At 43.9% G+C, this 144179-nt stretch overlaps 2 protein-coding genes and 1 long non-coding RNA gene across 3 annotated transcripts; 2 read left to right on the forward strand and 1 right to left on the reverse strand.

Annotated features, from left to right (window-relative positions):
* Nucleotides 1–15405: 15405 nt before the first annotated feature.
* Nucleotides 15406–105665, reverse strand: PAH (phenylalanine hydroxylase). Its single transcript, XM_019961195.2, has 13 exons — nucleotides 105507–105665; nucleotides 97707–97811; nucleotides 80648–80831; nucleotides 59304–59392; nucleotides 46194–46261; nucleotides 34932–35128; nucleotides 31158–31293; nucleotides 29983–30052; nucleotides 26459–26515; nucleotides 22974–23069; nucleotides 22321–22454; nucleotides 18101–18216; nucleotides 15406–16011 (listed from the first exon to the last, which is right to left on the reverse strand). The coding sequence occupies exons 1-13, from the start codon at nucleotides 105564–105566 to the stop codon at nucleotides 15968–15970; spliced, it is 1356 nt and encodes a 451-aa protein (XP_019816754.1). The 5' UTR covers nucleotides 105567–105665; the 3' UTR covers nucleotides 15406–15967.
* Nucleotides 105666–129565: 23900 nt separating this feature from the next.
* LOC139183161 (uncharacterized) lies at nucleotides 129566–131191 on the forward strand. The gene is made up of 2 exons (XR_011566665.1): nucleotides 129566–130296; nucleotides 130976–131191. It is a non-coding gene; the product is annotated as an uncharacterized lncRNA (long non-coding RNA).
* Nucleotides 131192–134459: 3268 nt separating this feature from the next.
* On the forward strand, nucleotides 134460–137280 carry ASCL1 (achaete-scute family bHLH transcription factor 1). The gene is made up of 2 exons (XM_019961196.2): nucleotides 134460–135798; nucleotides 136139–137280. Exon 1 carries the CDS (start codon nucleotides 135091–135093, stop codon nucleotides 135748–135750), a length of 660 nt encoding a protein of 219 aa, XP_019816755.1. The 5' UTR covers nucleotides 134460–135090; the 3' UTR covers nucleotides 135751–135798; nucleotides 136139–137280.
* The last annotated feature ends 6899 nt before the right edge of the window (nucleotides 137281–144179 follow it).

Here is a 144179-nt window from a genome sequence, read left to right on the forward strand (position 1 = left end):
TGATTCTGTTAGGACAGGGATGAGGGAAGAGTGGATGTATAGGTAACTGGGTTCTCCATGAGCCCAACTATCGACGCTTCCTTCTCCATACATAATCTCTTAAGTACACTGTTGCTTCAGTACAACAGAGATTCTCCTCCCATCCTCAGTGTGCAGCAGGGGCAGTGCTCCGATTCTCCTGTGCCTCTGGCTCCAGGGACCCTGGCAGTCACCCCCTGTCCTCTCCTCAATAGGTTTTCTTAATACACTTCCCCATAGACTAAATGGTCATCTGTGGTGTCCTCGGGTAATTCGAGGGTGTCTGGTGTGTCCACCAAACTTTCTTCATTTTCCAGCTGTGTGCCACATAGGGGAAAGATTCTAGAAAGCTCTAGTGGTACCTTAACTTTTATTTCCATGCCATTTGAAGGCCTATAAGTTACATTGTCATATTTGATTTTTATTCTTATCCCAACTTTGTGAAGTGGACAGGACAGGTTTTTTCATCCTGAATTTAAAGATGAGAAAACTGAAGCCCAGAGAGATAGAGAAACATGTTTAATACTACAACATTAGCAGATGGCTGAGTATGGTTTGAATGACTAGTCTAGAAGTAGTATAGATTTGAATTTAAATCCACTTTGCTTTAGCAATTTATTAATGTGACTATTAGGGAAGTAACTTAGCTTCTCTGAACTTCAGTTGAGGAAATTAATTTAGTTATAGCTTTACCATTCACTAGCACATAGCATTGGAGAAGGCAATGGCACCCCACTCCAGTACTCTTGCCTGGAAACTCCCATGGATGGAGGACCCTGGTGGGCTGCAGTCCATGGGGTCACTAAGAGTTGACATGACTGAGCGACTTCACTTTCACTTTTCACTTTCATGCATTGGAGAAGGAAATGGCAACCCACTCCAGTGTTCTTGCCTGGAGAACCCCAGGGATGGGGGAGCCTGGTGGGCTGCCGTCTATGGGGTCGCACAGAGTCGGACACGACTGAAGCGACTTAGCAGCAGCAGCAGCAGCACATAGCATTCCCTGCCATGAGGAGGTATTACTATTATCCCCATTTTAAAGATGAAAAAACTGAGGCATATCATAGCAGAAGAGAATAGCCTCCAAGAGTGTGGGCTTTGGAGCCAAGTCACCTGAGCTCAGGTCCTATCTCTATCACTGAGGAGCTAAGTTACCTTGGGCAAGTTACTTAATACCTGCCTGATACAAGGTAAAAATCAATGTATGTCAACTAATATTATTAGGCAACTTGTCCAAGGCTATAAACAAACAATGGCAGTGCTAAGATTCAAAGCTAGCCAATATGATTCCAGAGACTATGCTTTGAACCATGACACTGTGTTATCTTTAGAGCCAGAAAGTCAGAAGTAGATAGGAGGGTAAATACAGAAGAGAGAAAGATAAGCTTCATAGGTTGTATGTTGGAGAGATATTAAGTACAGGAGAAAGAAAGGAGAGAAATTGTGGAGTATCAGGATGTTTTGCTATAAGAAAAGAAATAGAATTACCTTTAGGTGCACTTTACAAAGATTCCAGTAAGGAATTAAATTGTTCAACCATGCCCCTTTGCCACAAGAATGATGTTTCCTTAGAAAGCAATACTGTGTCACTTCCCTGGTGGCTCAGTGATCAAGAATCCACTGCCAATGCAGGAGACATGTGTTTGATCCCTGGTCCAGGAAGATCCCACATGTGGAGCAACTAAGCCCCTGAACAACCACTGAGCCTGTGCTCTGGAGCCTGGGAGCTACAACTACTTACTGAAGCCCATGTGCCTAGAGCCCATGCTCAGCAACAAACAAATCCACTGCAATAAGAAGCCATGCACTGCAACTAGAAAGTGGCCCCATTCGCCACAACTAGAAAAACACCCGTGCAGCAATGCAGACCCAGCACTGCTAAAAGATTAAATTAAAATAAAGCAGTAGTGTGATAAGATAGGATGTAAGAGTTCACTCTGAATAGGGTCTCCAATATGGGGCTTTGGAGATAAGGGACAGAAATTTCTAGGATAAATGTTACCTGTGTTCCACCAGCAGCAATGGGACCCGCATATATGGATGCTCATTGTATCCTGGGGACTGATCACCTAGCCAATCAAGGTATTTACCCTGTGAGTGCACCTAGGAGGCAACCAGGCTCCTTCTCTGTCTCAATGTACTTCCAGCTCAGTGCCACACTAATGCAACCCACCCCTGCCTCTGGCAGACTGCACCCAGGAATCCCTGCCTTCCTTTCCAAGGTAATCAGGGCCCTGCGCATACTCTTGGCCTGGAGAAGAGAGATGGTCTCCTTTCTCAGTTGGTGTTAGATGTTACCTGTGGCCACCTGTGGGTTACACTGGTGGCTCAGTAGTAAAGCATCTGCCTGCATAGGAGACAAGGTTTCAATCCCTGGCTCGGGAAGATCCCCTGGAGAAGGAAATGGCAACCCACTCCAGTATTCCTGCCTGGGAAATCCCATAGACAGAGGAGCCTGGTAAGGCTACAGTCCACGGTGTCCCAAAAGAGTCAGACATGACTTAGCGACTAAACAACAAATGGCCACCTGCCAGGTGACAGTGAATAGGCTCTGTACTGACCTGTAGCCTTATGTCTTTCAACAGCTAGCTCTACCATTTGCCTGTAGTTTCAACAGCAACACCAACAATCATATCTAACATGTGCTGAACAATGTCTACATTTGTTTGTTGAAGCCAATTGTGTAGACTGTAAAATGTTACCTCCCCTTACCTCAGTTAGAGGATTGCTGTGCTGTAGGATGACAACAATCTTCTTCCAGTGTCCAGATGGTATAAATTCATTGTATACTATATGGTATTCTATGATTCCTCTACAAGATGTTGTTGTTATTATTATTATTAGTTAAAATGAGGACTGACATTTCTTAGACATATGCCATTGTGTTAAGTACTTAATATGTACTTGCTGTTTAGTTACTAAGTCATGTCTGACTCTTTTGCAACCCCATGGACTGCAGCCTGCCAGGCTTCTTTGTCTTTGGGATTTGCCCAGCAAGAATACTGGAATGGGTTGTCACTTCCTCCTCCAGGGAATGTTCCTGACCCAGGAATTAAACCCACATGTCCTGCATTGGCAGGTCAATTTCTTTACCACTGAGCCACTGGGGAAGTCCTTAATATGTATTAGCATATTTAATTGCTAAGAAACCTTGTGAGGTATGTATATATGTATTATTATCCTGAATTTGCAAATGAGGAGAATCAGAATTTAGAAAGATAAACTTCTCAAGGTTGCATAGCTAGTTGTGAAAGAGCTGGGATGAAACCCTAACCTATGTGGCTTCAGGCTACCAGCTCTACTGTGTGCAATTGTTCCTTCTAAGATACTCATGAACAAAAGAGTCCAATTTCCCTTTGTCTATATGCCTGGGGTCAGAGATTGTGCAGTACCTACACACTGGTCTAAATCCAGGTTCATATTTCCAGCCATATTATTAGGAAAGATCAGGGTCTGCCTGTCAGATTCCTGCCTGAGAGTGATTGTATTCTCAGTGCAGATGAGAAGCCTGTCTGGAGTCCCATTTTAGAACTTTGGAGAGTACACACTGTAAGCTACGAAACATTCCAGACACACAAAGTGATAATGGTCCAAATTGTGTCCATGCTTGATCACCAGGTAGTGGCAATTGTCAAGAGCTTATATATTTCCTTGGAATCAAAGCAAATTTAAGAAAGAGAAATGAAGACATCTGAGCAAAAAAAGAGAGCAATTATGTGATAGAATAAGGCTTAAGAATGGCCATCGTGGAACAAAACAATGTAGAAGCTTGTAGGAGAAACTCAAGTCACCACTATAATCATTACTGAAACATTATGTGCCTCTGTCTTACTTTGGGTTATTCCAGAAGATGAACCCAAGAAAAGGATTCCAGTACAAATAGTTTATTTAGGAACTGAAGATGGAAAAATTAGGAAAGAGACACAGGGAAGGAAAGGCAATGATTAAAGGGCGTGTGATCAACAGCTCTTACTTTGGGCAGCTGAGCTTCATCTCACTGAGGAAACTCTGGGAGCCAGTGTCTATATACATTAAAAAAAAAACACTACCAACTCTCATTGGTCATTGGAAGAAAGCTGATGGTAAGTTATTAATTTCCAGGCACTCTTTTTTACCATAGGGCAGGCAAAGTGCCTTAGAATCCAGATAAAACTTTCAGGAAGAGAAATGCAGGAGCTGGTAGCTGGGAGTCAAGCTTTTCTGAACTGAAGTGGAGAGGATAGAGGGATATGAGTGGGTAACGGACAGTGTCTAAGAAATTTTGCCGTAGAGGACAAGAAACAGGTAGAAGCTACCACTTACTGAATGCTTAGATTCACTTAATGATCACAGCCACTATATAAAGTGGGCACTGTTATTGCTGTCATTTTGTAATTAACCAAAAGTACTGAGAGGTAACAATTGCTCACATGCAAATAGCTGATAAATGCTAAAGCCAGGAATTGAATCCAGGGCGTCTGACTCTAAAAATCATTATCTTTTCCCATCTATGTAGGTTCCTTAATCAATTCCCATTTGTCTAGCTCCATTCTTCATGGTTATGCTGGATATTTTTATCCAGAAAAAAAAATCCAAGTTGCTTCTAACTGATTTCCATTGCCCCTTGATTAAGCATTTTGTAGGTAGGGTTGTTGATAATTGATGCTGACACTTAGCACTCTCCTAAACTCTTTAAAGGGTTTATCTTAATAAATCTACGAGGTATTTACTATTATATTCCCAACTTACTGATGAGGGAGCAGAAACACAAGTGGTAATAATTTGTTAGAGGCCATATATTCAGTGAATGGGAAAACCCAAGGTTCAATCTGACTTCAGTGCCCTTGCTTAATCACTATGTTCTGCTGTCTTCTTAGTCAGCAAGATTTATAAGAACAAAGTTTTGAGTAGATGTAGCACTCGGCAATTCCAGGAACTACCTTTAAAAGGAGACAAAATTAGCGAGCATAGCTAATCCAAGGAAATGGCATCTCCACTCAGTTTTGATTCAGAAAGTATAAACACAAAAATTTAATGATAAGCCTCTGGGTGAACATGCATATTTTTGAGCTCTTGTTTTAAGTCATCAATAGACAGGCTGACACTGGACTTAGAAATGTCATATTCATGTAAATTTCCAGCTGGGACAAAGCTCCCTTAGCCTTGGGAGTAAATTTTGATTCTAGACAGAGGGTTTTTGTTTCCAAGGACTAAAAGGGAGAGATGTATCAGTAATTGACATCTTTGTGTGCTTGTTTCTTTCTCATTTCAGTGGTATTTATTTATTACAAAAAATACTGAAATAATGAGAATAAAAACAACAGAAAAAAATTGAAATTGTCTTTAATCACATCATTTTTTTTCTTTTCTTAAAACCACTATATAAGGTAAAGAACGAGAGCAGTCTCTGACCCCTATCCCAGTCTCTGTAATAACTCTAACCACTGGCAACATTCTGGTGCTCGAAAGTCTTTTCCCTCTGTGAGTATAAAAAATATACCTGTAGACTAAATATAGGCATACACACTACTGACAGCTTTTTATTTTAATTAAAACATGATCATGCTTTTATTTTTTTCACTTAACCACACCTCCTAGGATTCCCTGATAGTTTTTACAGATTCACCTCATTTTCTTTTGAGGTGCTCCCCCAACAATCTTCCTTAAGAAGAGTATTCTCCTTTTTGTGATTACAAGAAAAAAAAAAAAGACTTGTAAGCACCAGAATGTCACCAGTGGTTAGGGTTACTACTGCGGCTGGGATAGAGGTCAGAGACTGCTCTCATTCTTTAGCTTGTATACTGGTTTTAAGAACACAAACAAACAAACAAAAAGAATGTGATTAACTTTACTAACCCACTTCAGTATTCTTGCCTGGGAAATTCCATGGACAGAGGAAACTGGTGGGGTACGGTCCATGGGGTCACAAGAGTCCGACATGATGGAGTGACTAAACCACCACCCCCACCAATACAATATTCCAGTATATAGGTTATAATTTGTCTAAACAATCTCTTATTGTTGGACATTTGGCTTACTTCAAAATATTTGTTAATACAAAAAGTGCGCTAGAAATCAAGTTGACATACTTTTTTACACTGCCCAATTCATCTTTTTAGCGCATTTAGCACTTGCCTGAAGGTGTCAGGTGGTTGGAATGCCCTCCAACCCCCAACCACCCAGATAAAACATAACTGAATTTTTACTTTTCAGAGTCCCAGACCCCCTTCCACAAATAATTCCTGCTTCTGATTCTAGTTGAGATACCCACAACTAATAGTAGCAATAATTTAAATTATAAATCCCCAAAGGCAATATTGTGTATCTGCATCCCCATTCTGATACCAGGGGCATCTTCTCTCCCCCCTCCTCCATCGTTTCTCCCTGCCCCCTCAACCTTGTCATAGGTCCAGCCTTCAACCCCGACTTGTCTCCTGGGTCAGCCCTGAGCCCTTTGGGGATTCACAGAGACCAAAACCTTAGAAGATGCTGCTCAGTTGGATTGAAATATGCCTCTTGTGCTTTCTGCCACACACTCACCAACCACACACACACAAAGCAAGCTCCGGCTCCTTAACAAAGACAGTATCTGTGGAAAGCTTCCTTAGTCTTGGATGGAGAAGAAGAATTTTCTCCTTGAGCTCTGCCTCTACACTTACAATGGAAGCCAGCAAAGAAGACCAATCTGAAGCAGAAGGATCTCAAATTCCCTCCCTACCTTCCTACAAAAAGCAAGGACCTCCAGACCTCAACCCCCAGCCGGCCCTGGTAACCCGACCTTACTCTCAGCTCTTTCTACAGGACCTGGGGATGGTGAGATCTGGAAAGAGAGGAGTGAGGGAATGTGGAGACCACCCAGTGATTGGTGAAATGGGGACACTGAGATGCAAGACTAATATGGAGAGAATTCCACATCTAGCCACCCCTCCCCACAAAGAGCCACATTTCCAGGGGCTAGAGACTGGAAGTGGAGGGGGAAATGGGGAGATTGAACTTACCGTCCTGGGAAATCTCAGCTCCACTGTGCAGAGACGCTTCTAACACATCTCTCTCCCTTCCCTCCCTTGGAAGCCCCTAGAGGGCTTGGGCAGTCTTTGACAAACCAGCCGCCCTCCGGAGAAAAGCAAGATCACCTCCGCCCTGAAGTCTCCTGGGTTCCGTGGCCACCTTCTCCTCTGTCATCTCCCTGGGTGATGCCTCTCGGGTGCGGAAGCTGAACTTCCTGCGCTGAAGACTTGGGTACTCAGCGGGGCGCCCCCTTCTTGGCCCTCTGGCTCGGACTTTTCCTAGGGCTCTTAGCTCAAGGCCTGACTCCAGGCTCCCAGAAGTTGCGGGGGTGGGTGGGGAGGGAGCAGAGCAAGAGGAAGTCGATTCGGACAGCCACAGTCCTGGTCCTCCCGGGTGCAACTGGAGACTGCCCAGGGCTGGGAGGACAGAAGGACCTACGGGTGGCAGCTATCCATGGTCCTGGCCGACATCAAAGCGTGGATGTCTAAGGCCAACAGCAGCCCAGCCGTATTACAGTAAAACGGGTAAAGCAGTAAAACGGAGCTATGGTATTGGAATTGGTTTTAATTAACCCAGTTGCAGGCAGGCTAATTAAGGTCTGAGTGCCGCGTTTCCGCACCTTCCCAACCATGTGCCAATTGTCAGGGTGAATCTGAAAGTCTTTCCACTTCCTGCTAGTACTATCTCCCCTTGTGAATTAAAAAGATGTTGATGCCTCCCACTCTCTTAGCCTGCCTCCTCCGATTCCTCCTCCAGCACCATTCCCAGTTCAGGCAGAAAAGCCACATGGCCCTTTCCTGCTTTACTCGCAATTCCCAAGCCCCTGAAACTGGTCCTGAAAGTTTCAGGGTGGAATGAATTTGGGATTGGCTTAAAATTCACTGCCCTGGCCTGTAAGTCCAGGGGATGAAGCTTTAATTTTGTCAAATAAAAACCGGATCTTTGGGTCAGTGAGGTTTGAACCCCTTAAAGTGACATATATACACTGCTGCTAAGTCACTTTAGTCATGTCCGACTCTGTGCCACCCCATAGACGGCAGCCCACCAGGCTCCCCTGTCCCTGGGATTCTCCGGGCAAGAACACTGGAGTGGGTTGCCATAAGTATAAAATAGATAGCTAGTGGGAAGCTGCTATGTAGCAATGAGAGTTCAGTTCGATGCTCTGTGATGACCTAGAGGGGTGGGAGGGGAGGCTCAAGAGGGAGGGGATATATATATATATATACACATACATACACATACACATACAGCTGATTCGTGTTGTTATACAGCAGAAACTAATGCAACATTGTAAAGCAATTATACTCCAATTAAAAAGGTAAAAGTGGAGCTTGTGTTTTGGTTCCATCTGAACAGAGTCTGAGCTAGGACTGAAGCATGGAAAGTGATATCTTTCAGCTCAGTGAGCTCCTGAGAGGAAAGAGAAAAGGAGGTCAGGAAATGGGACGGTACAGAGGTGGAAACATACCAGCCAAACCAACACTCCAGTGGAGGGCTCATGGAGGCAGGCACTGCCTAACTGCCCTCCCAGTAATCTTTTTAATGAGCCTGGTCCAGGGCTGAGCAGGAAGTAGACAGCCAAATAAACTACTTGTTGAATTAAACCCAGAAAGTGCAATAAATTTTGCGTTTTTAAGCTTTGTATACTGGTATACTGGTTGGGTCTCTCTTCTCTCTATCAAAGTATATAGCTCATGACAAATTTTGGAGGCATTTATTCTATAATCCTTTTATAAGGATACCTTCTTATAACATCCACATCTTTGAGGGACTCATTCTATTCTGCAAGAATTGTTATTTCCATCTGGTCTTCTACGTTGGCTGCTCCTTGGGTTGACTTTGGAGCAAAATGTTCAGAGGGGGAAATGGCTTGATCATAGTACCAGCTACTTTTTTTTTTTTTAATGATCTCTACTTCCTGCCCCTGGAAAGATAAAAAGCCTGCCCAAGGTGACCTTAAACTGGGCAGCAGAGTGAAGCTAAATTCTCTTGTGTTGGTTCCGCAGTAAAACAACATATCAAGAGAATGATGATTTCAATTCAATTTTGTTTATGTTAACAATCTTGTAGAATGAGCACAACATGATATTCCTAGCAGAAGGAAGTGTCATTAGTAGAAGAGTGAATGCTGGCTTTTGGAGGTTATGGTTTTAAACAGTGCTGGTAATGCCATAGCTCCAGAAGGAAAAAGAAAACAGGCAATGATGTGGGAATTGCAGAAATGGGATTAAAGGAGTGAAAGTCTATTGCTTTGAACTTCCAACAGGAAACTTCCATTTCAATCTGCAAAGTTATCTTTTACAAGATAGAGCTTTAGCTTTGAGTTGATGTACATTTCTTTATTTTATAGCTCACAACTTTTATGTATATGTGTACATAAATTTGGACTGTGTTGAAAGGTTTATATTCTGATTTAGTCAAACTCCTTTCTCAAGTGTAAACAAAATAGTCTTTATTGTAGGGCACTTCCACAATTATCCATCTCTTTGGAAAAAAATGGGCCAATTGGGATCTTGTTATTTGACCAAAACAACCACAATAATAATAATAACCAAATTTCATGGGAGTTCATTTGTGCTTTATGTCAGCATAATAATCTGGGGGAAATTGAGGGCAAACAGAGAGGGCGATGGCAGAGGATGAGATGATTAGCTAGCATCACTGACTCAATGGATGTGAATTTGAGCAAACTCCAGGAGATAGTGAAGGAGAAGGGAGCCTGGAGTGCTGCAGTCCATGGGGTCACAAAGAGTCAACGTAGAGACTGAACAATAGCAATAAATGAACATTTAAAATTGTTAGAATGTTACTAAAAATGATTGAGAGGTGTATATACACACATAATATGTTATTTGATTTATGTGGCAATCTTATAAGGTGAGCGTACCTCTTCCCCATTTTACAGAGGAGGAAACTGTAACTCAGGGAGATTAAGAGTCTGTCAAAGTAGGTTCAACCTGATGGAAAAACTGGCATTTGAATCAGGGTCATCAGAGCAGTGCTACTAAAAGATGCTATGTCTTCCGATCTCAAATGTGGGTGTGTACCGTTAACAAAAATATAATACCTGACTTTCATCTGTATAATGCATTGTTACCAGTGGGACCATGACCCACTGGTCCATCCTGCCTTGCCTTTACCCAGTCAAAATTTATTCAGCCTGTAGTGAGCAAGACAGTTTGCCGCTTCATCTGTGTACTTACTCCTCTACTTTTTTCCCCCCTTCTCCTTACTTTTGCTTAGTGAAATGATAGCCTTAAGGTTTCCCATCCTCTTCCAGGTCATGGCACCCCACTCCAGTACTCTTGCCTGGAAAATCCCATGGATGGAGGAGCCTGGAAGGCTGCAGTCCCTGGGGTCGCTGAGGATTGGACACAACTGAGCAACTTCACTTTCACGCATTGGAGAAGGAAATGGCAACCCACCCCAACGTTCTTCCCTGGAGAATCCCAGGGACGGGGGAGCCTTGTGGGCTGCTGTCGATGGGGTCACACAGAGTCGGACACGACTGAAATGACTTAGCAGCAGCAGCAGCAGCCAGGTCAGTGATTCCCCGTGCTGGGAGTGGGTGCTGTCCGCGGTGCTGAGACACTCACCTTCGGGAGGCTTAGATAAGTAGGGCCCTTTCCCTTCGCTTACACCTTCTTCCCAGGTGGCGCTAGTGGTAAAGAACCTGCCTGCCAATGCAGAAGACAAAAGAGACTAGAGTTCAATCCCTGGGTCAGGAAAATCCCCTGGAGGAGGAAATGGCAACCTGCTCCAGTATTCTTGCCTGGAAAATTCCAAGGACAGAGGAGCCTGGTGGGCTACAGTCCATAGGATTGCAGAATCAGAGACAACTGAGTGACTTAGCATGCACTCCTCCACTCCAACCTCAGGCACATTTTCTCTTATCTGGCACTTCATGTTCATAACACCACCATTCTGTAATCTGCTGTTTTGTAATCCCAGACTTCCCTGTGCACTGGGGAATTATTTTCTCCCCCAAATGACACTCTTACAGGAGCCTCTTGTCTCCCTCCCTTTCCAAAGGACATTCTGAGGATGGGAAGTTTGGGAAAGGTTCAGCTTCCTCATTTGGAAATTTGATTTTTTGTTAGGCCAAAGAAATGGAACTTAGCAGTCTCCACAGCTTTAGTGCTGGTGGGCGCAAGGAGTATTTGGATGCTAGAGACAATTGAAAGCCTTACTAAGCCAACAGTTACCCTTTGCAAGTACTGCTGTTGTTCCAAGCTGATTCTCTCCTTCTGGGTGGTGTCAATGGCTGGAGGCTTTCAAAAAAATGCTTTAAAACATGCTCCCCCCACCCCCAAGTATGTCCTATGTGTCTTTATCTGTAGAGACCTTAACTCAGCCCCCAACTCATCTTTTGTAAAGACTCTTAGAGGTCAAAGGAATGGGGTGTGTGTGTGTATGATAGGATGAATTTCTTTTCAAAGAAACCCAAGGGCCACATATTTGAAGAGAGCCATAAGGGAAAAACTGAAAACAAAGGAATGTACATTCCTTATCATTTCTTTCTAAGTCTAAACTCTACTCTCCCCTGACAACTCACAAGGAACAATGACAGTAAGCCTTTCGCCAGCACTCTCTCCATCTGAAAGGTGACTGCAGAAAAAGACAGGATGCAGCTGACATTTTTTGAAAACCTGTAGGAATAAAGAAGCCTCAGAGAAGACTTAAGTTTATTTCTTCTTGAATAGATAGTCTTTAATTTGCTTCTGGGAAGAATAAACTATAGACATCCAAAGCATGTACTAATTTTAATAACCTCTATGAAAGAAACTGATTTTGGGGCATCACCTCTCTCCTAAGAATGATCTGAGAAAAAATACACACTGCAGTTCATGTGAATCACCATTCACGTTTTACCCATTTAGACAGACCTGAAAACAAGCAGGTATTATTCTTCTTGCAGTTTCATCTCCTTTTGGGTCCATCTCTCAGTGAGGTACATTTTGTCTCTTTATTTTTCACAGGTGTTCTATTACTCAGAGATTGTTGTCATAAATGAAACAGTGTGTAAGACACATACAAAACAAATATTGTTAAAGAGTAACCCTGAACAATGATAACGTTATAGATGACTTGTATAGACCCTGGAGAGCTAGAATCAATTTTCTCTGCAATTGCTTCTCATTCTGAACTTATTCTTTTAAAATAATTGTGCTTCCTACAGGTGAAAAGGTAAACTGTGCCTTGAAGCTAGCAAAGTTAAAAGTAAGACTATAAATGAGGTAAAAATTCAAGGCACAGAAACTACTAGTTTCATTTCTAACATGTATCAAATCTACTATGGCTTATAGTTTTTGAAACTGAATGGGAAAGCTATTAAAAGGGAGTGATCATGTGTGTGTGTGTGTGTGTGTGTGTGTGTGTGTGTGTGTGTGCAGACTTCATTGAGAAGCGAAAGTTTTGATCACCTTTTTTTCCTTCTTATTTTGAACAGTCCATATTTTACTAAGCTTTCTTATTTTGTCTCCTGTGATTTTTTGCAATCTTTAGACAAGTCACTTATTGCTTTCTGACCATTTCAGCCCCACTGTGGATAACTCTGAAGTTTCACCAATGCATTTTTGTCCCCTTTATTAATTGACATTTATTAAGACCTTCCACGGTCTTCCCTGGTGGCGTAGACAGTAAAGAATCCATCTGCTAAGCAGGAGACGCAGGCTCAGTCGCTGGGTGGGGAAGATCCCCTGGAGAAGGAAATGGCAAACCATTCCAGTATTCTTGCCTGGGAAATCTCTTGGACAAAGGAGCCAGGCAGGCTACAGTACAGGGGGTTGCAAAAGAGTTGGACATGACTTAGCAACTAAGCAACAACAAGCATTTCTAAATGTCAGTTGTTGAAGCAGTATAAGATACAAACTACCTAGCCATAACCCAGCTTAAACAGGAGATAATATTTTTCTTTTAAAAAGTCATAGCCTAGAATAATATTTTTCAATAGATTTTAAATGGGAAAATCACAAGTTTAGTTGTTCTCAAATTTTTCTCGCAAAATAGTTTATTTGTGAGAGACAATCTCACGACACTCCTTGTGATTAAACTCAGAAAAAGTTTTAAAGATTAAAGAGTATTGTGCATCTACCATGTGTAACATGCCAAGGCTTTCCAGTGGTGAAAAAAATAATAAAGGTTCTTGACTTCATGAAGATGATATTTTCGTGGTAGATTCTCTGAAGCACAACTAAATGATATAACTTAGAAATTTAGAATTAAAATTTAGTTTCCTCCTTTCAGAAATTTACTGAACACTAATACTACACAGTTTTAATATTCTTCCATATATTTATTTTTTTGGACATAGCAAGATTAGCTGTCAGTAAAACATTACTATTGTTTCCTTAAAAACTGTTTACTGTGTATTTAACAAATAATAATACTAACACATGGAAATATATTGAATCCAATTGCTGTACCTTTTATATCCAGATGAAAAAAGCCAAGTACTGAGTAACACATGAAAATTTCAGAGACTAGCTTCCATCCAATACATAATTTCTTCCTGCCTAAGCTTTCACTTAGAACACACTAAATTATCTTCAGTAGGACTAAAAATCACTACAAAATAAAATAGCCAGTATAAAATACTTTATAATATTTCAGTACCAAAATCAAGAAATGTTCTAACTTACCTTTAATGTGAAGTAAAGAAACAGCTTGGAGAAGGAAAAGGCAACCCACTCCAGTATTCTTGCCTGGAAAATCCCATGAACAGAGTAACCTGTGCTACAGTCCTTGGGGTTGCAAACAGTTGGACACAACTTAGCAACTGAGCAGAGCAAAAAAATAGTTATCAAAATAGTTCCTCTGCAGGGTATTTGAACCCTAGGATGAACACCAGAGAAAAAGTCCACTTCCAGTTTTAGAATCATAGCTTGTCAATGAGTTCTTCAAAGGCATGAGGAAATAGAGGAAAGAAAATCCCCCTTTCAAAGCAATGAAACCGCAGACACATTCAGACCAAATTGTTCTTTCCACCCATCTGGCATACTTGGGTGGGTATTATTACACCCCTTAATAGATTAGTGACAGCTGTTTAAAGACACATGTTAGCATTTGAATTATATTTCAAGGCTGGAAGGGATCTTGATTCATCCAGTTTAACTCCTCATTGTCAGAGTAAAACTAACGTCCAAAGAGGAGAAGAGACTTATGCAAGATGACATCATTAGCAAGTGGTAGAACTGACCACCAGAAATCAGGGCTTCTCAAACTTGAGGTAGCTTGGCTGGGCATAAGAGAATAAACTGTAGTGCTTAAAAACACAAGTCTCTGTCCCATCCCCAGATATTTTATTTGGGTAAAGACCCTAACACTGGGAAAAAGTGAGGGAAGGAGAAGAAGGCGGGGGCAGAGGATGAGATAGTTGAATGGTATCACTGACTCTCAATGGACATGAGTTTGAGCAAACTCAGGGAGACTGTGAAGGAGAGGGTAGCCTGGCATGCTTCAGTCCATGGGGTTGCAAAGAGTCAGATGTGACTGAACAACAACAAGGCTCAGATTGTGCCTAGGATTTACTGTTGATAATGATACAACTGGTCTGAGAATCACACTTGCAGAAGTATTATAAAAATCATTGATGATTTAACTATTTCCATGATAAAATGATAAAGTGGGGTGAGAATTTCAAACCAAAGCTTTTAAGACACTGCTTTTGTCCCCACTGTTTCTTATATTTGTGTAGTCACATAAAATGCACAAGCAACAAAAGTCAAAATCTGTCAACTGCCCAGACTTGACTTAGATTATCACAATGATCCCCTGCAATGGATGGGAAATCTGAAACTCTGATCATTCTTTCGCGTTATAAGTTTATCCAGCTAATATATTTCTAAGGCAATGAGAGGATTATTTCATTCCAAGAAACTACAAAATTGAGAAAACTCTAAAGTTTTTCTTAATGAATTTAAAATTCTCAAATTTGTTGAAGATTTGCTATTTAATAATGTATTAATTCAATGAATATTTACTGAAAATCTACCAGCTGGGATTTTAATTAACATCTACTGCATCTTAAAGGGGCTTCTTGGGTAGTGCTAGTGGTAAAGAACCCACCTGCGAATGGAGGAAACTTAAGAGACTTGGATTCTATCCCTGGGTTAGGAAGATCCCCTGGAGGAAGAAATGGCAACCCACTCCAGTATTCTTGCTTGAAGAAACCCATGAACAGAGGAACCTGGTGGGCTACAGTCCATGGGGTTGCAAAAAGTCAGACATGACTGAAGTGACTTAGCATGTATGCATTGCATCTTAAATGTCTTCAAAATGTCTCCCCAAACAGACTTGACAATTGATTGATTGGAAAATGATACTGCAAGTTGAATCAGATGGAAAGTTCTACCACCTTCCATACCAGTGTTTATGATGATAATAAAACATACAGAAATATTTTGATATTACATTATGAATTTTAATATTTGTATTGATTTTAATAGGCTTCTGAATTAAAGAAAATCTACATAGGCAAAATAACAAAGCAGTAAGTAGAATCATAGTTCCCTGAAACAGAAAAAGACTTTTGTAGGTTAAAATTTATATTAAATCCAGAAATTCAATTCTGATAGGCTTGTGTTTCACAGTGAGGGATATACCCCTTTAGGAATTCTCTACAGCAAATGAAAGTATTTAGGAAGGTTGAATAAAACAGGTCCCAAATTTTCATTAACTTTGATGAAATGTGACAGGTTATTGATTTTTAATTCAATTCAGAGTATGAGATTATCATCTCTAAATCACAGATGATCCCAAAAGATCTACCATTATGCTTTTGGGTATTATTAATATGCTGTCATTTCATATGATTTTATTTGTTGACCCGCCAACTTGCTCTCGAAAGGATTTAAGGCTGTCATTTTGAATCAAGACTTGTTTGTTACACTTTTTAAGATGAAATAAAAGAAGTAGGTGGATTTCCATTGAGAGATTCTCAGTTTAGGTTCTGTCCGTGACTTCACTTTAATTTCTGGAGGGCACTGCAAAGGATCTCAACTTCACCTACAAAGAAAAACAAAGGAGCCACTTATACTGTAAACAAACACCCTTCAAGTATCTGCAGTGTGTAAAAGGCTAGGGAATCAGTGGGGTGTGTGGATACACTAGGTACTACCCCAACCTTCAAGGAGCTGACAGCTTAGTTAGGGTGATAAAATCTGAGCCATTACAGATGATTCCAAGTTGTAGGAAGTGCTAAAGAGCTATTAATGTAATTAAGCTTCATCTTTCCATATTCTATTTCTCAGGGAAGGAGTTAATAGTTTTCTCCCCAGGGAAATCACTAGCTTTTAAGTTTCCTTTTCACATGACCATCCACAGATGCTCGCAAGGGGCTAAGCCACAGAACCTAAAAGTAGGGTTCACATAGCCCCCCATCCCCACTCCATGTCAGAATTCACTGGGGCTTCATTACAAATACAAATCCCTGACTCATATCACACATTCAGGGATAGTCTTGGAGTACAACTCAGGACTATCCATTTCTAACTAGCTCTCCAAGTGATTCTGAGACACACGAGGTTGGAGAAGGCATGGCCCAAGCAGATAACTCAGCCTAGATCGCCAGACCACCAGACTAAGTAAGGTATGATGGAGTCACTTTCATTCATGCAGATTCTCACATGCCATGGGGCCACAAGGACACAGACTCTTCATAGAAGTGGAAGGGGACTTGGAGACAGACCAGCCTTATTCCTGCCTAGGTCCTGAGGACAGTATAGAGATGATGGGGCCTTATATAAGGTCACAAAACTCTAAGGACCCTCCAGTTCCTAAATCTGTCATTCAGTGATTTTTAGAAACCTCTTATAAATAATAGTCTTTTAAAGTATTTTCGCTTTCTCAGGGGAAATGAGAAAGAGAGAAGAAAAAACAGCTATGGCCTAACCCTTCTCTCTCACACCCCAGCCTCCAGAGCCCTTGGCTGGCCTCTTCGGTGAACAGATTATTCCAGCTGAGTATTCAAGATGGCATCTATGGGAGGGAATCAGCCTTGGACTTTATCAAAATGGCTCGTTATGGGAGGGAGGCCATACCTGATGTGAACAAGTATAATGGGCTAGTTCTACACATTAGCAGTGGTCTCAAGCAACATCACAGGGGTAGAGAGGGATACTCCAAGCCCACCAGCCCTTCTGGTCTTTGTTACCACATTTTTACAGATAGAAACTCCCCACCCCTTGGACTAGAACTTCTCCCTTTAAGCTTGATCGTTTGGTGGTTTTTTCCATTCATTCAATAGCTCTTGAGTACCTAATATGATTTTTAGGAATATGGATAACTGCTGGGGATTTGACAGCAAACCTGACATGGCCCTCTGCTAAAGTCTAGTTGGAGAGACAGACAAGCAAACAATTATAAAATAAAAATAAAATAAAAAACCTATGATAAGTGCTCTGAGAGAGGGATCTATGGGAAGGCCAAAACCTAGGAGGGACACCCAAACCAGGCTTACCCTAAGAAGAGACATGTATGAAGATTAAAAGATGAACTGGGATGGGGTCCCTAAATGGGAGTGGTAAAGAGAGTATTTTAAACAAAAACTGTATAGGCAAAGGCCAGGGGAAAGCATGGGAACTAAGAGCTGGTCAGTGTTGCTCGAGGGGAATTTTAAGGCTAGAAAGAATCGGGAGATGAACACAATAGCACAATGACTTTTTAAGAACAACTATTATAATATTCTTGTTGTCCAGAAAAAATAAAAGGTCAATGGATGAACTACTCTGTGGCTGATAAAGTAGATAAAAATCTATCCTTAGGAGCTGGTATTCCAGGCAGAGTAAGGTCCAGTGAACACTTAGAGGGAAAGGGGTGAAAATGCAAAGGAGAAAGAGGAACGTGGCAGCAACAAGCCAGGGTGGAAAGGTGGTGGGTCATCAGAGGTGGCATGGGGTCCAGGAAGGTCAAAGCAGAAGGACACTCAAGGCAATTCTGGCTTTTTATTGCTAAGTTTTTCTCTCTCAATAAGTCAGTGGCTTCCCTGGAAATGCTTTTCTTAAATATTTAATACATTTCTTACTGTTCCTCTGACGAAGGTAAGAAAACACAATCCTCTATGAGAGAATGGCCTCGAAGGGCATATGTTACTTACTACTGATGGAGTCAGCCAAAATCTTAAGTTGCTGGGTGTTGTCCAAGACCTCAATCCGTTGAGTGTATGGGTCATAATGAACTGAGAAGGGCCGTGGGATTGTGGCAGCAAAGTTCCTGAAACCAAAATCATAGGTCTGAATGAAGGCTACCATTTGGGGAAAAATAATTTTAAAAGATTTTTCAGTGGCATTCACTTGGTTATTAGTAGCATTGAAACCTCACCAGGGGCTTTAGTACTGGGCTGAGAAGTGAAATGGAGTTTTAGGTCTTCTTTGGGAAGCCTTTGTATGTGGTAGGTGTGTCATGCCTCCAAAATGTCAGAAGTAGCTTACAATAAAAGCACAGTATACAATAAGACCAAATTCTTATCATTAAACAAAATAAAAGGAGTAAGTAAAACCTAGCCAAAGAATGTTATAGAAGAAAAAAAAAAAGCTCTGAGATGCTTGACCATCAATGCAAAGAAAGAAACATGGTTCCCAAAGTTGAAGACAACACTATGAATGAAACTCAACATGGATTGAGGGCCTCCTATGTTTGAGAACCATAGCAAGTTTCAACTGTTTTATACTCTTAACAACTATTATCACTAAATTAGTCTTCATAAAAACCTTAAGAGGAAGGTACCATTTTACTATTCCCATTTTATGATGAGGAAACCGAGGCTTGAGGAAGCTAAATAACTACTAAGGCCATGCTGGCAATACATTATAAAGAAGGGAAAGGACACGAGTAGTCTGAATCTGGCCTGGCCCTCCCTGGCGCATCACTCCTGGGCCTGGGAGGAATCTTTTATTAGTGACTATGGATGCATGAAGAATAAGTGGTTAAGTATCCTTCCCCATCTCTTCTTTGGAAAAAGCTTTCTCAGTGCAGCTGGTGACATGAACCAGAATAGTAGTAGACGCCTGTGGCTCTGCCTGCTCTTCCTCTCTTCCCTCTTATTCCCAGGCGCCCCTTATTTTTTCTGTGGGGAATCGACCTCCCCCACTGCGGGTATATGAATTGAACTATCAGTCTGAGGCCCACTCAGCCCTCCTCAGATCAAGCAGCCAGGTGTGTGAACAAACTCAGACCCATCTCTGCTAGAACTTGAATACCGAAATTGAAAATGGTTGGCATGGTTTCTTTTAGTCGGGATGCTCTGAGGGTATCCCAGAGATGCTCAGATCCCTTCCTTTTTTGAACTGTGTTCTTTAGAATTCTCTTTCATTCTGTGAGCCAGCTCTCAGCAGATGAGAGCTTTTGTGTCTCCTCTGGGCTCTAGACACTAGCAGTGAGTGAGTGCGCTCCGTCATGTCCAACTCTCTGCCACCCCATGGACTATATAGCCCATCAGGCTCCTCCATCCATGGGATTTTCCAGGCAGGAATACTGGAGTGGGTTGCCATTTCCTCCTCCAGGGGATCTTCCTGACCCAGGGAATGGACCTGTGTCTCCTGCATTACAGGCAGGTTCTTTACCACCAAGTCACCAGGGGAAGTGAACACTAGCAGAGCTGGTGGGATTTCAAAGAGAGGCCCATGTCCTGGCAAGGTCTTCCCTGTTGGCCTGGGGCTGAGAACTTCCTGAAGGGCCTGTCCATATGGGAATCTCAGTGCAACTCAGCAGTTAAGAGTACTGGCTCTGAGTTCCACTGCCTGAGTCCACACCCTGGGCCAGCCACTTACTAGCTGTATGACTCTGAGTGAGTTACTTACCCCTTCAATGTTTCTGTACCCCTATCTGCAATTTGTGATCTTATTTAATAACTAAATGAATTAATATCTGAAAAGCACCGAGAACAGTGTTTGGTACAAAATAGCTACCAGGCATCTAGAAAAGTTAAAGTGTTAGTCTCTCACATGTGTCCGACACCATGGCATGTAGCCCACCAGGCTCCTTGGTCCATGGGACTCTCCTGGCAAGAATACTGGAGTGGCTAGCCATTCCCTTCTCCAGGGGATCTTCCCGACCCCAGGGGTCAAACCCATGTCTCGTTCATTGCAGGTGGATTCTTTACTGTCTGAACCACCTTACCTGTGACTATAATTACCTTGGTGGATTAATGCATGAACTCACAAAAATCCATAACCCTAAAGGAGTCCCAGGAATGGCAAAGTGGAACCTTTAGGGCTACAGGAAGACTAGGTTCCCAGTAAGGGTGAAAATTTAGGAGAAAAATGGGAAAGAATGGCAGGAAGGACCTAAGGGCCCTGGAGAAAAGAGTAAAGGGAGTCATTTGGGGTCAAAGAAAGTACATTTGTGGGCTACCATTTTACTGTTGGTTACCTAAGTCTGGTGCATTCAAAGCTGACATGCCCAGCTTCATGGGATCCCAGAAGCCTGTAAGACTTATATTTATTATGCATCATTGCTAAGATATAACAAAAGAAGTGGTAAAAATGGATTCATGGTTGCCCTGTCTAAGTAGACCCTCTGCCCAGCCTATCTCCTGCTGGGAGCAGTGTGGCTCTAGCAGGTTGATGGCAGGGCCATCTTCTTGGAGGGCTGAGAGTCTCAGAGTCTTGGTACCACTCCACCAGTCTGGTGCTGAATTGCCTCTGCGATTGGCACATTTGTCAATTACTCACTAATTCAGAGGATGAGATGGTTGGATGGCATCACGACCCAATAGACATGAGTTTGAGCAAACTCCAGGAGACAGTGAAGGACAAGCAAGTCTGGTGTGCTGCAGTCTGTGGGGTCGCAAAGAGCCTGACATGACTTAGCAACTGGACAATAGCAATACTGAGTGCTTGCTATGTGTCTGGCACTGTTCCTGAAGTGGAAGGAAAGAACAGAAAGGACAAAACTCCCTATCCTCATAGACCTTAAATCATACAAGATTTTAGACATTAATAAGTACTAGGGAGAAAAGTAAATCACAGAGTGGGTAAGGACTACTTGGGGGGAGAGGGCTGGGTAGTGATTTTAAGGAAGTTGGTTAGAGAAGGATACACAAAAAAGGGTAAGTGTGGGTAAAGGTGTCAAGGCTGTAGAATCAAGATTTCCAGGAGAAATATCAATAACCTCAGACATGCAGCTGACACCACCCTCATGGCAGAAAGTGAAGAGGAACTAAAAAGCCTCTTGATGAAAGTGAAAGAGGAGTCAAAAAGTTGCCTTAAAGCTCAACATTCAGAAAACGAAGATCATGGCATCTGGCCCCATCACTTCATGGGAAATAGACGGGGAAACAGTGGAAACAGTGTCAGACTTTATTTTTGGGGGATCCAAAATCACTGCAGATGGTGACCGCAGCCATGAAATTAAAAGACGCTTACTCCTTGGAAGAAAAGTTATGACCAACCTAGATAGCATATTGAAAAGCAGAGACATTACTTTGCCAACAAAGGTCTGTCTAGTCAAGGCTATGGTTTTTCCAGTGGTCATGTATGGATGCGAGAGTTGGACTGTAAAGAAGGCTGAGCACCGAAGAATTGATGCTTTTGAACTGTGGTGTTGGAGAAGACTCTTGAGAGTCCCTTGGACTCCAAGGAGATCCAACCAGTCCATTCTGAAGGAGATCAGCCCTGAGTGTTCTTTGGAAGGAATGATGCTGAAGCTGAAACTCCAGTACTTTGGCCACCTCATGTGAAGAGTTGACTCATTGGAAAAGACTCTGATGCTGGGTGGGATTGGGGGCAGGAGGAGAATGGGATGACAGAGGATGAGATGGCTGGATGGCATCACTGACTCGATGGACGTGAGTCTGAGTGAACTCCGGGAGTTGGTGATGGACAGGGAGACCTGGCGTGCTGCGATTCATGGGGTCGCAAAGAGTTGGACACGACTGAGCAACTGAACTGAACTGAACTGAAAGGCTGAAGGGGGGGGTGAGTTATGCACATATGTGGGAGATTAAAGTGACAAGGGACTTCCTGGGGTGAGAAGACACCTAGGGCTGTTTGACGGGGGGTACCTCTGTGGCCGCTCTGAACATAGCAGAGTTCAGGGGTGGACCTGGTGGCCGCACTGAGCAAGGATAAGGTGGTAGGCCTGTCTGCAGGGATCATCATGTTTGGCTAACAAGCTATGAAATGGGGTCCTGCAAAGGAAGGCACTTCTCTCAACAGGGAGTGGAAAGAGACAGGGTGGGGAGAGAATACTGTCCGATGCACGCCGCTGCTGTAGGCACTGGAGTCCATTCTCCTGCCCAACCTCCCACAGGCTGGCGGCACCAGGTCAAGTCAGGAGGTCCCAAGGGCTGCTGGTCCACCGTGGTTACCATCTCACCTCACTTTCTCCTTGGCATCATTAAAACTCTCAGCCACATAATACAGAGGCTGGAACTCTGTGATCGTATACTCCTGGACAGCGGTCTTCTCCAGTTCCAGAGGAAGGAGCTTTGGCTTGTCTGATAGGCAATACTGCGGGTCCCAAATGGAAAGTCATCATGGTTACGTCAGGGCTGCTGGTCCCTGCCACATCCCCTAGGCTATTTGTGCATCCCCTCCCACCTTATCCTGATTCCTTCCATACCCTAGTCCCAATGCAGATGAACTAAATTATTTGCACATACTAGACAGTAATCAGGATCAAAAGGAATATTTTACCCCAACCATTTTCAGGTAAGGTTGATCAACAGAGGGTGTGGGAGCAGCCACATTTTCTAGCATGTGTTTGTCTATGTCCCAATGCACAGTTCAATCCTAGATTCAGGAGGCCCCTCTGGTTTGGAGACCTATGTATCTGCAGTTCAATTTCAATTTCTAAATCCCACAGTCATGACCAAATCATAGCTGCTAAGAGGTCAATCACTTAAGGAGAAACTCCAAGGTTCAGTTTCAAAGTGGATATAAGAGGGTTTTGACAGCATAAAGGGAAAATGAATGGTCTGCTGTAGCTACCACTCTCAAATCCATCCATAGTTCCTGTTCAGTTCATACCTGTAATTCACCAAAGGATGACAGGAGCCCAGCACCATATGCCTTTATGGAGTCTCCTTGCTTGCAGAGCCCAAACTCCACAGTAAACCAGTAAATCTGAAATGGAAAGTCAAGTTGAAAGCATACACAAGGAAGCAGCAGGTGACCCAGGGCCAGAGACAAGGTGCCCAGGTGGGAGTTTGTGCAGGTCTGTTCTCTGAATCAGCCTGATCTGGGGTCATGGTTTTGTGTGCTATGCCTTACCCTATCCAGTTACCTGTTGAATTAAGAGTTGGCTGAATGCAATATGCTGAAGCTGAAACTCCAGTACTTTGGCCACTTGATATGAAGAATTGACTCCTTGGAAAAGACCCTGATGCTGGGAGGGATTGGGGGCAGGAGGAGAAAGGGATGACAGAGGATGAGATGGCTGGATGGCACCAACTCAATGGACATGAGTTTGAGCAGGCTCCAGGGAATGACAGGGAGGCTGGTGTGCTGCAGTCCATGGGGTTGCAAAGAGTCAGACATGACTGAGTGATTGAACTGAACTGAACTGAATGCAAGATATGATGGGAAGTTGTGGGAGAGCATTAAGGAAGCCCCCAAAGGATACTCCCAACAAGCCACTCTCTATGACAGGAACTCCTCCACCCCTTTCGCTTTCTTCTCTGTGGCATCAGCTAGAGGGAGTTGCTCCCCCAAGTTGGCTGGAGTTACCAGACAATCCCATCAGGCTCAGTGGGAGGTAGGAAATTGGGTCATGATAGAATCAGTGAGGGAGTATCCTGTCATCTGTGTGGCTGAACCACGCCAACTCCATTTTGTCAGTTCCATCTAAGCCTGAAGTCCTAACCCTATCCTTTTCTGCATGGTTGAACTTTAGTCTACTCACAAGGACTGCACCAAATAAGTTCCTCATCAACTTTTATCCTTCTTATCTGATATAAAAACTTCATCTGACATATAAAAACTTTTGCTGAGGCAGATGGGTAATGCTTCACAAGAAATAATGGTCATGAGACCTTCCGGGGGGAGGAAAAAACCCCTAACTCCTGACAGTGTGAACCTGCTTCTCCCTTAGTAATCAGATTCTACCCTTAGCTTTGGCCCCTTTAATTAATTAACTAATAAATTTTAATTTGGCTGCACTTGATCTTGTAGCGTTGGCCCCTTTAACCCCCCGTACCCTTTTTGTGGCATAGAGTGTGGTTGCCAAAGCCTCTGGCTGCTGTCTACCCACCCTTTCCTGCGTGTAAGTTACCCACAATACAGAAGGTAGTAGTTCTGGAAAAGCTACCGGGGATGAGACAGGTGCTAAAGTTGAACGAGCTGATGGATACGAGCCACCAGTCCAAGAATCGGTTTAAAATGCAGACTCTTAATGGTGACAAATAAAAGATCTTATTTGTGGGTAAAAAAAAAGTTACCCACAATAAACTTCATCACTGCATTTTATTGAGTTATCTGCTTCCTTATTTGGCCTCAAAGTTCTAAGGTTATTATTCAATATCCCCACCATCCAAAAATCTGTGTTAAAACCCTGTCAGTCACTGCACTCAGCCTCCCAAATAACCAAGTCTTTTTCTTTCAATAGCTCCCAGTGCAACATGTCCCAGATAAATGGCTTGGGAAATAAGGTCCTAGAACTGATTCCTGGGTCAGGAACATCCGCTGCAGAAGGGATAGGCTACCCACTCCAGGATTCTCAGGCTTCCCTTGTGGCTCAGCTGGTAAAGAATCCACGTGCAATGTAGGAGACCTAGGTTTGATCCCTGTTGGGGAGATCCCCTGGAGAAGAGAAAGGCTACCCACTCCTGTATTCTGGCCTGGAGAATTCCATGGATTGTATAGTCCATGGGATCGCAGAGAGTCAGACACGACTGAGTGACTTTCACTTTCTTTCCTACTGTACGGCCAAGAGAAAGCCAAGGCCCAGGGTTTCTAGGTAAGTCTGTTTATTGCACTAGAGAATGTGAATGGCACCTCACTCCAGTACTCTTGCCTGGAAAATCCCATGGACAGAGGAGCCTGGTAGGCTGCAGTCCATGGGGTCGCAAAGAGTCGGACACGACTGAGTGACTTCACTTTCACTTTTCCCTTTCATGCATTGGAGAAGGAAATGGCAACCCACTCCAGTGTTCTTGCCTGGAGAATCCCAGGGACGGCAGGGCCTGGTGGGCTGCCATCTATGGGGTCGCACAGAGTCGGACACGACTGAAGCGACTTAGCAGCAGCAGCAACAGCAGAGAATGTGAAACCTGGGAAGGCTGTCAGAACAGAGTCAGTCTGAGCTCCTCACATACAGATGAGACATCTTTAGCCCAGAGAGGTCAAGTTACATACATACAGTGACACAGCATCTCAAGGGCAGACCAAGGGGCCCAAGACTATTCCCAGATCAGTATATTAATAATAAGATTATTTTTGAGAAGCTAGGTTGGTAATGAATACTTTTATCATAATTACAGCAGGTAACTTAATGCTCTGTGTTTGAGTTTATTTTTTTCTTACAAATGAGAGGTTCGATCAAGTTCTGCAGTTTCCTTGAAAGTTGCTTTTTGTATCACCACAGCATCTGGCGTTTAAAAACTTACATCCACACAAATTTAACTCTTTTGATCCTCAAGATCCTCATGATGTACTTTTGAGATGGAAATGATATAAAAAATTGTATCCATTTTTAGAGGTGAGGGTGCAAAAGCTACTTGCCCAAGGTCTCAGAGCAGCTGGGCAGTGAGAAAGGATCTGGGAGGTTTCAACCTTCTCTTAAATTAAATTCACAAACTTCTAAACAGATATATCATAATGTCAGGGAAGCCTGGAGTGCTGCAGTCCATGGAGTGGCAAAGAGTCAGACACAACTGAGCAACTGAACTGAACTGAACTGAATGATATGTGTGCATTAATCTGTAGTCCCTAGTTCCGTTATAAAGTTTTATTTCTTTTCTTCCAAGCTGAGCATATTATTTAAAAATGTGGCTTAGAGATTAGGGAGGGAATCACTCAAGTTGGAAAGGGGTCTACAGGAAGGAAAGCCCCTGCTGTGGTGCTCATCCATGGTGTCTATGGATGACAGTCATCACACTCCTGGGGAAGAGAGTGTTTGGTTAGAAGGGAAAAGCCAGTTCCCACTTCTACCTTGGATCTGAGAAAGGAAAGATCCAATGCTGGCTCCAGTGTTAGGTAGAAAGTAAATATTTTCCTTTTCAAAGATGTGAATCTAGACGACTACCTACCCACTCAAGGGGGTTCTCAACGACTATCATTATAGCCTGTTGGTGCTTTCAAGACATACTGTTTAAAGTTACATGTAAACATCTGCATATAGTTGATTTCAAAATCAAACCACTAAGAAGAAGTCAAAATGTGAAATGTCACTTGTGCAAATGTAAGCAAGGCATTCAGATTTTTTCTTTTTTCAAATGATCTGGCTTTCAGGAAAGCAGCAAAGTTTCAAAGGCCCAAGACATTCCCACCATCCACCAGGGAGAGAGGGTACTTACTGTTGCAAGTTTTTCAATGTACTCATCAGGTGCACCCAGGGAGGCAAGGCCGATCTCCTGTAACGGCAGAGAAACCAGCACTGACATGGCTGGGGTCTGCTGACCTTCAACCTTGACTCTCAGATCCAACCTCGTATTTGACCACAGGAAGGGGATGGGTGGCTAGATACATTCAGAAGGGCCCAGGTAGACTCTTAACTGTTCTGTCAAGGCTTCCCTGACCACACTTCACAGAATCATAGATCTCAAGGATGGAGGAAGCCTTTCTCCATCACTTGGTCCTCTATTCACTTTACAAAAGAGCAAACCAAGGCACAGAGAAGAGATGACCTGCTCAAGGTCACACGGTAGGTTGTGTCTAACGTTTCAAGTCCTGATTATCCTTCCACAGTTCAAGTGGAATATTCCTGGTGCACCAGATGGGACTTCATCAAGCCCCCTGAAGATACCATAGGAGACTTGCTGTGAAATGCTTGACATCTGTCCAGGTATATGCATAGCTGGAGAGTCTGAGATGTCATGGGCCACCTCTCATCACAGGTCCCAACTCAGAAGCCCCTAGTGGTCTCTGACTCTTTTACAGCATTTGCTCCAGACTGATTTGCAGCAGACAAAGCACATACATATATATACAAATATATATATGTGTGTGTGCATATATATTATATTTCTTTCCTACTAATATGCATTCATTCATTCCAAAAATATTTATTGAATGCCTTCTATGTGACGGGCAATGTACAAAATTGATAAAGATTCCTGACTTTTACATTTAAGTGGATAAACAGTAAATAATAAGCATGTCATAAGGTGATAAGTTCTTCGGAAAGAAGAAACAAAAGGAGAAAGGGACAAGGGGGATCCAGCGTGCCAGAGAAGCAGGGGTGGGGTCGGGGGCTTTGATTGCCCTATCCTTCATCTTCTGTTTTTGGCTGTACTGGGTCTTTGTTGCAGCTTGCAGGCTCAGTAAGTGTGGCATGCAGCTTCTCTAGGCATGCGGGATTAGTTGCTCTGCAGCATATGGCATCTTAGTTCCCAACCAGGGATAGAATCGAACCTTCGAATGCCTGCATTGGAAGGCAGATTCTTAATCTCTGAACCATCAGAGAAGTCCTGAGGCTGTGATTTTAAATAAGGCTCCAGAATGGTTTTAAAAAATCACTGTGTTGCTGTTGTTCAATCTTGAAGTCATGTCGACTCTTTGCAACCCCATGGACTGAGGCATTCCAGGCTTCCTGTGCTTCACTCAATTTGCTCAAACTCATGTCCATTGAATCGGTGATGCCATCCAACCATCTCATTCTCTGTCACCTCCTTTTCTTCTTGCCCTCAATCTTTCCCAGCATCAGGGCCTCTTCTAATGAGTCAGTCATCACATGAGGTGGCCAAAGTACTGGAGCTTCAGCTTTAGCGTCAGTCCTTCCAATGAACATTCAGGGTTGATTTCTTTTAGGATCGACTGGTTTGATCTCCCTATAGTCCAAGGGACTCTCAAAAGTCTTCTCAAGCACCACAATTTGAAAGCGTTATTGGAAAGGTGATATTTGAGCAAAGACTTGATGAAAGTGAGGCTGTTATTGGCTCTGATGATAGCAGAGGAAAGAGCATTGTACAGGCCAAATGCACAGCCCGTGAAAAATCCCTTTAAGGAGAGGCAATGTCCTCCTCCAGGGGATCTTCCCGACTCAGAGGCTGAACCCACGTCTCTTACGTCTCTTGAACTGGCAGGCGCATTCTTTACCACTAGCACCACCTGGGAAGCCCAAGTCTAACAGAAGTCATCATCAATAAATGCAGGTTGAAAGGGTTCCCTGTTCTTATAGCCACTATTCTTTGTGAGCCCAGATCTTGCCTAAAACAAGGAACCCAAAGTGGTTCATCCCCAGTCCATTCTGCACTCCAGTGGGAAACTAGTCCTGCTTTTAGATCAAAAAAGAATATGCTCAGGGAACTCAAAATAACTCTCTGCTTTGGAACTGCCCAGGTCAAAATTGGAACCAGGAACACAGATGAGCCAGAAGCTCCTGTCTGCTGACTCAGGTAACTTCCAACCCCTCTGTGGGGATCCCCAAATTGGAAATGGCTTAAGGAGGATGGCCATTTAGCCTCTGACTGGGAACTAAAACTTTTAGTAATGAGAATAAAAACTTCCAATCCTAGTTTGATAGCAATCTATGACATCTTGGCAGCAGGAACCACACTTCTGAAAGTCAGCTACTCCTGTGGTGACACTTCCACAGCAAAGGTTCACCTAATTTCTAAACACTCCCACTTCTAAAAGTCCAACAATCTCTGAACTTCGCAATTCCCCCAAGCCCACATAAGGTGGCTCAGTGGCAAAGAATCTGCCTGCCAATGCAGGAGGCACAGGAGACAGGGGTTCAATCCCTCGGTTTGTTAGATCCCCTGGAGGAGGAAATGGCAACCCACTCTGGTATTCCTGCCTGGAGAATCCCATGGACAGAGGAGCCTGGTGGGCTACAGTCCATGGGGTCGCAAAGAGTCAGACATGACTGAGCATCTAACACACATAAAAGCAGTTGTTTCCTTTGTTTAGAGAGGCTGTGTCTCATAAGTACAGTTTTCCTTGTTTGGTAAGCAGTTAATTTTGCTCTCTGTTTCAGCTACCATGTAGCAGCCTCCTCATTCAAGAGTAGAAATAGTTCTTTATGGCTAAAGGAATATGCTTAAGTGATTCACATACAATCCCATTACTGTGAAACTCATCCTTGGCCCAGCATTTGCTCATAGGTCATTCTATTTGATCATTATTCCTCCTTGTGAGGAAGGAGACTATCAGGAAGGGCTCTTTATTGATCCACTTCTGTGGTGACTGGCAACTTGCTCCGGGCTACTCAGCACTACCATTCCACTCTCCCACCATCTCAGTTGCCCAGCCATGGTTTGGGGCTGCCTCTCAGTGCCAGAAGAGAATTTGCAGGATTCTTTCACTCATCCAAAAAGCATTTTTGAGCCTGCTCACCACTGTAATAGATGAATCAAAGCTTAGCTTGCTGCCTTGATGATGGTGAGAAGGCAGCTGGCTCTTTATTTTTTGCCATGAGTCAGCCTATTGGCACTAGAGTCTTGGCAAATGCCATCTTACTTACTTAAAACATATACAAAAATGATTGCCTGATAAGGTAGAAAGTGGCAAAGACCCAAAATATGAGGGGAAAGATCCACGAGAACTTGGAAGAAGACAAGGTTACTTCTGCATGGGGATCTGGGAGGTTTTCACAGATGAAAAGGCTCTTAAACTACATCCAGTAGGACAGGTGAAATTAGCTAAGTCAATAACACACAATTCCTAGGACAACCAAATCACCAGCTCCATGCTGTGGTCCCTGGAACTGGTAATTAGCCAGCCCCATGGGACCACATTCCCACCTGTGATGGGGTCACAGAACTATACCTGGATTCCACCCTCGCAGAGGACATGGGAGCCCCTCCATGGGTTCAATTTATCTGAGCAATCCAGGTCTCACCCTGTAACTAGAAGCCTAGAGAAATTAACTGCTCACCTGGGAAAACTGGGCAAAGCTGCGATCTGAAAACAAAGGTACATGTCCCAAGAGCTCATGGCATATGTCCCTGAAAAACAAAAAGCACAGAGCTTGGAGGGGAGGAGGGCTATAAGCTATGCAGGACTCAGTCTTTCTACACAAGGAATGGGCAGAAAGCAACAAGCAACTCATTCAGTCTTATAACCTCATTCCTAAGAATAAGGGGTATGTAAGGCTTGGTATCAGTTGAAACAAGATACAAGAGAAAAAGAAGAAGGGAAGAGAAATGTAAGGGACAGGACAGAACACAGTAGCCAGAGGACTTTGAGCGTATGCCCAGTGGGATGCAGAACAAAAGAGCCAGTACACCTATGGGCAGCCATACACCTGAATGAACTGTGGATCACAAACACTTCCCATCCCAAGTCTTCTCCTTGGTATTGACATCCCTGGGCAGATACAATATGCTCAGTTATTCTCCATGAGAACTAAATAATAATAATAGTAGAAGTAATATTAACAGTAACAACAACAATAATAATATTAATGATGCTCCTGTCTTATCCTGGAGGGGGCTGACACTGGTTACAGAAGAAAACTTACATTTATTTAACACTCTAGGTGCCAGATTTACTAGTAATAGGTCTTTTCTGATTTCTAGTAATGAATTTTGTAGGCTGGGAAAGATCATTTGAGGTATCCTGCTGACTGATCACATAAACTACTTCGGTTCTAGCTGTCTAAGGAGATGGCTACATGCAAAAATAAGAAGCATAGTGGCCAGACATTCTGTATCTTCAGCTGAGACCCAACCTAGGCAAAGAGATAAGAGTCATCTAGATGTGATCCAGGAATCAGGAAGTGTTGAGACCACCTGGCTGTCACTTGTTCCTATTCCCATTTGGCATTTCATAGCTTTGACTTTTCTACAGTCTCTTTGGAATTTGAATGTGAACTCTCATTCTCTCATCTGAACCTTTGATTCAGAAGATGCCTAAATCTCCAATCAGTACAGTCTATTTGGATGGGGGAAGTCCCCAGAAGAGATGAAATGCCCTTGTTGCACTATCATCAAACAATGCAGGCAATGAGTCCTGTGGACCAGCCCACAGTGAGTCCCAGCCTTGTTCCTGGAGCCAGGTGAGATACAACTCACTGTGGCTAGAAACTGATAGCAAAAGGACAGTACTCACGGTTCTGGTGTATACATGGGCTTAGACCCATGTCTGATGTACTGAGTGCAGTGGAAGACTCGGAAAGCCAGGCCACCCAAGAAATCCCGAGAAGAAAGCAGGCCAGCGACTGGTCGGAGGCGGAAACCAGTGCAACCTGGGAAGCAGAGGAGAAAGAAAACTCAGAGCCCATCACAGGGAGCCAGAGGGGCCTGAAGACCACTGGGGAGGAAAGCAGTACATTCAACTGTCCAAGAGCACGGACGTGGACGCCAAGCAGAACTGACTTCAAATCTATGCTTTAGTACTTTCTAGCTGGGTGATCTGGGTCAGGCCACTTCACCTCTCTGAGCCTGTTTTCTCACGGGCAAAATGTGGGGAAATATTTCTTAAGATTATTCTGAGAATCAGAAGAGCTAATAAGTATAAAAGACTTAGAGCCTAGCACATGGAAACTTCCAATAAATTTAAACTTTCATTACTGTTTGTTAGGGTGGAACACTTATTCCTTACTTCTCATGTTTCCAGAGTAGCAGGGAATTTTCATTCTGCTTCCCAGGAGGGAAGAATATGAAAGGAGCAATTCTAGCTTTTCTGTAGTGCATTCCATATAGCACATATAGGTATACCCCATGAGGAACAGTGACTTCTCTGACTGAGAATTTGCGAAGAGGAAATGAATATTCTCAACTTCACCCTCTCTGCCCTTTCTCTCTTGACTGTCCACACAGGAACACATTCTAGTCTGCTTTTAGCCAGCCAATGACTAGATACTGTGCCACTGAATTAATTGGCAAGTTAGTTTACCTAATCCAGGGGTGAAACATTAGAAAGTCCATTTTGCCTACACATCTATACCACATTCTTGAAGCAGCTTCTATTGGTAATAAAATACCAATATCATTTTGATCACCCATCCTCTGGCTCTTGTATCTGTCTCTCAATCTCCCTAATTTCAGACTTGGAAGGAGAATGGTAACGACCATGATCATGATAGTAATAGCTGCTGCTGCTGCTGCTAAGTCGCTTCAGTCGTGTGCAACTCTGTGTGACCCCATAGACGGCAGCCCACCAGGCTCCCCCGAACCTGGGATTCTCCAGGCAAGAACACTGGAGTGGGTTGCCATTTCCTTCTCCAATGCATGAAAGTGAAAAGTGAAAGTGAAGTCGCTCAGTCGTGTCCAACTCTTAGGGACCCCATGGACTGCAGCCCACCAGGCTCCTCCGTCCATAGGATTTTCCAGGCAAGAGTACTGGAGTGGGGTGCCATCGCCTTCTCCATAGTAATAGCTAACACTGTATCATACCCACCATGTGTCAGACACAGGTTTAAGCACTTTATATACACGAATTAATCCTCATCGTAACTCTAGGAGGTAGAGCTCCTATTCTCTGCACTTTACAGATGGGGGACCTGAGAAGATGCAGCGATTAAAGCTCTGCCCAAGGTCACAGCTACCAGCACTCTGGCTTCAGAGTCTGTTTCTAGAACCGCTACTTGATGCTTCTCTTCTACTGCTCATGGGGTTCTCAAGGCAAGAATTCTGAAGTGGTTTGCCATTGCCTTCTCCAATGGGCATCTGGTCCCATCACTTCATGGCAAATAGATGGGGAAACGATGGAAACAGTTAGACACTTTATTTTCTTGGGCTCCAAAATCACTGCAGATGGTGACTGCAGCCATGAAATTAAAAGAAGCTTGCTCCTTGGAATAAAAGCTATGATCAACCTAGACAGCATATTAAAAAGCAGAGACACTACTTTGCCAACAAAGGCCTGTCTAGTCAAAGTTATGGTTTTTCAAGTACTCGTGTATGGATGTGAGAGCTGGACTATAAAGAAGGCTGAGCACTGAAGAATTGATGCTTTTGAAATGGGGTGTTAGAGAAAGACTCTTGAGAGTCCCTTGGACCGCAAGGAGATCCAACCAGTCTATCCTAAAGAAATCAGTCCTGGATATTCATTGGAAGGACTGATGCTGAAGCTGAAACTCCAATACGCTGGCCACCTGATGTGAAGAGCTGACTCATTGGAAAAGACCCTAATGCTGGGAAAGATTGAAGGCGGGAGGATAAGGGGACAACAGAGGATGAGATGGTTGGATGGCTTCACTGACTCAATGGACAGGAGTTTGAGCAAGCCTGGGAGTTCGTGATGGACAGGGAAGACTGCCATACTGCAGTCCACGGGGTTGCAAAGAGTCAGACACAACTGGGCAACTGAACTGAACTGTACTTCTCTCCTAGGCACTGGTGCAGTATATAGTCCACTGGCTTCCCCGGTTGCTCAGATGGTAAAGAATTTACGTGTAGCACTGAAGACCCAGGTTCGATCCCTGGGTTGGGAAGATCCCCTGGAGGAGGGCATGGCAACCCACTCCAGTATTCTTGCCTGGAGAATCCCTGTGGACAGAGGAGCCTGGAGGGCTATAGCCCATGGGGTTGTAAAGACTCGGACACAACTGGAATGACTTAGCACATACTTCTTTCCCACCCCCACCTGCCACCCCACAAATTGCTGGCACAATGGTAAAGAATCCAGCTGCCAATGCAGGAGACATGGGTTCAATCCCGGAGTCAGGAAGATCCCCTGGAGGAGGAAATGGCAACCCACCCCAGTATTCTTGCCTGGAAAATTCCATGGACAGAGGAGCCTGATGGGCTACAGTCTTTGGGGTTGCAAAACAGTCAGACATGACTGAGCGCACACACACACACAACTGCTAGCATTGCTGTTGTATTCTTCCTGTTATTGGCCATAGCAACACAGGTAATTAGCCAAAGAATATCTTTAAGACTCCTTTGTCCCTTGGCTTATGTGTCTTAGACCCTCAGGTTGAAGTTCATTTTGCTTAAGCCCTGCTCTTCTCTTTAGCTGAATAGTAAAGACTCTAAATAGAAGGGATTCAAAAGGTCATCCAACTCACTCCCCATCTAGTCCAGCTCCCACTTCCCTCCCTACTAGGTAGCTTCCCTGGCTTCTTGCCCTAGAGCTGGCCACATCGTCTCTGCATAGCTCTGAGGCATAGAAAACTCTTCCTTCTATAACCTATAACCTGGTCTGTCTCCCTAATTTCCCGCATTTTACCTAGCACATAGTAGGTGTTTAACATGTGTTGACTGTTTATCTTGGTTTTGCTGAGTCAACAGCTCCTGGCAGAAAAGAAAACACTTTTCTCCCCTGAAATGATGGGCAGGTCAGTTTAATCACCTGTTTACCTACTGAGTTACTCAGATTGCAATGCATCCCAAACTCAGTGAGCACCTACTACACATGAGCGCTAGGCTTTCACGTTCAGTATTTGATTTCATTCTCACAATTTACCTGTGAGAAAGACTAAATGGTGGATGGTCTCCATTTGACAAATGACTAAACTAAGGAAGGTTCTCCCAACTAGAGAGGATCAAAACAAGATTCCAAAGACCAGATGAATAGACAGGGCTCAGATCTCTTGGCACCAATAGTGCATATCTTACACAAATGCACACTGCAGCCAGCTCATAACATAGCAGGAGCTGCGGGGAGAACCCTGACTAGGCACCTTGGGCTTTGAGTATTAGAAAAACCTTTCAGGGATATAAACATGGCAAAATCCACACTGGATGCCTTTTCTTGGATGACAGTGTTATACTGGTGGGGCCTGGCAGGGAGGCAGAGCCCAGCAGTGAAATATTCATTTTCCTGGGAAAATCAACCTGCCTGCATCAGCACGAACACAATCACACTTGCCTAAATTTCCTTCTCTTCCCCTTTCCATCCCCAGCCCCCAATCTTTTGACCCAGATGTGCACTTACTCTGCAGAAACTGAGAAACCTCTTCGAGCTGGGGAATGTTATCTTCACGGAAGCCGCAATACTTTTCCAGAAGGGGGAAAATGTGGTTGTGCTCATAGCAAGCATGGGTCTTATACAAGGACTTCAGGGTCCTGAATACCGTCCCCCATGTTTTTTTTTCTTCCTCCGTGTATTCCACTCGAGGAATGGGCTGCCCACTAGGAAACAGACATGAAATATTTGTCAGCAGCAGGGCAGGTGCAGAGGAGGTGAAGGAGCTTGGGCAGAGGGGACATGGGTCCAAAGTCCCTGAGCTGCCACCCCAGAAGACAGTGGATTTCCTATTTCATAAGTTATTTGAAAGAGGAAAATTCCACTTCTTGATACAGGAAATTTTCATGTGACTTGGTTAAGCAAGGACAGAAGCTTGCAACCTTACCCACTGCACCAAGGATTTCTTCTCATTTTGGGAAACCACTGGGCTTTTCTGCTCTTCTATCTTCTACTCTTTACCCAGTGTGGAAATGCACTTACCTTCAGAAGTACATTTAACATTTAGCATTTAACATAAATGTGTAAAGTAGCAGGGATAGATAATAGGAGGATGGGGACTGAGACAAGTGAAGAATACATCCTCTTTCTGAACAAAAGCATCCAAGCTCAAGCAAAACAATAGTGTTTTGTATTGTCAACTAAAGCAACCATACCTGTGAGCTCAAGTGGATTTACTACATGTACCATGAGTTTGAGATCCCTTGTTGAGTGGGCATAAACTTGCTGGATTTGGTATTTCTGCCCCTAGGATGTTATAAGAATATTTAAATGCATGCTAGGTAAAAAATCTGCTTACCCAGTATCTGTTGTTATGACATAACAAAACTATGGAGAGTTTGCTAAAGTACATATATTGGACCTATCCCTCATGAACAGTATGAAAAGGCAAAATGATAGGATACTGAAAGAGGAACTCCCCAGGTCGGTAGGTGCCCAATATGCTACTGGAGATCAGTGGAGAAATAACTCCAGAAAGAATGAATGGACAGAGCCAAAGCAAAAACAATACCCAGTTGTGGATGTGACTGGTGATAGAACCAAGGTCCGATGCTGTAAAGAGCAATATTGCATAGGAACCTGGAATGTTAGGTCCATGAATCAAGGCGAATTGGAAGTGGTCAAACAGGAAATGGCAAGAGTGAACGTCAACTTTCTAGGAATCAGCAAACTAAAATGGACTGGAATGGGTGAATTTAACTCAGATGACCATTATATCTACTACTGCAGGCAGGAATTCCTTAGAAAAAATGGAGTAGCCATCATGGTCAACAAAAGAGTCTGAAATGCAGTACTTGGATGTAATCTCAAAAACTACAGAATGATCTCTGTTCATTTCCAAGGCAAAACATTCAATATCATGGTAATCCAAGTCTATGCCCCTACCAGTAACACTTAAGAAGCTGAAGTTGAACGGTTCTATGAAGACCTACAAGACCTTTTAGAACTAACACCCAAAAAAGATGTCCTTTTCATTATAGGGTACTGGAATGCAAAAGTAGGAAGTCAAGAAACACCTGGAATAACAGGCAAATTTGGCCTTGGAGTATGGAATGAAGCAGGGCAAAGGCTAACAGAGTTCTGTCAAGAGAATGCACTAGTCATAGCAAACACCCTCTTCCAACAACACAAGAAAAGACTCTACACATGGATATCACCAGATGGTCAACACCAAAATCAGATTGATTATGTTCTTTGCAGCCAAAGATGGAGAAGCTCTATACAGTCAGCAAAAACAAGACCGGGAGCTGACTGTGGCTCAGATCATGAACTCCTTATTGCCAAATTCAGACTGAAATTGAGGAAAGTAGGGAAAACCACTACACCATTCAGGTATGATCTAAACCAAATCCCTTATGATTATACAGTGGAAGTGAGAAATAGATTTAAGGGCCTAGATCTGATAGATAGAGTGCCTGATGAACTATGGATGGAGGTTCGTGACACTGTACAGGAGATAGGGATCAAGACCAACCCCATGGAAAAGAAATGCAAGAAAGCAAAATGGCTGTCTGGGGAGGCCTTACAAATAGCTGTGAAAAGAAGAGAAGTGAAAAGCAAAGGAGAAAAGGAAAGATATAGGCATCTGAATGCAGAATTCCAAAGAATAGCAAGAAGAGATAAGAAAGCCTTCCTCAGTGATCAATACAAAGAAATAGAGGAAAACAATAGAATGGGAAAGACTAGAGATCTCTTCAAGAAAATTAGAGATACCAAGGGAACATTTCATGCAAAGATGGGCTCGATAAAGGACAGAAATGGTATGGACTTAACAGAAATAGAAGATATTAAGAAGAGGTGGCAAGAATATATAGAAGAACTGTACAAAAAAGATCTTCACGACCAAGATAATCACGATGGTGTGATCACTGACCTAGAGCCAGACATCCTGGAATGTGAAGTCAAGTGGGCCTTAGAAAGCATCACTACAAACAAAGCTAGTGGAGGTGATGGAATTCCAGTTGAGCTATTTCAAATTCTGAAAGATGATGCTGTGAAAGTGCTGCACTCAATATGCCAGCAAATTTGGAAAACTCAGTAGTGGCCACAGGACTGGAAACGGTTAGTTTTCATTCCAATCCCAAAGAAAGGCAATGCCAAAGAATGCTCAAACTACTGCACAATTGCACTCATCTCACACACTAGTAAAGTAATGCTCAAAATTCTCCAAGTCAGGCTTCAGCAATACGTGAACCATGAACTTCCAGATGTTCAAGCTGGTTTTAGAAAAGGCAGAGGAACCAGAGACCAAATTGTCAACATCCGCTGGATCATCAAAAAAGCAAGAGAGTTCCAGAAAAACATCTACTTCTGCTTTATTGACTATGCCAAAGCCTTTGACTGTGTGGATCACAATAAACTGTGGAAAATTCTTCAAGAGATGGGAATACCAGACTACCTGACTGGCCTCTTGAGAAACCTATATGCAGGTCAGGAAGCAACAGTTAGAACTGGACATGGAACAACAGACTGGTTCCAAATAGGAAAAGGAGTACGTCAAGGCTGTATATTGTCACCCTGTTTATTTAACTTCTATGCAGAGTACATCATGAGAAACGCTGGGTTGGAAGAAGCACAAGCTGGAACCAAGATCGCCGGGAGAAATATCAATAACCTCAGATATGCAGATGACACCACCCTTATGGCAGAAAGTGAACAGGAACTAAAAAGCCTCTTGATGAAAGTGAAAGAGGAGAGTGAAAAAGTTGGCTTAAAACTCAACATTCAGAAAACGAAGATCATGGCATCTGGTCCCATCAGTTCATGGGAAATAGATGGGGAAACAGTGGAAACAGTGTCAGACTTTATTTTGGTGAGCTCCAAAATCATGAACTGTGGTGCTGGAGAAGACTCTTGAGAGTCCCTAGGACTGCAAGGAGATCCAACCAGTCCATTCTAAAGGAGATCCGTCCTGGGTGTTCTTTGGAAGGAATGATGCTAAAGCTGAAACTCCAGTACTTTGGCCACCTCATGCGAAGAGTTGACTCATTGGAAAAGACTCTGATGCTGGGAGGGATTGGGGGCAAGAGGAGAGGGGGACGACAGAGGATAAGATGGCTGGATGGCATCACCAACTCAATGGACGTGAGTTTGAGTGAACTCTGGAGTTGGTGATGGATAGGGAAGCCTGGCGTGCTGCAATTCATGGGGTCACAAAGAGTCGGACATGACTGAGCAACTGAACTGAACCCCTCATATCCTGATCCTGTGAGGGAGGGGAGAGCCCAGGCTTATGGATTCCAATATACTCCCAGGTGACACTCTATTATCCAAGCGTCATTAGTTCAAAAGGTCCTTTTGAAAACCAGCTAAGAGTGAGCCATATTCTGAACAGCAAAAAATGAAAACCAAACAAAGCCTGAGTTCAAAGGCCCATGACTGTTCTCTGGGCTGCTGGCCTGTTTGCTAACAGGGTACACAGTGTCTGGGACAAGGCAAGACTGTTTACCTTAGAATTATAGATCGTTTTCAGGCTTCAAACTAGGTCCCTCTTGCCCTTTCAGAGTTGTGGCTCTTCCAAAGACATTAAAGCAAAGTCACTGTTATGTGCCATGAAATGATGGGCAGAGGGTAGGGGGAAAAGACCAATTTTTCTTTAAGAATTAAAAGCCCAGAGGGTCTATAATGGTGTTGGAACTGTGAAAAGAACACCATGAAAGACCTGCCTACAGAGGCACCATTGTTTCAGGGGTTAAGTGCTGACAAAGAGAAAAAATAGGCTTTGGAAAAGGTCAGAGGTAAGTAGACTTTGCTCTGACATTGACTGAGTAGCCTCAGGCAATTTAGTAAACCTCTCTGAACCTATACAGCCAGGACATGGGCTAATAACAAGTAACTCTTTGGAGGGTATGGGGGAGAGGTAAGTGAAATGCTATGTATAAAGTACCTAACACTGGTGCTGACAAACAATACCATTGGATAGTTGGAAATTATCACTGTAACAGATTCTCATTTAGAAAGCAAAGTCTCTGCTATAAGAGCAACAAATTTTCAGGAGATTGTAACATACTAGGCAATGAGATATCCCCTCGGTTGACATTTGCTGTTCCAGAGTTCCATACCCATTCCCATTCTTCCAGTAAAGAACCCTTCTCCCCTCTCGTCTGCAGGTTCAAGTAAAAGGAGACTCCACCCTTCCTACCTTCAGAGGGGGCATGTGACCAGGTCTGGCCTATTAGAGTGTCTCATTTCCCTGGCCACAGTGATTGGCTGAGAGATAGGCCCATTTCCTGATCAGAGCCAATGAGACTCAGTGAAAGAACTTTTGTTGATTCTGTTGAAAAGAGATAGAACCTCTGGCCAGATTGTGGTGTCAGCCTAGAGGTGCTAGGTTCACTTCTGAGAGAGATAAGGCCAGTGCCTCAGAGCAAGGTCACTACAGAGGACACCAGAGTCAGGGGGAAGGAAGGAGAATGAGATGTGGAGTCCTAGATCCACCTCAACTATTCCCTTTACAATTTGTACTTATAGGAGCCGATAAAACACCCCTTTTGTTTCAGTTCAATTGTGGCTAAAAGATAAAAATTCTTATAGTCCATTTAGCATATTCTTTGATAAAATTCTAAAGTCTAAGCCCCACTCCAGAAACAATCAAACTCTGCAGCAGCTGCCTTCTAAGTGGTTCTAGACACAATCCCTAGCTCCATCTTTGACTTGGTACTTTGAATCTCTACTGTCATAGGGTCTCCTAGGTTCGTTATTCATTCAACAAACAGTTATTGAACACCCATGATGTTCTGGGAATATTTATTGTTGTTTAGTCACTAAATCACGTGACCTTGCTAGGCTCCTCTGTCCATCCATGGTCTACTTAGGAATTAAATTCTGCACATTTGCTTCCATCTTCTTCTACCAAGAGACCTAGGTTACACAAGATCCTCAGTCTTTGAATATATCATCAATTATTTTACCAAACTATGATCTCATGAAGTAAAATAAACCAAGATATTTGAGAGAAAGTATTAATTTGGCTTAAAATAAAAATTGTCAGTTTAGCTTGAAATAAGATTTCAGCCCATTGGGATCTCTCTTCCAAAAAAAATAAAACAAAAACAAAAACAAAAACGTATTTTAAGGAGAAGATACTGGTTTTGAATTATTCCACCAACCAAAGATGGCATTCAAGATAATCCAGCACCTATAGTCCAGGAAAGTATCAGCTTCCTCACTCAGTCTTATTTTACACCAAGTCCCCATACATGTAATCATTACCAAGGCAAATAATTTGGTACCCCTAAACACAAGAGTAATTTGACAGTGCCTCTTCAAACTGATGTTTTAAGACTTTTGCTAAATATTCTTAGGGAGGAGCCAGAGCATCCCATGGTGGATGGGCCAAGAAGAGGTTGCTAACAGGGTTTAGCTGCTTTCTGACTGCCTCCAGTAATTCAGTTCTGGACCCAAATATACATCTGACAACAAAAGTCCTGTTTTTAACCATACCTACCCTCCCGTTCACCTTCCTCATTCTCTTGGGCCGATAAACTTCTACTCCATCTTCAGTTCTCAGTCTAAATGTCACTTCCTCTAACCAATACCCTCCAGTCAGAATTGAAGTTCCTAATTATATGGCCTTGTGACACCCGTGTTTTGACTTTGGTCATACGGATCGCATGTATTGTTCTTTCTGTCATTGTCTGTCTTTCTCAATAATCCCCAGAGGATATGGAGTTTGTTGGTCTTGCTCTTGGCATGTGTCCTGGAAGAGAGTAAACACATTGGATCAACTGATCCTGTGAGTCTATGACTCAAGGGGCAGGATTTTGACCTCCATGTGGGAGGATGACTGGGAAGGTGCTAGAGGCCAGAATGTGGGGCTGTTTGGCATGGAGGCTGGCAGAGCCCAAGGAAGAGGGTCAAAACTGGGTCTTGAAAGGCATGATGATTTCTGGGGTAGGAGGAGGAGGCCAGAGGAGACAGATGAAGCCTGAAGGAGGAAGGAAGGAAGGAAACCTTCAGAGAGCAAAACAGAGTTTATTCTCCTTACTGACAGAAGTTCTGTTCCATCAAGACACCATGAACTCTGAGTAAGTGAACACTGAACCGCTGCTCCTATGTGAAATGCAGGACCCAGATCACATTTTCAACTCATAATCCCAACCTTGTCTTGCATGTACCTTTGTTTAAAGACACCTTACTTAATGTATGGTTGATTCATTCACACTGAACTCACAGCCAGCAGCACTACAGCCCAGTCCTGAAGGAAGCATATCGAACACACATTTTTCCCATTAGGCATGTCAGAGCCATCCTGTACTCAAGACCATGAGACAGAATTTCAGCTCTATGCTGGAGGGCCATTTTAAACAACAAAATTACCAACCAAAAGAACAAAAAGTCAACAAACATGGCTCTAAAGAGACCGCAAAAGAAACACTTGTTTACAGTAGAAAAGCCGAAACAACAAGGCAGTGTTGCCTTGTTTGACCTCAGTTGGGAACTGATGCATCAGGAGACTCACATTTTTCCTTGCTCTGCACATATCTGGGGGTGAGTGTGGAAATCCCTTGTGTTTGCAGGGGTCTCAAATCAATGTAAGCAAGTAACCTTCAAAGAATGAGAATCAACTGCAACAGATGTTGAGATAAAAGACAAAAGCAAAGAAGGAAGGGATGGAAAACAGCATCAGAAGTTCAAAAGAGATGAGCGGAGATGAGGTCAGAAACAGGCTTTAAATTGGAGGACAAGTTCAGTCCCTAATGAGAGATATGCCCTTCAGTACATCACTTAACCATTTGGGGTTCATCTATATGAGGTGATTCCCTGGTACCTTAGCTGGTAAAGAATGTGCCTGCAATGTGGGAGACGTGGGTTTATTCCCTGGGTTGGAAAGATCCCCTGGAGAAGGGAATGGCAAACCACTCCAGCATTCTTGCCTTGAGAATTCCATAAACAGAGGAGCCTGGGAGGTTCATGGGATCACAAAGAATTGGATGCGGCTGAGTGACTTTCACTTCACTATTCAGTTCAGTCACTCAGTCATGTCCAACTCTTTGTGACTCCATGGACTGGAGCATGCCATACTTCCCTATCCTTCACTGACTCCCAGCATTTGCTCAAACTCCTGTCCATCTAGTCAGTGATGCTATCCAACCATCTCACCCTCTGTCATCCCTTTCTCCTTCTGCCTTCAATCTTTCCCAGCATCAGGGTCTTTTCCAAAGTATTGGAGTTTCCGCTTAAGCATCAGTCCTTCCAATGAATATTTAGGACTGATTTCCTTTATTATTGACTGGTTTGATCTCCTTGCTATCCAAGAGACTCTCAGGAGTCTTCTCCAACACTACAGTTGAGAAGCATCAGTTCTTCAGTGCTCAGCTTTCTTTACAGTCCAACTCTCACATTCATACTTGATTAATGGAAAAACCATAGCTTTCACTAGACGGACATTTGTTGGTAAAGCAATGTCTCTACCTTTTAATATGTTGTCTAGGTTTGTCATATATTTTCTTCCAAAGAGCAAGTGTCTTTTAATTTCACCTCACTACACAAGGTGAAAGCACTACATGAAGTGAATTTCACTTCACTAAATCCTAAAAGATGATGCTGTGAAAGTGCTGCATTCAATATGCCAGCAAATTTGGAACTCAGAAGTGGCCACAGGACTAGAAAAGGTCAGTTTTCATTTCAATCCCAAAGAAAGGCAATGCCAAAGAATGCTCAAACTACTGCACAATTGCACTTATCTCACACACTAGTAAAGTAATGCTCAAAATTCTCCAATCCAGGCTTCAGCAATACGTAAACTGTGAACTTCCAGATGTTCAAGCTGGTTTTACAAAGGCAGAGGAACCAGAGATTAAATTGCCAACATCTGCTGGATCAGAAAAAGCAAGAGAGTTCCAGAAAAAAATCTACTCCTGCTTTATTGACTATGCCAAAGTCTTTGAGTGTGTGGCTCTCAATAAACTGGAAAATTCTGAAGGAGACAGGAATACCAGACCACCTGACCTGCCTCTTGAGAAACCTGTATGCAGGTCAGGAAGCAACAGTTAGAAGTGGACATGGAACAACAGACTGGTTCCAAATAGGAAAAAGAGTACATCAAGGCTGTATATTGTCACCCTGCTTATTTAACTTGTATGCAGAGTAGATTATGAGAAACGCTGAGCTGGAAGAAGCACAAGCTGGAATCAAGATCGCCGGGAGAAATATCAATAACCTCAGACATGCAGATGACACCACCCTGATGGCAGAAAGTGAAGAACTAAAGAGCCTCTTGATGAAAGTGACAGAGGAGAGTAAAAATGTTGGCTTAAAGCTCAACATTCAGAAAACTAAGATCATGGCATCCAGTCCCATAACTTCATGGGAAATAGATGGGGAAACAGTGGAAACAGTGGCTGAGTTTATTTTTGGGGGGCTCCAGAATCACTGCAGATGGTGACTGCAGCCATGAAATTAAAAGACGCTTACTCCTTGGAAGAAAAGTTATGACCAACCTAGACAGCATATTCAAAAGCAGAGACATTACTTTGCCAACAAAGGTTCGTCTAGTCAAGGCTATGGTTTTTCCAGTGGTCATGTATGGATGTGAGAGTTGGACTATAATGAAAGCTGCTGCTGCTGCTGCTGTAAGTCACTTCAGTCGTGTCTGACTCTGTGCGACCCCATAGACGGCAGCCCACCAGGCTCCCCCGTCCCTGGGATTCTCCAGGCAAGAACATTGGAGTGGGTTGACATTTCCTTCTCCAATGCATGAAAGTGAAAAGTGAAAGTGAAGTCACTCAGTCGTGTCCTACTCTTAGCGACCCCATGGACTGCAGCCTACCAGGCTCTTCCGTCCATAGGATTTTCCAGGCAAGAGTACTGGAGTGGGGTGCCATTGCCTTCTCCAGTGAAAGCTGAGCACCGAAGAATTGATGCTTTTGAACTGTGGTGTTGGAGAAGACTCTTGAGAGTCCCTTGGACTGCAAGGAGATCCAACCAGTCCATCCTTAAGGAGATCAGTCCTGGGTGTTCATTGGAAGGACTGATGTTGAAGCTGAAATTCCAATACTTTGGTCACCTAATTCGAAGAGCTGACTCATTTGAAAAGACCCTGATGCTGGGAAAGATTGAGGGCAGGAAGAGAAGGGGATAACAAATGATGGTTGGATGACATCACTGACTCAATGGACATGAGTTTGGGAAGACTCTGGCCATTGGTGATGGACAGGGAGGCCTGGCGTGCTGCGGTTCATGGAGTCACAAAGAGTCAGACATGACTGAGTAACTAAACTGAACTGAACTGAACTGAACATGAGGTATAAAACTGCCTGAAAATATCTGGTGTGCCTTTGAGTACCAGCCATCTCTGGATGGGTTTCAGTAGCCAGTTTAACTCATGATCATCCAGAATCATGAGGCATTCAACCAATTCCACACTTATTCACCAGGTATAATATTTTTATGGAAAAGAGGTGGTTTGAGTTTCTCCCCCTCAAGTCCCAACAGCCAAGAAGGAGTGAATGCACCCCGTAAGCAGCTCCTTGGACATCAGGAGAAGTGTGGTCTCCTGACTTGGAGACTCCCCAGACACTCAAGGAAGTGGTTGAGAATGACTTTGTGGTTAAAAAAGCCTGAGTTCAAAACCAGGCTCTGCCACCTTCCAGTTCTATGACTTTGGCAAGTTATTTACTGGGATATTCTAAAGCTTTAGTTTTTTCATCTGAAAAATGGGGAGTTATTATTAAGACTAAATGAAATTATGCACATTAAGCATTTAGCAAAGCCCCAGACATAACAAGGAGATTAAAAATGAGCTATTATTATTGACTATCTGAAGAAGGACTCTTGTCTGTGTCTGATGTGTCCACCTGACCATGCTGGGGTCATGATGGGGACACGGGAGAGAGGTCACCACATTCTGTGATTCCTGCTTGCCACAAGCCAAAGTCCAGCTGGGTCTAGACATGACTAAGGTCAGCACTGTTCTGGATCCTTCTACTACCAGGATTCATTCAGATAAAGAAATTTTCTCTGGAAGCCTTTCCCTTGTGAAGGTCGTTTTTATTCTGTATACAAAGCGTTAGCATCTCCTTTATCTTCCCCGTATTCTAGCAAAGCTGTTAAAGTCCCATCACCTCATGTTGTAAACCCTGTATGTTTCTTCTTGAGCACGTCTTTTCTCAAACCCTTAACTCAGGAATGGAGCTCAGGTCCCGAAACACTAAGTTTCTCATGGGAGCATTTCTGTAGTTCCCAAGAACTCAAAATAGCAAAACAATTCTCTTCCCAAATAACATTTAATATTTGCATTTTCCTCTGGCTAAAATCTGGCAGAATCCCAGAGAGAAAAAAATAAACTCATTCTAAAATTGCCCTTCGCATCTGGGTCAGATCAGATAAAAGTAGAACCCTGAGGCTTGGCTCTCCTGAAACCTCCAATGATTCACTAATTCAGTAAAGCAGCCAACTCCTTCTTGAATGTAAATACTTCTTTCTCCTTTTTCCTGGTTTAATGCAGAAACACCAGAGGCTCTTTTATTCAGGACTGAGGCCTTTTATAATTATGTCAGATGTCACTGCGTAATTACACAACAAAGCTTGGGAGAGAGCTGGGCCCTGGTGTAGGGGGTAATATTGTTTTATCTCGTGGTGAATTTTTAAATGTGTGTTATTAAAGGGAGGATTTAAACATACACAAACATACACAGAGGGAAGGATTCTCCAAGCTGGTATTTTCCAACTTTGGGCAAAGGAGAGTATGGTCTTCTCCCCATCCCCCACCAACACACAGAGCAGACTTACTGTCTATAGTTGTAGGCAATGTCAGCGAATTGCTTCCGTCTTGCTCGGTATACAGGATCTTTAAATCCCTGGGAAGAAAGGAGACACTTTATTTCTTCAGGCTTTGAAACCTGGCCTATCTACACATGCTTTGAATGGGGGCCTTTGACCACTGACACTTCATCTCGCCTTCCCCTGATTATACTCTGAAAATAAAGTCTCAGTTAATCTGAGCATAAATTGTCCCATAAGATATCATGAGTGACACATTACTAGCCACACTTTCAATTCAATGCGAGCTCTGCCTTGGGATTCCTAAGCACAAATGGTGTCTGGGTTTTAAAGAAATCTCATCTATAGCATTTCTAATCTATAAATGTGCTAAATTAGGCAGAGTTCTTAGGGTAAATGTCTAGGAAGAAGATAGACAACAGCCACTCAAGTCCTGACCCATGGTATGAGTCCAGCACTGTCTCCTAACTTCTTAACAGACTAACAGGTAAACGCTTACTGGTATTGCAATCTTTAAAAATACCATTTACTCAGTGTCTATTATGTGCCAGTCTGTGCATACTAGGAACTTATAACTCTCACAAGAAACATGTAAGGTAAACCAGTGTGATGATCCCTTTCTTTCCAGAATAAACAGTGGTTCAGAGAAGAGCAGTCCAGTAAAGTTAGGATTTGAATCACTCAGTTCCATACTCTTTTCACTTCACTTCAGGAAATATCAACCTTTACAACTTGGCAGGGGCCTGACTAACTAAGATTCTGCCCCAGGGCATAAACAGGATACTAGTTTCTCCTCTGAGGCTGACTTGCAGGCAGCCTTTCCCCAGCAATTTGTAAACATTTCTGAATGAAAAGAGGCCAAGTGTGTCTTTCAGTGTTGAGGGTTGGGGGAGGTCACATCTTAGAGTTGGAGATGATCCCAACTGGTTAAAAGGACATTTTCCTTATGTTTTCTTCTTGGAGTTTTATCATTTCAGGTCTTAATTTAATGCATTTCAAGTTCATTTTTTGAGTGGTGTAAGACAGGGGTCTAATTTCATTCTTTTGCGTATGAATGTCCAGTTTTCCCAACACCATCTACGGAAGAGACTATCCTTTCCCATTGAGTATTCTTCACTCCCTTATCAAACACTAGTTGACTATATGTGCATGAGTCTATTTCCAGGCTCTTAATCTGTCCCATTACTTCATCTGTCTGTTTTTATGCCCATACTAAAATGTTCTGATTGCTATAGCTTTGTAATATAGCTTGAAATCAGGGCATGTCATTCCTCTAGCTTTGTTCTTTCTCAGGATTGCTCCTTGACCTTGGCCTAGAAAATGAATTTTTGAATATGACACCAAAAGCAAAAGTAAGTAAGTGGGACTACACCAAACAGAAAAGCTTCTGCACAGCGAAAGGAACAATTAACCACATGAAAAGGCAGTCAATAAAATAGGAGAAAATATTTGCAAACTCTTCATCAGCTAAGGAATTAATATCCAAAATATACAAGAAACTCAAACAATAGACAAAAATCAAATAGTCTGATTTAAAAATAGGCAGAGGATCAGAACAGGCATTTTTCCAAAGAAGATATACAAATGGCCAACAGGTACATGAAGAGATGCTCAACATTACTAATCATCAGTAAGATGAAACTAAAATCACAATGAGCTATTACTTCATATCTGTTAGAGGGATTGGGGGCAGGAGGAGAAGGGGATGACAGAGGATGAGATGGCTGGATGGCATCACTGACTCGATGGACGTGAGTCTGAGTGAACTCCAGGAGTTGGTGATGGACAGGGAGGCCTGGCGTGCTGCGATTCATGGGGTCGCGAAGAGTCGGACAACACTGAGTGACTGATCTGATCTGATTATCAAAAAGATGAGTGTTGGCAAGAATGTGGAGAAAAGGAACCCTTTGTGTACTACTGATGGGAATGTAAATTGGTATAACTACTTTGGAAAACAGTACAGAGGTTCCTCAAAAAATTAAAAATGGAACTGCTATATGATCCAGCAATCCTACTTGTATGTATATATCCAAAGGAAATAAACTCACTCTTAGAGAGGTACCTGCACCTCTATGTCCACTGCATCCCCATTCAAACAGTCAAGATACAGAAATAAATGAAGTGTTCGCTGACAGATAAATGGATAAAGAAAATGTGGTACATATATACAAAGAGAAGGAAAAACCTTCTGACAACATGGGTGGAACTTGAGAGCATTTTACTAAGTGAAATAAGTTAGAGAAAGACCAAGTACTGTATGACATCACTTATATGTGGAATCTAAAAAGGCCAAATTCATAGGCAGAAAGTAAATTGGTGGTTGCCAGAGGAGGAGAGTGGGAGAAACAGGGAGCTGTTGGTTAAAGGGTCAAACTTCAAGTTACAAGATGAACAAGTTCTAGGGATCTAATGTGCAGGATGATGACTATAGTTAAAATACTACTCTTTATACTTGAAAGCTGATAAGAGAGTAGATCTTAAATGTTTTCACCACAGGAAAAGAATGGTAATTATGTAAGAAGATAGAGGTGTTAACTGACCTTACATATGGTAATCATATTACAATATATATAGTAATCACATATGGCAATCATTTTAAAATATGCACACATATCAAATCAGCAGGTTGTAAGTCCAAACTTACATGATGCTGTATGCCAATTATATTTCAAAAAAGCTAGAAAAAAGACCATTTTCCAAAAAAATTTGATTGTAATCTGTATTTTAGTTAAACAAGATATCAGTGTCATCACTCTAGAACCTTGCTTTGTTCCCTCCAAGCATCTACCAATAAACCATACCATCCATCACTTTAGCTTGCAATTTCTATGTCCCACCATCCCTCCAAACCAAGGCATTAATGAATCAACAACAAAGGTTTATGCCATGGAGAGTAATACTTAAAGACTCTTTTTAAAGGATAAGTATTCTCTGACTTTCAGATATTGTTTTCTGCTTCACTTGATTGGTTGGTTGGTTATTGTGTTCATGATGCTAAAGCTGAAACTCCAGTACTTTGGCCACCTCATGCGAAGAGTTGACTCACTGGAAAAGACTCTGATGCTGGGAGGGATTGGAGGCAGGAGGAGAATGGGATGACAGAGGATGAGGTGGCCGGATGGCATCACTGACTCGATGGACATGAGTCTGAGTGAACTCTGGGAGTTGGTGATGGACAGCGAGGCCTGGCGTGCTGCGATTCATGAGGTCGAAAAGAGTCGGACACGACTGAGCGACTGAACTGAAGTGAACTGTTTTATAAAACCCAACTCCACCAGTAATTCCAAAGAACCAGGGGTCCATGTATATAATGTAGTTTCACCTGAGTATCCATAGCATACAGAGTCTGTTTGGCATATGGAAAGAACCACCAACACTTGTTAAAATAGACAAGGAAGAAAAGGATAAGGCGGAGGGAGGGATAAATAGAGGGGGAGAGAAAGGAAGGGGAGAAAGAAGTTCCCTAGTTTGTTTCCTAGGATATTTATAGTTCTTTTTTTGAGAAAAAGAAAAATCTAAATGTTTCCCACTGAAAAAGTAAAGTAAAATTTCCATATTATTTAGTTTTTCACTCCAAAACTAAATCTCAAATTAAGCAGTTATTCAGCTTAGAAAAGATTCCATAAAATAGTTATCACAAAGTATAACTATAGTGTTTTCCCTCAAGCACTGAATGATTTTAAATCATTAACTACAAGCAGGAAAGCTTAGGAATCTGAAAACTTAAAACTACTGCTAGACCCAGTTCTTCTGGATGAAAGTAAGTTGCTTTGGGACAATACAGTAAGAAAACTGGACTTCCCTGGCAGTGCACGGGTTAAGACTCCATACTTTCAGTGCAGGGGCCAAGGGCTCGGTCCCTGGTCAGGGAAAATCCCACATGCCCTGTGGTGTGTCCAAAAATAAATAAATAAAAATAAATTAAAGAAAATTGGATTCTATCATTTTATTTCCAAGCAGCGCTAACAAACACTTTGAGGAACCTGTCTACTGGGCTAAATGAAGAACACATCTCCAAACTTAAAGACTCAAAATTTAACCTTAATGCTTGTCAGTCATTAATGCTTGACTTACAGTCATCCTCACTACAAGTCCTGTTTAATGGTCATGGCTTTTCCCTGTCCCTAAATACAAAGCATAGGCACTTGTAAAGTTGCCTTGGAGAATATCTATTTTTATATTTTGATGTAGATATACAGAAAGTGAAGCCCATAGAGCCATTTGCCGAGGGGCCCTTAACTGCAGAAACAGCACCTCCACTTGGGTTTTCCCGTCCTGGCCAGGTGGTGAGATGTGGTTTGAAGTCTGAGATAGTTACCCAGGGAGAGGAGTGAAGAATTCAAATTCGCTTAACCGGTGGATTTCCATTTTATTATGATGTCTCCAGAATGGGATGCCCATGACAATTTCTCTTACCATTGGGCTCATTTTTCTTTTACCTTCAATGTATTTTGTCTAGATAGTTTAAAGATTTCTCCACCAATTAAAAAAAAAAAAAAAAAAGCTTAATATAACATTGTATTCCAATAGGTAGCAACTATGTCAGAGGGATTATTTAAATAGAACAAAAACAATGGTAGAATAAATACACCCAAATCCAATCAATGGTATGAAATGGGAACTCTTATTCTTCCGTGCCACTTAGGCTTCTAAATGTATTTTTAATGTGTAAAAATACACAGTATTTTTTTTTTTTACTGTGAATGTGGGTTTCTTTTTCCTTCCTTTTTTTTTTTTTTTGCAGTTGGGTTTATTTTATTGTTTCATTTTTATTTATTTATTTGAAGTATAACTGATTTGCAATATCATGTTAATTTCAGGTATATGGCACAATGATTCAGTTATACATTTATATATATGTATAACTGAATAAATATACATACATATCTTTTTCAGATTTTCCCCTTATAGTTTATTACAAAATATTAAGTATAGCTCCCTGTGCTATATACTAGGTCCTTGTTAGTTATCTATTTTATATATAGCAGTGTGTATATGTCAGTCTCTGGTGGCTCAGTGGAAAAGAATCTGCCTGCCAATGCAGGAGACACAGGTTCAATCCCTAGGTCGGGAAGCTCCCATAGAGAAGGAAATGGCAACCCACTCCAGTTGCCTGGACAGAGGAGATTGGCGGGCTACCATCACAAAAGAGACAGGTCATCACAAAAGAGCTGGACACAATGTAGTGACTAAACAACAACAACATATGTTAATCCCGACTTGAAAATTTATCTTGGCATGCATGCTCAGTCACTTCAGCTGTGTCCAACTCTTTGCAAACATATGGGCTACAGGCAACCAGGCTTCTCTGTCCGCAGGATTCACGAGGCAAGAATACTGGAGTGGGTTGCCACACCCTCCTCCAGGGGATCTTCCTGACCCAGGGATTGAACCAGCGTCTCCTACACTGCAGGCGCATTCTTTACTGCTGAGCCACTGGGGAAGCCCAATTTATCTCTACCCCTTTTATAATTAGAAAAAAGGTAAAATAATATTAAAAACCCATCTCAAATCATTATGGGAATGGACAGAAGATTTATACAGTGAGCTATATCAACACATCCAAATATAATACTATATTTTATATTGCATAATATTTTATATATTATTATATGTTATTTATATAATTAGGTATACTAATATTTTATAAAAATTTTCTATATGGCAAGTTTTCTAACTATGGTCTTTTCCAACTTCAAGTTTCTAACAAGTCCATTATCAATGTTCAAAGGAACCCTGCCAACTAGGCAGCACAGACTTTTGTTTTGTTACCAGCAAAAGAGATCTGCAGCCTGGAAGCCCACCTCTCAGGCATTTGGCCTTGCATCCCCTGGGCTGCCAGGTGGCCACAGGGCTCTGTGACCACGTAGAAGACACTCTGAATTAAGCTACAGTTGGTGATGACTAATCATCCCATCTCAATTTGGACTAATAGCAGCAATTTCGGTAGGACTGCATATAATTTATTTATAATCACCCTGTCTCAATTAAGCTAATAGCAGCAATTTTGGTTGCACTGCATGTAACCAAGTATGTTTTGACAGGAAAATATATTGTTGGTGAAAGAGTGGTGGGGGGAGGCAGAAGAGAGGCATAGTGGATGGGACGATGGTGAGAGAAGTCTACAGGATGCAAAGTCGTAACATCACCCGCAGTCCACCTGGAATCTCTCACCTTAATCTCAGCAATTTTTTTACTTGGGGTGTTGAATAGTATGATTTTGCTTCAATAGGGCTGACTTATAGAAAGAATGCATGCATGCTAAGTCACTTCAGTCATGTCTGACTGTTTTCAACACTGTAGAATGTAGCCTGCCAGGTTCCTCTCTTCCATGGGATTCTCCAGTCAAGAATATTGGAGGAGGTTGCCATGCCCTCCTCCAGGGGATCTTCCTGACCTAGGGATCAAACCTTTGTCTCTGGAATTCCAGGCAGACTATTTACCGCTGAGCCACCGGGGAAGCCCTTAAAGAAGATTCAGTTCAGTTCAGTCGCTCAGTCGTGTCCAACTATTTTCGACCCCATGAATCGCAGCACGCCAGGCCTCCCTGTCCATCACCAACTCCTGGAGTTCACTCAGACTCACGTCCATCGAGTCAGTGATGCCATCCAGCCATCTCATCCTCTGTCATCCCCTTCTCCTCCTGCCCCCAATCCCTCCAGCTTTTCCAATGAGTCAACTCTTCACATGAGGTGGCCAAAGTACTGCAGTTTCAGCTTTAGCATCATTCCTTCCAAAGAAATCCCAGGGCTGATCTCCTTCAGAATGGACTGGTTGGATCTCCTTGCAGTCCAAGGGACTCTCAAGAGTCTTCTCCAACACCACAGTTCAAAAGCATCAATTCTTCGGTGCTCAGCCTTCTTCACAGTCCAACTCTCACATCCATACACAGGAAAAACCATAGCCTTAACTAGACGGACCTTTAAGTTGCAAAACATTTATTTTATGATCAAGTTGCAAATGACTTCTGTCCAACAGAAAGCACTCGTGGTTGTGACTTTATTGTTTTATAGGACATTAATCACGTGTACCCATCTTTGTAATCTCATTCTAGCATCCCATTTTTCAATGACCATATGTTTTCATCTCTTATATCTTCCTTTGCACTGTCCTTGTCATGTTATTGATTCCCTTACTCCAGAGTTCATAGATCTTTGAGAGATGTTTACTATCTACCTGTGTGACAGTTGTTTTTAACTTTTTAAAAGTTATGCTTTGACAGAGCAGCTTAGTACAAGCACAAGGAGTCTTTGATGACTCAACTCTCTGACTGATCCTTAGAACAGACCTTGACAGGACCCTGGGGTGGAGAAGGTTGGATGGGCAAAGGAAAAGGGAAAGAGAAGTATTAGAAAGATAGTCCTGCTTTCAGGAAAGAGCAAGGCTCTTCTTGGAGAGCAGGGAAACTCAGCATCTATGTTCTGGAAATACTGAAAAGTAATTTGAGAGATTTAAATCAAGAAGTAGAAAGAGACACAGACAAGCAGTTGTATTGGCTAATGCTTTCCCCACCAGAAAGCCTCGCCTCATGCAGATCTTCAGTTTAGAAGCAGGTACAGGTGCCAGGATGGAGAAGGTGATGGCACCCCACTCCAGTACTCTTGCCTGGAAAATCCTATGGATGGAGGAGCCTGATAGGCTGCAGTCCATGGGGTCTCGAAGAGTTGGACACGACTGAGTGACTTCCCTTTCACTTTTCACTTTCATGCATTGGGGAAGGAAATGGCAACCCACTCCAGTGTTATTGCCTGGAGAATCCCAAGGATGGGGGAGCCTGGTGGGCTGCCATCTATGGGGTCGCACAGAGTCGGACACGACTGAAGCGACTTAGCAGCAGCATCAACAGGTGCCAGGAAAACTGGAAGAGGGACCTATGGGGTTAGGGTCTATGTGGCAGAGGCTGCTGATGGTCCCCAAGATCTGAGCCCTTTTGCTTTCAGACAGCATTACTAAACCACTGTTCCTGGTCTCTTTTTCAGGGAGTAGCAACCCTGTGACTGAGCTGCAGGCAGTGGAACTGAAGTGAAGGGATGTGAGTCACCTTTCATCCTGGACCATAAATACCTCCCAGGAGCAATTCTCCCATGCCTGGCAGAATGGAGACGGCTCCCAGGACCCAGATGAGGGTGCCGCTGCTAGATCGAAGGAGACTTGATCTCTGCAGGAGTGTGAGAGGAAACTTCCCTTTTGACCTACACTGGAAATGAACTTTTACTGGGTTAATTCATAGAGATTTGGGGGTCATATGATAAGCATTTGGCCCTCTTGATCAATACTTTGGTCACCTGATGGGAAGGGCCGACTCACTGGAAAAGACCCTGAGGCTGGGAAAGATTGAAGGCAAAAGGAGAAGAGGGAAGCACAGGATGAGATGGTTGAATGGTGTCATGGACTCAATGGACATGAATCTGAGCAAACTCCAGGAGACAGTGAAAGACAGGGAAGCCTGGTGTCCATGGGGTTGCAAAGAGTCAGACACGACTTAGCAACTGAACAGCAACTATTGACCTTGTTACTAGAGGGCTCACCTCAGATCTCCCTCTTTCCAGAAGTCCTCCCAAACCATTCTAGTCCACAGGGACCTTAGAACTGATAGTATGTACTATCTCTTTAAATCTGATGTTTAATCATATACTTTGTGTGTTACGATTTTACCAAATGAAGAATTGATGCTTTTGAACTGTGGTGTTGGAGAAGACTCTTGAGAGTCCCTTGGACTGCAAGGAGATCCAACTAGTCCATCCTAAAGGAGATCAGTCCTGGGTGTTCATTGGCAGGACTGATTTTGAAGCTGAAACTCCAGTACTTTGGCCACCTGATACGAAGAGCTGACTCATTGGAAAAGACCCTGAGGTTGGGAAAGATTGAGGGCAGGAGGAGAATTGAGGGACGACAGAGGATGAGATGGTTGGATGGCATCATCGACTCAATGGACGTGGGTTTGGGTGGACTCCTGGAGTTGGTGATGGACAGGGAGGCCTGGCGTGCTGCGGTTTATGGGGTCGCAAAGAGTCAGACACAACTGAGTGACTGAACTGAACTGAACTGAACTCAAACTATGTTCCATGGAACACTACCATTCAAGATGGTGTTGCTAGGTATTCCATGAAAAGGGGGTTCCATGGGTAAATAAATTTAAGGAACATGAGGTTGAATGGGTTTCATTTTTATAGGATTTTCCAAACCTTCTAGTGAGATAATGGAACTTATAGATGCTTAAAATGATAGTCTGGAATACAGACTTTATTCCTTGATCATGAGAATTTTTTTCAAAGACTACAATTTAAGAACTGTGCATATGACCATTAAAGAAGTCCTCTGAGGCAATGAATTTATTTCGAGCTGATACTGTGTTCAGAGTATAAAACTCAGTGCACCTAGTTCTGCAGCATCAGTGTGAAAAACTTGACCAGGAGAAAGTGCTCAGGAGGAAGGCTTTAGGGAGGCCAAGGTATGTGAGCTGGGCCTTAAAAGATGAAAAGACAGGTTTGCCAGCAGGCAAAGAAGTGAGAGGATAAGAAAAAATATCCCCCCAAAAAAAGAAAAGAAAAAATATCCCAGAGAAAGGAAATGACATGAACAGGAGCACAGAGGCTGGGAGATGTCAGAGAAAGGAGAGTCCATTTTAGAAACGGGGATCAAACAGACCAATTTGGGATACTTCCCTGGTGACCCAGTGGCTAAGACTCTGTTCCCAATGCAGGGGGCCCCCCAGTTTGATCCCTGGTCAGGGCACTAGATCCCACAAGACCCAAAGCAACCAAATTAATTCATGATCTAAAAAACAATAACTAGACCCATTTGAATTCCGCCTGCGAGGCTGTATCCTAGCCCCTTCTGGCATCCGTTTGGGAAAATTGGACACCCCTCCCTGCTCTACCCCATGACCGAAGGCCTGTGGAGGGCAGAAGGAACCAGGTCTCACTAATCATTTCCAGCCCCTTTCCTCTCCAGCCTGGGACACAGTCCACATACACGTGAGGCCACACAGCCTGCTCGTCTGAGTTGTCTCCTCTGAAAATGAGAGAATTCAATCCTCCCAGGGAGGTTATAACATTGAAATTTTGAAAATGTGGGTAAAGCATTCAGCACAGCATCTGGCATACAGTCCTCACTGGAGAAACATTAGCTGTGGATGTTATTTGCTTAATCAATGTTTGTGGAAGGAAGGTGGGGTGAGGGGGAAGGCAGGAGAGAGCTGGGGAAGAAGGCAGGTGAGCTGGCTCCTTCCACATTCCTGCTGAAAGGCAGGTGCCCTCTACCCTGCATTTTGGGAACAAGTCTTCCTTGTCCTCTTTTCTCAAGGGGCTGTTTTGAAAGCCCAAGAGTGAGATGCTGGGTCAGGTGTCAGTGGACACTGCCAAGGGCAGGGGGTCAGTCTGAACACCAGGGGACCGGGAGGAACAGAGGGTCCTTTCGGGAAGAACGCCCGAGCCACCCCTCGCGGCGAGGCCAGGCCCTGCAGGGCTGGAGGCTGCGGGGAAGCACCCTGGAGGGTTTACTCTGTCCTTGGCCCGCCAGTTCCCGAGATCTGATGAAAAGTCACAGAAAGGAACACAGAGAGCCTGGCCTCCTTGTCAGGGGGACCGTGTACCTGATAAATCGCATTTTTATGATAAAAAGCATGACACGGAGAGGCCAGGGAGCCAAAGACATGGGCTGGGTCTGTAATGAAAATGAATTCCAGGGAGTTTTAAGACCAGCCCCAAGTGCCTCTGAGGAGACACGAGGGTAAGGAGAGGGAACGGGCCGTTTCTGAGGACTGGCCTCTTACCCCGTTGCTCCGAGGGAGCCAGCACGTGGCCGGCGGAAGGGACACGGAGCCGAGCGGGAGGTGGGGAGCTTGGGAAGAGGAGAAAACATCCCAGGGACGGGGTCAGGGTGGCCCGACAGCATTTCTGAGAAATGGAGTCTTTAGAGATGCTCATCTCCCTGGGCAGGCAGCAAAGCGGGTCTGCCCCAGACGTGTCATGGGGCATGTAGAGCATCTCCTTGTGTGCCCCCTCTTCCCGGGCTCCACTCGGCTGCTTTCTACCCAGGAAGATGGGACGAGATTCCAAATGCTGCAACTTTACCTCTAGTTTTTGCAGGGAGCAGGTGTTTAAGTAATAGATATGAGGAGCCCGAAATCCAGTTTCTATCCTTAAATAATTTCACAAATAAGAATCAAAGAAGCTCTGGGAAGTTCACATAAAGATGCACAGGCAGGAGGATTCACTGCCGAATCATCCTAAGACTAAAAGACTGAAACCTCCTACAAGCTTCCTGTTGGGGGCGGGTTAGGACATGATAGCACTGACTTAAAATATGTATATTAATGCTGTGTGCGCGCATGCTCAGTCGTGTTCGACTCTTTGTGGCCCCACAGACGGTAGCCCTCCAGGCTCCTCTGTCCAAGGGGTTTCCCAGGTAAGAATACTGGAGTGGGCTGTCGTTTCCTACTTCCGGCGATCGTCCCAACTCAGGGATCGAACCCGAGTGTCCTGCATCTCCTGCATTTGGCAGGCAGATTCTTTACCACTGCACCACCTGGGAAGCGCCATGTGTACTCACATGTGTCTAAATAAATAAATTAATAAAATATTGATGATTTTGGCAGTATAACAGGTGATTTTTTTTTCTGTTTTGAAGTATAGGAGCTGGGGGAAATTCACTTTTGCTTCTGCTTATAAAACACCTTCTCCATGTTAAAAAAAAAAAAAAAAAGCAGAATAGAACCAAGAGAAAAAGAGAAATAACTAAGATTAGGGATGATCTTCATATTCTTCCTCACGCTTTTCTGCACTTTTGAGTCCACTCTAAGGGGTTTACTATTTGAACTGGAACAAGCAACAACTGTTCATATTTTAAAAGGCTAGCCTGCCCAAATAGTTTGCTCTTCGTCTCTGTGAAAGGGCCTGAATTTCTGACACTGGTTAGACTTCTGTCCTCAGGTACTATGAGCACAGATGAAAGAGGTGAAGGATCCAAAGTTTAGGATGACTTAGGGAAGTCATTTACTTTTGTTGTGCCTCAGTCACTCAGTCAGTACAATGGGAACATCAGCTTTGCTTACTGAAAAGAGCCTTTGTGAAGAGCAAGTTCACAACCTGCTCAGCTGTAAAGACCACATAGCTGAGACGGAGGAGAAACAGAGTCCTGATAAAATGCAGAGGCTCTAAGTGAGTTACAGTAACCATCGCTAATGAAAACAGCCTCCAAGTCGTTTAAAGATTGAGGAACCATCTGCCTGGTTGGAGAGTAAATGACAGTCAACACGATGGTGGCATTTCTCACCTCTAGAAGCCTTGCTTCTCAGCCTCTAGAAGGCTGCTCCTTCTAGAGTCCTCTGCCCTAAAAAGGAGAATAAGACTCCAACCTTGGTCATCTACTTAAAAATATGAATGGATACAGGATACAGTCAAATGTTCTATCTGATACATCAGATCTTTTAAAATCTGACCATAACCCACCGCCCAGCTTCATCTCCTGACACTCTCACCCTCATGCCTATACATCAACTCAGCCATTCCCCAAATATTGTTGTTGTTGTTCAGTAACTGAGTTGTTTCTGATTCTTTGCGCCCCATGGACTTCAGCACGCCAGGCTCCCCTGTCTTTTACCATCTCTTGGAGTTTGCTGAGATTCATGTCCAAATATTCCAGATACTTTTCAGGACTCTGAGCCTTTGCATATGCTATTCCCTCGGCTCATAGAGCCTCTTGCTTCCTTATATGGCTGTTCTCAGGCTTTGAAATCCAGTTCCAGATCACCACCCCCCACTGCCCCACTGTACCTGGTGGAGTTGTTAGTAGTTTAGTGTTGCCCAAGCACTTGATTTAAACCTCTGTGGTAGGACCAAATCAGAAATAAAGGTGATTTACATATGTGCATGTGTGTTTTTGTGCATGTATGAATACACATCCCTTACATACATATATGATAAATAAATAATAGTTTCTGGATGGTGATCTGTATTTGCTTCAAAGATAACCATGATAATGATGATGTCTAAGTAGACACTCAATAAATGTTTGTCGTACAAGCAAACAAAGACACATTGCTGAAAGGGGGTGGAGGGGGTGGAGGGGGTGGAGGGAGGAACTTAGGGAGCCTCATGGGCGGGGCCACGGGCTCACCGGGTGATCTGCATCCAGTTCAGCTCCATAGCTGAGAACCTGGTTGGCAAAGTTGTCGAGTTCCTGAATGGTTCTTGGAAACCAGGGCACTGCAACACAGAAAGGGCAAAGGCCTGATTAGCAGATGGGTGTAACGTGGCCACCAAGATCAGAAGCAGGGGATCAGCTCCAATGAGGCAAGCCCATGGTGCTGGCAAGTGGGGTCCCAGATAACCCCCAAATTCCTATTCAAAAGTCAAATCTCATTTTCCTTGGAAACAAATTGTATATATTTCTTGGTTTATTCAACATTGAAGTTGAATAAGCCAGTAACAAAACCTGACGATAGCTTAAACATATATCATGATGGTCTGAGAGACATACACATTGTGAGAGGATTCCCCCCATCTGGTTAATTAACACATCCATCACCACACATATTTATCTTTTGAGGGTTCTATTCTCTTTGCAAATTTCAACAATACAGTACAGTGTTATTGACTACACTCACCATGTTTTACATTAGATCCTCAGGCCTGATCCATCTGTTTTGGGGGGCCATTCCACACAGCACGTGGGATCTTAGTTTCATCACCAGGGATTGAACCCATGCCCCCTGCACTGGAGGCACAGAGTCTTAACCACTGAACCGCTGGGCAAGTCTCAGACCTCATTCATCTTATAGCTGAAAAGTTTGTACCCTTTTACCAGCCTCTCCCTATTTCTCCACCATTAAGCCCCTGATAACCAGTTATCTACTTTATGTTTCTATGACTTTTCTTTTTTTTTCTTTTTGAAGATTCCACATATAAATGATACCATTCAGTATGTTTGTTTGTTTTTTTTTTTTTTTTCTGTCTCGCGTATTTCACTTAAAACATGTTCCCTCACCTATTCCCTTTCCTGAAGATTTTCTCTGAATGATCTCAAAATTCATCTCTTGTCTACCTATCATGGCACAGTGGAGTGGTGTTTTATGGTTTACTTTAGCAGCAGAATATTTCATGTGATATATGTTCCAGATATATTTTGGAATATGCATTCTATGCATGCTAAGTCGCTTCAGTCATGTCTGACTCTTTGTGACCCTATGGACTTTAGCCCACCAGGTTCCTCTGTCCATGGGATTCTCCAGGCAAGAATACTGGAGTGGAATGCCATGCCCTCCTCCAGGGGATCTTCCCAACTCAGGGATTGAAACCACATGTCTTATGTCTCCTGCATTAGCAGGTGGGTTCTTTACCACGAGGCTTCCCTGATACAATTGATAAAGAATCACCTGCAATGCAGGAGACCCCAGTTCAACTCCTGGGTCGGAAAGATCCCCTGGAGAAGGGATAGGCTACCCACTGCAGTATTCTTGGGCTTCCCTTGTGGCTCAGCTGGTAAAGAATCTGCCTGCATTGTGGGAGAACTGGGTTTGATCCCTGGGTTGGGAAGATCCCCTAGAGAAGGGAAAGGCTACCCATTCCAGTATTCTGGCCTGGAGAATTCCATGGACAGTATAGTCCATGGAGTCACAAAGAGTCAGACACCACTGAGCAGCTTTCACTTTCACTTTCTTTCAGTGCCACCTGGGAAGCCTTCTATTGTAAGCACCAGTTAAGCCCAAGAACCCTCCTCTTGCTACCCATCTTCCTTTCATGTATCTCCCTCCCAAGGGCCTCCAGGAAACCTTGCAAAATATTTTGACGTCAAAGCCGTGGTGACATGGAATAAACACCATCCAGCAGTTTGGGATTTGACGATGCTGGGCAGTACCTAAAAACCCACGGGCTTGCTCTGAAGCAGTAGCAGTACAGTGGGAGAGAAGGCGGGGTCTGAATGGTGTGACCCACAGTGACTGGGTCCTGCAGAGCAGGTGGCAGCACCCAGATCTCTGTGGCCTTCAAGAAAGAAGGCACACTGAGAGCGGAACTGTCCCAGGAATGAATGAACAGAGATGAGGACATTTTGGACTGTAAGTTCCATGAAGTTAGGAACCAGACTGCACTGTAGTTCTATGTGCAGAGGGAACAGAGGGAGGAAATTTCAGGGAAAAAGATGCTAAACTTGCAGCCGGTTGTGTCTACCTTTTAGAACCCAGGCTCCAGCTGCCTACTCACCCTCTCTGTGTCTCAGTCTCAACTCTGTAAAAATAGCAGCAACATGTCATATGCCAGGAATTGTGCTTAGCATTTTTGGTGAAATATGTCCTTTAATCTGGGGACTGCTGTGAGGAGTAAATGAGAATGTAGGCAAAGGATGCAGCCCAGCGTCAGGATGATAAAAGGTAGCTTTCCACTGCTTGCGTGTTATTTCTGTCTGGCTTTGCTCAAGTCAGGCAGGAAAGAACATGTGTGCCATCTAGTGGTTATACTGGGGAACTGTCACCCATGATCTATACATTAGAGCATCAGACAGGAAACAGCTGCATTCCATCAAAACAAGATGATTATGTGAACACAAGTAATAAAGGTCCACTTAACAGCCTCCTTTCCATAGATCTTAGATGCTAATCTTTCTTCCTCCTCTGTTAATAATAAAAACTAACTAACACTGAGTATAATTCCAAATACTTTACTTAGTATTTGTACTATTGGTGGGTACTATTGTGTGTGTGGGTACTATTGGTGTGGGTACTATTGGTGGGTACTATTCGATGAGTTGGATCATCAAAAAAACAAGAGAGTTCCAGAAAAAAACATCTAATTCTGCTTTATTGACTATGCCAAAGCCCTGTGTGGATCACAACAAACTGTGGAAAATTCTTCAAGAGATGGGAATACCAGACCACCTGACCTGCCTCCTGAGAAATCTGTATGCTGGTCAGGAAGTAACAGTTAGAACTGGAGATAGAACAACAGACTGGTTCCAAATTGGGAAAGGAGTACGTCAAGGCTGTATACTGTCACCCTGCTTATTTAACTTATATGCAGAGTACATCATGAGAAATACTGCACTGGATAAAGCACAAGCTGGAATCAAGATTTCCAGGAGAAATATCAATAACCTCAGATATGCAGACATGCACCCTTATGGCAGAAAGCAAAAAACTAAAGAGCTTCTTGATGAAAGTGAAAGAGGAGAGTGAAAAAGTTGGCTTAAAGCTCAAGTTTCATTCAGAAAACTAAGATCATGGTATCCAGTCCCATCACCTCATGGCAAATAGATGGGGAAATAATGGAAACAGTGACAGACTTTAGTTTTTTGGGTTCCAAAATCACTGCAGATGGTGACTGCAGCCATGAAATTAAAAGATGCTTGCTCCTTGGAAGAATAGTTATGACCAACCTAGACAGCATATTAAAAAGCAGAGACATTACTTTTCCAACAAAGATCCATCTAGGCAAAGCTATGGTTTTTCCAATAGTCATGTATGGATGTAAGAGTTAGACTATAAAGAAAGCTGAGCGCCGAAGAATTGATGCTCTTGAACTGTGGTGTTGGAGAAGAAGCCTCTTGAGAGTCCCTTGGACAGCAAGGAGATCCAGCCAGTCCATCCTAAAGGAATTCAGTCCTGAATATTCATTGGAGAGACTGATGCTGAAGCTGAAACTCCAATACTTTGGCCACCTGATTCAAAGAACTGACTCATTTGAAAAGACCCTGATGCTGGGAAAGATTGAAGGCGGGAGGAGAAGGGGACGACAGAGGATGAGATGGTTGGACGGCATCACTGACTCAATGGACATGAGTTTGAGTAAACTCTAGGAGTTGGTGATGGACAGGGAGGCCTGGTGTGCTGCAGTCCTCGGGGTCTCAAAGAGTCAGACACAATTGAGCAACTGAACTGACTGAACTGACTGTGTGTTATTTGTTCAGTTGTGTCCAATTCTTTGAGACCCATGGACTGTAGGCCGCCAGGCTCCCCTGTCCATGGAATTCTCCAGGCAAGAATACTGGAGTGGGTTGCCATTCCCTTCTCCAGGGGATCTTCCTGACCCAGGGATCAAACCCTGCATTGCAGGTGGATTCTTTACTGTCTGAGCCACAAGGGAAGCCTGGTGGTACTATTGGTATCCCCATATTGAAAATGAAAAAACTGGGATATGGAGAGGTTAAGTGATAAACCCAAACACACACACTGTTGGAAACAGTGGATTCAGTATTCAAACTTGGGCCTGGATGATGCTGTGATCTCAGGTCTGGACCACAAAATCCATCCTGCCAGGTACAGGGGTGGGGAGCACAGAGGTTGGGCAGAGGGGCTGGCTCTGGAGCCTGACTGCCTGATTTTCTTTACAGTTTCCCACCTGGAGGTCTGCATGCCCCTAAGCCCAGCCCGGTTCTCAAGGCAGGCTCCCTACAATAGTAATAACAGGAACAGACATTGTGGTAGTAATTCCAGCTAAGACTCACAGAGCTCTTGTTTAGGTGCTGTCCTAAACACTACATACCCTTCCTCACCCAATTCTCATACCAGCTCCGTGAGGTTGGTATTATTATCACCCCCATTTTCAGAAGAGGAAGCCGAGGGGCAGGGAGGAGAAGTCGCTCCACAGCCCTCCGCTGTCCCAGATGCTGGACTTTGGAGTCTGGGATGACTCAGCCCCGCATTTAGCTCCCTGAAGATGAGACCTGACTTCCCACTTTGCCACTTGAATTCTCTCCAAGCTTTTCTTTCTCCTTGAATCCAGGGCCTTACATGATGGATCTCTGTTGTCAGCACTGAAAATGGGGTCTGTTCCCTCCATGGGTCTGGGAGGGCATAAGGAAGGATGTCCTATTGTAGTCAGTCAGGACTCAGGACCCCCTGTAAGACCCTCCCTGTTTCTCTAGTGTGTTGCTGCCCTGTCACTTGCCTTCCAAGACTGCCTGTCCCTGCTCATTCACAGCCTCTATTTTGCCAGAAATTTATCCATAATTCTGGCAGTAACAGCTGCCCTTGGAGATACAGCAAGCCAGCCTTTCCTCACTGTACCATCTTCTGACTTGGGGGACCCTTAGCCCTCCCAAAGGAGTTTTCATGACTACGTATTAAGCACTTATACTGCCAGGCTCTGGATGTTGAGGAGTGAATACAGTGGATTCCTCACTCCTGTGGAGCTCACATCCGAGAGAGAGTGACAAGGAATAAGCTATAAATAAATTTTAAAATATAACAATGCCAGGAAGTCCCTGAAGAAGAAAAAATCAGTGCCAGGAAATAGAAAAGGAAGAAGATACTATTTTATATAACATCTCATGGCTCCAGACCCCAGGGCGAAGGTCGGAGAGACATTACACGAGCTTGCCATTGCTCAAGGGGACTGAAACAGCCAGAGTTTGACCCCAGCCCAGATCAGGGCCCCCGTTTCTCAGGGAGAGACAACCTAGCTATGGTTAAGGCCCTGATTACACAGGCAGACAACCTAGGCTTGAATGCGGTCTCTGGGGCAATATGGCATAGGAACCTGGAATGTCAGGTCCATGAATCAAGGCAAATTGGAAGTGGTCAAACAGGAGATGACAAGAGTGAACATCGACATTCTAAGAATCAGTGAACTAAGATGGACTGGAATGGGTGAATTTAACTCAGATGACCATTATATCTACAACTGCAGGCAGGAATCCCTTAGAAAAAATGGAGTAGCCATCATGGTCAACAAGAGAGTCTGAAATGCAGTACTTGGATGCAATCTCAAAATCTACAGAATGATCTCTGTTCGTTTCCAAGGCAAACCATTCAATATCATGGTAATCCAAGTCTATGCCCCTACCAGTAATGCTGAAGAAGCTGAAGTTGAACAGTTCTATGAAGACCTACAAGACCTTCTAGAACTAACACCCAAAAAAGATGTCCTTTTCATTATAGGGACTGGAATGCAAAAGTAGGAAGTCAAGAAACACCTGGAGTAACAGGCAAATTTGGCCTTGGAGTACAGAATGAAGCAGGGCAAAGACTAATAGAGTTCTGCCAAGAGAATGCACTGGTCATAGCAAACACCCTCTTCCAACAACACAAGAGAAGACTCTACACATGGACATCACCAGATGGTCGACACTAAAATCAGATTGATTATATTCTTTGCAGCCAAAGATATGCTATGCTATGCTATGCTAAGTCGCTTCAGTCATGTCCGACTCTGTGCGACCCCATAGATGGCAGCCCACCAGGCTCTGCCGTCCCTGGGATTCTCCAGGCAAGAATACTGGAGTGGGTTGCCATTTCCTTCTCCAATGCATGAAAGAGAAAAGTGAAAGTGAAGTCGTTCAGTCATGTCCGACTCTTAGCGACCCCATGGACTGCAGCCTACCAGGCTCCTCCGTTCATGGGATTTTCCAGGCAAGAGTGCTGGAGTGGGGTGCCATTGCCTTCTCCAGCAGCCAAAGATGGAGAAGCTCTATACAGTCAGCAAAAACAAGACCGGGAGCTGACTGTGGCTCAGATCATGAACTCCTTATTGCCAAATTCAGACTGAAATTGAAGAAAGTAGGGAAAACCACTAGACCATTCAGGTATGACCTAAATAAAATCCCTTATGACTATACAGTGGAAGTAAGAAATATATTTAAGGGACTAGATCTGCTAGACAGAGTGCCTGATGAACTATGGACAGAGGTTTGTGACATTGTACAGGAGACAGGAATCAAGACCATCCCAAAGAAAAAGAAATGCAAAAAAGCAAAATGGCTGTCTGGGGAGGCCTTACAAATAGCTGTGAAAAGGAGGGACGTGAAAAGCAAAGGAGAAAAGGAAAAATATACCCATTTGAATGCAGAGTTCCAAACAATAGCAAGGAGAGATAAGAAAGCCTTCCTCAGTGATCAATGCAAAGAAATAGAGGAAAACAATAGAATGGAAACGACTAGAGATCTCTTCAAGAAAATTAGAGATACCAATGGAACATTTCATGCAAAGATGGGCTCAATAAAGGCCAGAAATGGTATGGACCTAACAGAAGCAGAAGATATTAAGAAGAAGTGACAAGAATACACAGAAGAACTGTACAAAAAAGATCTTCACTACCCAGATAATCACAATGGTGTGATCACTCACCTAGAGCCAGATATCCTGGAATGTGAAGTCAAGTGGACAAATATTTAACCCTGCTTTAGTCTTCCTACCAGTAAAGTGGGGATAATAAAGTACCACTTTATAGGAACACATAAGTTTAAAAGAGTTAATATGTGTGATCTGTTGAGAACAGAGTCTGGCACATAATAAATACAGATTCATGTTGGAAATAGGGATTCCCTGATGGCTCAGTAGTAAAGAATCCATCTGCAATGCAGGAGATGCAGGAGAAGCAGGTTCGATCCCTAGATCAGGAAGATCCCCTGGAGGAGGGCATGGAAACCCACTCCTGTATTCTTGCCTGGAGAACCCCATGGGCAGGGGAGCCTGGCAGGCTACAGTCCATAGGTTTGCGAAGGGTCAGACATGACCGCAGCAACTGAGCACTTACACATGTTGGGAATACTGGGGGTTTGGTTCTAGACCACCATGATAAAGAGAATATCACAGTAAAGTGAGTCACATTAACTCTGAGGTTTCTCAGGACATATAAAAGTTGTGTTTTTACACTGTGCTGTAGTCTATGAAGTGTGCAATAGTGTTACATCTGAACAATGTATATGTCTTAATTAAAAAAATATTTATTCGCTAAAAATGCTAAGTATCATCTGAGCCTTCAGCAAGTCATAGTAGTAACATCAGTAACATCAGTGATCTCAGATCACCATGACAAACACAACCATGAGAAAGGCTGACATATTGTGAGCACTACCAGCATAGGATACGGAGACAGGAAGCGAGCAAACGCTGTTGGAAAAATGAAGGCTGTGGACTTGCTCCATACAGGGCTTTCACAAACCTGCCATTTGTAAAAAATACAGTACCTGTGAAGCATGGTAAAGCAAAGCACGATAGAGGAGGAATGTCGGTATTAGGACTGTTCAGCTACAAACTCCGGGGACTTTGCCTTTGTTTTTACTCTGCCCTTAAGGCAATGGCAGCCCACTCCAGTACTCTTGCCTGGAAAATCCCATGGGCGGAGGAACCTGGTAGGCTTCAGTCCATGGGGTCGCGAAGAGTCGGACATGACTGAGCGATTTCCCTTTCACTTTTCACTTTCATGCATTGGAGAAGGAAATGGCAACTCACTCCAGTGTTCTTGCCTGGAGAATCCCAGGGACGGGGGATCCTGGTGGGCTGCCGTCTATGGGGTCGCACAGAGTCGGACACGACTGAAGAGACTTAGCAGCAGCAGTAGCAGTAATATAATACAGGGAGCAGAGCATAATGTTTTCCAGTGAGGCTAGGAATCTGTCCACTTACTCTGTTGTGTAACTGAGCAAGCATTTTATCTCTCAGAGCCTTAGTTTCTTTAACCACAAAATGAATTAAAACTGTCTTTCCATATTACTGCATCATTATGTACATTAAGGTGGCTCAGTGGTAAAGAATCCGCCTGCCAATGCAGGAGCCGCAGATTCAATCTCTGGGTCAGCAGATCCCCTAGAAGAGGCAATGGCCACCCACCCCAGTATCCCTGCCTGGGAAATCCCATGGACATAGAAGCCTGGCAGGCTATATAGTCCTCGGGGTCTCAGAGTCAGACACGAGTGAGCATGCACACACTTGTGTTAAATGCTAGAGAAAATGGGACACATTCGAGCAGAGCGACTGGCCACAGTCAGTGTTCCATCGGTGTTAACCACTAGGACGGGATAAGTTCAGTGGTGATGAGGAAGAAGAAAAAGGAGGAGAGGAATGAAGGGGAGAAGGAAGAGGAGGAGGGGAGGGAACAGGAGGAAAGAAGGGAGACAGGAGTCAGAAGCACCTTCTCAGACAGGCTCTGCTCTGATGTTAACAGGTTTTCTGATCTTGGGCTCAGTTTCCTCTGCAAAAAATGTAGGCTGTTGGATTCATATCTGCTATGATCCTTTTGGGGTTTCATATGCCTATGTGGAGGGCTAACGCTGGCTAGGGCACTCATGAAAATACACTTTCAGTCAATCTATGTGTCAGCCTGACTTGTTCTCGGAAGCACAGTTACTGTGTTTCTTCAGCTCCCCAAATGCCTGACCCTACTGTTTCCCAAAGAAACAAGGCTCTGCTCCAGAGACAAGCTTCTTTGTCCCCACCCAGGTTCAGAGCTGGGCGTGCTGGTCAGCTTCCAGCTGAACGCCAGAGGGCAGCAGAACCAGCTTACTTTCAGCTTTGGCTGATTTCTCGTTTCCTCTCCTCTCCTTTCCTCTTCTTTTCTCTTTTCCTCTCCTCCAAAAGGAAAACACTCTGTACTTGGGCCACATGGCTTGGTTCAGACCTCTTGGTGGGAAAAAAAATCAGAGAACTTGAGAGGGTTGCAAAGACTCAAAGGATTCAAGTCTTGGCAAAGCGAAATCGCTCAGCCATGTCCAACTCTGCAACCCTATGGACCCTATGTAGCCTTCCAGGCTCTTTCATCCATGGGATTTTCCAGGCACGAATACTGGAGTGGGTTGCCATTTCCTTCTCCAGGGGATCTTCCTGATTCAGGGATCAAACTCAGGTCTCCCACATTGCAGGCAGACTCTTTACCATCTGAGCCACCAGGAAATCCTCCAGGTGTTAAGTCTTGGCAAAGAGAAAACAGAGGTTGAAGCAGCTTAACAATCTCTAGGATGCCATCAGGGAGACTGTCAGGGAGACCCAGGTGTCACTGTGAGGCCATGGGGCCCTCATCGAAGTCCAGGGGCTCCTGGTAGCTTCTGGGCCCCATCATCATTCAGAAAAGGCTCAGAACACACTTGTCTGGTTAAGTAAGGTCCCGCAGTCCACTGATGGCCAGGATAGGACACTTAGCCATGTCCCCATCATCAACTTATGGGTTCTTCCAATTTTCCCAGTCTCAAGGTTATAGTAACTGCTTTTTTCCTTTAAAGTTACACTTTCTGAGAGCTTCCCGGCCACCAAATGCTGTGCTAAGCACTTGACTTCCACCGTCTGTTTTAATTTTCAGAGTAACCCTGGCAGGCGTTTGTGTTAGTCACTCAGTCATGTCCAGTTCTTTGCAACCCCGTGGACTGTAGCCCACCAGGCTCCTCTGTCTGTGAAATTCTCCATGCAAGAATACTGGAGTGGGTTGCCATTTCCTACTCCAGGGGATCTTCCCAACCCGGGGATAGAACCCAGGTCTCCTGCATTGCAGGCAGATTCTTTACCATCTGAGCTACCAGGGAAGCCCTGGGGGGTAGACAGGATTATTTTTGCATTATTAACGGAGCACACTGAAGGTCAGAGAGATGAGGTGACTTGTTCAAGATGACAGAGCTGGCGGGCCTGGAATCAGAACTGGGGCAGCTCGTGCACTGAACCACTGGGCTGGCTTAGAATAAAGTGAGGGTGGGGACCCTTGATTTTAGATTTCTGTTCTCCCATCTAGAGAGAGGGAGGAAATAACAAACTAAGACAGGAATATAGAGGGGCTGATAGAAAATCCCTAGGACAGCCCCAGGTCTTCCTCACCTTCCATCAGGCACCCTGGCTTTAGAAGTGGTAGCTTTTTAACATGCAAGTTCTAGGTTCTTCCAAGACCCCTTCCTTTTCCCTTTCTCTTCTTCAGTGATGGTCACAGGCCTCTCCCCTCCCAACCAGACTCACTCACAAAGCTGGGAATAGAGACTGACCCCAGCGACCCAGGCTTCTGTTTGGAAAAGTGAAATCAGATTAGCTCATTAATGACCTTTGCAAATACCTCCGCGGTGGGCTGGCCTCTGTGAGCCCCTCCACGGCCTCACAGGCGGCGGGGCTCAGTGGTTAATGAATGACTCAGGCAGGCTGGTGCAACAGAGGGCCTCTGTGAAGCCAGAGGCATCCGGGGGTGGGGTGAGGGGGGCAGATCATTAATAAATATTGATTTGGCTCCAAGGGAAGCAGCCCACGGGAGAGCTGGCCCTGGACACCCACGTTGTAGTCTCATTAAGTCGGGGTCAACTGCTCAGCCCGGACGCCGAGGAGCGGCTGGTTCAGGGGTGCTCCTGAGCAAAAAGCATCACCACCACCACCACCACCACTCCACCCCCACAGGCCTGGCTGGAGCCTGCTTCCTGGCCAGGAAGATTTATAGCAGTTCAAGGTGCAGGTTGAATCCCATCTGACCCCCTCCCTCCACCAGATGTTCACCAGCCCCAGGGTGTAGCCAGCAAGGCACCCAGGCTTGCCCCAGACTTCTGCCTCCAGCCTGTCTCAGGGAGAGCAATAAATCCTCAGCTTCCAAGGCCCAAAATAGAAGGGTGTTCACTGCCCTGCCCGCCCCCCGCCCCCTTCCAAGGCTCCTGGATGTCTTTTCTGAGGCCATGGCCTCCAGCCCAGCAGAGAAGCCTTCACCAAACTAACCCCAACAGAGCTGGTGTGCCCACCTCCTGAAGGATGAATGCCTTTGAGGGCATTAGGTTTCTCCTTTAAGGAGCTTCCATTTTCTTTCTGAAGAAGGAACACTCTCTGTGAAGGTCTTGGCAAGAATGGGTGAGCCAAATGCGGATGATGGTGCCAAGCCAGTTCCCTCCTCCTGGACCAAACGGAAGCATGGTGGAGGCAGGGCTCACTTATGAGAGTGAAACCAGGTGGGTAAAAGGCATCTACCAGGAAGTAAAGACTGAAAAGGTGTCAAAATGAATAGATGGATGGAATGAGTGAGAGATGCCAGTGAATGATGAACAAAGAAAAGGTTGTGTATTCCAATCACCAATCTAAACTGGAGCTATCCTCCCTACAGCCATTTTAAGATGTCACTTATCTTATTAACTTACATATTGATGGGAATGTTCACTATGTTCCCAAATACTGAATTCCACATTGCAGTGAGATCTGATTACCAGCTACTTGCCTCTGGAGTTATGGTCAACCTACATTGGCTCAAACAGAATGTATCTAAAGCCTCTTCCATATAATGTCTGTCTCCCCACAGGAGCCCCTCCCCAACCCTTGCTCCCCTCTCCCCACCATGCTCAAGACTGGCCTCAGTGTAGATCCTTGGTGTGCCTGGCAAACAGCCACTCCCCTATCCCTACACAGACATGGCTGAACAGCAGCCTCCTAGACCATAAGACACATGAGTCAAGACACCACACGTGACTGATTTTCCCTAATGCATCCCTCCATGTGGCTGCCGCTGAATGGGTATTCAATATATATGAGTTGTATGGATGAATGATCCACTGAATTGGGGCATAAATGTGAATGAATGACAAGAAGGTGGTAAAGCAGACTCTGAGTTTGGAGAAGATATAAAAGAAAAAGGAAGAAAACCCCAATCGTCAGAATTTTAATAAGTAAGACCCATGTGATTTAGCAAATATGAAGGAGAGAGAGGATTCCAGGGAGAAAAATGCTGTCAAATGTTACAAGTATTTCAAAGAGGAAGATGACAAAAAAGAGGCTACTGCTTTTGGTAATGAATGTTGTCAGAAGGATGAGGAAGAAGAGAAGGGAAAAAAGAAAAGGAGGGAAGAAAAGAACAAAGAGGAAAAAGCAAGAAATCTGAATGTGAAACTGGCCTTCCATCTCCTGCTGCTGCTGCTAAGTCGCTTCAGTCGTGTCTGACTCTGTGCGACCCCAAAGACGGCAGGCAACCACCAGTGCTATTTCCAGTATAACACAGAGTCACATGCATAATATCAAACACCCAAGCTATGTTCACAGGAAGTCATCTTTGTGAATGAGAGATCATCCCCAGGGGCCCTCACATCATCCCACACAGGAAGCTGACTCCCTGGCTTCTGGTGGGGCCAGCCCCAGTGAAAGAGTGGCTGCCACCAACTCTCTATTTGTTATTAGCCTGGTGAGTGTCCACCCCAAGGAGCTGGTGGTAGCAAATAGCCTGATACTAAGCTGCAGTTGCTTCCCTGATGGGTCAATGGTAAAGAATCTGCCTGCCAGTGCAGAAGACATGGGTTCCATCTCTGGGTCAGGAAGATCCCCTGGAGAAAGAAATCCAGTACTGCTTGTGGAATCCCATGGACAGAGGAGACTGGCAGGCTACAGTCCATGGGGTTGCAGAGGGTCATACATGACTTAGTGTCTGAACAACAGCAACAGACCATAAAGCTCCCCCCTTACTAAGGCTTAAGGATATCTAAGATCAAGGGCCTCTTCAACTCAAGCAAGTTCAACGCAATCCATCAAACATCCTAACATACAGAGTATTTTGCATGATGCCCTTGTGAGACCCAGAAAGTGACAGAGTGAATCTCAGCTCTATTTTACAGATGAGGAAGAAGAGGTAATGAGGTATCCCAGCTGGCAGGAAGTCAGATGAGATCAAGCCTAGCTGGCATTGTACAGAATAGGAATTCATATCCTGGCTCTTGACTCTTTTCAAGTAGTTGCTCTTTTTTACTTGCTATGCTGCTCCCTCAACTCAGCATCAATGGCAAATTGACATTCCATAATAAGCATTTCATATTCTCTTATTACCTCCTTCAATTGAGGGAACACATCTGTACAGAGAAAAAGGGTGTTCTTAGTCTAATTCTTTGTAATCTTCACCATCTTTTGGATTGATCCAAATAGCACATCATGGTAGCCTTTCTTTATCAAAGATCAGGACTTTGGAGGTTCTGACTCTGTCTCCACCATGAGATTCACTGGGGATCCTTAGAAAAGACTAGGCATGAGTTTCCTGACCTTTTTGCATGGATCCTTTATGCCAGGCACATTGTACAATCATATCACAGAATTTACACAACTGCATTGTCACCCCGCTTATTTAACTTATATGCAGAGTACATCATGAGAAATGCTGGGCTGGAAGAAGCACAAGCTGGAATCAAGATTGCCAGGAGAAATATCAATAACCTCAGATATGCAGATGACACCACCCTTATGGCAGAAAGTGAAGAGGAACTAAAAAGCCTCTTGATGAAGATGAAAGAGGAGAGTGAAAAAGTTGGCTTAAAGCTCAACATTCGGAAAACGAAGATCATGGCATCTGGTCTCATCACTTCATGGGAAATAGATGGGCAAACAGTGGAAACAGTGTCAGACTTTATTTTTCTGGGCTCCAAAATCACTGCAGATGGTGATTGCAGCCATGAAATTAAAAGACGCTTACTCCTTGGAAGGAAAGTTATGACCAACCTAGATAGCATATTCAAAAGCAGAGACATTACTTTGCCAACAAAGGTCTGTCTAGTCAAGGCTATGGTTTTTCCAGTGGTCACGTATGGATGTGAGAGTTGGACTGTGAAGAAGGCTGAGCGCTGAAGAATTGATGCTTTTGAACTGTGGTGTTGGAGAAGACTCTTGAGAGTCCCTTGGACTGCAAGGAGATCCAACCAGTCCATTCTGAAGGAGATCAGCCCTGGGATTTCTTTGGAAGGAATGATGCTAAAGCTGATACTCCAGTACTTTGGCTACCTCATGGGAAGAGTTGACTCATTGGAAAAGACTCTGATGCTGGGAGGGATTAGGGGCAGGAGGAGAAGGGGACGACAGAGGATGAGGTGGCTGGGTGGCATCACTGACTCGATGGACATGAGTCTGAGTGAACTCTGGGAGTTGGTGATGGACAGGGAGGCCTGGCGTGCTGCGATTCATGGGGTTGCAAAGAGTTGGACACGACTGAGCGACTGAACTGAACTGAACTGGCACACAGGTATCTTCATTTTACAGACAAGAAAAGCTAGGCCTACAGAGGGCGAGCAACTTGACCATAAAACTACAGCCCAGGAATTGAACTGGAAAAATGAAGACTCCAAAATCCACACTGCCATTCAAGTGTACCTCTGCCTCATTTCCTAATATGGAGAATAAAAATCACGTTATCTGCTTACTCTGGCCAGTTGAGTTGCAAAGCTTCAGTGAGACAACCTAAGGGGAAAATATTTTGGATTTGGCCCGCAAATAAGGAATTCCTGTTAGAATGAAAGCCTGCTTATAATCTTATAATATTCCTCAGCTTGAAGCCCTGGAACCTAGGAAGCAGACTGGCCTCAGAAACCGCATTTACTCAGGATCTTCCCTCACCATGAATAGACATGCTTCTGACAGCTTACAAGAGGGCAAACCCTAGGCCAGCCTCCAGCTTCAGGGTTGCTGCCACCTCTTCACAAACAGGTTTGTCCTCTTAGCTGTGGGCATGCTTGTCACGATGAGGCAGGCTACTGAAACAAAAGTCCCATCCCCAGCTGCCAGAGGACTTAGAGCGATGTTGCCACAGGTAGCAAGCATCTAGGTAGACTGGAAAAGGCTGTCAATCAATCCTGTATGTCTTTATGAACATGCAGATCCCAGGTCTCCAGCAGACCCAGGTCCATGGGCATCCCCGGCCCTGAGACACACGTGGGGCCAAGTGAAATGAAAGGGAGGAGGTTCCGAAGTGAGAGGGAGATAAAGGGAAGATGATGGAAATGGAAGAGTAGAGCAGAGGAAGAGCCAGAGGAAAGGCAGGTGCAGGTGGTAGAAATGGAGAAATATCCTGACCATCTGGAGCCCCCTCCTGCCCTAAGCAGCTTCTCTCTACAGGATCTCAACTCTTTGAGAACCATGACCCCTTTGAAAATCCTCTCTCCTAAAATATATGCAAGCAGGTACAATTCTGCCCACAATCCCAGGGGCTATTCAGACTCCTCTAAGGAACCCTACCCTTCTTCCTCCCATGATGGATCTGAAACTTCAGCCTTATCAGCCTTTCACAGCAGTGATGTTGAAGCAGAAAAGAGAAAAACTCAAGTGGGCTGGGAGGGGAGAGGGGCAAAGAAGAGTAAGGGAATAAATATAATGTATAAGAAGGAGGCAATAAATATAATGTTATTTTGTCTTCTGCAATAATTTTTCCATCATTGCTTCAGGAATTAATCCAAATAAAAAAGACAAAATCATAAGCACCTCCAGGCTAGATAGGTAGTAGATAGATGAATAAGTAAATAAATAGCCTTTCTACTCCACACAGAAAATATAGTTGTCCTGGCAATCTGGACGTGCTTTGTTTCCACACCAAGACTCCTATAGTGACCCCAGTTTGAACAAAATCTACCCAATTGCTCTTGGAAAATAACTCTCAAGTCCAATTGCTCTTGGAAAATAACTCCAAACAGATAAATTTCTCAAAAGGTGATGATCCTACACCTCTGTCTAGCCAAGACATTTTGTCCATCTGCTTCTCTTGGCTGCAATCTGGCTCCATGTAGGAATTTTACATCCCCCCCGCCCCACCAGCTAAATGTAATGTCATGCAAAAGATTCAAAGAGAAAGGTAAAAGGATTAGTAGACTAATCGATGGAAGATATTAACACTCTTTCATGTTGGGTTGAAGAAGGATTTGAGGTCATCAGGAGACAGGGGAACAGGAGAATAGACCTCAAGTATTCAAAAGACTCTATGGATTAAAATCCTATTAAATTCCTATCAGCCAAGAGCCATTTGAGAAGGTTGGGGTTTCTTTAACTTGTCACCATAATTAGCCTTCCCTTAAGCTGTTTTGGGTGGGGAACTTTAGCAATTAAGAAACTGAAAACTTTCATTTTCTAGCACCCATACGGCCTTTTGAATGGTTTAACAACTAGAATGGAAAGTGATTTAGCCCAATTGATTTGAGGGGTTCAGATCTCCCCCTCCTTCAGCCTGTTGTCAGACTCACCCCTGAGATCTGAGCCCCTCAGTAGAAAGGGCACTTTGTTGAATGAAAGAATCAAAGGTTCAGATCTATGAAGATGCTTTCTTCTCCTAATCATCCTCCCATGGAGTTTGACGGAAAGAACAATTCTGCAAAGGGATGGCTGTTTCCCCTAAAAAAAAAAAAAAATTTGTTTCTGGGCCCAGACTCCAGTTCACAAAAACTAACCCAGAAACCCAAAGGGCTATGTCTTTCAGCAGGTGCAAGGGTCAGGAAACCATGCCAGGGAAGGGCAACCAATATGGGCTGGGGTAAAGAACCATCCAAAGAAACAAGGGTCCTGAGACACATAGTGTTTTGGAGGGTTAGTCTGAGCAGTGTTTTCCTCACTAGGTAAAATATCAACCGAATGTTAAACATCAATACCCTGCCACTTTGGGCCCTACCAGGGAATCAGACCTATGTCACGTTCTACCTCTGATGAGCCCAACATTGATGATGCGGTGCCTCGATGTCAGAGTGTGGGCTTCCTCACTTTCACACTTGCTGGGTCCTCAGAGTTAAGGTGGAACTGAGGCCGAATTCTACCAGCCATGTCTCCATCACAGCACCCACCCCTCTTCTGCATTCACTCGGCTGCCCAGCTGCCCTTATCAGCCTGTGAGCTCCCTAAGGACAGGCCCTGCCAGCTCTCTCTCTCCCTCTGGCTCCAAACACAGTGCTCGGCATAGAGCGGTGCTCGACACCTGCTTGCCCACAACTGCACAGAATTCACTCTGTGCCTGAAGACAAATTGTGGCCTCTGATTTTAACAGATGAAAAATTAAGAAGGATGTTGGGCTGCATGACCTCTGAGGTCATTTTCCAGTTCCCAGAACCTCTGAAAATGTAGTTGTGTACCGGCTGGCTTTTCATGGCTCCTATGCTCAAGTCATTATTTATAATAATGATGATAACACAAGAATAGCAAACCTCTATTAAGCCCTTAAATGTACTCTGGGCTGTCCTCAATACACCACTGGTGTTATTTCATTAATCTTGCAAGACAGAGGCTTCTTACTTGAATTCTATACAGTGATAAACTATGATGATCAATAATCTGCCCCAAATCACACCAAGTGGATGTCCTGGTTCCGGAGCCTGGGCTCCTAACTGCTCTTCCACATCTGCTTTCTGAGCCTCCAGTTCAGGCTGCCAGCCCTTCAGCTGATCTATGTACATCTTCCCTGCCTCCCTGAGGGGCTGCCTGCTTGCCTGTCAATTGCTTTGAATTTCTACCCCAGGGCCCCAGCTGGCCCGGCCTCCACCTGCTCCCAGCAGAGGCAGAGCTCGCCCCAGGATCCGGCAGGCCCTTTGCCCTGAGGGCCTGAGGCTCCTGTTGGGAGCAGGTGGCCGGAAAAGCAAGAGAAGGAGGTCATCAGAGAAGCAGCTCACTCAGAAGGTAGAAGAAGAAGGGAAGCCGATAGGGTTAATTTGAGGAGGAATTCCAAGTGCCCCGCTCCCCACCAGTGATCAGAGCCTGCATGCATGGCTGCCACTCTCAGCAAGGGCAGACACCCAGGATAGGATGGACTTCCTGGTCTTGGTTACAGCCACAGAGAGCAAGGGCAGGAAGAGAAGAGATCCCCTGGGATAGCTTCAGAGGAGTCTTTTAGAAAATGTTTCGATTCGGAGCGGCTTCGGCGGCCAAAGCGGCGAGGGCCGGAGGCGGCGGGCGGGATGAGCGCGACGCCCGGCGGAGGGGTACGGACGCTTCGGATGCCTGGCCGCCACGGCTACGCCGCCGAGTTCTCCCCATACCTGCCGGGCCGACTGGCCTGCGCCGCCTCGCAGCACTACGGCATCGCGGGCAGTGGAACTCTGCTAATATTGGATCAAAATGAATCTGGGCTTAGGCTTTTTAGAAGCTTTAAAAAAAAAAAGAAAATGTTTCAATGGCCTATGTGGGGCAGGGCGGTGGGGGGAGGAGTGTGCAGTCTTATGTCTCATTTAAAATCCCATGGACGGAGGAGCCTGGTAGGCTGCAGTCCATGGGGTCGCGAAGAGTCGGACACGACTGAGCGACTTCACTTTCACTTTTCACTTTCATGTATTGGAGAAGGAAATGGCAACCCACTCCAGTGTTCTTGCCTGGAGAATCCCAGGGACGGGGGAGCCTGGTGGGCTGCCGTCTATGGGGTCGCAGAGTCGGACACGACTGAAGCGACTTAGCAGCAGCAGCAGCAGTAATTATTAACATGTTAACTTCAACTGCGAAGCCTGAAATCCTCTTGAGCTAGTCTTTAATGTTGTGGCCAAAAAAAAGCTTTTGATTTTAGATTTTACAATAGAAAAAATTTTTTGATTATATAGGAAAAAATAGTTCATCTCAGCAATCACTTCTAAGTAGTGACCCAAATGAGTTGAAAACTTTGAAAACAGAAAAACCTGCATATGAATATTTAACAGCCTCATCCATAATTGCCAAAATTTAGAAGCAACCAAAATATCCTTCAATAGACTGAGCAAAATGGATAAATGAGATGCGGTACATCTATACAATGGAACATTTTTCAGTGATTACCAAAAAATGAGCTATCAAGTCGCAAAAAGGCATGAAGGAAACCTGCTAAATGAAACAAACAAACAAAAAAAACCAGTCTAAAAGGATGTAGGGACATCCCTGGTGGTCCAGTGGTTAAGATTCTGCCTTGCAATGCACAGGACACAGGTTCAATTCCTGTTTGGGGAACTAAGATCCCACAAGTTTCAGAGCAACTAAGCCTCATGCCACAACTAGAGAGTCTGCAACCAAAGATCCCACATAACGTAACTAAGACCTAACACGGCCAAATAAATAAATATTTTAAAAAAGCATATATAGTCTGTGGTTCCATATTCATACAGCATAACATTCTGGAAAAGTCAAAATCACGGAGACAGTAAAAAGATGGGTGGTTGCCAGGGAGAAAGGGGAAGGAGAGAGGGATGAGCATGTGGAGCACAGTGCATTTTGAGAGCACTGAAACCATTTTGTATGACATGAAATAGCAAACACGTGACATTATGTATTTGTCAAAATCAACAGAACTATACAACGCAAAGCATTATCCCTAATGGAAACTCTGGTCTTTAGTTATTAGTCATCTATTAGCACAGCTCATCAGTTCAACAACCACCACATACTATCATTTACCCAGCTGGGCACTGTTTTAAGCACTGACTATGCAAGATCTCATTTAATCCTCACAGAAGTCCTATGAAAAATAGAGGTCAGGGCTGTTAAAGAGACTTGTCAAGGGTCTCAAAGCCAATAAGTGGAAAAAGCAGGGCTTGAACCGAAGCCTCTCCAAGGCCAAGCCCATGCAATTCCTACACTCTATTGCCCTAACTCCTCTCCAGGGCAATATTTTGTAATAGGGAAGAACAAATATGACTCCATATTAGATGTTTCTGTTATTTTAACCTTTGTGCTCTGCTGCCAGTGGTTAATCACACTGGCTCTCCACCTTTTGTAAAAGAATGTTGCCTAGAACTTAAAATATACAGAATAGCCCATTCTCAGGGCTCAGGCCTTTATACATATATGAGTAAAAAGTTGCAAAACAGAGAATAACATTTGTTTTGTTGGAGATTCACAGGAACATCATAACCTGACCTACAGGGACACCTATAAGAACAAAGGATTCCTGCACCAAGACGTTTACAATAGACAACTAACTTCTCTTTTTAACATAAAAATATAATTCGGGCTATTTTTAGTAAAATAGCCCAAGTTCTGACTGGAGTAAGATGGTTCTTTGAGACATCAGTCTGCCATCTTCTCAGTCTGCTGGCTTTCTGAATAAAGTCACTATCCCTTGTCCCCAAGAACTTGTCTCCTGATTTACTGGTCCATCGTGTGACAGAGCAGAACCAGTTTGGATTCGGTAGCAATTTCAGTAAGTAAACAAGTGGGCAGAGCAAGTCTTGACAATTACTCTATTTAGTCATTCATGCACAAATAATTGCTGAGAGCTATGTAACTCTAAGGATATTAATGTAGGTAAGAGACTCTCCCTGCCTACAAGGAGCTTGTAATCTAGTGGAAGAGACAATGGAAGTCCTAAGAACAAGGAATCAAAGAGCTCCAGCTCATGAGAAGCACATGGGGAGAGACCATGAGACGCAACAGAGATTACTAAAGAATTTGTCCTGACACCATATTTAAATAGAAAGCACCCTGGACACCCTAACCATCCTACCTCTAAGCCATGAGATGAGACTTCTGCCTTGTAACTGTCACCCTACATAAAGCTACACACAGGCTTTATAGAATTGACCTTTTAAATCTCAAAAATTTTCATTTTACAGAGGAAACTGAGGCAGAGAAATTTTGAGAGCATAAAAATCCACCAATGAAAAATGTATAAAAATTGCAGTAGAAGGCAACTAAAGACAACTAATATAAGAAACAGCTATTTTGAGGAAGGGGAAAAGGAACAGCTATTAAATGTCTAACTATGACAGGCACTATTCTGCATCCCTAAACTACATCCTCTCACTAAATCCTGGTCTTTCATGGTTGAGATTACCTTTGACATTATTCTTTTTTAAGTTTTTTTCATGTGATTGCACAGAGTCAGACACAACTTTGAAGCAACCTAGCACGAGCATGATTTTTAAAATCTTTATTGAATTTGTTTCAATATTGTTTCTGTTTTACGTTTGGTTTCTTGGCCTCAAGGCATATGAGATCGCCGCTTCCCAGCCAGGGATGGAACCGGCACCCCCTACATTGGAAGGCAATGTCCTACCACTGGGCTCCCAGGCAAGTCCTTCTTTGCCCTTATTTTATGGTGAGGATGTAGAGCTATTTACCTTGTGAAATTCCTGCCTCTCACCTGTGTCTTTCTTCTTATCCCGGGAAAGCTCGTGCACAGTGGCACCAATGTCATGTCTCAAGATCTTGATGATGTTTGCCAGGGCAGGCACGCTGCGTTGATCCAGATTGGTGAAAAATTCATACTCGTCTTTCCTTAAACGTGAAGGTCTTGATTCAATGTGGGTCAGGTTTATATCATTCTCCTAGAAAAGAGAAGTTAAGGGAGTATGAAGGGGACAGTAACTGGAATTGACACAGACCAAACGCAAAACCAGAGCAAACACAATGAAATGTGGAGAAGTGAGGAAGAAGAATTCTCTTTTTTTTTCTTTCTTCCTTTTTTTGTCCAATATAAGAGTAGAAGAAAGCCTTTAACACAGCAAAAATTGTTTACTTTTTCTTCTGCAAAACCAAATAACAAACCAAATGTTGGGGAAATAGTTCAAATGTCACAGAATTTAATCACATGGAAATCTGCTCAAGGCCTAGAATTGCAAACATAAGATTTCAGTTTGGTACACAGAAGCAACACTATTCTGCTTGGATAGAGTCCACAAGAGTCAGGCTTATTGGGTTTAAATCAAGGTTCTTAACTATGTCAGCTATGAGACCTTAGAAAATGTACTTTTATATTTCTAACCATCAGTTTCTCCATCTGTAATTTTGTGGGTAGTTGTGGTGCTTGGTCACTCAGTCGTGTCCGACTCTTTGCCACCCCATGGACTGCAGTCTGCCAGGCTTCTATGCCCAGGGGATTCTCCAGGCAAGAATAGTGGAGTGGGCTGCCATGCCCTTCTCCAGGTATTCATGGTACCTGGTTCATAAATTTGTAGGAAACACTGGATGAGACAATACATACAGACTGTCAGGTACCTAAAACATGCTCAGTTAAAATTTTATTTTATCCAGTACAAATACCACTCATATTTTTATATAATTACTTTTCATTCCAGTTATGCTACAAACGTATATGTAGCACCTTCCAGGTACTGGTCACTTTCTAAGTGGCTGCGATACAGTAGTGAACAAAACAAAGATATTTTCCTTTAATAGAGTTTACATTCAAGTTTTGAAGATACAAACAACAAACAAAAAAGATAACTGATTTATGTATTATAATGATAAAGCCTAGGGAAAAACACAATGCAGAGCAGGGTGAAGGGAACAGGCAGTCTTGGAGTGCAACGGGGCAGTTTGCAGTATTTAATAGAATGGACACATGAAGTCTCATTGAGAAGGGAAGACTCATGTGCATTTAATGCCACAAATAATAATCACTTAATACAGCTTCTCAACTACAATGTCTCTAGCTGGTGATACTTTAGCCCTTATTGAGTTCATCAGTAAAAAAAGAGTCACTTACTTAAACTGGCCCTCAAATTTTAATGTGTGGTTTTCATTATTACTTATTCAAAACTCTGATTTCATTGACAGTGTTGTTCTTTGTGAAGAAAATCAAGGACTATCCTCTTTATTAATTTTTCTTTAAAAGAGGATTTCTCCAAACATTAAAATGGACAAAATGTACCCAGAAAAAAATGCTTAACTTGAATAATTCTATAATTGCAAAGAAATGAAATTCATCAACCTTAGAGTTCAAGAAGTGCATCTTTTTCCTCGATGGTTAGTGGCATATGGTTGAAGAGCGCATGGATAATTACAGTAATGATACTTAAATACAGTAATGATATTCAAATAATACCACTTTACAGTTTCAAATTATCTTCTGTGACCTTCTCAAGAATCCTTTGTAGAGGTTAAGGAAGATGTGAAGAACGAAATTAGAGACAAAGATGCTTTGTTAAAAGGGGCCAGAGAGGAAGCTGCTGTGTAACAGAGGGAGCTCAGCTCGGTGCTCTGTGATGACCCAGATGGCTGGGATGGGGGATGCTGGGTAGCAGGGAGGTCCAAAAGGGAGGGGATATATGTATACATATAGCTGATTCACTGCATTGGACAGCAGAAACTAATACAACATTGTAAAGCAATTAGTGTTGTTTAGTCGCTAAGTAATGTCCAACTCTTTTGCAACCCCACGGACTATAGCCCGCCAGGCTCCTCTGTCCATGAGATTCTCCAGGTAAGAATATTCGATTGGGTTGCAATTTCCTTCTCCAGGGGGATCTTCCCAACCCAGGGACGGAACTCGGGTCTCTTGCATTGTAGGCAGATTCTTACCATCTGAGCCACCAGGGAAGCCACTTGGGAAGCCCAAAGCAATTACACACCTATTTAAAAAAAAAAAGTGGCTGGAGAGAGAAGCTCATTTTCTCTAATCTCAGACATTGGTCTTTTAACCACACACCCTGTCCTGCCAGGGATATGATGAGCATCCCACAAATACCAGGTCTCATCATTCTTATTACTATTATGCCACATCCCTCAAAGTGAAAACACTATGGGAGTAAACACAATAAGAAGCAATCCTACACAGGCCTGCTTCCTGCTCCTTCTTCCCCATAATTCTCAGGGGTACATGATGAAGCCATTATACATGGGCACCAGCTGCAGAAGAACATACCCCTGACCAGGTAACCCAATGTGGGGACTCCTGACCAGAGACAGAGAAGATCACGTGGAGGAAGGAAGAGCAGATAGCAGTTGCTCTAAAGCTTTCTTTGCAAATAGAGGTGACTTTCTAATGAAAACAAAGAGCAATGTCATCCATCTTGGCTCTGGATGAAAGCAAATGGTTAAGCTCCGCCTATTGACCTAAGCTGAAACTTTAAAAGAAGTTTAAAGTAACTTTAAACTTTAACCAATTCCTGCTTTGTTAAGAGCAGAGAAAAAACAGCAAAGCCAAGAAATAGGAGTGGATGCACCTCGGCCATGTTCATTTGTGGAACAGCAAGGGAGGCCGGGTGGTATAGGAGGTGGGAAGGGGTGTAGAGTGAAAAAAAAATTTTAAAGGCTGGAAGGCAGAAACTACACTGATTGAGTTTCCCCACTTCTATCCCACCCCTCGTAACACAACACCCCTTCCCAGGGAGAAGCCTCTCACCTTGGAAACAGCCAGAAGACAGCGTATGCTGTATGTACACTACCATGAGTAAAACAGATAGCTGGTAGGAAGCTTCTGTACAGCACAGAGAGCTCAGCTCAGTGCTCTGTGATGACCGAGAGGGGTGGGATGGAAGGGAGGGAAGGAGGGGGAGCCTCAAGAGGAAGGGAATGTACGTATACTTCCAGCTGATTCACTTCATTGCGCAGCAGAAACAAAAACACTGCAAAGCAATTTTGCTCCAATTTAAAAAAATAAAAACAATGTATGCCCCAAGACTCAGTTTTTATAATTCTAGAGACCTAACTTATGGGAGAACTTTTTACCAAAATTTGTAACCCGACTACATAATAGTGGGATATAAGATGGACCGTAGTCTATAATCATTCACTGGAGACCCTGAAACCATTAAAAACAAAGTGCCAGTAAGCACTCCCACAGTGATGGTCTCCAGTGATGAGTTTGAGCAAACTCCAGGAGACAGTGAAGAACAGGGAAGTCGCCCGTGAGGTCACAAAGAGTTGGACATGACTTAGCGACTGAACAACTCCACTGATGGGCCTCAGGGTGTTTTTGTCTCTATTTTCTTTTTGATCACAGTTCAACTTTTCGAAAGACAATATTTATTACTAAAATTTAACTTTCTCTTTTAAATGACAGACCCTTGGGAAAATACTTATGATGGATATAGGTATGTGATAGATAATTAAAATATGTTTTAAAACTTCTGTCCAACACAAGGAAAAAAGGCTAGAATGAAAGGCATCATGATGTTATGACAAGATTATGTGTAACTTCCATTTATTTGCCAACAGTTTCATACTATTACCCATGCAACAAAAATTAAAATATATCTTTTTTTAATATAAATTTATTTTGATTGGAGGCTAATTACTTTACAATATTGTATTGGTTTTGCCATACATTGACATGAATCTGCCACAGGTGTACACATGTTCCCCATCCTGAAACCCCCTCCCACCTCCCTCCCTATACCGTGCCTCTGGGTCATCCCAATGCACCAGCCCCAAGCGTCCTGCATCATGCATCGAACCTGGACTGGCAATTCGTTTCACATATGATAATATACATGTTTCAATACCATTCTCCCAAATCATCCCACCCTCACCCTCTCCCACAGAGTCCAAAAGACTGTTCTATACATCTGTGTCTCTTTTGCTGTCTCTCATACAGGGTTATCGTTACCATCTTTCTAAATTCCATATATATGCGTTAGATGCTAAAGCTGAAACTCCAGTACTTTGGCCACCTCATGCGAAGAGTTGACTCATTGGAAAAGACTCTGATGCTGGGAGGGATTGGGGGCAAGAGGAGAAGGGGATGACAGAGGATGAGATGGCTGGATGGCATTACTGACTCGATGGACGTGAGTCTGAGTGAACTCTGGGAGTTGGTGATGGACAGGGAGGCCTGGTGTGCTGCAATTCGTGGGGTCGCAAAGAGTCAGACACGACTGAGTGAATGAACTGAACTGAACTGAACTGATACTGCATTGGTGTTTTTCTTTCTGGCTTACTTCACTCTGTATAATAGGCTCCAGTTTCATCCACGTATCTTTTTAATGTGAGTGAAATTTCTGGCTAAGATCACCGAGCTAAATTCTTCAGATGATTTCTTTCCCATTTGAATCAATTAGCTCTCTAGCTTAGCATGCAATTTCCTTAGTGGTGTTTCTCTGGTTTAATAGTGTGGATCCTTAGATACCAATAATTTTGGTTGCTAAGAAATGCTTTAGAAGTGAACCTCCAAATCTGAATATGATCATAGTTACCTTTTAAGAAGTGAATTTTTATTATCATTTATTTGGCCATGCCACATGGCATTTGGAATCATAGTTCCCCAACAGGGATTGAATCCATACCCCCTGCAGTGGAAGCACAGAGTCTTAACCACCGGACAGCCAGGCAAGTCCCTGAATTTGTATTTTCAAACGAGGGCTCTATTCAAGTTAAAAATTGACCCATGCACACTCATCACATCTTCGTGGACATTTTGGCAGAGGCAAGAAAAGTTAGAGTTCAACACTGCAAAGACAATTTCACAATTTGCCCAGTAGTTAATTTCTGCATACAAGAAGGCAGAGCAACAACCTGATGACTCAGGACTCTTGAACAGAGTGTGGGGTCCAGAAAAAAGCAAAGTGAAAAGAATGGTCTATTTTAACAAGGGTTGACCAGAAAGCCTTTTGTGCTCCCATCCATGAGGAAAATCTTCCTAAAGGAGGATTCATCACAAGTAGATGAAATACAGAATGAATATGATGAAATGTGAAAAGTGGATTCGTGCTTCTGGACCTTTTCTTGAACTCAAGTTCCTTCCTCTCCTCTTCCACTTCATTTCTCAAGGAAAGAAGAATGATAACGCAAAAGGTGCGGGCTTTGGGACTAATCTGAGTTCAAATTCTGTTCTGTATTCACTACCTTTGGATACATTAGTTAGACATTATGAACTTTTATTTTCCATGTTTAATATAAAAATCATATTATCTGGCAGCTTAATGAGCATTAGCAAGAGAGAAAGCACCTTGCACCATTGTGGCTTCAATCACAGTTACTCAGTAAGAAGTCAGTATGCCCTACCTTTCTCAACCTGGCACAGATATTATTCTCCTGGAAACTGAAACACATTAAGTTGATGAGTCACTTCCCCTTTAATATTTGCTGTACTTTAAGCTCTTCTCAGATTTTTCCCTGAAAGTATGTTTCCAAAAGGGGAATGAAATGCTGAGCATATTTTCAGATGAGATTAGACTGGAAAAGGGGAGCTTCTTGAGTTCTTGGACCTCCTACAGGCTGTTGCCTTGGCATAAGCTCAAATGAAGTTATGTCCTTGTTGGTTTCAGAGCTTTCTGGGGTGGGAGGCAATATCAAAGACAGTCACAGATGATGGTCCACATCACTGGTCTCAGGTAAACAGACAGGAGCCTTTCATAACTCATTCAATCCAACACCTCCCTGGTGCCAGGGCTTAAGCACTGGGCTATAAGAGCAGACAAAGCAGGAAAAATCCCTGCCCTCCTGGAGCTTACATTCTGGAAGGAAGACACAAATAATAACTATGATAAATAAATAAAATATACAGTCTTCAGATGGAACATACAAAAATAAGCAGGGAAGAGGGACAGACTATTCCAGAGGTTCAATCGAGGTGCCATTTTAAACAATGGGGTCGTGAAATCCCCCAAAAATAAACAAGTGACATGTAGGTCTAGACCTAAAATCAGTGAGGAAGCAAGTCATAAGGGAACAGCAAGTGGAAGGGTGCTGGGGTCAGCCATTTCACAGTATGACTGAAGACCATCAGTGAGGCCAGTGTGACAGGCGCAGATGAGCAGGGGGCAGGGGGCAGTAGGCCACGAGGCAGAGAAGCAGCCAAGAGTAACCTATCGGCCATCATCTTAACTTTGGTTTTCACTTGGAGTGACATTAAGAAGCTGTGTATAAAATAGATAAACAACAAGGACCTACTGTAAGCAAAGGGAACTCTACTCAATATTCTGTAATAACCTATAAAGGTAAAGTATCTGAAAAAGGTTTCCCTGATAGCTCAGTTGGTAAAGCATCTGCCTGCAATGCAGGACACTTGGTTCAATTCTTGGGTCAGGAAGATCCACTGGAGAAGGGATAGGCTACCCACTCCAACATTCTTGGGCTTCCCTTGTGGCTCAGCTGGTAAAGAATCTGCCTGCAATGGGGGAGACCTGGGTTTGATCCCTGGATTGAGAAGATCCCCTGGAGAAGGGAAAGGCTACCCACTCCAGTATTCTGGCCTGGAGAATTCCATGGACTGTATAGTCCATGCGGACACAAAGAGTCAGACACAACCGAGAGACTTTCACTTTCATCTGAAAAAAGAATGAATATATGTCTATGTATTGTATATGTAACTTAAACCCTTTGCTGTACACCTGAAACTAACACAACATTGTAAATCAACTATGATGCTGCTGCTGCTGCTGCGTTGCTTTAGTCGTGTCTGACTCTGTGTGACCCCATAGATGGCAGCCTACCAGGCTCATCCGTCCCTGGGATTCTCCAGGCAAGAACACTGGAGTGGGTTGCCATTTCCTTCTCCAATGCATGAAAGTGAAAAGTGAAAGTGAAGTCGCTCAGTCGTGCCCCACTCTTAGCGACCCCATGGACTGCAGTCTACCAGGCTTCTCCATCCATGGGATTTTCCAGGCAAGAGTACTGGAGTGGGTTGCCATTGTGCTATGAGAGGTAGTACGGCAGAGAGAGAGAGAGATTTGGACTCATGTTTTCAATGAAGCACTCTGGCAGGTATTTTAAGGATAGACTGGGGACTTCCTGGTGATCCAGTGGTTAGGACTCTGCACTTCCACTGCAGAGGGCATAGGTTCGATCCCTGGTTAGAGAACTGAGATCCCACAAACCGTGGGGCACAAAAAAAGAAGAAAGACTGCAATGGGACAAAAGCAGAAACAGTGTGGGGATGGCCACAACATCTGGGGTGAGAAATAACAGAAAAATAGAGAAGTCTCACAGAGGTACAGGCAGGGCTTCTTGTGTATTTTACTGATCTCTTCTTGTGAGAGGTCCAGTAACAGCCCCAGCTGACTAAGAGTCTAAAAATTAAACCTACTGGGCTAAATAGGAAACCAAAAACATTCAAGAAAACAGGAGCAGCACAATTATTAAAGTCTAGAGTGAGCTCAAGACCCTCCCCAACTCCATGCTAGAGGCGCGTTCTCAGGCAGGTTCAAGTTAACTTTCAGGATTCACCCCCTGAAAACCATCTTTTAGGATCCCACTCTCGCCTCCCCTGGGAGTATCTCTGTTGTCAGTTCCTGGTCTTCCCCTCCCTTGGTCTTGTCCCTCTTTGTTGGGTTATTTCTTCCCCATCTTCCCCTCCATGTGGTTGGAACTGTGTCCATTTCAGAGGTAACCCCTTTCCTGGGGAAGAAACGGGCTAGCAGCTTAATCCAGGCTCTTCTCAAGGCTTTACAGGAAAGAGCTGTCCTGTCCCAGGTTCCCCTTTCTACCCCCACTTTTTTTTTTTTTTTTTGGCACCGAAGAGATAAAATCAAAATGGTCCAGTGGCCTGTTTCAGTCCAAGCTATCCATGAGCAATCACAACCCACGTACCATCAATGGACCACAGCACTCTGTCTACATTTTCACAACGTGGGACTGAACTTTATGATGAAAGTGTAGAAAGTCAGCTTCATGCTACTGTTTCTCAAATATGCCTGGTTTTGAACAGGTAAACAGCTGAAAACAGTGCCAGTTTTCCATCTGAGGTTCCTCTATTCAATAACTGGATCATCAAACCTATCAAAATGTTTGAGGCAGAACCATCTGCATGGACACACAAGAGAAGCAAGCTAAAGATCCATCAATAAGAAATAAAGTATAGTCATACAATGGAAAATAGAGAGGGAAAAAAATGAATGAGCAGAAATAGATGCACAAATCTAAAAAAACAATGTCCCCCTTCTTCTCCCCAAAAAGAAAACTGCAGACGGACTATTACAATATGACTCCAATCTTATGAAGATTAAAAGCTTACAGGATAAACAACAAGGTCCTGTATAGCACAAGGAATTATATATAATATCTTGTGATAAACCATTATGGAAAAGAATATGAAGTCTATATATGTAAAGTATATATGTTCATATACAAATGAATTGCTTTGCTGTATACCAGAAATTAATACAGCATTGTAAATCAACTTTACTTCAAAAAAGCAAAACTTGCAAGACTATGCCATATATCCTAATGGATATCTTTATATAACAAAGTCTTAAAAGATGCATGGAAATAATATGTATCAAATTCAGATTAATAGCTACTTCTGAGGAGGGAGGTACATGGGGAAGGGGTACCCAGGGATTTAAGTCATTCCTGTAATGATTTACTGCTTAAACAGGAAATGAGTTACATGGACATTCTTTATACTATTATCTATATTTGGGGGTTTAAATAAGATGAAAAAGTCATCTGGGTTGTAAGAACTTTTCCCCAGTGAAACGCAATGCTCTTCTTATTTTGATTAAAGATGGAGTGTTCCCTGTAAACATGTTACTGCCACAACTGCTCTGCACCAAGGTGAAAAGGATAAAAGGAACCCTCGTGATTCAGTCTTGATGCTGTCCTGCTCACCAGACCCAGGAGTCACAGGCAGGACCTAAAGTCCAAACTTGAGAGTAGTAAACATCTTATTATCTGCCAAACCTCTCCTCTGCAACCCCGCTTCTGTTCCCAGGAACACTGAGGTTGGTGGATGGTAAAGGATTCAAGGATTCCATGACGTGGCCATGCGTTTATTCTCTCCCCTCAAGTCATTTGTCTCTTCATTCTGGAATTTACTCCCCCATTTACCCCACTAGTCAGTCCTTTAGGTTTCAGCTTAAACATTATGTCTGCAAGAAACTTCTTAACAAATTTTTCCCCCAGCCTAGATTAAGAATGCTCATGGAAGCCTGAGCTTTTCCACGTTCTGCAGATGCAGAGAATGACTGCTTCACTCATCCCAGTCTCCTCAACACCTATATACGGTCTGATAACAGCTGATACTCACAGAAGGTTAATGGAATGCATGAATGAGACAGTATGAGCTGATTGAGTATCTTATGAGGGTGGGATGTGGGTCATCTGGGCAGAGAGGGAACACAGAAAGTGACTGTGACAAATACAGACTGTACTTGTAAACATTTAGACTGTAAACACATATATAGATTTGTTTTCAAATCTACTGTGAAAATGGAGGGTGAACTTGGAAGGATTTTCTAGCTCTAAGAGTCTAGCCCTGGGCAGCTTGCTTAGTCTGAACCTGTGTGTCTCCATCAGTTAAATGATGACAACTGAGCACACTCATCATGCACTTCAGAGCTCTGTATATGTGCCTGATGGCTTATTCCCGTCCTTAGGGAATTCGAGGTAAAATGATTAGTGGGGTTCTGGCAGAGGAAGGGAGACCTCTTCTCTGCAACTTCCCCCAGGAGTTTGATTCTAATTTTATAGCCCATTACTAAGCCACTTGCAATAAAGGCTCTCAGGAGACTATTTTTCTAAGTAGGCTCAGGACATGAGAGAGTAGAAGCTAAAAATAAAGAGAACTTTGGAAAATGCAGAGAATTGAAAGATCAATGTACTGAGGACAGTGGGATTTTGGGGGGTTAGCAGACAGAGGTTTGAGTATGTTCCTAATTGTTTGGCCCCAATCCACGAAACCATCTGCCTCACTGCCTCCATCACCACACAACCAATGCGTGTAAACACCATACCTCTGTATCCCCAATGTAAATATCAAGCCTATTGCATTCTTTTTTTTTGAGTTAATGAACCTCTATTTATTTTTGTATTATTATTTTTTTTAATTGGAGGATAATTGCTTTATAATGTTGTATTGGCTTTTGCTATAAAATACGAATCAGCTGTGAGTATATGGATCGAACCTAGGTCTCTCACATTGTAGACAGATGCTTTACTGTCTGAACCACCAGGGAAGTCCAATATATATCAGATCAGATCAGATCAGCCACTCAGTCGTGTCCAACTCTTTGCGACCCCGTGAATCGCAGCACGCCAGGCCTCCCTGTCCGTTACCAACTCCCAGAGTTCACTCAGACTCATGTCCATCGAGTCAGTGATGCCATCCAGCCATCTCATCCTCTGTCATCCCCCTCTCCTCTTGCCCCCAATCCCTCCCAGCATCAGAGTCTTTTCCAATGAGTCAACTCTTCGCATGAGGTGGCCAAAGTACTGGAGTCTCAGCGTTAGCATCATTCCTTCCAAAGAAATACCAGGGCTGATCTCCTTCAGAATGGACTAGTTGGATCTCCTTGCAGTCCAAGGGACTCTCAAGAGTCTTCTCCAACACCACAGTTCAAAGCATCAATTCTTCGGCGCTCAGCCTTCTTCACAGTCCAACTCTCACATCCATACATGACCAATGGAAAAACCATAGCCTTGACTAGACGAACCTTTGTTGGCAAAGTAATGTCTCTGCTTTTGAATATGCTATCTAGGTTGGTCATAACCTTCCTTCCAAGGAGTAAGCGTCTTTTAATTTCATGGCTGCAGTCACCATCTGCAGTGATTTTGGAGCCCAGAAAAATAAAGTCTGACACTGTTTCCACTGTTTGCCCATCTATTTCCCATGAAGTGGTGGGACCGAATGCCATGATCTTCGTTTTCTGAATGTTGAGCTTTAAGCCAACTTTTTCACTCTCCACTTTCACTTTCATCAAGAGGCTTTTGAGTTCCTCTTCACTTTCTGCCATAAGGGTGGTGTCATCTGCATATCTGAGGTTATTGATATTTCTCCTGGCAATCTTGATTCCAGCTTGTGTTTCTTCCAGTCCAGCGTTTCTCATGATGTAGTCTGCATAGAAGTTAAATAAGCAGGGTGACAATATACAGCCTTGATGTACTCCTTTTCCTGTTTGGAACCAGTCTGTTGTTCCATGTTCAGTTCTAACTGTTGCTTCCTGACCTGCATACAAATTTCTCAAGAGGCAGATCAGGTGGTCTGGTATTCCCATCTCTTTTAGAATTTTCCACAGTTTATTGTGATCCACACAGTCAAAGGCTTTGGCATAGTCAGTAAAGCAGAAATAGATGTTTTTCTGGAACTCTCTTGCTTTTTCCATGATCCAGCGGATGTTGGCAATTTGATCTCTGGTTCCTCTGCCTTTTCTAAGACCAGCTTGAACATCAGGAAGTTCACGGTTCACATATTGTGAAGCCTGGCTTGGAGAATTTTGAGCATTACTTTACTAGCGTGTCAGATGAGTGCAATTGTACGGTAGTTTGAGCATTCTTTGGCATTGCCTTTCTTTGGGATTGGAATGAAAACTGACCTTTTCTAGTCCTGTGGCCACTGCTGAGTTTTCCAAATTTGCTGGCATATTGAGTACAGCACTTTCACAGCATCATCTTTCAGGATTTGGAATAGCTCAACTGGAATTCCATCACCTCCACTAGCTTTGTTCGTAGTGATGCTTTCTAAGGCCTGCTTGACTTCACATTCCAGGATGTCTGGCTCTAGGTCAGTGATCACACCATTGTGATTATCGGGGTCATGAAGATCTTTTTTGTACAGTTCTTTTGTGTATTCTTGTCACCTCTTCTTAATATCTTCTGCTTCTGTTAGGTCCATACCATTTCTGTCCTTTATCGAGCCCATCTTTGCATGAAATGTTCCTTTGGTATCTCTGATTTTCTTGAAGAGATCTCTAGTCTTTCCCATTCTGTTGTTTTCCTCTATTTCTTTGCATTAATTGCTGAAGAAGGCTTTCTTATCTCTTCTTGCTATTCTTTGGAACTCTGTATTCAGATGTTTATATCTTTCCTTTTCTCCTTTGCTTTTTGCTTCTCTTCTTTTCACAGCTATTTGTAAGGCCTCCCCAGACAGCCATTTTGCTTTTTTGCTTTCTTTTCCATGGAGATGGTCTTGATCCCCGTCTCCTGTATAATGTTACGAACCTCATTCCATAGTTCATCAGGCACTCTATCAGATCTAGGCCCTTAAATCTATTTCTCACTTCCAATATATATAGATAGATAGATAGATAGATAGATATAGATATATCCCCTCTCTCTTGAGCCTCCCTCCCACCGCCACCCATCCCACCTCTCCAGGTTTGCATTGCATTCTGATGTTGTTACTAGCTGAGGTCTAATAGACCATGAGCCCACTGGCAGGCAGTATCACCACTTAGTGGGATGATGACTTTGGTGTTAATCAGCTATGGAAAAGACAGTCATGCTCATTAAGGATGGAGGTGACTACAAGAGTACCTAGCAAGGTACTCACAGGTACAGGTGATTCCGCCATATAACATTTCTCCTCCATTGCCAATTTTGGAGGAACTAGAATGGATTTTTCCTTTGTCTTTATTAAGGAAAGGTAAGATTATTTATACCATAATTTTTGCATTGATTCTGCCCTGCCTTTTACTAGCTGTTTTGATAGTAATAATGCTTGAAATCAATGTCTTCCAGTTCTCTTCTACAGTAGAGATGATGCCTTTAAGTGATTTGAAATATGCTCCCTGTAATTTCATGCTTTGTCCTTTTGCCTGTGAAGTAACAAAAAATAAGCAGTATTCTTCTGTCTGACTCTTTTTGACCTCATGGACTGTAGCCCGCCAGGCTCCACTGTCCATGGAATTCTCCGGGCAAGAATACTGGAGTGGGTAGCCATTCCCTTCTGCAGAGGATCTTCCCCACCCAGGGATCAAACCCAGGTGTCCCACATTACAAGCAGATTCTTTACCATCTGAATCACCAGGGAAGCCCCATTCTTTTTCCATGATGGCACTTCAAATATTTGAATGAAACTATTGTTTCCTTACCCCATAATCCCTTTTCAAGTCAATTAATCTTAATCTTAATCCTTTAGCTATCTGTCACAGAGCTAAGAATGTAAGTCTCTGATGCTCCATGACTCTCCAAAATGATACTGCATAGAAATAATGAGAGCAAACATTTATTGAGCTCTTACTATGTGACAGATACTATCATTAAGTACTTTGCCTGTATTAATTCATTTAACTTTCACAACAGCCCTACAAAAAAATCTTATTACCTTCAGTTTAAACATGAGGAAACTAAGTCACCAAGAGGATAAATAACTTTCCTAAGGTTACCCAGTTCACAGGTGGCACAACTGGATTTTCAACCCAAACAGTTTGGTTCCAGACAACATAGTCTGAATCCCAATGCTGTGGGTCCCAAATCTCACTCATAACTGAGAGTCTGGAGCTCCTAACTCGAGAATAGCATAAGTTCAATGGGATACTAGTGCCTGCAAAATGGTAATGTGTCTTTCTTGAACAAGGTTCCATGGTCAAAAACATTTGGGAAATGCTGAGTAAGGTAACACTGAATAAGTTTCCACTCTGCAGGGCTTTCCAAACTCTTTAATATTTTCACAAGCATGAGGGGTCTCCAAAATCTAGATGCAGAATTTTCCAACCCTATTTAACCTTGGAACTCTCATCTAATAAAACACCTAATAATATGTGGCATTTGATAGACTATTGTTTAGGAAATACTGCCCTAAAATGTAGTTTAGATTCATCCTTATTCTTTTTCTTTTTATTTTTTCTGGCAGAAAATGATTTCATTTTATATAATCCAGAAGTTTAGCATCATCTACACAATATAAATGGCTTCCCCACAGGCTCAGCAATAAAGAATCTGTCTGCAATTCAGAAGACACAGGTTTGATCCCTGGGTGGGGAAGATCCCTTGGAGGAGGGCATGGCAACCCATTCCAGTATTCTTGCCTGGAGAATCCCACGGACAGAGGAGTCTGGTGCACTACAATCCATGAGGTCACAAACAGTCAGACGCGACTGAGCGACCAAGCACACATGCATACAATTTAAAGGCTTTGTATCTAATACTTACTTCTCCATTTGAAGTATACAAATACATTGTGGCCACCATAACCCCTTGGTTCTGCTACGCTGTGCTTACTGTGCTGTGATTACTAGCTCAGTCGTGTCTGCCTCTTTGCCACCCTATGCTATTCTGCTTTTTTTAAAATGGTCCTGCCTTGACTCTCGGTCATTGCAATTTGCTGTAAATGCTCACAATACACACTAAGCCATTCATTCTATTTTTTTTTATTTTCACTTTTTTGGGAAAAAAATTTAAATCAAGGCTCCTGAATATCTCTAGGCTTCTAACATCTTTCTCCTCTTCACACAGTCTCAAAGATTTCTCATGGGTTTCATAGATAACAGTTGGAAGCAGTAAAGGAACAGACATCATGTGAGAATCTTCTGTGGACTCAGAGTCATACCACGCATTTTATGTAGCATATACAACCTCCAGGACCTAGGGAGGTATGGATCATTAGTTCCAGTTTACAGATGAGTAAACAAAGGCACACATTAAACAACCTGTCACAGTCAATGAACTTTGGCATTCACCATCCCACGTGCAGGCCATGTTTCTTGGGTGCATTTCGTCCTGGTAAATAGTTACTTGTGGCTTATTTATTAGGTTGAAAACATCCTGTTAATTTACTATTATTTAATTTATTAACCTTAAGCTCTGACTCTCACAAGGAAAATGCTTATGAACCGTATAATACAAAGACAAAAATGTGACATTCCTGTATTTACAGATATATTCTTTCTCAGGATCAGCTTGCCATTCAGAAACCTCTCTGTCTCTCTTTTCTACACTCATTTCTTGCTCTCAGGCAGATATTTTTCTTCCTTACTTTGGATAGCCAGGTTTAATTTCATTAAAATAGACTTTATTTTTTAGATCAACTTTAAATTTACAAAAAAGTAAGAAGCTAGTAGAGAGAATTCCCATATATTCTGCAGCCAATTTCCCCTAATATTAGTGTCATGTATAAGTACTGAAGATGTGTTAAAATTAATGAACTGATGTTGATACACTTTCACAAACTAAGGACCATACTTTATTTGAATTTCTTTAGTTTGTGTCTCATGTCCTCTTTCTGCTCTACAGTCCCACTCAGGGCACTACATTATATTGAGTTGTCATATCCCCTGAGGCTCCTTTGGACTGGGACAACTTCCCAGACACTTCTAGTTGTTGATGACCTTGACAGTCTTGAAGAGTACTAGTCAAGTATTCTGTACCCTGTTCATTAACTGGAATTTGTCTGATGTTTTCCTCATGGTTAGACTGGGGTTATGGGTTTAGGGAAAGAAGATCACAGAGGTGAAGGGCCATTTCATCAAGTCACTCTGTATGGCCCACACCTAAGGAGTGAAGAGTTATATTCTTTTCCTTCTTTGACTCCAGAGTATCTGTTTAAATTATTTGGCATTCTTCTGGCTGGGAGATCTGTCTCTTCACCTATTTATGTATTTAGTCACCAGGTAGAGTCACCCCTAAAGTACTAGGGGTAAAAAATTATTTGGTTCAAAAATATTTCTTCTTGCAATCCAGGGCAAAAGCATTTTTGAAAGTCTATTTTCCTTTGCTCACATTTAAATATAATTTCATTCTTTTTCATTTATGATTTTATATTGGAGTATGATTGCTTTACAAAGTTGTGTTAGTGTCTGCTGTACAACAAAGTGAATCAGCTATAACTATACATATATCCCCTTCCTCTTAAGCCTCCTTCCCACCAACCACCCCCTACCGCATTCCACCCCTCTAGGTCATGGCAGAGCACTGAGCTGAGCTCCCTGTGCTCTGCAGCAGCTTCCCACTAGCTATCTGTTTTACACATGGTACTGTATATATGTGAGTGCTACTCTCTCAATTCATCCCACTCTCTCCTCCCCCCAGTGTGTCCCATGCTTGTTCTCTACATCGGCGGCTCTATTCCTACCCTGTAAATAGGTTCATCTGTACCATTTTTCTAGATTCCATATATTATTTCATTCTTAACTGAACATTTTATATATATAAACTGAGCCTATAGAGGATATAAAGATGACTCACACAAGGTTCCCTGCCTGAAGAAACAATCCTTGGGATCAATCAGAAATGTATGCATTTCACAAGGTAAATAAGTGCTGTGAAAGTGTTAGTCTATAGTCCACAGTTAAAAAGTGCTTTGGGAACATTGAGAGAATAGTACAGTCATCCTTCTGTATCCGTGGAGGACTGATTCCAGGACCCCATGGGTACCAAAATCCCTGGATGCTCAAGACTCTCATATAAAATGGCAGTACTAGCATAATGAATACAGTCAGTCCTCCCTACCAGTGAGCTGCACATCTGTGGATTCAACCAACCCCAGATAGAAATTTTAGTTGAATCTGAAGGCGGTATGACTTGTAAATATGAAGGCCAACTCAATTACTTCAAGCAAAGTTTGATACAGGAAGAGGGAGTCCAGTGTTGGCTTCCTGGGTGTGCAACCACGATTCTGAATGATCCTAATTATGAAATGGAGAAACCTTAGCTCACAGACAATGAAAGACTTATCTAAGATCACACAGTTGGGTAATGTAAGAGCCTAAGCTGAAAATCAAGTCTTCCAGTTCTAGACTCTATGTTCTTTTCACTGCATCCAACCAGAAGATAACACAGAAGTCTGCTATGCCATTATTTAAAACAGAAATGAATAGAGCACTTACCTCAAATAAACGTAATACTCTGGCCAGTGCACCAACTTCTTCTTTGAGTGAGAAGATCAGCGATACAGCATTTTGATCAGAGTTGCCTTCAATATAGCTCGTTTCCTATAGGAGTAAATGCACTTGGGTAAAATGCTTTCTTCACAGCTCAACAATTCAGTCCTATGAAACCCCCAAGGAAGAAGAGAGCATGAACTTTCTCTACTAGTTAAGCCTTGGAATACAATGAGCTACATACATTCTATATAGAAGTATATGTGCAAGGGAAAATAAGTAAATCAAGGAAAGTAAAACATTAAATGATGCTCACAGATCATATTTCAATTTTAGAAAACTCTAATTATTCACTGGGGCTTCCCTGGTGGCTGAGATGGTAAACAATCTGCCCGCAATGCAGGAGATCCAGGTTCAACCCCTGGGTTGAGAAGAGTCCCCTGGAGAAGGGAATCACTACCCACTCCAGTATTCTTGCCTGGAGAATTCCACGGACAGAGAAGCCTGACCAGTTACAGTCCATGGGGTCACAGAGTCAGACACAACTGAGTAATTAACACACACACAATTATTCACTGATGTCACCAGTCACTCTAAAGATTGCCTTTCAGTGACACTTACAAGTGCGAGGTACAATCAGGGCTCTGAGAGAAATAAATGAATAAGAGGATGCCCCATTCATCAGCAGCCCAAATTTTTACGTAATAGACACATACACAATAAGCAAGGTAAGTAGAAAAAGATCTTAAAGGTGGTATGATGGTTCAATAATTGTCCAGGAAAACACTGAGAAACAGAGGGTAGAAAATACTAAAGTTAGAACACACACAGGCTTTTAGCTCCAAAGACATGGGTTGGAATCCTTTCTCTTCCATTGACCTACCAGAGCACTTTGGGACCAACAGCTTAACCTTCTTAATTTCCTCATGTGAGAAATCAGGCTAATGTATAATCATGCCAAGCCCTATCAAAACAGTATTCAGATGATGAAAGAAAGACAGAAAATATTTAAAATATAATATTAATAAAAGCATTCAAAATGATGGAAATATTAAAAATACCCACAAAAGATTTCTTGGCCTTCAGGAAAGAGCTCGCAGGAGCATTAACTTGTTCCCAGATGCTGGGATCTGAGATACCAATTGTTGAAAAGGAGTCACAGAATACATAAGAGCACACAATTAACCCACTGGAAGATAGACATCTTAAAACAGCAAAGAATGTCAAGGATCTAATATTTTCTCCAGCCATGTGATAGCAAATTAAGGTGGGACTAGGGTTGCCACTCCAGAAAGGGTTGGCCAAAATCTTAAAATGTTAAAGTTAAAGATTAAATTAGGTTTTACAATAATACACAAAGTTCCACGTGTGCTTTCAAATAAACATCATATACCTAAAACTGGGAACAAAAACTCCATGCAGAACAATTACTCTCTTATAAGCAAGTTAATGAAATTAGTGGAATGGATGTTGCGTTATCTCAGTGAGAAGGCTGGCTGGGCAGGCTCTTGGTGACTTGGCATCTTAATCTCTGTGTGGCCACTGATGAAATTCTTTTAATTCAGAGAATTCAGATTTTCCCAGAACCTCACCTGAAACAGTGTGGGCGAAGAACCAAAATTATCAGTAAGTGTGATTAGAGGGAGCCTTAGATGAATAGCAAGACCAAACTGTTATATATCTTTGTATAGACCACAGTACTATCTTTCTAAAACTTTTTTTTTGATCTACCATATATTAAAAGCCCTATAAAGTCATGTCTGACTCTTTGTGACCCCATGGATTGTCTGTCCATGGGATTCTCCAGGCAAGAATACTGGAGTGGGTTGCCATGCCCTTCTACAGGGGATCTTCCCAACCCAGAGATTCAACCCCTGTCTCATGTCTCCTGCACTGGCAGGCAGGTTCTTTACCACTAGTACCACCTGGTTAGTATACTGTCCTAAGCATTATAATAAGCACTTGATTTGGATTATCTCATTTAATTTTGATAACAATCTAGAAAATAGGTTTTCTCCAAGTGCCGTTTTTATTGATGACAAGAGGAAGGCTTAGAGAATTTAAATAACTCATCCAGAGCTGCACAGTTAGCAGTGGAGCCCATGTCACTGGATGCCAGCACTCTGTCCATGAATCACAACTTCCTGTGGACTCTACTTTCTGTCTCTGACCCTGCCAGAGACACACAAATCAGTCTCTGATGTCAGTCTTCTTCCTAGGAGAGAACACTAAGCCTTCAGTTCTTCCCAGTTTCCTTGAAATGACGAAACATTTCTATTTCTAGTTCACTTGGCAACATTATCCTCTCCTGTTGGCCTCCAGGAAACAGAACATTTCAACAGAAGTCACCTACGACTAGTGCGATTCAGATGTGAATGTATGGAACTCTGTCAGCCACTACCTCCCCACTTCCACCCAGCCAGCCTGACCTTCTCCAGAAATGGCTCTCAGGGTCAGGCCTTTCTTTGGTTCCCACTGACAACAATCCAGCCCTCAGTGATTGGCAGTGATTGGATGCTTCTAGCAGAATTTAGGGCTTCCCTGATGTCTCAGACAGTAAAGAATCTGCCTGCAATGTGGGAGACCAAGGTTCGATGCCTAGGTTGGGAAGATCCCCTAGAGGAGGGCATGGCAACCCACTCTAGTGTTCTTGCCTGGAGAATCCCCATAGACAGAGGAGCCTGGTGGGCTACAGTCCATGGGGTCGCAAGGAGTCAGACATGACTTGGCAACTGAACAACAACATAGCCAACAATATACAATACCTCTTTCGAATTTTCAAAAGTCTCGTTGGTGCCTCATCTCCTGAGATTCACCCTCAGGAAACTCCTTTCCAGAAAACTGACTTCCTCCTTCCCCTTTCAACACCTCATTACAGGAAATGCACTGCATCCTACCCTCTTCCCCTTTCAAATCCATTACCCTTCCTCAAAAGCCCCACGGGTAGTACTTCTCTCAGAAAACTTCTGTACTCCTCAGCCAAGGTGGATAATCCCTCCTCAATCTAGGTATTCCGTTTGTCTCCTGATGCCCACATGGGACTTGAGAATAACTGACTCACAGAGATAGGCTTGTCCACAATCTCATTTTGGGGAAACTATGGGCCAAAGAAAGTGACTCACCTGAGAGCACACAGGCAGTGCATGGCAGGTTAAGAACTCAGGCTCCTACTATGGAGAACAGTATGGAGGTCCTTCATAAAACTAAAAACAGAATTGCCATATGATCCAGCAATCCCACTCCTAGACATATATCTGGACAAAACTATATTTCAAAAAAATACATGCACCTCAATATTCATAGCACCACTATTCACAATAGCTAAGACCTGGAAACAATCGATATGTCCATCTGACAGATGAATGGATAAAGTTGTAGTACATATATATATACCAGCATATATATATATATATATATAATATATTATATATTACTGGGAGAAATATCAATAACCTGAATATGCAGATGACACCACCACCCTTATTATTTTGAAATGAGGAAACAGACTCAGCAAGATTAAGTGGCTTGTCCAAGGACACTCAGCTAATGAGCGGCAGAGCCTGTAAAGTGAACCTAAGTCCAATAACTCCAAAATCCTTAATCTAAATCCCAGTGACCCAACTGGAACAATAGCTCCCCTTTTCAAAGCTTGAGGGACCTGAACTGAAAGGAAGCTTATGGAATTTTGTGAAATGATGTGATCTTGGGTGGATTCTGATTCCAGTACTGTTCTGTGGACCAGCATGGGATCTTGGACAAATCTTTTCCAGAATGTGTTTAAACTGGCTCATAACCTGTAATTATTTGCTTCAAATAGATATGTGACTTAAAAACACATGTACACTCAGGATGCATAAAGGTACAGAAAATTAGTTTAAAAACTAGAAAAGGAGAAAGAAAGCAGAGAGAAAAAAAATCTTTACTAGCAACCAAGAAGAAAAGAATTTTGATCACTGAGAATTGTACAACTGCCCTCATCTCACATGCCAGCAAAGTAGTACTCAAAATTCTCCAAGTTACGCTTCAACAGTACGCAAATCATGAACTTCCAGATGTTCAAGCTGGACTTACAAAAGGCAGAGGAACCAGAGATCAAATTGCCAACATCCGTTGGATCATCAAAAAAGCAAGAGAGTTCCAGAAAAAAATCTACTCTTGCTTTATTGACTATGCCAAAGTGTTTGACTGTGTGGATCACAAAAAACTGTGGAAAATTCTTCAAGAGATGGGAATACCAGATCACCTGACCTGCCTCCTGAGAAATGTGTTTGCAGGTCAGGAAGCAACAGTTAGAACTGGACAATGAACAACAGACTGGTTCCATATCGGGAAAGGAGTACATCAAGCCTATATTTTGTTACCCGCTTATTTAACTTATATGCAGAGTACATCATGAGAAACGCTAGGCTGGAATCAAGATTCCACAAGCTGGAATCAAGATTGCTGGGAGAAATATCAATAACCTCAGATATGCAGATGACACCACCCTTACATCAGAAAGAGAAGAAGAACTAAAGAACCTCTTAATGAAAAAAGTTGGCTTAAAACTCAACATTCAGAAAATTAAGATCATGGCATCCGGTCCCATCACTTCATGGAAAACAGATGGGGAAGCAATGGAAACAGTGACAGACTTTATTATTTTGGGCTCCAAAATCACTACAGATGGTGACTGAAGCCATGAAATAAAAGACGCTTGCTCCTTGGAAGAAAAGCTATGACCAACCTAGACAGCATATTAAAAAGCAGAGACATTACTTTGCCAACAAAAGTCCATCTAGTCAAAGCTATGGTTTTTCCAGTAGTCATATATGGATGTGAGAGTTGGAATATAAAGACTATATTCTGCTGAGTGCCGAAGAATTGATGCTTTTGAACTGTGGTGTTGGAAAAGACTCTTGAGAGTCCTTTGGACTGCAAGGAGATCCAACCAGTCTACCCTAAAGGAAATTAGTCCTGAATATTCATTGGAAGGACTGATGCTGAAACTCCAATACTTTGGATACCTGATGTGAAGAAGTGACCCTGATGATGGGGAAAGATTGACGGCAGGAGGAGAAGGGGACAACAGAGGATGAGATGGTTGGATGGCATCATCAACTAGATAGACATGAGTTTGAGTTGGTGATGGACAGGGAAGCCTGGCGTGCTACAGTCCATGGTAGCACGTGTCAAAGAGTTGGACACGACTGAGTGACTGAACTAAACAGAGAAATACACTTAACAACAGAAATAAGTTCTTTTTGCTTTTGTCTAACAAATACATTCTATTGTTAATATATTTGGAAAAAGAGCAGTTTTCATAACTACAAGCAATTAATCTACAGCAAAGATATTCCAGGGGTACTCACTGCTGACCTTAGCGCTTTTGGGGGTCATGGGCAGAGGTGTGTTTTCACATGTGTGATTATACAAACACACATCTACAGTGTAAGACACCCAGAAACAAGAGCAGAAATCCTGCTGTGGACACACTAAGCCTGTATATTGCAGAATTTATCTATAGGAGGAAGCAGTGTGGTTGCAGAGCACAGGGTATTGCAGTCAGACCTGGGTTTGAACACTGACTCTGTGCCATTTAGAGCTATGATTTCTGAGTTTCCTTCATCTTTTAATCCGTCGCCCCATTCTATTTTTCTTCACAGCACTTATCCTCCACATGAAATTATAAGTTCATTTGGTTAAATGTTACAGTCTTGTCTCCTCCAAAAGAATTGAAGTTTCACCAGGGCAGACCTTATACCAGCTAGCTGTGCCTAGCTTAGAGTAGGTGCTCAATAAGTCTTTGTTGAGTTGAGTGAACGAACGAGCCAGACATCTCTTGCAGGATTGTTGTGCTTGCATGTGTAGATCAGCCTTCTATCTGGACTACACCTAGGGCATTCTGCTTATCTGGGTTAGAGCTTCAGGAAGGTATAAATGTGTCTTTTTGTAGACTGTCAGAGCTGGAGTCCTAGAGACTCAAAGGTGTTAGTAGCTCAGTCCTGTTCGACTCTTTGCGACCCCATGGACTGTAATCCACCAGGCTCCTCTGCCCACAGAATTCTCCAGGCAAGAATATGGAGTGGGTAGCCATTCCCTTATCCAGGGGATCTTCCCGACCCTGGGGTCAAACCTGGGTCTCCCACATGGCAGGCAGATTCTTTACCATCTGAGTCACCAAGGGAAGCCCTCCTAGGGACTATTTTCTACCCACCTCCCCCACGTCCTAGCCCCCTCCCCCTGTTTTACAGATCCCAAACTGAGCCTCTTCACCCAGTTAGGGGACTTCTTGATGATACACAACATCAGCAAACTAAACACAGAGTCCACGTCACCTGATCCTGGGCCCATCACCTTTCCACTAAGAAGTTCCACCAGCCACTGGGCTTGACTCAGTGTGTGTTCCTCCTGCCAGTATTCTGATACATTTCGTTGAACAAACAAATCATTTCTGGCTAGATACCCCTGGCACTTCTATATTCCAGAAAGTGTGCTAAGAGCTTTAAAGATGTTATTTCACTTGATTCTCATACTAACTCTAGGATATGGGTATTTTTATTCCAACCTTTCAAATGAATAGACTTGCGGCTCTGCAAAGTTAAATAGCTTGCTTTCAACACACAGGTGTTACAGGGCACTCTCTAAACCTTCCTCTTTACACACCACACCCCCACCCCCCGCCATCATTGATAGTGACAATTTGTGATTCTTAGGCTTCTAAGTGCTCTGTAAATGAAGTTTTCAGTTCCCATGGCTCCCTAACCAGATTGTTGCCCCTAACCTCCTGCCATGCTTGCGGGGATCCCACAGCCAGCAGCCCAGAAGCTAAATAACGCCACAGCTGGGGTCTGTTCTGGGATCTGACACCCATGGCGTCCCTCTTCAACATGAAGTTCTGTCTCCCAAGTCCTACATACCATTTCCAAAGGAAGTCTTTCTCTTGGGATTAAAAAAAAAAAGTCCACTTTTCTACACTCTCTAGTTATACTAAAACATCAATCATCCTCTGCCTCCAGCCCCCCTGGTCTTTAAATCATTCTTAATAATCCTACAGATGACAAATCCCCATAGACCCACCTTATCTCCCAGGGGTGGGCTTTAAGTCTGAACCCTAAATTCTGGGAATGTGGCCAGTCAATTAAAGAACATACTCTGCAGTTGTTCACCTCAAGGGACAGGGAACACTTTCTAGAGAATAGAATGCACCCTGGTCGTTATTCTTGCCACATTTAAGGTTCTCTTACATTCCAAGTTCAAGGCTGACTCTCGAATATTTTCCTCTGTGTTTAATTTTCTCCTTCCCCAGGTGGGAGTAAGTCTGGGACATGGCGTTTTCTCCCAAAGGTGAAAAAAAGGATACAATTTCTTACAATTTTGCCATTTTGATTCCTGGCTGAGAACACGTGTAAACATCACAGAAGAGTAAATCCGGGTGGACCCCAACTCCCATTCCAGATTGTTAAGGACCAATGTACAGAAGAAAAAGAAGGCGACAGAGACTTATGTAAAGACACACAGAGAGTCCATCCGTGGCAGCTCTGAAAGCCGATCCCCAACTCCTGCAGCTCATTCCCTGAATGAGCTCTCTCCTTGGGAATGTCCTCTCCTTGGGAATGTCCTCTCCTTGGGAAACGTGTTGAGCACATGTGTCATCTGTCAACTTCCTAAACGTTTCCATCCTCCTCAAATGAACTCTCAATGTCCTGGTGAGTTGATGGGAGTTTGAAACACCAACACTGCTCTGACCTCTTTCCACGGCGGGAGGGGTGCAAACTCCCCTCCCTGCGAAGCTAAGCGCCCCCCACCACCCCACCCTAGGCTCACCTGTCCAAAGTCGCTGAGTTTCCTGCCCAAGGCTCGGCTCTCCAGGACCAGAGCTGACATACTGGCCTTCTCTACAGTTACCAGCCGTCAGCCGCAGGGAGATTTGCAAACAGCGCAAACAACACGTGGTGCTGAGGTTTTTAACCTGGCTTTAGGGAGGAGCGCCTCCAAGATGTCTCCTGACGCGTACCCGCCGCAGGAACGCCCCGCGATGGGCGTTGTGCTGACGCTGCAGGGCTCTGGGTCGGGACTTGGGCCACCCAGAGGGGAGGGGCAGGGGGAGCGGCCCGGGAGGGTGTGGCGGGCGCGGAGAGGCCGAACTTGACTGTCCTCCTGGGATGTTGGAAGGCCAGCGAGGGAGGCAGGACCACCTGTGCCCTGGCGATTAGACAGGTTGGGCATTTCCAGGACTCTCCAAAGCCTGGGCACAGATTCTCTGCCACTGGAGTAAATCTGTGGCTGCCTGATGAAATTATAAGAAGCAGAGTCAGTATCTTAGTTGATGTTTGGGGAGGGGTTCCTTTCTATTAACCACCAAAGAAACGACCTTTTGGGGTCTGACTTCAGAAAACTAAATAGATGACGTTGTGAATACTGGGCACTGTTGCTAAGGAGCAAAGGTGAGAGCACGACCTGGGTTGAAATGCAGCCAGTGTGTCACTGAGCTGTTTACATCTCTGCTGGGAGGGAGCACGCAGAAGAGGATGGTAGCGCCGCCTTACCAGGACGTTTTAGTAAGACTGTGGGTAAGAGAAAACATGAGGTGACACCTTTAACATTAAGTAGAGTTTTTGCCCTCTGAGCCACTCCCCCTCCACCCTCCACCCTCCCAGGTGGCGCTAGTGGTAAAGAACCCGCCTCCCAATGCAGGAGGCATAAGAGACGAGGGTTCGATCCCTGGGTTAGGAAGATCCCCTGGAGGAGGGCATGGCAACCCACTTCACTATTCTTGTATCCTCTGTCCATGGGATAGGAGAATTCCTGGAGAATCCCATGGGCAGAGGAGCCTGGTGGGCTAGGAGCCGCAAGGTTACAGAATCCGAAAGGAGTTAGTACTCACGCAGAGTTCTTGCAGTATAGTTCAACACTCAGTAACTGGGGGATACTGCTTAAAAGTATACCATAGCAGATGCCTACTGCAGACCTTTCTTATGTGCCAGGTGGTGATGGAGATGCAGGGGGGACCCTGCCTCCCCCACCATGCTTCCACCATTCTGGAAGACAGACAGCAAACATATAAGTAAGTTTAGGCAGAGTTAAGCCTTCTGAAGAAAATAAAATAGGGGGATGGGCTAATCTGCAGGAAGATATCATTCACCTCCACTTTTTCAGTTCTGACACTGAGACGAGACATTCATTCCCAGCAGGCAAAACAACACTGCAAAGACAGAAGTTCAGAAAAGATGTGAAAACAAATCAAGATTGTCAAGGCCTTGAGTCTCTGCCTAATATTTAGCCAGGAGAGTGTAATGGGCTAAGGGAAAACAAGTCAACAAGCCAATAATAGAGGCTGCTAGAAATCCACCCATTCCCCTCCCATAATTCTTTGAAGGAATGACCAGGCACCTGCCAAAAAATTAAAAAAAAAAAAAAATCTCAGATTTGGGATTCAAAACAAACAGATTGACTCCTGATTCCACCTCTAACTTTGGCCAAGTCCTTGCCTCAGTTTGTCTTTAAAATGGGGTTTTAACAGGGAGCCCAGCTCAGTGCTCTGTGATGACCAGGAGGGTGATATGAAGGTGGGGTGGAAGGGAGGCTCAAGAGGCAAGGGGTATATATGGGCTTATGGCTGATTCGTGTTGTTGTACTGCAGAAACCAACACAACTTTGTGAAGCAATTATCCTCCAATTAAAAATAAATAAATAATAAATTTAAGAGGCAAAAAAAATAAAATAAAATGGGGCGGGTTGTTTAGGATTCTTGGAGCCTCTATTACGTGTCTGGCTTTCTACTGGTTGCTGTGAATACAGACGGAAGTATAATTTATGTCCAAAAGGAGTCTTTGGGTGTGTGATTAATATTCCCTGTGGTCAGATGGAGAATCAATGTTGTTGAACATAGACGAGCAAGACCTTGACTTCCACCCTCGGGAGAATCCATATCCTGTATCGGACTCCAGTGCTTTTCTAGTGTGATAGACATGAGGTTCAGCCCCTAGGTCTAGAAGATCCTGCGGAGCAGGAAATGGCAACCTGCTCCAGTATACTTGCCTGGAAAATGCTATGGACAGAGAAGCCTGGTGGGCTACAGTCCATGGGACCACAAAGAGTAGGATATGACTGAGTGACTAAGCTTGCACATACACACAGACGTGAGATGAAGAGTTTTCCTCCACCCCAAGATTGCCTTGCAAACATCACTTCATCCCTTGATGTTGCTGCCATACTAAGGAGAGCAATGAATGTGACAACCCTGTTATGTTGCTATTTAAGAAGCATGCAATGAATGAAAGCAAGCAATAACAGCTTCTTACTTAAATAAGTGCACACTGTATAGTAGACACTGCCAAGCATTCCCCATGCGTGGTTTCATTTTTCCCCTCCAAAACCTTGACCTATGAATCCCCACTTTATAAATAAAGAAACTGAGACACAGAAAGTTTAAATAAGTAGTTCAAAGCCAAACTACATTTCACCCAGTTCCAAGGCACTGGCTCTTACATACTCTTCCTTCCCTTCTAAAATTAAGAACAGCAATGATTTTTAGGACAACAAAATAATAGCACTTCTTTTTTCTTTTCTCATCTACTAAAAATAAAATTCTTAATTTCCTCTCTTATAAAAATGACCCAGATCTGTGTTGGGAGGAGAGCACAATTAGTTGTCTGCTGCTTTAGGGAAAAACATTTAGTAGCTTCTTTTCAAAATTGTTTTGGCTTAAAGGGGAAATTTATCCATGCAATAAGATTAAAACTCACTTACCATGAGATTGCTGATGACATGAATTTTGTACTGTTTTTTTTTTTTAAACTATCATTTAAATTGGGATGGAATACAATGTGTTGCTATTGTGAACAAGGGTGGTGGTGAGCCCTAAGAAAATTAGTGTAAAAGGAACAGCCAAGAATTCAGCCTGTGTGGAGAGGGCGTGGAGAAAGGGGAACCCTCTTACACTGTTGGTGGGAATGCAAACTAGTACAGCCACTATGGAGAACAGTGTGGAGAATCCTTAAAAAACTGGGAACAGAACTGCCATACAACCCAGCAATCCCAATGCTGGGCATACACACTGAGGAAACCAGAATTGAAAGAGTCATGTGTACCTCAGTGTTCATCGCAGCACTATTTACAATAGCCAGGACATGGAAGCAACCTAGATGTCTATCAGCAGACGAATGGATAAGAAAGCTGTGGTACATACACACAATGGAATATTACTCAGCTGTTAAAAAGAATGCATTTGAATCAGTACTAATGAGGTGGATGAAACTGGAGCCTATTATACAGAGTGAACTAAGTCAGAAAGAAAAACACTAATATGCAAGACAGTAAAAGAGACACAGATGTAAAGAATAGACTTTTGGACTCTGTGGGAGAAGGCAAGGGTGGGATGATTTGAGAGAATAGCATTGAAACACGTATATTACATATATGAAATAGACGACCAGTCCAAGTTTTATGCGTGAAACAGGGCACTCAAAGCCAGTGCACTGGGACAACCCTGAGGGATGGGGGTGGGAGGTGTGAGGGGGGTTCAGGATGGGGGACGCATGTACACCCGTGGCTGATTCATGTCAACGTATGGCAAAAGCACTACAATGTTGTAAAGTAATTAGACTCCAATTAAAATAAATAAATTCTTTTTTTTTTTTTTTTTACAAAAAGAGAGAGAATTCAGCCTGTCGACCACTGAGATTTGCTGACCGACCAGGAAGAGGTAGGCACCATGTCGCAAGATGTGCAGTTGTATACCTGGTAAACTTAGAGTTGACCTTCACTTGGAAGTTGAAGATTTCCCAATCACTGCAGGTTATCAAAAACTTGTCATTTAACCTCACAGGTAGAGAGTTGAGTTAATCATAATCTCTGAGTTCATGGCAAGTAATCAAAACCTCCAAGGCCTGTCTCTTGTTTTATTTATTCATACTCTTTTATCTTCATGCCACATTCCCATTCCTTTCCCCTAGATACGACATCCTTAACATGTTTTAATATTTAGTCGTGGATTTATTAGCTACAAGGAAATATTGGTGTGTGTACATATTTTTCATGAATATGAGTGATGTCATAATATAGATTTGTTGTTGTTGTTGTTTAGTCATTAAGCCATGTCCAACTCTTTTGTGACCCAGTGGACTGTAGCCCACCAGGATCCTCTGTCCCTGGGATTCTCCAGGCAAGAATACTGGAGAAGGCTGCCATTTCCCACTCCAGGGGATCTTACTGACCCAAGGTTTGAACCTGTGTCTCCTGCCTTGGCAGGCAGATTCCTTAACACTGAGCCATCTGGGAAGCCCCAGTATAAATTTACTATAGCATATCCATGTATATAGATTTTCTATAGATTTTCTGGTTTCTAACTTTTTTCTTTCTACATTCTTGGAACATGGTCATGCTACTGAATGTAGTAACTCTTTGCTCCTTTAACTAGTGTAGTATATTTCACACTGTGTAACTACCATATTTGATTTTTCCATTCCCCAGTGATGAATCCTAGGCTGTCTCTAACTTTACACCACCCTCAACAGTAATACTGTGGTAAATATCCTCATCCTTGTCTTCTCACATCCTGTGTGAGAATTTTTTCTGGGATAGAAGGATGAGGTCCTGAATCGTAGGAAACATGCATCCTTAATTTCACAAAGTAATGCCAGATTGCCCCCTTTGAATGGCTTGTATGAGTCCACATTCCCACCAGCACAGCAAACGGGTTCCTGTTGCTAGGTATCCTCAATATGGTCTTTTCCAAATGTCTGATTCCTTGCCAGTATGTTCAATATGAAAAGTTATGTTCCCCAGGGGCTCAGCTGGTAAAGAACTGCCGGTCAATGCAGGAGACTCAGGTTTGAACCCTGGGTCAGGAAGACCTCCTGGAGAAGGGAATGGCAACCCTCACCAGTATTCTTGTCTGAAAAATTCCATGGACAGAGGAGCCTGGCAGGTACAGTCCGTGGAGTTGCAAAGGGTCAGACACAACTACACATGCACACACACGTCTAATGAGTGGGTTTGAGCATCTATGTACTTAAGAACTACACTCTGAATGCTGCTAAGTCGCTTCAGTCGTGTCCGACTCTGTGCAACCCCATAGACGGCAGCCTACCAGGCTCCTCTGTCCCTGGGATTCTCCAGGCAAGAACACTGGAGTGGGTTGCCATTTCCTTCTCCAATGCATGCATGCTAAGTTGCTTCAGTCGTGTCTGACTCTGTGCGACCCCATAGATGGCAGCCCACCAGGCTCCGCTCTGAATAGTTCTTTATCAAACACTTTGCCTATTTTTATATTAGGATTCCTGGCTTTTGCATTTAATTGCAGGAATAATTTGTGTAGTCTCGATATTAGGCCTTGTGCCTTTCTCAGATCACTAAAGATATCATCTTGTCACCAATCACTCTCAGTTAACTGTCAACTGGTGTCTTTCCTTGAGAAAAGTTATAATTTACATATAATAAAAAATTGATCTTAAAAATGTTGTGGCTTGTGCTATTGGGATCTTTTTAAAGAAGTCCTTCCTTATTCCTATGTTGCTATGACACTGTTTCTTTCTTCTGTCATCCTGAGTTTTCTCTTTCACATTCAGATCTTTAATCTTTCTGGATCTCTTGTATATGAGATACAGTAATGACCCAGCTTTTTTTTTTTTTTCTTCTCTCTCCAAATCACAAGTCAGCTTTTCTATAACAAGTGCAAAAAATTTCCCCCAATTTTTATGTCAGAATTTTCTGAGTCAAGATGAAATTGCCGTTTGTACCTGAGTCTTTCTCTAAAGCTTAATTTTATTCCATTGGTGTATTGCATTATATCTCTTCTTGTGTGTCAGTATCATACTACATTTATTATTACAATATGATCTGGTAATATATCTTAATATTTGGTTGTCAGGTCCCCTTTCTTGCTTGTATGTTTTCAAAAGTTTATTTGGGTATCAGTACACACTTACTCTTCCATATTTCATCTGAAACATTGATTAGTTTGACCCTGAATGTGTTGGATAATCTGTGGACACTTGTATTAAACAGGAGCAGTCAAGAGTAGACATACATGCTAGATCCAAATTTATGAACGCAGCCAAAGTTTCTCCATCAATAATATACTTGATGTAGGTTTTTGATGTTATGACAAGCATTGGATTTACAAAATCTCTCTGCCTTTGTGTGCTGAGGCTTGTTTTTATTATAAAGCATTGAATTTAGCAAATGCTTTTTCTCTATCTACCAAGAAAATGATGTGATGTATTTCCTTTCATCTATTAATATAATGAATCACATTGGTAGATTTTGTAGGTGTTAAACTCTTCTTATATGCCAGGATAAACCTTTGATTTTAATATATTAATTTTTATTACACTAGTAGATATGGTTAGCTTATGTTTTACATAAGATTTTCCCATCTCTTTTTAGTAGTGAAATGAAACTGAAATTTTATTACTTGTACCATCATCTTATTTTGAAATCAATATTATAGTAATCCTGCACAAGGAGTTGTACAACTTACCCATTTTTATAATTTCTGGAATAACCTATAGAAGATAGAAAGTATTTGTTTCTTGAAGATTTGGTAGGACCTCTTGTAAATATGTTGGACCGAAATTTTGGAAAGCAGGAAAAGTAATATAGTCCAATTTATTTTACTTTTATTGGCATATTTATATTTTATGTTTCTTCTCAGTTTGTATTTTTTTTTTCAGAAATTAATTCATTCTGTCAAGGTCTCAACAAAACTAACATATTACTGTTTATAACATTCTTTTCTTATTTTGGGGGGTTTTTCCTGTGGTCATGTATGGATGTGAGAGTTGGACTGTGAAGAAAGCTAAGGGCTGAAGAATTGATGCTTTTGAACTGTGATGTTGGAGAAGACTCTTGAGAGTCCCTTGGACTGCAAGGAGATCCAACCAGTCCATTCTGAAGGAGATCAGCCCTGGGATTTCTTTGGAAGGAATGATGCTAAAGCTGAAACTCCAGTACTTTGGCCACCTCATGTGAAGAGTTGACTCATTGGAAAAGACTCTGATGCTGGGAGGGATTGGGGGCAGGAGGAGAAGGGGACGACAGAGGATGAGATGGCTGGATGGCATCACTGACTCGATGGATATGAATTTGAGTGAACCCCGGGAGTTGGTGATGGACAGGGAGGCCTGGCGTGCTGCGATTCATTGGGTCACAAAGGGTCAGACATGACTGAGCAACTGAACTGAACTGATTGTGTCTATATTTATTTTTCCTTTTTTACTTTGTATTTTGTTTATCTGAATTTTCTCTTATCCTGCCAGATGTTTGCCCAGTAAGAGTCAGCATTTCATAAGACTGCTCCTCCCTCTTGTTTGTGTTGTCATCTAGTTCATTGTTTTTCTCCACTTTTATTTATTATGTTGTGTTTGAACTTGCTTTGTTGTTCTTTTCCAAACTTCTTGAGTTGAACACTTAGTTTATTTGTTTTTAATTTTCTTTGTTTTCTGATAAATGCATTTAAAATGAAGTGTTTCTAAGTACTGCTTTGGCTGTGTCTCATTAATTTGATACAGTTAGTGTTTTTGTTATTGTTTGGTTCTAAGTTTTGAATATAATGATCTCCATAATTCAAGAGTTATTAGTAGTCTGTTGTTTAAATTCAAAATACTGGAGATGTTTTTAGCTCTCAGTTTTAAAATTTCTAACTGAATTACCTCATGGCTAAAGAGCCCAGTCTTTGTCACTATGATTCTTTGGGGTTTATTGAAGCTTTTTTGGTGACCAAGTACATGTGGCCAATTTTTGTTTTCAGATATTCAACATTTTCAGATATAATATAAAAAATAGGTAATCTTTATTTCTTAGATATAGATAGATATAGATATCTTAACATGCTCACTTCAGAAGTTAATAGATCAGATCAAAAAACTGATATAGAACACAACACATTCAAATATTTATACAGAGATTATAATATACATACATATCTTGTGTTTTAATCTAATCTGAAAATTTCTTCTTATTAGTAAGCTTAACCCATTTAAATTTATTATAACAACTTTTATATTAGGGCATATTTCTTTTATTTTATTTCATATTTTCCATTTGCTACACTTTCTTTTAATTTCATTTTCTCCTTTTTAATCTTTCTATAGAAGAACAGATCAAGTTTTGCTCTTATGATAAAAAAGTTACCCCTTCTATTTGTTTTTCTTTGCTGGTTGTTATGGCCTGAAATGTTTGTGTCCCCACTAAAGTTCATATTGCAATGCCTCATCCTCAGTGTGATGGTATTTAGAACTGAGGAATTTGGGAGGTGATTAGGATGTGAAGGTGGAGCCCTCATGAGAGGGATTAGTGCCCTTATGAGAGGAGGGCACTCCTGTTTCTTCTCTCTCTGCTCTTCACTGTGTATAATACTGTGAGAAGATGGCCATCTGAAAACCAGGAAAGGGGTTCTCACCAAATAGTAGATCCGCTAGCACCTTGATCCTGTCCCAGCCTCCAAAACTGTAAGAGATAAAAGTGTTTGCTATTTTAGCCACCCAGTCTGTGGTATATTTGTTATAGCAGACCAAACTAAGACACTGGTTATCTCTAAGTTGTTATTTATTTTTTCCATTTTGATATAATGTTTAATTTCATTTACTTGTTTGCAGAGTTACACACTCATGTAGATCAAAAATCCAAAAGTAAAAGCATAAATAATGAAAATTCTCTCACACTCACACATCCTTCAGCTGCCTGATTCTCTTTCCCAGAGACAACCAACATTATCATTTTCTTCCAGAGACTTTAAAGCAAATATATGTTTGCATTTGTGTGTGTACATGTATTCTTTCTCTTCCATTCAAATAGTAGCACAGCATACATGGTACCTTGGCATTTTAAACTTTTATCTTAATAACATGTCTTGGGATCATCCTGCTTACTATATACCTTCTTCATTCTTTTTTTTTTTTTTTGGCAGAGCTGTGCAGCCTGAAAGATCTTAGTTCCCTGACCAGAGATTGAAGCCGTGCACCATGCGGTGGAGGCTCGAAGTCCTTACCACTGGACTGCCAGGGGATTCCTCATCACTCTTTTTAATAGCTCCATTGTACTTCTTTGTATAAATTATCATAATTCAATTAGTACTCTGTTAATTAGCAGTTTTGTTGTTTCCAATCTTTTGCTATTACAAATAATGCTGTGATAAATAATTTTTATGTGCATCATTTTACATGTATGTTAGCTTATGTCTGTATGGAAAATAGACTGTGAGTAGAATTTCTAGGTCAAAAGGTATGGACCTATATCATTTCGATAGATACTGGTAAATTATCCTCCAGAGGGTGACCATATAATTTATCATCTAAACCAGAATTTTTTGATAGTGAAAGTGGTGCTAGTGATAATTACACTGACATAGCAGGTATAAATTGGGACTATCTCAGGCAAATCATTATGAAGAGTTTTCCAGTCCTTATGGGTTCATAAGGACAGTTCATACACTATCAGATAAATATTTTTATCTGATCTATTTTATCTATTTATTTTTGATCTATTTTCTATTTATTTTATCTATTTATTTATTACCTATTTATTTTATCTATTTCCTATAATTTTTCCAGCCCAATATGAGTTTGCTTACCTCAGTATTGACAAGTCTTAACAAGTAGGTTCAGATACACAGAAAAACCAGACATCACTTGAAGAAACCTAAAAATCTGCCAAGTCAGGATTCACAGCAAAATGGTCATCAATCTTATCTGGGGATGAGCAGGGCTATAGCCTTCTTGGGTGAGTACACACAGGCAGACTAGAATATCTGAGTGAATGAGAGATCTATCAGACTTTCTGGAAGCTCAGTACTTGCCTTCACACCAACTGATGACCATGAGACTAAGGCAGGTCTGGATCTCAGAGCCTTTCCTGGATCAAGCAGAAGTCATTGACCTCAGCCATCCATTGCATAAGCTGATGAAGATGCTATGGCACAAAACCTAGAACTAACTTCCCTATGACCACCTCTTCGCACTAATATGAACCACTTGAGCCAAGAACATTTATGAATTCATCACTGTGAGAGGAGAACCCACACATGTGGCCTTATAGCGGCCATGAGACCTCTTCTGCACTTACAAATTTTAAAATCCTTGAAAATCTTGAGGGGGAAAAAGCTCATTATGGTTTTAATTAGAATATCTTTTACTTTGAGCAAGGTGTCTATTTACTTTTCTGTGAATTATTTATACCTTGAGTTATACCCCTGCCCTTTACAGTTTAAATCATTGGACAGGACAGAGACCTGGGGCTTTATCCCCAAACTTTGCCCCCAACCCGTTACACTGCACTGTGGAAGATACCTGCTCTTCATGGAAGCATCTATAGGTATAATCTAGTACTGGTGTTCTCTGGCACACACACACACAAAAGATGTCTCAATTCTGATTATTTCTCTAACAGAGAGTCTTGTATTTAGCTTGGAGATTTCCTATTGGGGGATTTTAAATATGGTTCTGTGGTCTGAGTGACGGCCTCTGACTTAAAGAGGTTCATCCCACAGTGAATTGTCTCTTTGGAGTCATCTCACCATGTAGCCTCGTTCAAGAAAGACATACCTCTGTCCTTCCAACGGAGGAGTCTAGCTTGCTCTCACTGTGACCATACATTCATGTTTAATATTCAAATAAGCTAGAGAGTTTCTTACCTTTATACAAGAGTCAGGCATAGTTCATCCATCCCCTAAATTCCAGAGGACAAAGGCCATGGTCTCTGTCAGGTTCTTTTTAACCTCCCTAACTTGCTGTAAGGTGAAGGAGAAAGAAGTCTGGGAAGAAAGAGTAAGATAAATATCTTATGATATTGCTTCTATGTAGAATTTTAAAAATGGGTACAGATGAACTTATCTACAGAACATAGAGTTACAGAGGCAGAAAACAACATTATGGATACCAGGGTGGGAGGGTAGGGAGGGATAAATTGGGAGACTGGGAAAAAAGAAAGGAGAAAAGTGACAGCACACAAGTCAGTGGAAAGGAAAGATGTCTCAGCACACTAACAAATCTCTCTCTAATAAATTTTCTATTCCTGCCATTTGTGTTAGTCTCCTAGACTCCCCTTATAAATCCTTAAAGTGAGTGTTGAGCTGAGGGTTGCAAAATGGGCTTCAGCGTCTCTTAGAATGTCCTGCATAGAGTGTCAGGCTCCAAAATACCAACCACGAAACAATCACATTTAACATACCATTAGAGTAATAACAGGAACTATAGGTCTCAAACAAATTCGGATATTCCTTTACGTGTGTAATTAGGTATGCATTTGTGCAGAATTTAGAAAAGGAGCATGTGGAGAGGTAATTTTCACAGCATTTCTACATGTCTTGGACTCCCCTTTTCAAGGATATTGGCAGAGCAAACAGCCTTGGAGCTGGGAGATAAGATTCTGTGTGTCCAAGGGCAGAATGTTGTTCAGCATGGTAGATAGAGAACCTCTCCATCCCAGAAGACACCCCATGATAATAAAGCTTTCTCCTCTACCCAGAGAAGATTTTCATATGTTCCAAGGCAAAGATAATGTCTCACTTTGGAGAGGAGGATGGGAAAGTTGCCATCAATCCTTAAATAAGATCGGAGTTTCCTGAGCTCCTTGTTCCTCCTCTGTGACACAGATCCAACGTGTGTTCAGCATCTGCCCAGATTCACTCTGCACTGATGCCCATGAACTTGAGGGACAAGGGGAGCCAACATGAACATAAAACACGTTGCCTGCTGTGCTCTGAGAAATTTACTGCCTAGATTCATTTGGGTTTGTTGTTTCCTTACCGGCCAATTTCATGGAAATTTGACACGTCAGCCTAGTAGTTACACTGATATTTGGGAACTGCTTAACCCACTTGATGGAGAAGAAACAAAGATGTGGCATCTGTGGCGAGTTGCCCCATTTTCTTTCTCTCTCTCTCAGGAATAGAAGCTCAGAATGTTAGCTATCCAGCCCCAAGGCTTCCCAAAATAAAAGCATCTCCCAGGTTTCCTTGCAGCTAGATGTGACCATAGGTCTAATATTTGATCAAAGAAATGCAAAGAGAGGGGCTTCCCAGATGGAGCTAGTGGTAAAAATCCCTCCTGCCAATGAAGGAGACATAAAAGACACAAGTTCAGTCACTGGGTCAGAAAGATTCCCTGGAGGAGGGGGTGGCAACCCACTCCAGTGTTCTTGCCTGGAGAATCCCATGGACAGAGGAGACTTGTGGGCTACTGTCCATACCGTCCCAAAGAGTCGGACTGAAACAACATAGCACATACAAAGAGTAGTCTGTGCAACATTTAGGAATTGTTCCTAAAAGAAGCCTGTCCTTCTTTTATTTTCTCCTTATTGCGGGTTGGAATGCAGAAATGCTGACTGGAGATGGAGCAGACATATTGGATTGTGAGGTAAGCATAGGAATGGGAGCCACTCTTTTCAGAGCGAAAAAGTGAAGGAACAGGACAGGAGGAGCCTGATGCTCGACACCGTGGACCGTCGCTCCAGCAGCCTTGGGCCACTGCCTTAGACACTGACATAAGAGGAAAATTAACTTCTATTTTGTTTAAACCCATGTTATTTTGAAATTTCTGCCACTCACGGCCAAGTCTACTTCTAACAATATGCGAGATGTGAGAATAATATTTAAGATGGATTTATCTATGCAAGAACTACTCTTTCCTCATCAGAATTTAAAAAACAGTGCAGTGCCTCATTGGAAAAAATTTTGGAGTACCCCCACGTTTCACACCTTGCAAAGTCAACTGGCCGTGAGCTTCTTTAGAACCTCATTCCTATGGCCTGCTTCTTTTCAGTCTAACATTTCCCACACAGATCACCCAGAAATCTGAAGATCACTATCAATCAATCAATGCTCACACAAACTAATAATCAACATACATAGTGGTTTCCATCAAAGTAAGATTTAAGGCAAAGTATTCTAGGAATTATTAGCAGAACTCAGACATTTCCCTGGGTTATAATAAAATCAGCTGGTAAACCAAGTGCACTTGATCAAAGGTTTTTAATATATATATGTATAGATAGATAGATAGACATAGATAGAAATCTTAAGACTCTGGAGCCATTAGCCCTTTTGGCAACATCAGGTTGAAGTCACTGAGTATCATTCATACGTTGTCAGTCATACACTCACTCATTAAACGAATTGTTGCGTATATTCCATTCCTCCTCCAGGGAACCTTTCTGACCCGGTGACTGAATACACTCTTGGACCATCAGGTACAGTTCAAGACATTGGTGAGCAGGACAGTCCATGCTGTCACTGATTTCACATTTTTTTAAGGGGAATATAATAACTAAACAAGAAGGGAAAAAAAACAAGATACACTCAGTATTAATGATGGCCAAGAAGAAATAAAGTTTTAAAAAGAGATATTATAAAGGGAATAAACTGTTCTGAAGAGGCCAATTTGAGTTGGATGCAAAAGGATGACCTATTCAACCAGGTAATATTTGAACTGAGAATTGAATTATGAGAAGGCTCAACTCCAAATGCAAACATGAGAGAGCAGAAGGATCCCACTTGAGGGAACATTTTAGAAAATCTCTAAAACAATGAGTAATGAAACTTTTTTGAGGAACAGACAGAGGCCTGTCATGACTGAAGTAGATAGTAAAGGGGAGAGAGGGGTGAGCTGAGTTTTGAGAGGTGGGCAGAACCAGTTCTTGTATTTATAGCCATGGTGTACTAAAGCCTGCTTATATAGACATGAGAGATCTCATTCTTCAGTTCTGTGAGATTGTTGCTAAACACATCCCTGATTATAAATTATATAAACTTAAAATTAAATAAGTTATATTTAAAACAATGGTAATAAATCCTCAAGACATTATTTCATAATTATTTTACTAAATCTTATTATCCGTGCTCCTAAGGTATTTACATCAATTTTATCTGTGTGGTAAAAACACTACATAAGAATATGCTACTGCATCTCTGTTCTCAACTTCATACTCACATTGGTAGCTTGAAATCTGCCAAAGCAGGAATATTTACTCCATGGAAATCAGCAAACACCACACATCAGGAGTGAAGTCAGCAGGTTGTTAAACATTTACCACCATCCCATCAACAACAGCTACAGCAGCAAAAGCACAAGAAGGACTGGTTTGAAGCCAGATGCCTCAGAGGCAGGACACCAAGGTCAGTCCCAGGGCTGAAGACACTTTGGGGCAGAGTGGGCTCAGCCACTGGTCACTAGTGCTATGGCACCAAATCCAAGCAGATCAGAGTAAGATTCTGTCTAAGAAGAATCCAAAGTCAAAGCCAGGGGAAGCTGCCACAGTAGTGGGGCTTACAAGTAAGTGCTGGCACTCAGTTGGTCAAGGCGAATACCACCTCTTCCAAAAAGCACTGCCCCCAGGTGGGAGTGATCACCCCTCCCTGACTCAGGTAGCATCTTGACTTTACATCAATAACTAAACATAAATTCTCTTGCCTTATTTTCACTATTCTGTCTCCTCCTTCAAGATTAAGAACTCTCAGTCTAGAGACCAAATCTTAGTCTTTCTAAATTCCAGGACTAAGCATGGTGTTTGGTTCATTATACTAAGTGCTCATTCATATTAGTTTAATCAAGAATGTAGAAAAATATGTACAAAACTGTTCAGATCCAAAAAAGTTTGGGGAGAACTGAAAACTTCATCAATAGGGGAATTAATTACATTATATTTTATTCACATAATAGATATAGTCATAAAAATTATTTTTTAAAATCATAAACATTTATCATACTCCAAATACACACAATTCAACTCATGACTGATAAAAGTAAAACATAAAGTCTTGTATTCCACATTGTGTAAATATGTCAGGAAGCATGCAAAAACAACAAAAAAGAATGAGAAAGAGGAATTTTCTCTAGTTATGGGATTGGGAGAACAGGTTTTGTTGCTGTGGTTGTTATCTTTTCCATTTAAATGTATATAAGGAAGGAAATTTGCAAGGAATAAAGGAGCTTGCCTAGAAAAATTTCCCAAAGCCATATTGAATTTCTAATTAGACATAAAAGGCTATCCCTCAGTTTTTCTCTTTCTGTCTCCTCCTCTCTGGAAACAGAGAGGAAAATATACTTATTCTGTATTTAAATATTTATTCAGTACTAGGCATTTTGCAGAGGCCATCTTATTTAATTCATTCTAGAATCCAGGGGGATAGATTTTGGATATTCATGTTGTATGGATGAGGAATCTGAGATATAAGCAAAAGACCTGGGGTGGTGATGTTAGTCTTGAGAAAAATACCCATTATCCTTTCCCGTTGTTTCTTGAGTGAGAGAAGAGCCTTCTGTGGAAGGCAAGGGTGGTATAAACACCTCTGTCCACTCAGAGATCCCTGGTCCCTGTAGAGTTTCGGTAGGCTTGGCCATTTGAAAGCTACGGTCTTAGTGGTTGTGATCATTATTCATAGAGTAATTAATTTGAGAGGCATGCAGCCCAGTTACATGCATGATCTTAGACCTTGATTTTTTTCTAATTCTTTTTGCATCTGTCTCACTGGTGGGAGGAGGGGAGCTAGCTGAACTCTTAAGATTGAGACGATACTTAGGGGGACTAGAAGTCAGTGAGATTCATCCATACAACCTAAAAATATGTATTAAAGTTTTGCTGGAAAACAGGCACTATTCTAGTTCCAGGTATAAATGCTTCCCTGAGTTTATGTTCTTTTTAGGATTAGTAAAATTACAGGGATAAATTCAAATTTACAGCTGTAACAGAGAACATGAAAGAGACACACATGATACCATATGAAGCTTTCCCCTGGAGGTTTTCTTGATTTAAGAATACCTAGATGAAATAGAAGGGAAGAATCTGGAACTGTCTGGAACCTTCCAGGCAGAAGGAGAAGCATACGCAAAAGTCAAATATGGTAGAAACAATGGGGAATAAGGTTGAAGATGTAGCCAGAGAGCTAGAGAGAGCTAGACTATGCAGATTCTTATAGACCAAGTAAAGAGTTGTTTTTTTTTTTTTTTTTTTTTTTTTAATATTTTTCCTGGAAGAATTTCCAAGCCAATGAAGTATATAATAAAACAGTGCTTTTCTATGAGATTGCCAGCTTCCCTGGTGGCTCAGCCAGTAAAGAATCTGCCTGCCATGGAGGAGACCTGGGTTCAATTCCTGGGTCAGGAAGATCCCCTGGAGAAGGGCCTGGCAACCCACTCCAGTATTCTTGCCTGGGAAATCTCATGGACGGAAGAGCCTGGTGGGTTACCGTCCATGGTGTTGCAAAGAGTCAGACACGACTGAGCAACTAACACTTTTTATGATATTTGCATTATAACAAATCACTCCGACTGGTGGAATGGAGGGCAGGGAAGCATAGCAAGGGCAGTTCAGAGGTAATTACAGTTGTTCAGGCAAGAAATGGACATCTTGAACTAAAACGAGATAAAGAAAATGAGATGCATTTGAGAAAGACTTGGAAGGTTGAAAGAGTCAATTTAGATATGGTGGGTGAGGGTGAGAAACAGGTCAAAGATGACTTCTGGGCTGCTGAGTCAATGAAAATAGTGCCATTCTCAGAGATGCCTCCATGCATGCTCTTTTATGGTTTTACTTCTATTTTGCTTTTTAATTTATTTATTTCTAATTAAAGGATAATTGTTTTATGATATTGTGTTGGTTTCTGTCATGCATCAACATGAATCAGCCATAGGTATACATATGGCCCCTCCCTCTTGAACCTCCCTCCCACCCTATTCCACCCCTCTAGGTTGTCACAGAGCCCCGGCTTGAGTTCCCTGACTCATATGGCAAATTCCCACTGGCTCTCTATTTTACATATGATAGTGTACTGAATAAATATTTAAATGCAGTGACCCAGACATTTTTGAGATCAACCTAAGCAGAAGTTAAGATGAAGATCCATTTAATCCGTATTTAGTAGATGCACTCAAGTCATTTGCTGTCACTTGCATGGATAGCTATTGCTGGTTGTCTAGAATTAAGAAGGTTTTCCAGGAACACTCCTACTGTTTCTGTCCTAGGTCACTGACTCTTAGATTCAAAGTCAGAAGTCTTGAAAATGTGGCCTAAGTGTTCAGTTTTCTTCAGCCCCTGATTAAAACACTTTCCTTTCTGGAGAGCTAATGCACAACAAAGTTAACAGTACTGTATTGCATAAATGAAATTTACTAAGCAGGTGAATCTTAAGTCTGCTCAACACACACACACACATACACACACATAAGAGAGAGAGAGAGAGAGAGGAAAAATAAAATGGTAATTATGTGAACTGATGAGTATGTTAATTACTTGATTGTTGTGATATGAAAATCAAAACCTCAAGTTGTACAACTTAAATATATACAATTTTAACTTGTCAATTAATTATAAAATTGGGGGGAAATATCATATGCTTGGGCTGCTGCTAAGTTGCTTCAGTCATGTCCGACTCTGTGCGACCCCATAGACGGCAGCCCGCCAGGCTACCCCATCCCTGGGATTCTCCAGGCAATAACACTGGAGTGGGTTGCCATTTCCTTCTCCAATGCGTGAAAATGAAAAGTGAAAGTGAAGTTGCTCAGTCGTGTCCGACTTAGCGACCCCGTGGACTGCAGCCTACCAGGCTCCTCCATCCATGGGGTTTTCCAGGCAAGAGTACTGGAGTGGGGTGCCATTGCCTTCTCCGATATGCTTGGACAAGTCCCTTCAAATGAAAAAAAAGCAGAATTTCTTTCCTTGTTGGGAATATACTTGATAATAAAACACAAGGATGAGAAGGAATGGATGGGAAGTTAAGATTTCCAAGGTGGAGCTGTTCTGAGTGCAGACCACACCCAGGATGTAACAAAGGGGAGTGGTGGTTAAGCTTGCTGAAGTCTCAAAAGTCAGGGAAGCAAGATGCTCTGTGTTGGGTAGATTGCTCCCATAGACCTTTTCTTGCCACTGCAAATTTCCATCAGTGCTTCAGGGCCAGCATCAAAGACCATCTCTGTAATAACTTACCAATCATCTCCACTCCCTTCAGAAGTCATTGGGACACCCCTTCATCCCCAGAAAGTATATTTATGGAACTAGTGTAACTTCTTTATCAGAATATTAATTCTTCATAGCTCTGAATAATGAAGACTATGTTTTATCACCTGGAACGCCTCTAGAGTACTAATTCTCCATCTGCAGAGTACCAAATGATTACTGTATAGCTTGTTAAAAGGCCAGCTGGCCAGATTATGACTTGGTAGGTCTGGGATGAAGCTTTATAATCTGAACATTAATAGGCATCTCATATATTTCTAATGTAAGTATTGTGTGGATGTGATACAGACAGCACAATGCTCTGTGAACTGAACTGTATGCGGTAAAATTAGTAGAATCTACTTGTAATGAAATTAGTAGATGATTGCTTCTTGGCAGGAAAGCTATGAGAAACCTAGACAGTGTGTTAAAAAGCAAAGACATCACTTTGCCAACAAAGGTATGGTCAAGGTTATGGTCTTTCCATTAGTCATGTACAGATATAAGAGCTGGACCATAAAGAAGGCTCAGTGAGTACGAGTGAAAGTCGCTCAGTCGTGTCCAACTCTTTGCGACCCTATGGACTATACATTCCATGGAATTCTCCAGGACAGAATACTAGAGTGGGTAGCCGTTCCCTTCTCCAAGGGATCTTCCCAACCCAGGGATCGGACCCTGGTCTCCAGCATTGCAGGCAGATTCTTTACCAGCTGAGCCACAAGAGAAGCCCAACGCGGAAGAATTGATGCTTTTGAAATGTGGTGCTGCAGAAGACTCTTGAGAGTCCCTTGGACAGTAAGGAGATCAAACCAGTCAATCTTACAGGAAATCAAGCCTGACTACTCATTGGAAGGGCTGATGCTGAAGCTGAAGCTCCAATACTCTGGCCACCTAATGAGAAGAGCCAACTCATTGGAAAAGACGCTGATGCTGGGAAAAATTGAGAGCAGGAGGAGAAGGGGCGACAGAGGATGAGATGGTTGGATGGCATCACCGATTCAATGGACATGAGTTTGAGAAAACTCTGGGAGATGGTGAGGGACAGGGAAGCCTGGCGTGCTGCAGTCCATAGGGTCGCAAAAAGTCGGACACGACTTAGCGACTGCAAAACAGACGTATAAGGTATGGAATTGCAGTCCTCGCCGCAGTTCACGAAATGACCAGCAGGTGGCGAGCGATTCACACAACCCAGCAAGGAGGACGTCGCGTCTTACCAAGTACCAAATCCCAAACCAAAATCTGCTCAGGCAGTCGAGGGGAATCCTGTTTCCCAGGGTGATGGTATTCTTTTCTTTGCATGTGAATCCCCATGAGACAATGGCCCATCTAACCCCCAGGGCTAAAGTTATGCTGACCCTATAATTCAGCCTCTGGCCACTAGGAGCCATAATCTTGGCACTAGCAAGGGCGGGCCTCTATCTTGAAACTCTGGATGAGGTTATGTGCCTTCTGAAGGTTCTTCCAGTAAAGATCAGCAAAAGATGTTTGTCTGCTCAAAGAGGAAAGCTGTTGTCAGTAGAAGGGTAGATGACCATGCCTCTATTGTCTGTGTAGTTGTGTAGTTAGAGGTGAAGGCGGGGGAGGGGGGATTGATTGGGGGGTGGTTTACTCAGTCCCCTCATTTGGTACATGAGAATAGTCTAGGAGAAGGTGAGCCTTTTGCCTAAGGGCACAGAGCTGGAAAATTCCAGAACCTGGAGTCTCTGACTTCAAGTGACTTGCCTTTTCACTTCATTTGACATTCACTAGAGGTGGTTAGAGTACATCATGAGAAACGCTGGGCTGGAAGAAGCACAAGCTGGAATCAAGATTGCCAGGAGAAATATCAATAACCTCAGATATGCAGATGATACCACCCTTATGGCAGAAAGTGAAGAACTATAAAGTCTCTTGATGAAAGTGAAAGAGGAGAGTGAAAAAGTTGGCTTAAAGCTCAACATTCAGGAAACAAAGATCATGGCATCTGGTCCCATCACTTCATGGCAAACAGATGAAGAAACAGTGGAAACAGTGTCAGACTTTATTTTTTGGGGCTCCAAAATCACTGCAGATGGTGATTGCAGCCATGAAATTAAAAGACGCTTACTCCTTGGAAGGAAAGTTATGACCAGCCTAGATAGTATATTCAAAAGCAGAGACATTACTTTGCCAACAAAGGTCTGTCTAGTCAAGGCTATGGTTTTTCCAGTGGTCATATATGGATGTGAGAGTTGGACTGTGAAGAAAGCTGAGCACTGAAGAATTGATGCTTTGAACTGTGGTGTTGGAGAAGACTCTTGAGAGTCCCTTGGACTGCAAGGAGATCCAACCAATCCATCCTAAAGGAGATCAGTCCTGGGTGTTCATTGGAAGGACTGATGCTGAAGCTGAAACGCCAATACTTTGGCCACCTCATGTGAAGAGTTGACTCATTGGAAAAGACCCTGATGCTGGGAGGGATTGGGGGCAGGAGGAGAAGGGGACTACAGAGGATGAGATGGCTGGATGGCATCACCAACTTGATGCACATGAGTTTGGGTAAACTCCAGGAATTGGTGATGGACAGGGAGGCCTGGCGTGCTGCAATTCATGGGGTTGCAAAGAGTTGGACATGACTGAGCAACTGAATTGAACTGAACTGAACAGGTGTTAAAAATGTGTGTGTTTACTTCATTAATGTCTGCTCATGAACTGTCACACAGGAGAAGCTGGGAGTGATCATCTGGTTGGGGAAGAGGGCCTGGTTCTGTTTGCATCAACAAGTCCACTTTTTACCTAGACTGTGTATTTATTTGCATTAACCAAGAGGGTGACAAGGGGCAGGGATTGGGGGGTGGAGTCCACACTAACAGTCCATGAGGGAAGAAGGTAGAGGGCTCTCCACTGTTTTCAAACTGTGATTTAATGGACGTTCTTGTCTTTTACTCTTCCTTTTTTGTCTGCTAAACTAGAAGGTTACTGAAGGCAGATAGTCTTATTTATCTCTGATTATGTTCAATAGTTATTTGACCAATCAGTGAGCATATCCACCTTGATCATTTTGGAATCAAAGCAATATTTTCTAACCTCTGAGATGAGCAGAGCATCTCCTAGGATGCCTGCATTTATTTAACAAATGTATAAACAGTGTTCACTCAACGCCCAGCACTGTTCTCAGCGTTTTACAAATATTAACTCATTTAATTTTGTTTTTATTGCTGTGTGTTGAAGGTTCCATGACAATAACCATGTATCAAAAATTACCTTCTTCCCCTCCCTCCACCTCCTCCCCCCAAAGATTTTGCAAATGCTAGGGAAGAAGGTGGGGAGGGAGGAAATAATTTACTGCCCCACCGCGGGGGCTTACAGTTGCTCAAGCGGACCCTGGGCCCTGGCAGCCTCGGCTTTCTAGCTAACCTGGTGCGAGCAAACTTTCCGCTTGGCCGGCAGGGCGGGCGTCCAGGGCTGCGCCGAGGTGCCGACGGCTCGCAGCCACCGGCTGATTTATAGGCGGGAGCATTCCCAGGCCGCGCCGCAAGGAGTCGGGCTGAGCTCGGACTTCGGGGAGGTGATGATGGACACCGGACACGTGGCCACACAATGGGGACACACGACTGACCTCAGTCACTTCGGCAAACTGCCCCTGCTTTCCGGAGACGGCAGGAGCGTTTCGGGAGCTCCAGCTCAAGGGCCCGGGGGCGCCCGCGTTCCTCTCCCCAGCAGGTAGCGCCCCTTGCCCGCACTAGTGAGCGCGGGGGCCCTCGGAGCTCTCAGAGGCCTCTGAGCCTGAGTCTCAAAGTCCTTCCCTGAGGATGCGTGCCTCGGTGCTTTCCCTACTTGGCAAAGAAAGACACACGAACCATCTCCGCTTGGGGGTTGAGTCTGGCCCGAACGCGCTGGGAGTGAACTTTCCTGGCAGGTCAGATAGAGACACTCAGGGATTTTGCCCTGTCACCGGGAGGCCGGGCAGGGTGAAAGACGAGGAAGGGTCAAAATGGGGGTGGAGTGTGCGTGTTGCGTGTGTGGCAGGAGGTCAAGGGGCTGTGAGGAGAGGGAATCAGGGGAATATGGGTTTGGGGACGCCTAAATTTGAGAAGAGGCGATCAAGTTAGGGGGAAGAAAAATAACCGGGCTTTTTTTTTTTTTTCTTTCCTGCGATATGCAAACTGTCACTTCGGGTTAGACTGAGCCCTTATCTGACTCATTAGCATGAGCTGTGTCTAACGCGCTTAAACCCTCTAATTATTTATTATGCCGTCACGGAGCGGGTCGCCACCCCGGGGCGCACTTGCGGGGACGCAGGCGCAGCGCGCAGGCTGGTTGCACGCTACCCGGGAGAGACCCTTTTTGCCAGGGCCCCCGCGGGACGCTGCTCCAGGAGGCAGCGTCGCAGAGTTGTTGGGGGTGTATCAGAAGTGCCCTCTACCCAAAACTTACCCTCAGGGACGTAATTCAGCACTCAACTCTCTTCTGTACTCGCGCCACATCTTCTCTATTGCTAGCCGAAAGCAAGATTTTTGCAAAAATGGAAGGCAAACAAGGAGTAGGGGATTTGGGCGGAGTGGTGTGTTGGGTGCATCCTTTAAAGCGACCTCAGGGAGAACCTAAAGGATACAGGAGTCCTCCTTTCACCCCCTTTCCGCACCCTAGCCCCCCACTCCCCACCGAGTTCCAAGAGAGTTCAGAAAGTTGGAGGGGGAGGGGGAGGACGCACTGGGCTGACAGCCGGCCACTCACGTCCAGGGTCCTATTTAGAAAACAGTTTCAAAGTAAGTTAACCTCCGTCGGGTGTTTTTCCCCCTCCCTTTCTAATTGTCCCCCCTTCCCCCTCCCCTCTGCATTCGCGTCTGTTTTCTGTTCTTCTGCGTTGTGCCAACTATTTTATCTTTATTCCTTCTCTTTCTCCCTGGCCATTCATTCCTTTTTGTGTGTGTGTGGCTTCTCCGGGCTGATGTGCCGCTCGTTACCACCCACTGCACGCTCGCTCCTGTCGCTGAGGTGTTTCTATACAAACCGGAGCGTCCAGTTGTCATATTAATTATTACACTGAGTAATGACTGAAATGGTCAAAATAAGGGGAGAGTCGAGAGCGCTTTTTCTTGCTGCTCAAAGATTCAGCAAAGAAGCCGTGCAACAAAGCACTAATTGGTCCCCAGAAACACTCGGACAAGGCACGGAAGATAGGTTTCATAGAACCCAGTGATTGTGAAGGGGGGAAAGCGCTGAATGGACCCCACGCTCCCTTTCTAAACTCTCTTGCTGAGCAAAAAATGGACCTCTGTTTGAATACTGCCCCGATCCTTGAATACTATACCCAGCAGAGAAAAAATGCACCATTTATTGTAAGTTTTTTTTTTTTTTTTTCCTTCTCCAGCTATTCATGGGTTCTCTGTGAAGAATCAGCTGGTTTTGTTTACCGTGAAAGACCTTCACTTTATTTCCTTTCTTGGAGGAGGTGGGGAAGGGGGGAGGGGAGGAGAGCCATGTGCCTAGACCTAGAGGAGCTGGCCTACTGTAACAAAATAGGGTGTAACAAATCCTACAAAAGTTCAGAATGTATTGGTGCTTTGGAGAGCTATATAGATTAACGACTTTCTTTATGCTTATCCAAGGAAGGTATTTAATCATAATGTAAATGGGGCTTTAGAAAAAAATAAATAAAGACTTTGCAGCATCACTTCTTATTTGAAGAACTTCAAAAGGATTTGTGAGGGTGGCTGCAAATTGCCTCCTCCTCTCCCCACAGCTCCCCTCCCTCACCAAAAAGCCACGAGAAAATAATAGTTTGTGCTTTTTTTGTTTTGTTTTTCAAGCTTTTCCCCCTCCCCTCCCTTTGTAAGGCGTATTGAAAAAGCAAATAGATGGGTTTGGAGCCTGGATTCCTTAATGCAGGTGCAGGCCTGGCTGCTGCGACCCAGAGGCTCAGCCAAATCCCCTCCCCTACTCCCACAAGCCATCCCAGGCTGGTCGACTCAACCCAGGCTGGGCAGCTTCTGAAGTAGCTTTGGGCAGGGTGCCTTGGAGAGAGTAGACTTCATAGTAATGAACTTCTCTTTTTTCCCTGGGTAGGACAGTGTCAGCACAGGCTTGGGGCAGCAAAGACCCCAAGACAGATGATAGCTACTGGGAATGGGATGTCTGCTATGAATTTCCTGCACACTCACTTTTCTCAAAGTTCCCCCTGGTTTATGGGGTTCACAACTGAAGGTTGCACTCAAAATTTCCTGTTCAAGTCAAGGCTCTAAGGCCTGTGTTCATCTTTGTATTCTCTTTGCCCTTTATTCGGGATCCACTCTAAATAGAATTCTATTAAATGATTCCTTCAATGGGAAACCTAGTTTCACTTTTAACATGAACTCCTTTCCCTCCAGAGAAAAAGCACAGAAGCCACTGTGAGAAAGAGACGAGGCCTGTCTCCTTTCCACAGAGAGAAAGCGAACAAGTAGGGAGCGGGAGTGCAGCCTGTGAGAAAAAGTGGCCTGGCCTCCAACAGGGTGGAAAGAAGATGGCAGGAGATTCAGGGTCCCAGCACCTCACGTGTCCCGGGTGGCTGATCCCTATGCATCACCAAGAACATCAATTCCCCATGTAGATCCTGATGTCGAATGCAGTTTTCATCTAAGGGATCATCTACCTCCAGGATTCCCTAACATAGAAGAGGGATCTGAAGATCCAGAAACTAAGACCTTTTTGCATGGGAGGAGAAAGAGGAACCTCTCCACTTCTTTGGGTGTGTGTGCATGCTCAATCACTCAGTTGTATTTGACTCTTTGCAACCCTCTGGACCGGACCATAACCCACCAGTCTCCTCTGTCCATGGAATTTCCTAGGCAAGAATACTGGAGTGCGTTGCTAGTTTCTCATCCAGGGGATCTTCCTGACCCAGGGATCGAACCTATGTCTCCTGTGTCTCCTGTGTTGGCAGGCAGATTCATTACCACTGAGCCATGTGGGAAGCTCTATATTCTGGGTAATTCACACAAAAGGGGGTCAGTGTCCTGCCTCCCTATTACAACAATGGCAACCCCTGTAAATTGTGAAGGGATCTGCAAAGTGAATTTACAAACAACATCCTATTTCCTTGACAGGTAAGCAAAGGGAGTGCCACTACTCCATTTATGGATGAAAGTATGGAACCCTGGGTGTTCCCAGGTAGCACTAGTGGTAAAGAATCTGCCTGCCAATGCAGGAGACATAAGAGATGCAGGTTCAACCCGTGGATCAGGAAGATCCCCTGGAGGAGGACATGGAAATCCACTCCAGTATTCTTGCTGGGAGAATACCATGGACAGAGGAAACTTGTGGGCTACAGTCCATGGGGTCTCAATGAGTTGGACATGACTATGCATCTGAGCACTTCACACGGAACCCTCCTTTCATGAGTTATCTTCTTCTCCTTCCATTTCTAGATAAATGGGACCTTGAACATCCCTGTCAAGTAAAGCCTGGAGATTTACACTGTCAGGCCCACTGGGTGTCATTGGAGCCACAGACAGCTGGAGGGCAGGGCCACTGGCTCTGCTGAAGCCCATTCCTGGGCTGGCCATGAAACTTGTCTGTATTTGATCTGACTTGTTACTGTTTGTGTGTGTTAAAAAAATATAAAATTGGTTTCTCTATCACCACCATTTGCCAGTGAGCATCACCACCATTCCTCAAAAAGGACAGAAAAGACTCCCAGATGCTGGGACAGTGAGACATGGTGGCACTGACTCTCCAAGGGCTGGAGCATTAGGGCAGTGTGGTTCTAGGAAGCTGGGGGTCAAGGATCCTCTTCCCACAAACGCTTTCCTGGGTGAGCTCTGTGAACAGGGCCTTCCTCCTTATTTGAAAAAGGCCATTAAAATTCATCACTTTCTGTTTGACCTCCTCCTGAGCACTCCAGGGACATCTCTCTGAAACTCACACCTCTTGGAGGTAGGTGCTCTAACCATGGGCATGCGGATGAGGAAACTGAGACAGAGTGTCCCCTATTAGCTCAAAGTCACAGTTCTTAAGTAACAGAGCCTGGATACCAAATCGAGTCCCTCTGCCTTAACCCCCTGTGTAAAGGCTGGAGACCCCTGGGCCTGGGGCAGGAAGTGGCAGCTCTCTTAGGTCTGTGAGCGTGTGTGGGTTGGTGCTGGGGTGAGGGGGGTTGGTGGCTGGGAGCACTCTTTGTGTTTACTTGAGTAGGAGAAAGAGAAAGCCTGGAGATTTTGCAAAGCCTATAAGGAAACAGGCTGATGATGCAGGAGTAGGGAGGGATTTTGGCTCTGGACTGGGGAGGGAAGAATAGGGACAAATGTTCTGTGGCTTTGGCCGGAAGGATCGCAGCACCCGCTGTCTTTGCTCCTGGGTGGAGGCCAAAGCGTAGGGCCACTACAATGCGCGGCTTCACTAGTTGGCGCTTCTATTTGAGCGCCCATTGCGTGGCGTGTGTGTGTATGTGTGTGTGCGCGCGCGCGCACGTACGCGTGTGTAAGGTTGGGAGTAGGCTCTGGCCTTGACATTCCTGATAATGAGGATCTCTGTGTACCTGTGGAGCCCACACTCTGGAAGGAAACTGAGAACAAGTGCTGGCCATCGGCAAATTTCCCCGCTCCCAGACGTTTCTAAATGAGCTGGTGGGTGCATGTCTGGTTCAGAATGGGAAACTGAGGGCCTTGGAGACTGTTTAAGGTCACAACTCGAAACACTTTGTCAAGTGTGGAAGGATAGAATCTGAATTGGAACGGAGTTCAAGGCGCAAGATGTAGCCTAAGGTGAAAAATGCACTTCGATGCATTGCTCTTGGCTACCCACCCTGCACCCTGCCCTCAACCTCTATTTTACTAAGGAGGAGTGGACGCCGCCTAGCGGCCGCACCCGACATTTCCAACTGGGGCAAGTGGGTGGCGGGATGTGCCTGAAGGCCCTTTACTCTGCCGGGTGGTCCGAGGCTTCCTCCTGTTAGAAAGCGTGGGGGTGCGCCTCTGCTTTAGGCCTCATGGCCTCTTGTCCTTCCCAGAAGAGGAGACAAGTGTAATCTGGGAGCCCTCTCAGCTCCTTTTCTGCGGTGGGGCTCAGGGAGGGAAAGGCCAGAGGACGGAGTTCAGCTCAGTCCTGTCAGGGTCAGCGAGCCACAGGTTCCCGTCGGGGAGATGGCTGCGTGGGTGGGAGGTTTACAGAACTGAGCTTTGTTGGCACGATGCAGTCCTATGTTTCCTAAACCCGTCTATTTCAAAAGAAGAAATTGAGGCCGAGAAGAGAGGTGATTCATCTCTGGAGGCCCCACTCCCCACCCCCAGCACTCGCAGCCACTCACACATACCAAAGGCGGCTCCCAGGATCGGTCACCCACGATCATTTAGAAAGACCCATCTCCACAAAGGGCAGTTCAGTGAGAAGCAATTCTTAGGATGCCTCACTAAGAGCATTCCTGCACCCATAACCCGAACTGCCTATTTCTAGTGGACAAATCAACCAGATGGTTACGCTCTGCTTTTTTCAGCCTGTGTAAAGGTGACCTGAGACGCGCCCCAGTTGACTTCTCCCCTCATCGGAGCGGCACAGAGATGGGGGACCCGTGGTTCCGTCTGCGCCCGCGTTCCCTGCAGCGCTGTGTCCCAAGGAGCCCCGAAGCTGGACCAGGCTCTGGCCAGAAAGGGCCAGGGCCGAGGGCCCAGAAAGGGCGCCTGGGTGGGCGCCGTCCAAGCGGCCGAGCGTCGGCTGCAAGCGTCTCCTCCCCCCTCGCGGCGCCAGCACGCGGCCCGGCCGGGCTCGGCTCCCAGTCGCCTGCCACCGGCTCGCCGGGCACACGCCTGGGGCGGGATGGAGGCTGCGCCAAGGCACCCGAGGTGCCTGTGGCGGCGCCGGACAACCGGCGAAGCTGCTCCCCCAACCCTGTTCCCCAGCTCCATCACCTCCCGCATCTCTTTTCTCAGATCCCCCGTGGGTGGGTACACTCCAAAGAGCTCCCCTCTTTACGCATCCCCCTAGCCGGTCAGGAAATAATCCTTGCGCTGGGGGCGATGCTACAGGCGGGAGGTCACCCTGGAAGAGTATCCGTGCTGTACACACCTGTCTAAGCGCTGATCACACCCCCCCCCACCCCCAGTGCGATCACCTCCCTTCTTGACCTCCTCCACACTTGTTCAATTTTGGGGAGCATATTCTAGTTCTCACAACTGAATGGGACATTAGAGACCACCTAACCCAACCTTCTGTGGTTCCCAACGAGGAAACTGAGGCTCGGTGCGGATGCCGCTCAACAGGGTCACAGAGTTAGTGAGAGGATGCCTTGGTACCAGAACCTAAGTTTTAACAGTCACTTAGTTCCACAGAATTCTCCCCATCTTTCTGAACTTCTGGAGCTAATTTGCTTCTGCTCCCAATGACATCGGAGCCCCCCCCCCCCCAAAGAGAGTGGCAGTAGGGTAGGAGAAGAAAACAGGAAAAATGGAGTCCTACTGTCCCTAACCTCCACACTGCCCTGTGTCACTTTTTCTGCCCAAACCCTTGCCTGTGCTTTTTTCCAAGTTTTCAGGAGAATCCCGGGACGCGTCACCCCAAACCTGTCTACCCCTACATCTCCAATTTTCAGAGCTATCCGCCTATCCGGTGACGCTGGCCCCCCCTTTTCCAGAACCACCCCCTGGCTGCAGCCCGCCCTGAGCGCGCCGCCTGTTTATTCAGCCGGGAGTCCGGCACGCGCCAGGCGCACGCACTGCAACAACAAACCCGGCTGAATGGGGAGTTTGCAAGGAACGGGCGCAGGGAACGGGAGGGGGCGGGGGCGGGAGGGGGAAAGGGGTGGGGAGGGGATGAGGGGGAGTTTAGGGAGTGGAGTGGGAGGAGGCGGTAAGAGGAGGGGGGTGGGGGCTGCAGCCGCTCGCTGCAGCAGCGGGGAGTGGGGGGCGAGGCGGGGCCAGCGCTGCGCGTGGGGCTGGGTGTCCCGTTGAAAAGGCGGCCGCACTCCGGCCGCCCAGCACTCTCTCACTTCTGGCCAGGGAACGTGGAAGGCGCAGCGACAGGGAGCCGGCCAAGGAGGGCGAGTGAAAAGAAGGAAATAAGCAAAGAAAGGGGGTTAACCAAATAACACAAACAGCCCGAGTCGCGGCTGGAGAGACCGAGACCGGGCGCAAGAGCGCGCAACCCTAAGGGGAGAAGAACAGAAGACAGCAGAGCGCGCTCACCGCCGACTTTTGCTTCTGCTGCTGCTTGCTTTAAAAAAAAAAAAAAAAACAAGAAGGCGCTAGCGGCAGCCTCACACGCGAGCGCCACGCGAGGCTCCTGAAGCCAACCTGCAAAGGGAGGAGGGGAGGGAGGAGGCGGGGTGGAGGGAGGAGGAGACGTGTGCACCTTCCTCACTCCCACCCTAAAAAGTCTCTCCCGGGGATTTTGTATTTTTGTAACTTACCTCGGGACTCCAGCTTTATCTCTCCCCTTCTCTCCCTTCTCTGTTCGTGCCTCTCCCCGGTCCTGTCTGTGTACCCCTAGCGTGCGTCCCGCACCTCGTGTCCCCGCTCGCTCCGATCGCGCGACTCCTTGGCCGCCGCTGTGCATGGAGAGCTCTGCCAAGATGGAGAGCGGCGGCGCAGGCCCGCAGCCCCAGCAGCCCTTCCTACCGCCCGCAGCCTGCTTCTTTGCCACGGCGGCGGCACAGAGCGCGCAGCAGCCGCCGCCGCCGCCGCCGCCGCCGCCACAGCTGAGCCCCGCGGCCGACGGCCAGCCCTCAGGGGGCGGTCACAAGTCAGCGCCCAAGCAAGTCAAGCGCCAGCGCTCTTCGTCTCCCGAACTGATGCGCTGCAAACGCCGGCTCAACTTCAGCGGCTTTGGCTACAGCCTGCCGCAGCAGCAGCCGGCCGCCGTGGCGCGTCGCAACGAGCGCGAGCGCAACCGCGTCAAGCTGGTCAACCTGGGCTTCGCCACCCTTCGGGAGCACGTACCCAACGGTGCGGCCAACAAGAAGATGAGCAAGGTGGAGACGCTGCGCTCCGCCGTCGAGTACATCCGCGCGCTCCAGCAGCTGCTGGACGAGCACGACGCGGTGAGCGCCGCCTTCCAGGCCGGCGTCCTGTCGCCCACCATCTCCCCCAACTACTCCAACGACATGAACTCCATGGCCGGCTCGCCGGTCTCATCCTACTCTTCGGACGAGGGGTCCTACGACCCTCTCAGCCCCGAGGAACAAGAACTACTCGATTTCACCAACTGGTTCTGAGGGTCTCGGCCTGGGTCAGGCCCTGGTGCGAATGGACTTCGGAAGCAGGTAGGTGGCATAGGGGCCGGAACCGGGGGATTCTCTTGTCTTCCTTCTTTTTCTTCTGTAGGAGGGCGACTGCTCCCACGGAGATGAGGGGAGGGGTGGATTGAAAGGATTTGTGAGTTTGTCCTTTTCAAATCCGGGCGTGTAAGTTTCAGCCTTGGCTTCAGAGAGCGGCTTTGCCCAGGTCTCCAAGGACTTGCAGGGTAGGAGTACCGAGGTGGTATACCGACTCCTAGACTTGTCAAAAAAGGCGCTGTACCTGACAGATCTTCCTCCCAACCTCCACTTCCTCCCACCACTGGCCTCCAAGTTGACACTAACCTCTCCCCTTCTTATGTTATAGGGCCTGCACAACCTGCATCTTCAGTGCTTTCTCCTCAGCGATGTTGGAAGGGAGAAGAAAGAAGAAGAGAATAAGAAGAAAACAAACAAATCCAGGCACCCCAACCCCTACATCAACTAAGCGCCGCACGCCTGAGAAGCAAGGCTCTCGCAAAACAGGGATGCGCTCAGAACAGTATCTTTGCACTCCAATCATTCACGGAGATAGAGTGACTAGGACCCTAGGATGACTAGGATGCACGGATTGCAGCTTGTGTGCAAAGCAGTGGGTTCCTGGCGTAAGGGAGCAGCACACGCCCTGTAGGAACACCCACCCACCGCTAACAGGCAGAGCTGACCTCCCCGCCCTCTCTTGAAAGCGCAGTTCTTTGGCCTAGAAATGGGTTGGCGTCCTTCCTCTCTGTATGCCCCACCCTGATAAAGCTGTGGATTTTTGTCTGCAGTGAAAGTATGCTATCTGAAACCCCGACCCTCCCGGGGTTTTGAAAACCCCCAGCCTCTTGGGGCCCCCCTCCCCAATCTTCACTCCCTCACACCATCTTTTCCACCATTTTGATCATAGAATGCTTCCAATCTTTTGTGAATTTTTTTTTTTTATTATAAGAAAAATCTATTTGTATCTATCCTAACCAGTTTGGGGATATATTAAGATATTTTTGTACATAAGAGAGAAAGAAAGAAAAAAATTTATAGAGTTTTGTACAAATGTTTTAAAATGTGTATATCTTGATACTTTAACATGTAATGCTATTACCTCTGCATATTTTAGATGTGTAGTTCACCTTACAACTGCCATTTCCCCTATGTGGTTTTGTAAAGAACTGTCCTCATAGGTGAGATTGAAAGGCCATCAGATGTACTTCAGCACCAATGTGTCTTACTTTATAGAAACTTTGTTAATGTATTAATGATGTTATTAAATACTGTTCAAGAAGAACAAAGTTTATGCAGCTACTGTCCAAACACAAAGGGGCAGCCAGTTGGTTTCGATAGGTTGCCTTTGGGGAAATTTCTACCACTGCCCTTTTTTTTTTCTTACTGTTTTATTACAAACTTACAAAAGAAAATATCCCGTGTATAACCCTGTTTTATACAAACTAGTTTCGTAATAAAACTTTTTTCTTTTTTTACAAATGAAAATAATCAGCTGCCTCCAAGTCTTCTTTGACGCTACTGCCCCATCCAAGTTATTATCAAAATGCCAAAGGGAAGGGAGGGGGAGAGGGTGGTGTAAAGATGCTAAGTGGCAGAAATGACAAAGATAAGTGCTGTGACCAGGCCTATCTGAGGTGACTCTATGAAACTTGTACAAGGAGATATATCTTTACCTGTATATCTACATATATAGATAGTTTTCCTTGACATTTATGCTGCAAATGTATGCAGACACCTAGCAAATAGGTGGTGATTAACAGCTGCATCATCTTTTGATAAAACGTACACTGAAAAAAATCCCCCCAAAATGAACTGGAAGGAGAGGGTCCTCACCCCACTTTCTAACCCTTAGTTCCACTCTGAGTTTCTCATTGTGAAACTGTGGCAGGTCTGGATGAGATGATGAACATCAGGAGTGGGAGAAAGGATGGTGCTGCCTGAGTCTGGGCTTGGGGGAGGTAGCCCTGTCCACACTGCCAGGGGTGGGCGTGTTCTTCTCCCTTCACTGCCAGCCATGCATTTTCTACTCCTTTCTCCCACTGCACACTCTGTCCATATCGGTTTTAAGTAAAGGGTACGTATGATATAAATTTCTTACAGGAGTTAGATTTAAATAAATAGAAGCCTTAGAAATGTGTGGTCGCTTTGAGACACTGGCCTATCTAAGCTTGTGACTCTATCCGAATGGCGTGAGTTGCGTGTAAAAGTACCCAATTACCAAGATTCAAAAAGAAATTGGTGGGTTTTTGGCTGGCTTGCTTCTTGTCAGTTAGCAAGGACGTGATCAGAATCCCACTCCGCCTCTTGTGGGCTCCTCGCTTGCCGCTTGCATTACTTGCAGATTCAGTTAGCGTGTCTCCAGCCAAGCGGAAAGCCGAGCGCAAAATGCATCTTACAAAACCCAACAAAGAGCGGGGGGCCAGCACGTCTTCCAGAGTTAAAAATCTAGTCTGTGTTGGTACATCTATACCATTTAGTGGCACAGAATAATCATTTTTTAAAGCCGCGATGCGCAGAGCACGCCCCAGCGTCTGATGTCATTTTGCTAAATGACCCTCTATAGAATGCACATTGAGGCTTCAGTCCCTTTCAAAGAGATGAGCGTAATTAAGGGGGGGAAAAATCAGTAAATTCCTCATCGCCATAAATAATCGGACTTTCTGCCAGCAGTGGGCCAATTTAGAGCTTACTTGAGGGAAGTAATGCTTTTGAGATGCCTGCTTTATTTTTATCTTCTCATTTGTAGGACCGGACCTCGATCCCCCCACCCCCGACCCCTTCCCGACCCTTATGCATTTCCTTTTCTTTTAATTTAGCTCCTTTGCAAGTTTCCAGATAAGGTACGCAAAGAAAGTGTAGCAAGTCATTTATGGCTATGAATATAACATTAGGATAATGTTTCAGCCCCCACAAAGGGGATTTTCCCCCCTTCTCCTTGTGAAGACAGGTGTTCTTTTACTCACTTCTGAATGGGAAATATCCAGTCTCGTTAAACTCGGGGCAAAGTTAGCCGTTGTTTGCCACAATGCGGAGGCAAACTCTAAAAATTCACAAAAACACACACAATTTTGCCGAAGCTAGGAAAGGGCAAAGCGGGGATTGGGCAAAATCTCATTACATCTGCTCTAATCGCTTAGCAACACAAAGCCGGGGCTTGTGCGGCGAAGGGAAGCCATTCAGGGCTCTCTGACAGGCCGCATTCAGCCAGCATTAGTCAGCTCCATAAATCACCGCTGCCCATTGGCTGCGCGGCGGGCTTTGGAGCGGCCCTGGGCTGTCAGCGAAATACAAAATGTAGACCCCAGCGGCTAGCAGTCGCGGCCTCTCCCCAGCGTGAGCCCCCTCTCCTGCTTTCTTTTTGGGGAGGGAGATGCTGGAGAAAAAAAAAAAAAAAAAAAAAAAACTGCCTTGACTTTATTAACTTAGAAATCTTAACTATTCAAAAAAAAAAAAAAAAAGCCTGGAGACCACCGAGTTAAGACTGGAGTCGCCTGAAGTTGACCAGGAGGAGCAAGCAGGCGGGAGAGGAAAGATAAAAAATAGACCCGCCGCTGGCTGCAAAACTGTTGAATGCGAGTATTATCAGAGGCTGTACTGGAGCTCCTGGGATGCACATCTCATTTCCCTGACACTACCTTTCAAAATTTTAAATTGCGAGGAGGAGGATGTGCGTGGAGTGGAGAAATATCTTCGGTTAGCAGCCGGGCCCACCAAAGAAGAGGGAAAAATAACCGGTCTGTTCTCTGCCTAGAGCATCAAAGGGCTAGGACTGAGAAAGAGGGAGTACAATGTGCATTAACACTTCACTGTTCTTGCAGAGTTGGGGATGTGAGATGAGAGAATCCACATCTTCTTGTTTGCAACATGGGGCTGGTGGTACCCACCACAGCAACAGGATGCTATGTAAAAGGACTTAGCGCATGGCCTTGTGGGGGAGATTACAAGCTATATGTAAATGTGAGCACCTGGTGTTGTTATTCTAGTATCTCATTTTTATGGGGACTGGTCAGTTAGTTGATGCATCCAATTCAACCTAGATTTGAGGTTTACCCACAGGAAAAAGAAATCTGTGAATAGATGTAGTTTTTCCAGGAAAGCCCAGCTCAGCTTACCTCAAATACCACCTCTTCCAAGAAGCTTTCCATGATCATCCTATCTAAAGCAGCTTTCTGCTGGCTATAGTCACTCTTTATCCATTTTTCTGTTTCTCCTTCTTGCCATCTACTACTATGCAAAAACCAGAAGCAAAACAAACTCCAACAAACAACAAAAACCCACCTATTTGTTTGTGTAGTTGCTATCCATTGCCCTCTATTAGAAGGTAAACTCCATGAGGATAGGGAGCTTACTAGTCGCTCCAGCTCCTGCCCTGCTCTGCCTCTTCCTTGCATACAAAGGAAGAAGGAATATAACTTCGACCTGAACTTAGAGCCCAGCTCTCATCATTCCCAGTGGGAAAAGAACGTTAGTGTCAGCGAATCCACTTCCCTCCCTCCCTTTGACTCCAGATAACCTGGAGTTTCTGGGGAAATCTGAAAACAGATCATTTCTAGGTCCAGGACTGGAGAGAAGGAGAAAAGAGTTCAGAGACTTCTCAACAACTGGAAAAGGAAAATAGCTTGGAGGGCTTTAGGTACCTCAGAGAAGCATCCATTGTGTTTGAAAACAGGTTGCCTTAAAACAATCTGAGAGAGTTCACTCTAGAAGATATAAATTAAGACAATTAAGTCCTAGAAATGTTGACTAACCTTAATCATTTGTCCCTCCCCTTTTATTTATGAGTGCATACATGGATGAGTGAGTGAATGGGTGAATGAAAACAAGAATAGCTTCCCAACAGCAGCATGGTCTTGGTTTACCTTTGTGGCAAGTCCCCAGCACCATCGCTCTACCTGGTTTTGGAAGATCATGAGAGGTGGGTATTCCTTTATGCTGATATAATCATGGGCAGCTCTAAAGCCCTTTCATTTTCTATCCATCTGTCTATGCAAGGGACAAATCCTCATTTTCTAGAAGAGAAAACTGAAATTGACTTACTTTGCGAACTTTCAAGTAAGTCATTCCCAGTTCCAAAAGATGAAGTGCTCTTCCAGAGTTTGGTTTTGAATAAAGCTAGGTTTACCTCTGCCCTAGGAAGTTTCATGATAATGGTCCTATGATCCCTGAGAATCTTACTCAAAACAAGTACATCCCTGAGATTCTGCAGGGAAACAGTCTGGGTACCAGACTGAGTCAGCAGGAGCCGGCAGCACACTTGAAAGCGCAAATGAAAAAAGAGTCTAATGGAGAGACAGAGGTGGGTGGAAATAAAGGAACCAAAAAAATGCAGCACCCAGAGACTAGAAACAAGGGGAGGATCCTTAGCATCTCTGGATTTCAGGGGACAGAGGAGGAAGCTGTCACTGCATCTCTGCAAGAGTTGTTGCTATGGGAGAGAAAGGTCCTGACAAGAGCTGTGGCCTGAGACCAAAGAGCAGAGCCACTGCTAAAGCACCTGAGGACCTTGTCAGTGAGGAGCAGGGATAAACATGGTCAGACCTACCTTCCCTCCTACCTCACAAATTCCTAGTGGTGCTTCCTAGTGGCCAAACCCAACAGGAAGCCAGAGGGCCAGACCTAGTGAAGAAAGAGGTCTTGCCACCAAGATAAACTAAGACCATGCTGCTGTTGGGAAGCTATTCTTGTTTTCATTCACCCATTCACTCACTCATCCATGTATGCACTCATAAATAAAAGGGGAGGGACAAATGATTAAGGTTAGTCAACATTTCTAGGACTTAATTGTCTTAATTTATATCTTCTAGAGTGAACTCTCTCAGATTGTTTCATGGCAACCTGTTTTCAGAACACAATGGATGCTTCTCTGAGGTACCTAATGCCCTCCAAGCTATTTTCCTTTTCCAGTTGTTGAGAAGTCTCTGAACTCTTTTCTCCTTCTCTCCAGTCCTGGACCTAGAAATGATCTGTTTTCAGATTTCCCCAGAAACTCCAGGTTATCTGGAGTCAAAGGGAGGGAGGGAAGTGGATTCGCTGACACTAACGTTCTTTTCCCACTGGGAATGATGAGAGCTGGGCTCTAAGCTCAGGTCGAAGTTATATTCCTACTTCCTTTGTATGCAAGATTAGGTTGTTACAAAAGAGGGTGTGTAGGTTAATGGCAGGAAGCAAGTTGCAGCACAGAGCAGGCCCTGAGCGCGTGTCAGGCTTAATGATTTATTCAGGCTGCAGCGCATCCGGGCAGTGATTGGCTGCAGGCATGCGTCCGCTGTCAGCTGCGCGCGCCGGGACCTCGCCCGGCTACCTGATGGCAGTGATGGGGGTGGCGGGGAGAGGAGGCTTGTCACTCGCTCGGAGGCGAGAGGTGGGGAAAAGGAAGAGGGCGGAGGTGAGAGAAAGAGAGAGGAAGCCAAAGGTGGAGGAAGGGAAGGAGAGAGAAGAGATGGAGAGAAAAAGAAGAAAGAGAGGGTGGGATGGAGGAGAAAGGAGAGAAGGGACGGAGGGAGAGAGAAAGAGGAGGCAGAAAAAACGAGAAGGAATTAGAGACAAAGCAAGAGAAGAGAGGAGAATGAATGAAAGAAGACAGAGAGGTTGGAGAGGGCAGTGGGACGAGCTCCCAGAACGTCCCACGTGCGCCCCCCTCCAGGCAGCCTGCCGGCCGCCGATCACAAAGCAGCCTTTGATGCGCTGGCGACCAGAACTATTTTGGGGAAGAGATGGAGGAAAGGCGCCAACCCACACTCCTTGAAGGGAGTCACTTTTCTGCAAAGTGCGCTGGAGAGGACTGGGCCTTGGGTCCGGGCAGGAAGTGGATGCAGGGGACAAAAGCCTGGCACATGCCAAAAGCGAGAGCAAGTCATTCTCGCCTCCTCCCTCCTCTCCTGCAGGTGGGGAGGCTGCACCATGACTTCCGTGCTCCTGAACCCTCTTGCCACCATTCTTTGGGTCTCTAACTTCATCCAAGAGTCACTTTCTCCTTCTCTTTCCTTCACTTTTTTGCTCTCTCCCATTTTGCATTCTTATTTACAATAATAGGGCTTCACTGGTGGCTCAGAGGGTAAAGAATCTACCTGCAATGCCGGAGACCTGGGTTCCATCCCTGGGTAAGATTCTCCATAGCACGGCAAACCACTCCAGTATTCTTGCCTGGGAAATTCAATGGAGAGAGGAACCTGGCGGGCTACAGTTCATGGGGTCACAAAGAGTCCGGCCCAACTGAGCCACTAAGCATTCTTTGGGTCTCTGACCTCATCCAAGGGTCATTTTCTCCTTGTCTTTTCTTGACTTATTTGCTCTCACCCACTTTGCATCATTATTTGCAATAATAATAATAATAATAATAAACCAGCACTACCCAAATACTTGTAGACTGGAGTCTTACTCCAGCCCATGAGTCCTTTGGAAAGAGGGGTGGGGATGGGGGGGAGAAAGAGCAGAAGAAAGCTACTTGGAGGGGAAGGGAGGGGATTTGAACATCAAATGGGAGAACTAGAAGCTGTGTGCATTTTCCTGGATAAAGATGTAGAGCCTAGAAAGTCAGCAGTAGGAGGGCAGCTGCCTATATTGGGGCAGTTGGAAGTTCTATCAATAACCACCCCTCTGCCCAGGACTAGGACAGAAGTAAAGCTGCCCTCTGCAACCCTCCCTTCCTACCTGCAGGACACACAGCCCATGGCCTCCCCCAGCTCTTCTCTTTACCAGGAAAAACAGTCTGCCTCCATTGTCCAGGTGCCAGCGGGGCCTTTGGCGAAAGGGAGGCCGGTCAGCCCTCTGATCAAACTCAAAGGTTAGTTAAAAGACAAAAACAGCTGAAAGTCTTCATGAATAATGCTGGGCCAGCACTCCTTGCCCCAAGACACCCCTTCCCCCCGCCCAACCACCCAGCTCAGTGTAGTGCAAGCCCAGCTCAATGCCCTGCCATTTTGTTATGCTGCTCGCCTAAGTCAGAATTTCACAGAAAGCTCAAGAAGAAAAGCTCCCACAATTAGGGGTCGCCTGTCAGAAAACATTAACGCCTTCCTCTCCCAGCCTGTCAGGCCGGCTGCAGATACAAACCGCCATGGCGAATTGGCCATCCACCCCGTGAAGCGCCCGCCAGCCAAAAGAGCAGGGATTTCAAAGCCAAAGAAGCTGGAGGCCGCCTGAGTGTGGTTTCTGCAGTGTCAGGATGTGAGGAGATACACTCAGCTTCTTCTTTGGAAGAGTCAGCACAAGGTGCTTGAAAGAGGTCATTAGGAGATAGATGTGAGGATGGACAGATAAACAGACCTCCCAGGTCTGGGCAGGAGAGCAGGACCTTTTCTTGCAGTGGATATGGTTTAAATTGCTACTACTTCATGTCTTGTTTACTGAGCATTTCCCAAGCTCTGGGCATCTTATTTTGCTCATAA

The sequence above is a fragment of the Bos indicus genome, chromosome 5 (genome assembly GCF_029378745.1).
Source record: "Bos indicus isolate NIAB-ARS_2022 breed Sahiwal x Tharparkar chromosome 5, NIAB-ARS_B.indTharparkar_mat_pri_1.0, whole genome shotgun sequence".
NCBI lineage: Eukaryota > Metazoa > Chordata > Mammalia > Artiodactyla > Bovidae > Bos > Bos indicus.

Bases quoted from the DNA above. Each gene is read 5' to 3' on its own strand.
- PAH (XM_019961195.2), bottom strand. From the start codon at position 105,566: ATGTCAGCTCTGGTCCTGGAGAGCCGAGCCTTGGGCAGGAAACTCAGC. The intron at 80,832-97,706 runs GTAAGTGCTCTA...TCTCTTTTCTAG, and splicing joins GAGTATTACGTTTATTTGAG to GAGAATGATATAAACCTGAC. The intron at 35,129-46,193 runs GTAAGTCTGCTC...TCTGTTTCCTAG, and splicing joins ATTGCCTACAACTATAGACA to TGGGCAGCCCATTCCTCGAG.
- ASCL1 (XM_019961196.2), top strand. From the start codon at position 135,091: ATGGAGAGCTCTGCCAAGATGGAGAGCGGCGGCGCAGGCCCGCAGCCC.